Source organism: Cololabis saira, chromosome 21 (genome assembly GCF_033807715.1).
Source record: "Cololabis saira isolate AMF1-May2022 chromosome 21, fColSai1.1, whole genome shotgun sequence".
Lineage (NCBI taxonomy): Eukaryota > Metazoa > Chordata > Actinopteri > Beloniformes > Belonidae > Cololabis > Cololabis saira.
Window position 1 is genome coordinate 22220170 of NC_084607.1, and position 144179 is coordinate 22364348.

At 40.7% G+C, this 144179-nt stretch overlaps 5 protein-coding genes across 16 annotated transcripts; 3 read left to right on the forward strand and 2 right to left on the reverse strand.

The window, feature by feature from the left end:
* Positions 1–7348: 7348 nt before the first annotated feature.
* On the reverse strand, positions 7349–9737 carry LOC133421728 (myeloid-associated differentiation marker-like). Its single transcript, XM_061711465.1, has one exon. The coding sequence runs from the start codon at positions 9612–9614 to the stop codon at positions 8751–8753; it is 864 nt and encodes a 287-aa protein (XP_061567449.1). The 5' UTR covers positions 9615–9737; the 3' UTR covers positions 7349–8750.
* A 1998-nt stretch (positions 9738–11735) lies between these two features.
* LOC133422438 (myeloid-associated differentiation marker homolog) lies at positions 11736–14470 on the reverse strand. The gene is made up of 2 exons (XM_061712429.1): positions 13988–14470; positions 11736–13549 (listed from the first exon to the last, which is right to left on the reverse strand). Exons 1-2 carry the CDS (start codon positions 14252–14254, stop codon positions 12980–12982), a joined length of 837 nt encoding a protein of 278 aa, XP_061568413.1. The 5' UTR covers positions 14255–14470; the 3' UTR covers positions 11736–12979.
* Positions 14471–27639: 13169 nt separating this feature from the next.
* LOC133421473 (LITAF domain-containing protein-like) lies at positions 27640–38589 on the forward strand. Of its 2 annotated transcripts, none has more exons than XM_061711093.1 (5): positions 27640–27809; positions 29844–29966; positions 30390–30425; positions 37561–37705; positions 37828–38589. In XM_061711093.1, exons 2-5 carry the CDS (start codon positions 29855–29857, stop codon positions 37931–37933), a joined length of 399 nt encoding a protein of 132 aa, XP_061567077.1. In that variant the 5' UTR covers positions 27640–27809; positions 29844–29854; the 3' UTR covers positions 37934–38589. The 2 variants fall into 2 exon arrangements, with proteins under 2 accessions (XP_061567077.1, XP_061567076.1); XM_061711092.1 differs by having other exon boundaries at positions 27641–27809; positions 29841–29966.
* A 7268-nt stretch (positions 38590–45857) lies between these two features.
* On the forward strand, positions 45858–64458 carry LOC133421752 (LITAF domain-containing protein-like). Of its 2 annotated transcripts, none has more exons than XM_061711505.1 (5): positions 45858–46015; positions 47168–47293; positions 47742–47777; positions 61559–61703; positions 61821–64458. In XM_061711505.1, exons 2-5 carry the CDS (start codon positions 47182–47184, stop codon positions 61921–61923), a joined length of 396 nt encoding a protein of 131 aa, XP_061567489.1. In that variant the 5' UTR covers positions 45858–46015; positions 47168–47181; the 3' UTR covers positions 61924–64458. The 2 variants fall into 2 exon arrangements, with proteins under 2 accessions (XP_061567489.1, XP_061567490.1); XM_061711506.1 differs by having other exon boundaries at positions 47171–47293.
* Positions 64459–69304: 4846 nt separating this feature from the next.
* spag9a (sperm associated antigen 9a) lies at positions 69305–102168 on the forward strand. Of its 10 annotated transcripts, none has more exons than XM_061712717.1 (31): positions 69308–69922; positions 76409–76529; positions 79253–79323; positions 79437–79525; positions 79709–79859; positions 82171–82257; positions 84110–84245; positions 84393–84486; positions 84568–84689; positions 85699–85710; positions 86539–86596; positions 86677–86829; positions 87179–87230; positions 87336–87466; positions 87665–87721; positions 89529–89693; positions 89775–89904; positions 91882–91971; positions 92072–92188; positions 92333–92513; positions 92602–92808; positions 93878–94088; positions 95306–95422; positions 95723–95803; positions 95895–95962; positions 96058–96209; positions 96324–96495; positions 96770–96883; positions 97899–98075; positions 99338–99475; positions 99651–102167. In XM_061712717.1, exons 1-31 carry the CDS (start codon positions 69623–69625, stop codon positions 99770–99772), a joined length of 3876 nt encoding a protein of 1291 aa, XP_061568701.1. In that variant the 5' UTR covers positions 69308–69622; the 3' UTR covers positions 99773–102167. The 10 variants fall into 10 exon arrangements, with proteins under 10 accessions (XP_061568696.1, XP_061568694.1, XP_061568695.1 ...); XM_061712714.1 differs by lacking the exon at positions 85699–85710 and adding an exon at positions 86242–86256; XM_061712718.1 differs by lacking the exon at positions 85699–85710 and adding an exon at positions 86242–86256 and having other exon boundaries at positions 69309–69922; positions 92339–92513; positions 96061–96209.
* The last annotated feature ends 42011 nt before the right edge of the window (positions 102169–144179 follow it).

A 144179-nucleotide genomic window follows, 5' to 3' on the forward strand; every position in this document is an offset into this window, starting at 1 on the left:
GAAACGTTGTGGTACTTACGGATGCCAGAATAATGATGTGACTCATTTGAGGTGGAATTTTGCCAGAGCCACAGACTGACCTGTTTATTTCAATTGTAAAAACAAGTGTTTTCTATTACACCTGACAAGAAACAAAAATGTGGGCTGCCACATGGCTGTCTGAAAGTGTTTTACAGGCGAATTAAAAAAACAGAAATGACCTACTGGATGTTGGCCTGTAAGGAAATCAAACACAAGCAAATGCGATTCATGAAAGTGTAAATGTTGGTCTTGAGGAGCACTGCAGCATCTGTGAAGAACATTTTCATATATTTTAAAAGCTAAATGCAATACAGTGGGGCATTCTCAAAAATGTGTCCCGTAATAATCTGATTTAATTCTGTAAATATATAAATATGTATACATAATGTAAAATACTACATTCATCCATATCATGAGAAAAAACAACTTAATTTAGTGGATAAACTACAGAAGATCCAGCTGATTGTAAAGAAATATGTTTTTTAAAACCACCAATCTGCCACAGTGGCTGTCAGGATGGTAAAATCTTCTTCCGATTTCCTTTTCCAAGAATTTGAGCAGCTGATGTTTTATTTCATTTCATTTTCTCCATGTCTCCAAACAGGCCTGTGATGCCTTCGATCTTGCTCTACCTATTTTATTTTTTGCTGTGGTGATCTAATTTCTTCAGAAAAAAAACACATCATGAGAATAAATCATAATAATCGTCTAGGTGCAAGCCATCGGGTGGACCTACTGTATACTGCAGGAGATTTGTATTTGTTTTAAAAGAGCCACTGTGGAAGCTGTGAGGCGCGTGTGTGTGTGTGTGTGTGTGTGTGTGTGTGTGTGTGTGTGTGTGTGTGTGTGTGTGTGTGTGTGTGTGTGTGTGTGTGTGTGTGTGTTTGTGTGTGCGTGTCTGATGAGCTCACGGAGCCTCAATCGAAATGGAAAAAATAGTAGAAAAATATTGCATTTCTATTGACTGTTTCTCTAAAACTAGCTGTTATCGTTCAATTAGCAATTTTTCATTGCTTTTTAAAAAAACAGGTTGCAAATTACTGCTCTGAAAAATCAATCACCAATGCTATGTTTCCACTATGAATACATTATGTTAAACTCGTCAAATGAGGGGTAATGTTTAGAGAATTTTTTTTTTGAAACATAAAAATGTTGCTTTACATCTTTTGTTTCATAGTTCTGTTGTGTTTTATATGTCATTATTGCATTGCCATTATTTTGATTCCACTTCACCTCCTGGCTTGCATCTACGAGTGGATTAAATTATTCCAAAATAGCTCATTTGCTGTTGAAGTTCATAGATAACATTAAATCAATGCATAATTCATTTCCCCCCTCTCAAAGCTGTCAGATTCTTTTTCCTCAATCTCTTCCATCTCTCCCTCTTTTTTTTCTCAGATGAGTCACCATGTCTGGGAGCAGTTGGCCTGTCTCCTGCATTTCTATATCAAGCATTCCCGCTGTATGCTCTGAAGTCATATCAGAGTGGTGTCAGTCACTGACTGACAACACAAAGCTGCCAGGGCTCGATCTCCAGTCCATCATATGTTTGGGCTCGATCTCCAGTCCATCATATGTTTGTGCAGACAGGAGGAGCTCTCGATCCGGATAAATCAATAATCCACCCCTGATGAAGAAAAAAAAAAAAGGACCTGATACTTCTTTGTGTATGTGCGCAAACTAAATGGAGAGAAATTAATGAGATGATGTCTAAAGAGGCGACTCTGTGGCTAACGCTGTGTCTCAAGGTCTGAAGATTAAAATGGGTGCTTATCGACAGAATATACAATGAGTCTGTGTGCCTGCATGTTGATCTCGGATCATCCCATTGCTGCCGTCTGTGCACATAATTTCTTCTATCCTGCTTCTCAGTCGTAATTTACAGTACTGGCTTCTACCATCATCAATAAGTCAAGCTTTGTGTGAGTTTTACATCTCTACGTTTGTAGCAAGGTAAAATTACACAATGTGTGACGATGTATTTCTGTATATCTATTTTCATGAAAAATTATCTGATTATTATTTATTTGTATGTTTTTCATCTGTGGAATCAGTTAATCAGCTAATTAAGCTGTTTATTTTGTGATTGAAGCTGCAAAAGTGTGAGCATCTGGAAAAATATGTAAGTTGACTTTTTGTTGCATTTGTGCTTGAAGCACTTATTGGGCCTTCTTGTCGCCACACAGGCTCCAGATGGTGCTGTTGCCTGTAGTGGCTCTGAAACAAACAGACTCAGTGTCAAGTCATGGGAGCTTGCAGCATTTCATTTGTCATGCTACAAGCTGATGAGATGACAACTCTTCACATCTGTTTGTGTGCGTTAAAGGAAAGCGGTTGAACACTTTGAAATGAATATATTATATTGTATTACTTAAATGTTTAGCTTTAGAAGTTTGAATGGAAGTCTATCAAGACGTGTTTTTAGATTAGAGCCTGTTAATTTCCCTGGACAAAGAGCTTGTGTTTAATGTGTGCTGGGCAGTGTAAATGCGAGGGATGCTGATGCCTCCACGGAGCCTGAAGCCAAGTTCAGGGGAGGGAGGCTGAGTCTGGAAGCATTGAGTTTTACTGCATAACATTAAGGTCCCGCTGTCCGTTCTGTTGGCCTTGGCTTCTTTCTAAGGCTCTTTGATTTGTTGATGTCCTGAGTCTTGTCTCTAGCAAGGCTGTTGGGCTGTCATTTTAGTAACCAGTTGCCCCACCAGTAATCCCACCCAGGTCCCGCCATCCCGCATCATTCTGCTTACAGTACATCAGCGCACACCCGTGATTAAGTGCACCCTCTGAGGCAGGTTATTGAGGCGGGCAGCTTGACATGTGACCCTGTGTCAGTTCATGTAAAAAGAACAGGCACAGGATAAATTGGGGTAATACACTTCGGGTATCGGGGAATGTAAAAGGGTAAGGTTGACACTCTGGAGAAGGCACGTGATTGAAAACCAGTTCTAAAGGTCATGGCTTCCTGGTATCTAGTCTGGCCAGTCGCCCTGATTCTTTTCTTCTTTGATAACAAGATTTGGTTTGGCTCCTCTCCACTTTGGTATCCATGGGGAAGTGTGAGTGAATGCAGAAAAAACTTCCTGTGGATACCATTAGGTTAACAACCAATCAGAGAAACAGTGCATGTGATGTGGGCAGAGCCACAACCCGACTAGTCAGGAAACATCCAAAATGGTGTGCAGTGGTGAGTAACCGTTGTCAGTTTTGTAAAACTTGTTAATCCCAGGTGTCATTAGCAATTCTGCAGCCATCTTGGGTGTTGTGAGTCATGAGTAGTGTTGGATGTTCCAGGATGAGTCAGGGCATAAAGTTTACTCCCACTCTGTAGTTATTGGTCTCTATATTGTGAATGGTAGGGGTGCCAGGCCCATTTCACATATGACTGCTGCAGAGAAGGTTGCTCTGAACATATACAGCACTATTTGTTGTAGTCAAGTAAAACGGTAATGTGAACAGGTCACTCAGCACAACACCTTGATATTTTAATCAAGGGTAAATTTCCTGTATTTATTTTCATAAACAGAGATTCCAAACTTTTCAATGAAAAAAAAATGGACTCAGATGGCAGTTTTGATTGTACAAAATCAATTCAGTTCAATTCAATAATACTTTATCAATCCTGCAAAGGAAATTATACATACAAGATCACATTCAGTTATTTGCCCAGTTTACTTACATATAGTGCAACACCACTTTATTCCATCTCTGCTTCTAGGTCACATGGTCACCTATCCTTGAATTACAAGATTCAACTTGATTATTTGATCAGAAATAGAGAATACACTTATTTGGTTTTAATTCCTCAATTTTCACCTGTAAATCATAATAAAACAGCATCATGGAACATTGTGTGTGCGACTGTGAAAATATGTATATTATCCAGTCTTGTATAAAAACAACGAGAATACGAGTAAAAGTCTTACAGATCCTGGTTTTTAGTATACTAAGATATCACAAGTGATTTCTGGTATTAGATATAGTTAGGTATTTGAAGTAAAGCCTAAAGTATAAAAAACAAAGTTAGTTAGCAAATGAGCTTGCTGGGTAACAAACTAGCACCATGTCTTAAATTGTTGTGATAATCAACTAATATTAAATATCACTGATGTTATGGCCTCACTAAATCAATAATAATTTATAATAACTCAATATATAATTTATAATAGCTCACTGTTATCAGGTTGGACAGAGGGAAATCTAATAGCAAATGTTTCAGTGACTTTGAGTAGATGTAAAAAATGTTTCATCTTGTAGGATAAATATTTCATTCCAGGGTACATAATGATTTCTCACTAATATATAAAATAAACACGTATACTATAAAAAAACACCTGTGTGGTACTTGAAACCTGTACTGACAACTACCCAATCGTTACCCACTACTGTTTTATTACATTTTAAAGAACATTACACATTAATGTGCCAAAATGTGCCAAGCAGGTCAGGCATTAGAGTCATCATAAAAACTAAATGTATAACTGGGGAAAGATGAAGGTGGAGGATTTTAAGTGCTACAGTCAACAGTACAGAGCAACGGACAGTGTGGAAGAGAGGTCAAGAAACGTGTGCAAGCAGGTTTGAACTGGTGGGGAAAAGTGTCAGGAGTGATGTGTGACAAAAGAAGAATTAAGAATGAAAACAAAGGTGTGCAAGACAGTGGTGAGACCAGTGATGTATGGTTTGGAGACAGTGGCACTGAGGAAAGGCCAGGAGGCAGAGCTAGAGGTAGCAGAAATGTGCCAATGAAAATGACCTGATGTGTGTGTTTAGCCATGAGTGTGTCATTTCTTATATTTTGGTCTTGATTTTATTATATAAAGCACTTTGCGCTAGAGAGTATGAAAAGGGTTATAAAAATAAAGTTTGATTTGATTTGTTTTGATGCACAGATGAGGGATAGTGAATTTATTGGGGAAAGGATGCTAAGGTGGGAACTGCCAGGCAGGAGGCCTAGAGGAGATTTATGAATGTACTGAAGGAGGAAACGAAGTTGGTTGGTGTGAAGAAGAGGATGCAGAGGATGGGGGTAGATGGAGATGAATGACTTGCGGTGGCGACCTGTGAAAGGAGCAGCCAAAAGGAAAAGAAGAAGAAAGAAGAACTGGGATACAAAATCAACATAGAGGAGGGTAATTAAAATCTGGAAAGCATAAGAAATGATCGTAGAAAAATATTGAATTCTTACCAGTCATCGATGCTTTAAATCCTTGAACAGTCAAAAAACAGCAACAAAAGTGCTATGAAAACACTGGCTCATGGCCATTACTAACTGGGGCATTGAGAGCCATTTTATTTAAAAATCAGCTATCACAGTATCAGTTGTCAGTAGTTTTATAAACTCATAATGTCAGGCATTTCACACACTTTTAATCTAGCATATTCAAACAGCTCACTCTTACACTTTTGTTTACTTCCTGTTCATCTCTGCTGTTTCAGTAAGTAAAACTATGCTCATGTTTGTTTAAAATCCTCTATTATCAGCGTTGTCGATCAAAATGCTCCTTTATTCTATTTTAGTCAGGCAGGGAGGTCCTGTTTTGAAAGCAGTGTTTATGTTGCCAGCAAGACGGATGCATTTGTATCTTGCTAAACACGCATGTCAACAGTACTTCTGTCGCTGAGAAGAAGATGCCCTGAAGGCGTCAGTCTTTGGTTCAGCTGGGCAGAGCGGAGCTACGTTCTCAGATGGTGGTGATGTGGGGACAGGAGGAGTCTCCGGAGTCGTGCTATACAGTTCAGAGAATTCACATGCACACACTCCCAGGCCCAGGCCCACGCCCACACACACACACACACACACACACACACACACACACACACACACACACACACACACACACACACACACACACACACACACACACACACACACACACACACACACACACACAGAGTCAAACCTTCCTCCATTGCACCGTCTGTGCGTGCATGGACCTCTTTTGCATATGGCCTGTGTAAGTATTTGCACTAATCCAAGTTCAGTTATACTTGAACTGCTGCAGTCTGCAACCTGGCCAGGTTACGTGCTATGTGTGCGCCTAACTCATTATGGGATAAAAAATAAATAAATACAAATGAAATGGTTTACCTTCCTTCCTTCTGCCTTGTAAAATCGTCAAAAATTGCAATTTTCTGACATGTGAAATTGTACCTCTCAATTGGTATCACTGTCAAAAATGCATCCAACACAAGCTATAAAAACATTACTTAATTCCAAGATTTTGAAAACCTAGTTATTGTTGTGTTTTTAAAAAAAACACTAGAACTGCAGGAAAAAATTACCTCTTTTCTTTGTTTTTTGTTTTGCTGCAACTCAGGCTCACAGAGGTTTTACAGGCTTAACACTGTGTGGGTCTTTGATGGCTATTTCCATTGAAAGAGGACAGTAATTTACATAAAATGTCTTTCCTTTGAGTAATAAAAGTAAGCGTTGCCCATGCTATCTGCAGTTATTAGTGTTCAGTGACAGACTGACATGAGAAGAAAAGCAACATTTCTATGCTTCAGTTACTCCGTTTGACCTGAGTTCACTCACACAGATTGGTGTGCCAGGCGACACAATGGATGTAGGATTACATGCTTTATAAGTTTCCAACTGACTAAAAAAGAAAGAAAAGAGAGAAGTAGTGATTGAGGTCATACGTTCTGACTTTCCAGCCTTGCCCAGAAAATAACTGAGAAAGAAAGGGGGCTAAATGGGTAAAAAGAAAGAAAACACCTTTCGAAAGAGCCATCATCATGTGCTGCAGCTGCTTCTTGATTAAGGGATTTGCATTGTCGCTTTTCCCACACATGCCTCCGAAGTCTGGGGTTCTCATGCAGTCTCTGGAGTCTCATTTGCTCTCTCTCTCTCAACTGTATCTCATCGTTGCCTAGCTGCTCTGTTTGCCTGTAGCTGTTTACACCCTCATTCAGTTTGCACTTGCAGCTGTATCCATCCTCACTGTATCCAGGGATGCAATTTACTGTGTCTGCTCCACACATTGGGGATATAACTTACAACAAAATGCAGTGTTTATGTCGCAAGCATTAACTTGAAACTCTTCCATTTTGAGGGAAAAACAGTGCAAGTTGACTTCTGAGGCTGGGTGGGTCAAGCCAAATATATCACAATAAACCGCATCTGATTAACCTCATTCAGACATGATTTTTTTTTTATTTGAATCTCTATTTTTTTCAATTCTGTGTTGGAACACTAAATAATGACATCTGAACTCATTTGATTTTTTTTTTTGACTCAGAAGTTTGCATCAGCGTGTAAAAAAAGTCTTCCTGTTATGAGGTGGTGGATGTACGACCCAAATGCAGGAGACCAAGGAGGCAGGAGTTCCAAAAAATGTGATTTATTACAGTACGGACCAGCAGAGAGCAAGAGAAAGACAAGATAAGACTTAAACTTAAACTTAACTTAAACACAAGGGGATTCAAAATAAAACAGGAATTAAATACCAAAACTGTGACACTTCCCCTCATGTTTGATACAGCTGGTATTTATGGATATTCAATGGCTACAACAATACTAATCTTTTGTTAAATTTGATTGCATGTCGATGATAGAGACTTCGGAAATTCAAGTACAAAGTGCATACGATACAGTTTCATGCAATACTGAAAGTTGGTGGCTTGACTCTTGGACTCAATGTCCACATTTCAAAATATCCTTGGCAAGACATTGAATCCCAGATTACCTCCGATCACCTCTGATTGTGTTTGAAAACGTCAAGTAGGATGTTGCATCGCAGTGCAATGACTTTCTGTCCAAATGACAACTAATTACAGAAAACTGGTGACAATTTTATAAAAGAAAATACAGTTCCATGTTTTACCTTTTCAGAGAGATTTCCAGACTTAGACTTCAGAGACTTATACAGAACAGATTGTGTGAATGAAGTTTATACAGTAGCTTAAAAAACACTTTCAGTGGTCAGCAAGATTAGAAAAGTGCTGTTTAATAATTGAATATCGTCCATTTACATAATTATACATTTTGTGTTATGGAGTTAAATTATATCAGGATTATAATTAGGGTCATACATAAATTTGCATCCATTTCCAGAAAATAAATCTGATCATTTCATGAAATTATGTCAAAAACCTCTTACTGCATTTTCATCATTGTTATCAGGGCAACTTTTGGCTACAACAATACAAAACAGCATTGTGTGGTTGTTAAGGGATGTATTTTCTAGCCTAACTTCCAAATATATCAACTATACAACTACAAATAGTTTTAACATTGTTTCCTTCATTTGGAGTTAAATTAGTGTACCACCCAAAATAAATAACCAGTAGAACATCAACAATTTGCAGCATCCCCAAATAAAGTGAAAGTAACTTAGGTTCACTTGCCACACAATTGGACTTTACCGGTATAATAAAAGAAGCCTGCATGCGTCGTTAATACACACACCGATTACCATCAGGATCAAAGTTCTACACTGGTACTTTTCATTTTATGGCCTTTATACAAAGAGCTCTAATCATTAACTGTCTATTCTGAGTTGACATTTCTTCATTGTACAGTAATGTTATTTGTGAGACAGTGCTGCCATTAAATAGTCATTCTGACATTAAGGGTTTCCTTTCTGTCTAAAATGACAACATGGACAAAACAAAATCTTTTGAACTTTACACACATGCCTTAAGTACTTTAAAAAAAATACATAACGCTATCCAAAGGCTTGCTGTTGTCAGTGACTCTAACGACTTCAATGTGTTTGACCTGTTGTCTAAGTTGTCTCAGTTCTGAGACAGAACACAACACGTATAGAGTAGATGGTGTCCAGCGTGTAAACGATGAAGTTGAAGATTGTCATGAAGGTGACCAGAACTAGTTCATCCCATAAACAGAGTTTTCCACAGTTAACTGGTCTCTTGTTGCCTTGGAAACTATAGAGCGGCCACATCACCATGGCTGTCATATACATCACTGCTGCCACAACGTTATGGATGGTTGCCAGCTTGTCGAAGGAGAATGGAAAATAAGAGGTCACTTGTGCCAGGGTTAGTACAATCATGACGACAGTTGAGATAAAACACACAGAGTACACGGCCACGCACCACTGCAGTTCTGGAAAGTGTGCGTACTGAGATTCCTTTAGGGATGTGAAGATGAGACAAGCGACAAAGGTCTCCAGTATCTTCAATATGCCTGGTACCGTGGACAGGAAGCCACTGCTCTGCCCACTTGGACGAAGGCGCGTTAAGACAACTTCACCCACATACAGTCCGAAACAAATCCAGGATACCACAGAGGCTGCTATTTGCCGATGACAGGCCGGGCAGGTAAAAAATATGGGGTAGATGATGGAGGCAGACATGCACATTAGGCTCGCAAGTATAGCAAAAGCAGCGGTGAAGTCATCCCAGGCAAAAGGCAATTTGGCGTTGACTGTTGTGAACTCCAGGATGAGAGTAAGAAGCGTGAAGAAGAAGCAAAAAAACCAAGTGAACATGCACCACGCCCAGTATGAAGAGGAAGAATGTCCCACTGTTGCCACCAGGATAAAACACGTAAGAGTGAGAACAGATGTTATTATTCGTATGATCCCTATGGGCTGGGTGATGGCTCGAAGATCCACGTAGCGTCCCATAGTTGGAAGGAGTATTTTTCCACCCCAAAAAAAAACAAAGTATTGTTGTGTTTCCACAGTAAGGCCTTAAATTTCCAGCCAGATGCTACTTGAGAAATCCATGTAAGAAAAAAGTCCAACTGGTTGTGCTTTGAATCTGAAGCTGGGTGTGGCGTAGATCTGTGATCTTTATGGCTGCTGTTCCAGCGTGTTGATTGGATACAGGATGATTGTTATCAAATTCACCTCCTTAAGCTCACTGGACTCTGGTCCTTGTCACAATTTCGGTTCAGGGACACAACCCACGCAGAGTCGGCAAATACATTTGTCTTATTCTATGTACACTTAATCTTTTTCTGTCTTTACACCAGGACCGGCTCTCAGGTGTCATTTAGTGAAATAATAACAGGTATTGCCTCTGAAGGTAATCATTATCTTTTATAATCACACAAAATTTGACTTCACAATACGATAAACCTTAATGTGATGCCGGACTGTAATTGTCAAGTCCCTGCTATGGCAGTTCATTATCTGTGACTTACTAAAAACAGTAACCACATATTTTGGTTTTGGACTCTATGGTTCAGTCTAATCAATTTATATTATTGCCAACCCTTATTCAATATATTTTTCTGCTTTAAGATACTTGATTAAGGTCTTACGCTGAAATCTAGCTTTCCAGCTGAAACCAAGATGTTGAAGAATTCTTGAAACCATCACCAGTGATGTGAATAGGTTCCATGTAAAGAATACAAAATATAATAAACACCAGGTTATTCATGTTAATTAACACCCAATCCATGAATATAAAATGCATATATATATATATATATATATATATATATATATATATATATATATATTACCATTATACACTGCTCCACATTGATTTCCCAGAAATATATATATATATATGTATATATAACATATATTGGACACATGTGTGTTCAAATGAAACAGGGGACTTCCTTGGAAAACATTTTTTCAAGGCATTTGATGGAATACACTAGAAGTATAACAAATTTACTGTGACAATAAACCCCAATACTAACTGTTTTGTTCCAAAGTTGATCCTGATGAGTTAATTGAGTTATTTTGGACGTGAGTAGAGGGTTGCATGGACAGTTTTTAGAAAGCAGAGAATACACAAGCATAAAATAACAAGTGGGAAAAAAATGGATAACTACAAAGAATGTAATGTGTTTGAGAGTTTTTGTTCATACCATTTTTTTAAATTGTCTTTTAATCTCTTTAAATAATTATAGATTAACAAATTGCTGTCGTGCAATTGTCAACTTCCTCCCAAAAATCTTGTTGGAAGATAACTTGGTTCCCTCTTGTGGATTAGAAAAACACTTCATCATATCGTGCCTCGTGTGAGCTCTATCCGGCTGCCACTTCAGTATTTCCAGTATGAGAACACTTCTCACACCGAGAGTCTCCTGCTGTCTGGTACATGTGTGAGCGCGATCGCTGACGATTCTCAGACCAATTACTCTGGACAATGTGCCTGGTTTTTGTGTGAAAAAGGCTAATTTGTGTTAGAGTTTGTAGTTTCACACTACAGAGTGTGGAAATACCAGGAGAGGAAAGGTTAGTGGCACAATATTAAAAACCTACAGGTGTGTATGAGTCGGGGGTGGCGATGTGAGAATAGGACTAAGCTTAGAAATTTTCTAAATAATGCTTTGAAGATGGTAGTTTATCAGTAAAACATACACAGGGAGTAAATATACACAGTAAATGGCTTTCTCTTGTTTTTTTTCATGATCGTTGATTTTCATGTAAAATCTGAATGTTTAGTTATAAATGAAGGCTGTTCCACCTTGTAGAGAGGCCGTCACCCCCTGCACAGATCACAAGTCCATCAAAGGTCCTGTGTTCAGAGCCTGCTTTGAAATGTGTCCTGAGAAATCTTCTCACAAGCGGCCAGTGATTTAGCGCCCGTGTTCACACCTTGCATTAAAATATGTACCCAAATGCATCTTGATTGATTGGATCTGACCTTCCCGCTGTTTATGCAAATAAACACATATCCTTTTTGCTTGCAAACTCCAAATGTGTTGTTATTTTTATTTCCAGCCAGTGTAATTAGGAGACTTTCTCAGAAAAATAAAAACTGGAAATGACAAGATAAATAAATCAAATATAATTTCGTCAAACTTTATTCATTATATTGTACATTCAACAAAAATCAGGGTGAATAGGCCTACAATAAAAGGAGACATCTGGCACAAACATGAAGTGAGAAGCTTTATTGAGGTCATTTGTCTACAACACAACAGTAAGTCATTAGGCATTCTCTGAATCTGTACCAGGATGCTTTGTTTGAACATAATCTTGATACAAGTGTCCCAGAGTAACTTCAAATGCATCTCGAGTGACGGGACTGGAATCAGTCCTGGAACACCTTCAGACCTTGGTTGTTATGTTAGCCACTGAGAAACATTTTAATGTGAGGTCTAATTGTGGTCAAAGAGACAAACAACATTGCACATTCACACTTATGGTCAGTTTAAAGTCACCTAACATGCACGTTTTTGGAATACCTTGAAAAAAAACACATACACACATAAAAGACGCAAACGCACTATAGAGAGAGATCCCCGCCCCAGATTCAAACTGGACCCTTGTTACGGTGTGGCAGTAGTACTAACCACCCCCCCTCTGCTGTCTCAAAGACATCGTTGAACGGTGAATGCAAATAAACAAGTCCAGACATCCTGCATCGGTTAAAATGACATAATCTGAACATATTCAAGAGCAAATATTTATGTGAATAAACACTGAGGAATCCCCCACTGTTAATTCACCACTCTGTGATCACACCATCGGCCTTTTTAACAGTGCCTACTAAAAAGAAAAGAAAAGAAAAAGAATCAATAAAAAGAGAAAAATGTGCATTTCATGCTTTTTATACTTTGACACAACTTTGCAGACATTTTCCAATAAGATCATGAAATGAAACACTTAAATCAAGCTTAAAAAATAAAAATAAAATCAAGCTTCATTCATTCTGACACAATTGTAATTTGTCTCTGAGGCACTAAAAAAAAGCTCCACTATTGTCATGTGCACAACACTTTTATTACATTTTATTTCAAGCTGACACGGGGGGCCAGGAGGGATTTTCACATACCGACATTGTAACTGATTTATTCAACCATAGTGCATCGTAATAACTGCTGTACTGAAATAACAGAAGTGATAAGGAAGACATGTAAATCAGAGAGGGGCAGAAAGGGGAAGAAGATTTTATTTGTGGATGCAAGTAAAATATGGGATACTCCCACTTTATCTTGCTTTCAAATTAAGCAAAATCACCACAGAAAGTTCTTCATATTCAGATCAAATCAGCAAACAGGACATGCTTATGTTGCTCATGGTTATGTTCCAATGAAAACTAGTCTGAAAGAATAAACCGTATCCGCGATATAAGCCCCAAGGTTAACACTGGTCAGGAAAGTGACAACGACTAGCAAGTTCCATGGACAATGTCTAATGCTTGGACAGTATGGTCTGGGTTCCTTAAAGCTGTACAGTGGCCAGATGATCAACGCTGTGAAGTACATCAGCACTGCCAGCACATTGCACACAATCAGGACTTGTTTAGGGAAGATAAACAGCAGGCGGCCAATGGTACAAATAATTACAAGGAGGGAAAAAATAAAACAAATGGAGTAGACCGCAACGCACCACTGGAGCCCTGGATATAATGAGTAACGGAGGTAGGACACACAGGTGAAGATGATGCATGCCACAAAGGCCTCCAGAACCTTGAGAAGGCCGGGTACTGTTGAAAGAAATCCACTGATCTCACCCTCTTTGGCCCTCGTCAGTCCAACCTCAACAGCATACAGGATGAAGGTGAGAAAGGAAGTAATGCTGGCGCCGATTTGTACGCCGCAGGAAGAACAAGTGAATAAAACAGAGTAGATGATGGATGCTGTAAACACCTGCATGAAAAAAAGAGTGAAAAAAAGAAAAGAAAATTATGCTTTCCAGTACAGTCATGACAAATGAACCAAGCATCTATATCTATAAATGGAAGAATGGTGATGGGAAATCCTCCTAACATTACAAAAATATGAATGATTATTTCTGGCAAACATATCATTTGCTGTAGTCTTTCCCCAATAAAAACTGTGTTGGGAACTGCATCATTTATGTAGCCTCCAACACTTACCAGCATGTGCATTTTTATGCATTAGAAAATACATGACTGAACTTCTCATCATCACACTAAATTAGTTACAACTGTTCCACAGCAAAAAATAGATATTGTCAATGGCAACAATGTCCAGTGACAGTGGCTCGTCATCAATGTTCTTAAAACTTGTCGAATATTTGTAGAAAATTATGAATAAGAGCAAAATGAAATAAATGCCACACACCATTAGGGTCGCCAACATGGCAAAGGCTGTGGTGAAATCCTCCCAGGATATGGGTAACTTTGAGCTGAGACTTGTGAATTCCAGGAAAATAATCTGCAAGGTGACGCAGAAGCAGAAGCACCAGCTGAATATGCACCATATCCAGAAAGAGTCTGTTGTGGTACCCACTGAAAACACTAAGCCGAAGGAGACACAGGTGAAGACAACCTCTAGTATCCGCACAATGCCCACGGGCACCGTCAGTGTCTTGACGTCCAGAGTAACCATCCTGCGGTCAGTTTAATGTGGTTCAATGTAGCTCCTTTAACTTCATAAAACCCCTTCTCCTCTGCAGCTCGTCTCCTCTGCCGTTGCTGATTTTGATAATATTTTCCAGCTGCTGCCTTTGTTAGTTATTGTCATCTGATTGCGGCCTAGGCTGGAAGTCGGCTGAAGGTGGGGCTTTTGAGCGCTCCCTTATCACCACCCTATTGGACCTTCCTCCATATGGCCAGTGAGCAAATCTTATATATGCGCAGGTGCACGGCAGAAGGACATGAAATGGGGAAGCTGTGTATGTTGTTCTCTTCCATTTGCTTATCAGGTGTGCGCGGTCAATAAAGGAATTCAACCTGATATAGAAGTTACTATAATAGGAACTTTTTAATGTAATAATTAAACATAACCTTATTAAATCATTATAACAGGAACTGATCCTTAAAAGAAACAGGACTCATGCCTCTCCCTTCACCTTACTGCTCTTTGCCAACTTGACCTGTAAATAATTTCAACCATAAATGTTCCAAGTTGTGTAAGAGGAACCACACCTTGACATTGGAGTAGAGAAAAGTTGAAAGGGTTAGAGAGAGATAATTCCAAACAATAGCTTTGGGCTGTGAGACTAACAAATAATTTAATAAAAATGCAGTTTCACAAGGGACAAGGGAGTAGATTGGTCATTCTTTAAGCAGAAGGTGTAGGATACTGAAACTGAATACTGCATACTGAAAGCCTTTGCAAATACGAGTAAAGAGTAAAGAGCTACAAAGTCCACCTTTTAGGGTGGAGGTATTAATCAAACAACACTGTCACACGGGGAGTGTCACCATGTCACTTGTCATGTCACTCTGCTTGTCTTAGTTTCAGAAAAGGCCATTGGTTCGAAATGACTCATGCACATCAATATTCATTTCTTTAATCTGCAACAAACTTGCCATCTACTTTCTTGGAGGCTAATGTGAATACCATTTGGAAAACAGGAATGACAATGTTCGTTTTATTAGGAGCCCTTCCAACTACCTGAACTTTGCACACACCATAAACCAGATTAGTATACCTGCAGAGTAAAGTAAGACCGGAATTTGTCCTTAAAGGAACAGTGAGAGAAACCCTGCTCAAAAATGTCGTACTACTCATGTAATAGTGTTATTAGGGTTCTTACAGACAAACTTACATTTTAATTTAGTAAGTGTTCAGAAAGTGTATAAATAAGGACTCTCCCTTTTCATTTCGTTTTAACTGCATTATTCACACCCACACACTCTCATCACCAGGGGGCAGGAGTGAGGTTTTTCCAAAACGTCTCAAAGATTTTTCTCTCTCTCTCTCACACACACACACACACACACACACACACACACACACACACACACACACACACACACACACACACACACACACACACACACACACACCTAATGCTCGTCTCCTTCCATCTCAGACTACCACACCCGGACTGGCACACCTGAACTAATCAACTTGACTCCCATCTACAACCCCTCTCTGCTCAGTGTGCCAGCAGACAAAGACCAAGCAACACCAAACCCAGATGCTCTTCTGTTAGCTATTTTTTAGTTTGATCCTTAGTTTAGTTAGTTTTAGTTTGGGCCAGAGATGGCCGGTAGTCCTTATTTAGGTCGTTCGCTTATTTGTTTTTAGTTAGTTGGGTTTTGAGCAGAGGTGTCAAAAGTATTCACATTCATTACTCAGGTAGAAGCATAGATACTAGAGTTTAAAAATACTCCTGTAGAAGTTGAAGTATCAACTCAAGTAGTAAAAGTACTGGTTTCAAAACTACTTATAAGTATAAAAATAAAAGTAAGGGGGAAAAAAGCCATTAAGGACAAACGTCATTGGAAATGAATGCATCTTAGTATAATGAAAATATATTATATATAAGTCTTGTGGTCTTGTGGGTGGATGCTTCCCCGTTGGTCAGCCCATAGACAGACATGTTTGAGTGACAAGTGTGGGATGTTTGTGTCAAAATGATTCAATAAAAAAAAAGACTTCAAAACTTTTTTTACTTCAATCAAAAAGAAAATCACTTCAAATAAAAAAAAAAATATTTTAAATAATAAAAAAGTGTTCAAATGCATTTTTTGAGTCTCAAATATTTTTTTTACATTCAAAAACTTTTTTTCTTTCATTGAAATAATTTTTTTTGATTGAAATTTTTTTTTATTGAAAATATATTTTTTGATTGAAGCAATCTTTTTTTTTGATTGAATAATTAAGACACAAATCTACCTCCATAGGTGAATGAGCACCACGTGACTTTTGAACACACCGGTTTTAGGCCCTGTCCCAATACTCCCACTACCCTTCGTTTTCATCCCTACCCCTCGCAGCTGCTGCTGCTGCTGCTGCTGCTGCTGCTGCTGCTGCTGCTGCTGCTGCTGCTGCTGCTGCTGCTGCTGCTGCTGCTGCTGCTGCTGCTGCGCCCCGGTCTCATCATCGCCGAAAACATCAGATCAAATTCCTTAACAGGCGTTATTTGGACAAACTGAGCACAGGTTGGGGATCTTAACGGTTACTTTTACTGAAAAAATATTAAAACTTAATAAAGTGGCATATTAACAGCGCTACAGCTGAAATTAAAACAGCTTTTGGCTCTCAGCTTCCTGATTTTAGGGGTGGTGCTGAAAGTAGGGGTAGGGGGAGTATTGGGACAGGGCCCTGGGAAGATTTCAAGTGCCCTAAAATCTGTCCCTTCTTTTTTAGGGGTAGTGATTGAAAGTAGGGCTAGTGAAAGAAAGTAGAGGGAGTATTGGGATTGGGCCTTACTCTCCGCTTCATACATGGGTTACGCGGTTACCGAGAAGTGAACACTATTTAAGAGCTATTTCAGCTATTTCAATTCTACAAATTAAACCTTTTACAATTTTTCCTTATTATTTTTTAAATCCAGCAGGTGTGCCTGATGCATTTTACTCCAACAAAGCCACCTCCCAGACAGTGGAATTACATGCAGCTCAACAACCAGTAGGCCTATGCTAGTTATTGGATATTGGGCTGGCAGTGTGAACACAGCTATAGAGACCAATGCATGCATTTTTTTTGGTCATGACAAAACTTTAAATACAGTGTCATCCACGACAACATCTGTGTGCTAAAATGTAACGATTAGATAGTAAGATCATGGATTATTTGATTGGTATTAGAGTCTTAAAATCAATGGGAATAACTCATAAAAAAGCTTAGTAAAACGTTTCACCCTGAGCAGGAAGACATCTTCACATCAACTCAATGCATGTAGACTAAAGGACCCGGAGGTTGCAGGCAGAGTTTGGGTGAGAAAGAGGTGAGAGTGGGTGGAGGGTGTAAAGTAAAACAGATTCAGGTTGACAGATATATGTGACATGAGGAGGAAATGTACAGTAATAATCTTCAAACCAAAAGTTGTGAACAGCTCAATCAAACTGATGCAGGATGAAGTGACACCATAAACTTGATCACAAATACCAGCACACGTATTAAGTTCCTGATGGTGTTGTGGATTATAACAAGAAAAAAATACACCTTCACTCTAATGTGGCTACATGAAAGAGCATTTGAACGCTATGCGTCTGAAGCGTGGACCTGATCTGCTGTAAACTAGGATATGTGCACATGTTCCCAAACGTAGCAACAGCGCCCTCTGCTGTGTTCATGGCGGTATGGTTGTAAGCGACAGCTGCAACTACTATAAGGATATGTCAAGGGTAAAAGATCTGTCTCAGCAGGACCTGGAAAAACCAGTGCACGCATTCATCTTTAGGAGGCCTGAATCCTGATTAATGTAACAGCATTTTTACAGGTCTACCTACAACTGCAGCTCATTCAGAACTTCGCTGCTGGAGTCCTCACTAAGACCAAAAAATTGGACCACATCAGTCCAGCTCTGAGGTCTTCAGTAGCGGCCTGTCTTTCAGAGGACAGACTTTAAAGTTCTGATGCTGGTATCAAAGCTCTGAATGGTCAAGGATCAAAATACATGAGTGACCTCCTGACCCAGTATGAACCTTCCAGACCCGTCAGGTCATCTGGATCTGGTTTTTTATCAGTTCCCAGAGTCGGAACCAGAATGAAGAAGCTGCGTTCAGCTTCTATGCCCCACAGGTCTGAAACAAACTTGCAGAAAGCCTCAGATCAGCTGAAACCCTCAGTTGATCCAAATCTACACTGTTACTTTTAAGTTGAGTTTCAAAATTTGACCATATTTAAACTAAAGATTTTATCTATTGTTGTTTTTTATTTCTCTCTCCTGGCGGCTTCGTTCGGTCTGGGTCAAAACTCCTCCTTTCTGTCAGCAGAAGGAAACGCTCCAAACGGAGTCAGAACACCTTAAAATGAGCTTCAAATACATTTTCGAATTATGAATATGTTTAATGTTGTATCCTGATGTGTTTATTATTCTCCTTGATGATGTTGGGTCTTAATTAGTTATTTGATTTTAAAAAAAGGAAGAAAAAAGGAGGATGTGACATCAGCTGTTCTGAAGTGATATGCCAGAATCGTGCAGTCACTTGTACACAGCATACAAACAATAATACACATTTTCAGTTAATTTAGAATCAGCAATCAAGCAATTTACCTGGAGAAAACCTGTTCAAGCTTGAAGAGAACGTGAAAATTGTACTGAAAGAATACAGCACACATTCAAATCAGTCTATAGATCTAAACATCACACCACTATACATCCTGTAGCCTTTGTCAGTCAGCTAAATTTGTGTATGGCTAACATTTGCAGGGACACCTGTTGGCTGTTTCAAAGGTCTGAAAATGGAACTAGAAACTTTGCAACTAAAAATGGCTTTTCAACACACACTCAAACCCCTGGTCTAGCTAACTACATAATTAAGGCAATGTAAAAAGCTTCATATTAAATGTTTAGGTTCAGTCTTAAAATCCGGATTTTTAGTTCTTTTTTTTTTTCCCTTTTAGAGCCAATTTGGGACTTTAAACAAAGGTAAAGTCATCAAACTTCTAAGCATGTTACGTGTTTATGTGACTTAATTTTTCCCCTAAATGGCCATCTCTGTTCACTCTCAGAGAACACTATCAATGTATGTTACATTTTATTACAGGAAACAATTTCAAAGAAAAAGCTTAGGAACCAAATCGATAAGTTGAATAGAAGCACAGAGAGATAAAACAACAACAAAGAAACAAGTAAATGAGGGAAGGCGAGGGCACGAGGTGGAGATGCTGTAAAAACACAATTTGCCTGACAGATATGCAGTCAAATGCAGATGTGGTTATGGGTTTACAAGGCAAGGCATGGCAAGTTTATTTATAAAGCAAAATTCAACAACCGGGTAATTCACAGTGCTTTACAAAGACATTGAAACATACATAAAAAGCATGATTTAAAGTGTAAACAAATAATAATAATAATAATAATAATAATAACTAGAAAATTTCTGGAAATTTTGATATGGGCATGCCCTACCGCCCATTCGTCCCCTCTCGCTGCTTTGGTTTGGGGCTGTAGTTGTTGTGTTTAGGGTGGTTCTATGTCAGTTTGAGGTGTTTTTACACTTGTATTTCATTCATTCCTGTGCTCCCAATAGTTATTAATGGGGCGCGCTTTTTGGCATCTAGCGTTGCCACGGTAACGCTTTTGACTGAGAATAGTAATGCCCTTCGAGGCAAGATGGAGACGCATCTAACGATGTATGCCTTGCATGGGTGCATGTTCCGGTTCAGGCTACGTTAACGGATAGGTTTTTTTTTTCACCATGGTACAAAACCCCATCCGAATGAATGGGGCCATTTGGCCTGGATTTTGACATAACATTTCCTTAAATGCCAGCTTCATGAAATTTGAGTATGTTGAAGTCCACAGCGTGCCGAGTCAGGGGACATTTGTACGATGTCTCTACGATAACCTGTTGCCTAGCAACAAGCGTCCAAATTCAAACAGAAAAAAAAAAAAAAATGAAAGGCCAATATCGCAAAAACTGTAATAATTAGCATAATGAGGTTGTACGTAGCGTTAGGGACAATCGGGCCGAGTGTTTGAAAGTTTGAACGATGCTTCTACGATAAAGTTCGACCGAGCAATAAGCGTCTGAATTTTTGCCTTTTTTTTGCTTTTTGGCATCTAGCGTTGCCACGGTAACACTTTTGACTGAGAAAAGTAATGCCCATCGAGGCACGATGGAGACGCATCCAACAATGTATGCCATGCATGGGTGCACGTTCCGGTTCGGGCAGCATTAACAGATTGTTTATTCACATGGTCCCCCATACAAATGCATTGGTTTTTGTTGCCATGGTAACAAGCCCCATAGGATAGAATGGGACAATTTGGCTTTAATATCTCAAAAGCTGTAAACGACAGCGTAATGAGACCTCAGTATGTTGTAGTCCACATGAAGCTGAGTCTTTTAACGTTGGAACCAAGTCTCTGCGATACCGCGTTGCCGCGCAACAAGCATCCGAAGTTCCGTTAGCATCAAAATGAACAATGTGGAATATCTCAAAAACCGTAATAGCAAGCATGACAAGACTAAAATATGTTGCAGTACAAAGCGTCCCGGGTTGGTCAATGTTGTAATGATGTCTGTACGATAAACCGTTGCCTAGCAACAAGCGTCCAAAATAAAAGTGATTTTTTTTTTAAATTGAAAGTTAAATATCGCAAAAACCGTAATAACTAGCATGATGAAGTTGTATGGTCCTTTAAAGACTATCGGGCCGAGTGTTTCAAAGTTTGAACGATGTCTCTACGATAAAGTTTGGCCGAGCAATAAGCGCGGGAATTTTCGCCTTTTTTTTTGCTTTTTGGCAACTAGCGTTGCCACGGTAACCCCTATTACGGAGAAAAGTAATGCCCATCGAGGCAAGATGGAGACGCATCCAACGATGTATGCCATGCATGGGTGCACGTTGCGGTTCGGGCCGCATTAACTGACGAAAAAAAGTGCGGAATAAGAATAATAATAACTAGAAAATTTCTGGAAATTTTGATATGGGCATGCCCTACCGCCCATTCGAGCCCTCTCGCTGCTCTGGTTTGGGGCTGCAGTGTTTGTGTTCGGGGCGGTTTTATGTCAGTTTGAGGTGTTTACGGTTGTATTTCATTCATTCCTGTGCTCCCAATAGCTATTAATGGGGCGCGCTTTTTGCCGTCTAGTGTCCCCACGGTAACGCTTTTGACTGAGAAAAGCAATGGCCATCGAGGCACGATGTAGACGCATCCAACGATGTATGCCATGCATGGGTGCACGTTCCGGTTCAGGCTACGTTAACGGATAGGTTTTTTTTCCACCATGGTTTAAAAAAACCCATCCGAATGAATGGGGCCATTTGGCATGGATTTTACATTAAACTTTCCTTAAATCACAGCTTCATGAAATTTTAATACGTTGAAGGTCACAGCGTGCCGAGTCAGGGAACATTTGTATGATGTATCTACGATAATCTGTTGCCTAGCAACAAGCGTCCAAAGTCAAACGGAAATTTAAAAAAAAATGAAAGGTCAATATCACAAAAACTTTAAAAAATGGCATAATGAGGTTCTAGGCTCCGTTAGTGCCAATCGGGCCGAGTGTTTGAAAGTTTGAACTATGTCTCTACGATAAAGTCCGGCCGAGCAATAAGCGTCTGAATTTTCGCCTTTTTTTTTGCTTTTTGGCATCTAGCGTTGCCACGGTAACACTTTTGACTGAAAAAAGTAATGCACATTAAGGCACGATGGAGACGCATCCAACGATATATGCCATGCATGGGTGCACATTCCGGCTCGGGCAGCATTAACAGATTGTTTATTCACATGGTCCCCCATACAAATGCATTGGTTTTTGTTGCCATGGTAACAAGCCCCATAGGATAGAATGGGACAATTTGGCTTCAATATCTCAAAAGCTGTAAACGACAGCGTAATGAGACCTCAGTATGTTGTAGTCCATATCAAGCTGAGTCTTTTAACGTTGGAACCAAGTCTCTACGAAACCGCGTTGCCGCGCAACAAGCATCCGAAGTTCCGTTAGCATCAAAATGAACAATGTGGAATATCTCAAAAACCATAATAGCAAGCATAACGAGACTAAAATATGTTGCAGTACAAAGCGTCTCGGGTTTGTCAATGTTGTAATGATGTCTGTACGATAAACCGTTGCCTAGCAACAAGCGTCCAAAATAAAAGTGATTTTTTTTTTAAATTGAAAGTTAAATATCGCAAAAACCGTAATAACTAGCATGATGAAGTTTTATGGTCCTTTAGTGACTATCGGGCCGAGTGTTTGAAAGTTTGAACGATGTCTCTACGATAAAGTTCGGCCGAGTAATAGGCGTGGGAATTTTCGCCTTTTTTTTTGCTTTTTGGCAACTAGCGTTGCCACGGTAACCCCTATTACGGAGAAAAGTAATGCCCATCGAGGCAAGATGGAGACGCATCCAACGATGTATGGCATGCATGGGTGCACGTTGCGGTTCAGGCCGCATTAACGGACGAAAAAAAGTGCGGAATAAGAATAATAATAATAATAATAAGAAAAGGGAAACCTTTCTAGATACTAATTTAACGCCTTCATTTTTCAGGTTTTCTCGGCCGTGTTTCATTTTTTGGGGATTTTTTTTTTCCACAACAGAGCGGGGTCATGCTTTACAGCCGCTGGTGCGCAGTGGGACCTTTGCGACTTTAGCATGTTAGCGAAACGCTAGCAACATTGCCTTTTGGGCCATTCTGGACGATTGCAATATGGTCATGCCACTACTTGGCATGCCCATAATAAGTAAAAAAAATGAATAAAAAAAAAACATAATAGAATGTACAAGTTTCACTGAAAGACTGACAACCTAAATAAGACAACAGTTCCAGGTTACAGCTGTCACTGAGGCAGTAACACCACACATCATTCACTCAAATAAGAATATGAATTTGTGGTGCAGCAGTCATCCAACCATCTATAGCTCATCCCTTTTGCTTTGCACCCACAATGTTTAATTTATTGTATATGCATACAATGGTGCAAAGGTCAACTGGTGCTGGATTCGGCGGAGCTCTGAATCTGCTTTGCTGACTAAAGGAACAGCACATGACCCTTTCTGATACAAACAGTGAATACTTCCACAGTGCCTTCATTTTGAGTTTTGGTACATTGATTTCATGCTTTCCACATGCAATTACACGATGTGTAAAACATAAGAATCTTAATGGATTTTTTAATCCTGTTGTGTCTAAACTGTGAATGTCTTCTGTGTAAAGTGCCTTGAGATGACCTTGTTGTGAATTGACTTCCTGACTGGTCTGATTGTTTATATCTGTGTCGCCTCAGCCCCTGTATCTGACTCATCCTGTGGTAGCAGTGGTTTTAGTTTGATAAAAATGTTTTACTTCAACCTTCGACTCTTCTGCATTTGGGTCCTCTGAGCCTTGGTGGTGATCCTACAGGGTTTACATGGGGATTTAAATGGGTTTATCGTGGAAGGTGCACAGGCTTCACACATTTCAAAGTTAAAGTCAAAGTAGCTTTATTGTCGATTCTTGATATGTCAAGACATACAAGAAATCGAGAGGACGTTTCCCACATCCCACGGTGAAACATATAAACATATAAAGTGCGCAGGCGCAGGCACAACAGATAGACAGACATTCTGAAAAAGTTTCACATAAAATAAATACAACACAACATTTACTAGTACTAGGGATGAGTGCAAAATGCAATTTTTGTAGAAAAGAAGAAAAAGAACCATATTTGGGTATTGTGTGCAGTATTTAGACATAAACATAAACATTTACATAAATCGGTTTACATAATCGGTAAGTAAAGTGACACAGTGGTGATGTTTCATAGTCCTGAGTGTTCATGGGGTTGGGGGGGGGGGGGGGGGGGGGTATGTGGCAGGATTTCATTTCAGTTCCCTGTCAGTCTGGAGGATCTGGCTGGGGGGAGTGAGGGGAGAGAATTTAGCTTCCTGACCGCTTGGTGTGTGAAGCTGTTTCTGAGTCTGGCGGTGCGGCAATGGAGGCTGCTGTACCTTCTACCTGAGGGTAGGAGGCTGAACAGACTGCGGGGTGGCTGGTGTCGCTCGCAATGGAAATAGCTTTCCGGGTGAGGCGGGTGGTGTAAGGGTCTTTCAAGGAAGGGAGTGGGGCACCTATGATCTTACCAGCTGTATTCACTATGCGTTGCAGTGCTTTCCTGCTGTATTCGGTGCAGCTACCGCCCCACACAGTGATGCAGCTGGACAGGATGCTCTCAATGGTGCCCTGGTAGAAAGTCTTCAGGATGGGTGTGGGAGCTCTCGCTCTCTTGAGCTTGCGGAGGAAGTAAAGGCGCCGCTGGGCTTTCTTTGCCAGTGATGCAGAGTTGGTGGCCCAGGAGAGGTCCTGAATGATGTGCACCCACAGGAATTTGGTTCCGCTCACCCGCTCCACAGCAGCACCATCGATGGTCAGTGGTGGGAGTTCAGTGTGGTCTCTCCGGAAGTCGACCACAATCTCCTTTGTTTTGTTGACATTCAGCAGGAGGTTGTTGTCTCTGCACCACGTGGTCAAAAGGTTGACCTCCTTCCTGTAGTGGGTCTTCCTGTAGTGTAGTGGGTAGTGGGTTGTTCTTGGTGATGAGACCCACCAGAGTAGTATCGTCCGCAAACTTCACCATGTGATTGGTGCTGAAGGTTGGTGTGCAGTCGTGAGTCAGCAGGGTGAAGAGCAGGGGACTGAGCACGCAGCCTTGTGGGGCCCCTGTGCTGAGTGTGATGCTGCTCGAGGTGTTGTTGCCGACTCGGACTGCTTGTGGCCTCTCACTGAGGAAGTCCAGTATCCAGTTGCAGAGGGAGGCATTGAGCCCCAGCTGGTCCAGTTTGCAGATGAGTTGTTGTGGGATTATAGTACTGAAAAACAACTCATCTGCAAACTGGACCAGCTGGGGCTCAACGCCTCCCTCTGCAACTACATTTACACCATGTAAGTGTTTTAAAACCCCATTGAGCGATGAGGAAAGTACATGTTTCGCATCTGTTCCACATAATTCACATGTGACATGCAATATCAGGTGCATAGTCACAAGGGCTTTGATGTCTTTTGTTTTCTTTTTCTTTTTTTGCAAGTGTATCAACTGTGTCTGCAGTTTGAGCTACAGCAGTCAATTGCTGCTCTGCTGTCACGTTTGAAAGGTATTAAAAGCAACCCCACTGAGTTGGTGAGGCTTGCTGGTTGAGCTCACATCATTGTGTCAATGAACTCTCCAAAACCGCGAGTAGAGAGAAGTAGGTGTAAATAATGGATGAAAAGTGTGTCTGTGTCATTTCCAATAGAGAATATCAATGTTTTCTGTTGCAGGTTTGCAAAATTGTCTGTGTAGTATATGGGGGTATAGTTTAATTTCTGTCTATGCATGGGAATTAAAAATAATGTATCAAATGGCTCTTCATCCAAACAATCACTTCAAACATGAACACATAATAGTACAATACGCAGAATAATACAGGAACAACTGGATATTGTTTCTTCTTTCCTCTTTAGTTCTCTGTTCCCCTGAAATTCAGACCTACTTACCTGTAACTGTCAATCAAAAAGGAACAGGTAGTTGAAGCTTCTCCAGAGGTCTCTGATTTTTAGGTGAAGTATGATATGGGCCAGATAATTGTGGAAATATGAGTGTGGCAGGATTCAACCATCAACACATAAAATATCCAGCAGGATGCAACACACAATCAGTATATGCAGTGCAGTTTACTGAGCTACTCCTCCAGAGTGCAGGACATGTGAGGTTTGTGGCAGCCCAGAGTTCCAGAGTTGCAACTGTTGATTGTGGCAGCACTGCAGTGGCTACTTTTGCCTCAAACAAGAAGGTTTGTGATACGAATCCCAGCAGGCACTTTTTCTGTGGGGAGTTTGCATGTTCTCCTTGCATATGTGTTGGTTTTTCTCGAGGTAATTTGGCTTTCTCCCACAGTCCAAAAACGTGTGTGTTGATCTGATGTTTTCCAGTGAAGTTTAATGGGATTAGATAAGCAATGGCTACACGTAAATTGTACATGAGAAAAATAGCTTTAATGAAGGTATAGTCATGCTAATTTGGCTGAAAATGGTTGTTGAATTGACCAGTTTTGTAGGTAAATTGTATGATGTTTTTTTGTAAAGGATTACATTTTGAAATTGTAAAATGTACAGGTTGTTCTGTAATGTGTTTTACAATCCGCTGTATCTTTACAGTATTATTCTGGCAACCACAGCTGCCAGTTTTTTTACGTAAAAAAAAACATTTTTTTCTTACAGTGCACACAAACCACATAATAAGGCCACTGTTGTATTTTTCTTCCTTTGTTTGTGGTCTTGTATGAAGAACTTTGAAATCAGTTAAACTAAACTGACAGATGCTGTATGAAATGAACTGACAGATGTTGTATTTGTGTACAGGACAACTGTACTCGGCTTATTTATTTATCTGGTCATCTACTTGTAAATAACTCCCTTCCTTCTACTGTTGACTTCTATTGCTGACTATCTGTGTAAATAATGTAAAATAGTGTTGTCAATGATTAAATCAGTGTTTCCTGAGCTTTGGTAGAGCCATGACTGGGAAGAAAGTACAAAAACATTGGTATTTTATTCTCAAAGAGCCATCCAGCTATCAGCATCAGCGTGTCAGGGGGTGTGTTAGTGAATCTTAGACTGTATGTGGAAGGAGGCTCTGTCAATACTCATGGATCCTCCATGATGGGTTCTCTGGTCTCATGTGGTATTTATACAGACACTCTTGTTTTCCAAGTTTCAAGTTAGGCCAGTCTGTTTGTAAAGATTTTGTTTCGCAAGAATGGGAGTCTGCAACACGTGATCACATGTAGAAAATAATCATCAATCCTCATCAAACTTTATTTATATAGCGCTTTTCATGCATATACAGTATAAAAATGCAACACAAAGTGCTTTACATAAAACGTTAAACAAGCATAAAACACACACACACAGACACATATACACAGACAGACACAAGCACACTACAATTTACAGACACACACGCAGACACACGCATCTATACAAATAAGGGTGTGATTTTCTTAAATATTTATTTAAATATATTTTATTTCAATACATATTTTAAATAAAATAATGTATTATTATTACAGCTCACACTGTTTTTTTGTGTTTTTTTTTTGTCATTTAACAAACGAATGATACACAAACCCACACAAACATGGCTGATGACTCCAACTGTGACTCCATATCCATCTCTGACAGAGAACCCTTTGTGACCATCAGACTACTGTACATGCGTTAATGCTCACTCTTTTTGCTTTGTAGTGTGTTCATGCTTCTTATGGCTGTTGGATTTTTTTAGCATGACATAAATTGATTAATTTCTTGGGTTCACCCGGGTATGGAATCATGGGAGGAGCAATAAAGTGTGGGAGTGGTGCATGTTTACGTATGAGCACTCAGCTACGTTGCACCGCATAAGATAACAGACATCCTTCTTCTACTTTTACTGCCTCATGTAGCAGCTGCATCCTGAACTGGTTTACCTACTTTATTTTGGATTTACTGTGTTTCTTTAACACCAGAAAGATCAAGGATAAAAGACAAATTACATTCTTTTTTTTCACTGTAGTTGAAGGAAAGCCACTGGTAAGTTAATTTTCCTTTTTTATTCATTAACACATAATGATGTGTTGTTAATGTAACATTAACCTGAACAAGTTAGTGTAATATTCTAATGATGAAGTACAGCGATTACAAAAACATATGATCTAGCCACATGTGGCTAAAAGAAACAGGGTGAGGCACAAGCCCAGTGCTCTGGTGAAGGAGAGAGCTTTATCTGTGTGAGAGGGTCATGTTGCTCTAATTGATTTAGGATCGATTTAAACCAGACACAAGAATAATTGTATAGGGACTGGGTGCGCCAACTCACAATGAGCCAGACTGACCAGTACACACTGTGACAACCAAGAGCACACTAATGCACTTTGGTTGATTTAGACCTTCAGAAATTACAGCCGAGTAAAGAGCTCTTACATAAGCAACCGAGCTTCTCCCAAGAGAGCAAATATCTGATAGAACAAATGGCTTCCTGATCGTGACTGTTGATAGCCTGAACTGTTGTTTTTTTCCATTTTATTTTAGGTTCTGATTTTCTGTTACATTTCTGCTGTTAATAATAATTTAGAGTACATTTTACCTGTTAGGAATATAATATTGTTACAGTTTCTGCCAAAAGTTGACAACATTGAATAAGGCATATGTTAAACCTTGAGACAGTAAAATTCTGAATCATTGCAAAACATGCCACTCAAATAAAGAAAATAATTTTGATGTCGGTCAAAATTGTTAACGCTCTCAAAAATGCATTTTTTCTTCTTTCAAGGCCATACTCATATAAATTATAATTAATGCCACCTCCCAGCTTCTGCCAAAAGTTAAAATCGTTTGTTTGAAAAGTTCTCAATAAATGGATAAACAAACAAACAAAGTTCAGTAGAAAAGTTCAAGTTTAAGTACACAACAGATTTGAGAAAAGAGAACAGATTTACGCAATCAAGGAATGTCTTACATTTCCAGTTACCGGCAGGCACAAGCTCATGAGTCAGATGGTCTTGAGAGAATATACATTAGTCAAAAGGGAAGTGTTTACACCGCAATGCTCATTTCTGAGAAAGTAAAAAAGCCCTGTTTGAAAAAAAAAATTGGAAGACTATTTTAGACTATTTTGCTAGTTTTAAGAAATCTATTCAAGAAAACCTTTCTTACCCGTCTTGCAAAGATATGTTTACTTAACATAAGACAATTTTGACTAGATATTTTGAATATTAACTTATTTTGAAATAAGCCTAATATTGTTTTTGCAGTGCAGTTGAAGGGAAAGTGGTACATTTGGAGATAATGGCTTTAAAAACCTGTTGAGTGGAGAGTTGGCAGCATTTTGGTGTGAGGGAGTGTGCAGCTTTAATAACTGGATAGAAGAAAATCTGAGAATTTAGTAGTAACAGAACGATTTATAAAACTTGGAAAACACCTACACACTATAACTATAACTATAGAGCTAAATAAAGGTAAATATTGAAATTAAAAGGGGTCCGATATTCTTTAAATGACTAAATTTGCTTTTTCGCTGCCTGCATGAGTACAATAAACTACATGAGCAGCAAGATGGTGGAGGAGTTAGCTCTGTCACCTCAGGAGCTTCCTGATTTCAACTTCATTGTGATAAACTGATGAGTCTATGACAAGGGGGCATAAAAAATGGTTATTAACTCAAATCAGAAATCGGGCTCATCATTATTGGTGACCTACAGTATGTCTGTATAAATGTATGCACACCTGGGTAGATTTAGAAGAGGAAGGGTGTGGTGGTTCCCGTAAAGGTTTTATTCCCACAGTTTCTCAGTCACTTTTCATTTCCTCCTATGAATGGTGTGCAATAATTTCACTTCCACTGAAACCATCCAACATAAAGCAATACAGCAGCCATTAATGAGTTTATGATCTACATTAAAACGATTACACAACAAAGAGCCTTTCAAAAAAGGACCTTGGGACTTTTGATGGCCATCCATAAAACCTTTAAAATGTCTAACATAGACTGTTTACTGTTTCCATGACTGTTTTATGCAACCAGGAGGGTCTCATAAAGACCAAGTGTATGTGTGTGTCCATCAGCAGGTTATTTGAAAATGGAAAAAGGATACCCCCCACAGGAATCTGCTCCGCCCTACCCAGGCCCACCCTTAAGTTACGGAAGTACACCACCTCAGCCGGGTTTCGTTCCTGCAGGATACCAGGGAGGTCTGTTGGAGCATCTTTTCTAGTTACTGTTTAACTCACTACAGTTTTATTTAGTTTTGTGTAGCACAGAATAAAAGAAAAAAAGTTCAAATGTTCTTACATGTGTATAGGCTGTAACAATATGAACATAAAACCTCATTAAAGAAAAAGTGAAAATGCATTATCATGTTTAAATCAATTAGAAATAAGAGTGATGTTACAACAGTGATTGCACTATAGAGAGAGAGAGAGAGAGAGAGAGAGAGAGAGAGAGAGAGAGAGAGAGAGAGAGAGAGAGAGACAGAGAGAGAGAGAGAGAGAGAGAGAGAGAGAGAGAGAGAGAGAGATTAAGCCAAATGCAGTCATGTATTACTAGCCTTTCTCTGTTTATTAAAAATATTTGTATCTATTTTTATTGAAGTGTGACATTCATGTACCTTTCAGGTATTGCCCCTCCACAGGCTGTACCTGTAACAACAGGTGAGGGGAAATCTTCCAAGATAATAATGTTTTATGGATAAGTTAAATGATTCTTCTACCGTAAATCAGCTTAAACGCATCCTGTTACAAGTTAAACAATTCACCATCTGCACACATTAGCACTCATCTGTGCACAGGCAGCAAATATGTCTCCGTTCAAGTTTGTGAAGTGGGACTTATTTTGCTTTGCTTATTTGCTTTGGGTTGGGGTTTGAATTCCTTGGTCTTTTAGCAAACTGCTGAGAAGAATAGCTTTGTTTGTACACTCTGTTCTCCACAAAAGGCTATTGTTCGGTGTCTGTTGTTTGCAAAAACCCACCTCGAGCAGTCCTGTTTGTGACAAGTAGCAATGCTCAGAAATGGATTCCTATCATATGTACATTTTTCAGTCAAATGCATGACAATTCTTTTGTAGTTTAATCACATTTTATGTTCTGTCATTGTGTTACTGACTCAGTGGAAATTCCCTTTCATGAAATGAGAACTGTTTGTTCCTAATTTTCTATCATATACAACACTTTGTTCTTACTGCCCCCAAACCCCTCTGTGCTTGGATGATTAAGCAATTTAAATCACAGGATGGGAACCATATGCTGGTAAATGGCTGATAAAGCAGTCATTGCAACGAGGTGTGCGTGATGGAAAATGTAGCCTTAGCCACTTGGATAAAACCAAAACTACTTTGATGAGTGTAGCACGGAGAGTGCCACGGGGCCCGACCGACAGGAAGGAGAGGACACGGAGTTTCGTGCAGAACCCTTTTATTTACCACACACACCGCCACACGTGCACAAGCACAGCACCAGACAGCTCAGCAGCTCCAGCTTCAGTCTCCCACGAACCCTTGCTGCTGTCCAGCCCCGCCTTATCAAGGCTGGCAGGGTGGAGAGGTTGACGGACCACACCTGTGTCCCGTCAGCCTGAGTGGCTGCACCTCCTCCACCCTGCCACACACCCCCAACACCAAACTCGCGCCGGGGTCCGTCCGGCCGAGCCTACTCCCCCCGCCCCCTCAGAGTGGGAGAGGAAGCCCGGAACCGCCGACTGCGCCCCGGCCGACCAGCGGGAACGGTCAGGGGGCTGTCCTCGGCGACGGGCCGACCGCCGAGAGAGCCGCTCTCGGGACCGGGCCCATAGTGGCCTCGGGCCAGACGGTGCGTCCAGGACCATCCCCTCCTCCGTGACGCGGACCTGCGCCGGCCGCTGGTCCGCCTCCAGGACCGCCTCCTCCACGGCGCAGCCCTGCTCTGGAGCTGGTGTGTCCAGGACCGCCTCCTCCGTCACGCCGCCCTGCTGGTCCGCCTCTGACTCCGTCTCCAGAGCCCACACCCTACTGAAATACACAGAGAGTGATTAGACACACCTGTGTACCGTCAGCTGTTCCAGCCGCGTCACCTGTGCGCCACTCCCCCGCACTCCCTCTCTCCCCTGCAGACCACGCCCCAATCCTGCACCCTGCCACAATGAGCTTTTATTATATAGTGTGGTCTGTGTACAGGGTGTGTAATCTGATACTTTGACCCTAAAAGATTAGCTCTGACTCTACCAGAATGAATCATAATTTATGCTTTAAAATCATTACGCTTTCCTTTGTTCAATGTCATTCTGCATGCCTGATGTATGTTCTGACTCCTTTGCATGCACATGCTTAATTAAATGTACTGAAATCTGGTTCATCTCTAGGTTCTTATTCTTGGTAACTTAGATATTCGCATAGTGGGAATTAACATATTAGTATTTAATAGGTTATTCCACAACATTTTGGGGACCACGAAGGAACATTGTCTGTGCAACCGGTCACGCATGGAGTGGACATCTTTGGCAGGCTATCTGCCAATCTTACCCCACGTACTGTAGCCTTTCAGGGATTTGGACCCTATGTCCATTCTGGACATGAGAGGTGCACTGCCGGTATCCTGGAGACCCCTGGTGATTTCTGGGTGACACTGTTTCATGATTTAATTACTAATATAGGCTTACTGTTCATGTTATTTTGACTGTTTTGACTGTTAATAATAATAATAATAATAATAATAATAATACATTTTATTTCTAAGGCGCCTTTCTAGGCACTCAAGGTCGCCGTACACAACATGTTAAAATAATAGTAGAGCCCGCAGAATACATTTAAAAACAAACATCAAAAGAATTAAAAAAAACAGCAGAGGTAAGAACATTACAAGAGATGAATTGTTAGATGAGATAGGCAGTCTTGAACAGATGAGTTTTGAGTTGTAATTTGAAGTGAGTGAATGAGTCAATGTTCCTGAGTTGGGGTGGTATAGAGTTCCAGAGACGAGGAGCAGAGCGGTTGAATGCTCTGCTCCCCATGGTGGTGAGACGGGCGGAGGGGACAGACAGCTGTATGGTGGAGGAGGATCTTAGGGCTCGGGAGGGAGCATGGACGTGGAGGAGATCAGACAGATATGGGGGGGCGAGGTTGTGGATGGCCTTGAATGCATACAGGACGACCTTGAACTGGATGCGGAACTGAACAGGGACCCAGTGGAGCTGTTGGAGGACAGGAGTGATGTGATGGATGGAGGGGGTCCGAGTTATGATGCGGGCAGCTGAATTCTGGACCAGTTGGAGTTTATGGAGGGATTTGTGTGGGAGGCCGAAGAGGAGAGAGTTGCAGTAGTCCAAGCGGGAAGTGACGAGGCTGTGAACAAGGATGGCGGCAGTGTGGGGGGTAAGGGAGGGGCGGAGGCGATTGATGTTACGTAGATGGAAGTAGGCAGACCAGGTAATGTTATTGATGTGAGATTGAAAAGATAGTGTGCTGTCCAGGATGACACCCAGGCTCTTAGCTTGGGGGGAGAGTGAAACAGTGGAGTTGTCTATAGTGAGAGAAAAACTGTCAGTTTTGGATAAGGTGGATTTGGTGCCAATGAGGAGAACCTCTGTTTTATTGCTGTTTAATTTAAGGAAGTTTTGGGTGAACCAGGTTTTTATTTCAGAAATGCAGTCAGTAAGGGAGGTGGGCGGGAGAGAGGATGAGGGTTTGGTGGTGAGGTAGAGCTGGGAGTCATCAGCATAGCAATGGAAGTGGATGTTGAATTTGCAGAAGATATTGCAGAGGGGAAGGAGGTAGATGATGAAGAGTAGGGGCCCCAGGACAGAGCCCTGGGGCACACCAGAAGTGACGGAGGAGGGGATGGATTTCAGGGACTTGAGTTGAATGAACTGAGTGCGGCCAGAGAGGTACGATGTAAACCAGTCCAGTGGAGTGTGGGTGATGCCGATGGAAGATAACCTGTTGAGGAGGGTGGTGACGGATGGTGTCGAAGGCTGCACTCAGGTCAAGGAGGATAAAGATGGTGAGGAGTCCAGATTCAGCTGCCATGAGAAGGTCGTTGGTGATTTTGATGAGTGCTGTTTCGGTGCTGTGAAGTGGGCGGAAACCAGACTGGAACTGTTCATACAGGTTGTTATGGGACAGGTGAGAATGGAGTTGGGAAGCAACTGTTTTTTCGAGAATTTTGGAGATGAAAAGGTAGATTAAATATTGGACGGAAGTTGTTGAAGTTGGAGGGGTCGGCACCAGGTTTTTTCAGGATTGGAGTAATGGCAGCAGTTTTGAAGGATGCAGGGACAGTTCCAGTGGTGAGAGAGGAGTGGATGATGGCAGAGATGAGGGGAACCAAGGAGGGGGAACAGGCTTTAACAAGATGTGTGGGCAGGGGGTCCAGTTGGCAGGTGGATGGCTTGGATTTCTGTATGAGTTCTTTGATTTCTGAGAGAGTGGGGAGATGGAAGGAGGAGAATGGGTGTGTGGACGGATGAAAGTTGGCTGAGGAGTTTAAAGTAGGGGTCCCAAAACTACGGCCCGCGGGCCACATCCGGCCCGCCAAAGCAATTGGAGTGGCCCACTTACGATCCCAGAACATTTTAAGTTCTTTAAAAAAAAATTGTTAATTTCTTTCTTTTTTTTTTTTTTTTTAATTTTCCTATCATGAGATATTCGTACTTAAATGTTGGCATTCTAATTAAAATTGACCATAGTTATGAGCTATTTATAACTAATAGTGGCTCATCTTCACCCCCTCACACAATGGTATATTCTGAGGTGACCTTTACCGTGACCGCGCGTCAAGAGCGCGAGTGGTGAGCTGACAGAAGACAACAAAGGGGCACGGTGGCGCAGCTGGTAGTGCAGCCGTCTCACAGCAAGAAGGGGGCGATTCCCGCCGGGGACGCTGTGGGCGCTGGTGTGCTTGTTAGTTCCCCCATGACTTCGGTGCCCACACCCTGGGTGGGGTTGGTGGGGGCCTTTCTGTGTGGAGTTTGCATGTTCTCCCCGTGTTCCCTTGGTAGCTAATGTGATCTACCCTCACAAAAACATGCAGCAGTCCTGTACATGTAGGATGTGCATCTACAGTCACCAGGCGGGATGAAGAAATGGGGGATATTGTACATTCCCAGCTGAAAGAGAAAGCTAAAGATTTTGTGTATTTTTTGTTGTCATTGGATGAGAGCAATGACATGCATCATTTTTATTCGGGGAGTAAATTCCAACTTTGAAGTTACCGAGGAGCTGGCAGCATTACAAAGTCTCACAGATACGACAACAGGGGAGGATATTTTTGGTAAAGTTTGCCAAACAATGGAAGAGTTGGATCTGGACTGGTCTAAGCTGGCCAGCATCACAACGGATCACTTTTTGACACAACACCGGCACCGAGGCTCGGAGTCGGCGTGTCCCTCCGCCGGGGCTCGGCGTGTCCCTGGCTCGGCGTGTCCCTCCGCGGTACTCCCGGGGACTTTAGTCCCGCAGCACCAGTGAATATTTAAAATACTCACTGGTGCTGCGGGACTAGGTCAAAATGTCCGGTGAAAATACTGTATTTTCACCGGACATTTTGACCGGAGAGATTATAAAATACCGGACTTCGGCATATTTTACCGGACAAAGTCCGGCAATTACCGGACAACGGAAACCTTGCTCCTGAGTCTATTGAGTCCTATGGGAAAAGTGAACGTGAGCACAGATTATTACCAATTCCTTCGCCCCATAGTAACCTAAGTAAATATGGGACCCATTTTTCAAAAGCCACATACCTTCTGAACATTCTGACACCAAAATGGCAATTTTCAGGCCGACAGATTAGGAGAAAATGAACTTTGTTTGAGACCTGTCTCTGTCTGAGCAACACACTCTTGCGAGATTTGGCTCTCATAGCTAATAATACAATATAATAATAATACATAGCCCTGCTCAGAGTCGTCGGTCACTGCAGAACTGCCAAAGTCGTTTTCCCATCGGATAAAATGAAGTTTAAAACTAAAATAAAACTTGCTTCTTTGCTTAATAATACTGTTATTGTTATTATTGAAGTCTTTTTGGAAGAAAGTTGTACTGTATCTAGTGTTGTATGTTCCAAAAAGATGTGGGGAGAGGGGCGACCACGCCCACTTAGGAGGCAGGAAGTGTATACCATTTCATACCATTGGCAGTAACGGTAATGCGCTATCTTCTGTATAGAGTATCTTTGTTATTATTATTATTTACTTACCTCTTGATAACTTGTTTTTAATCTGTGGATATAAAGCCAGCTCACCTAGATAAGACTTTACCCGTTTGTTTGTTTGTTTGTTATACTATTATTCTGTATTATTATTATTTACTTACCTGTTAACTCGTTTTTAATCTGGGCATATAAGGCCAGCTCACCTAGATAAGACTACTTTACCTGTTTGTTTGTTCTTTACTATTATTCTGTATTATTATTATTTTACTACCTGTAAAGACAAAACACTTACCCTTTGTTAACTCAACTGTTCCTGTTACAAAATCACATCACCTCATTCTTACCTGAATATTACCATCAGTTTCTGTTGTTATGTTCTATGAAATGAATGTATCTGTGGTACTTCAAATAAACACATGTGAAGACATTTTATTACCTTTTTTGCATATCAACAGGTGGTGCCAAAGCCAAACGAAGGGCAGCTGCAACAAATGATCATTATAATCTCCACAATAATACTGGTTGTCACCCTGGTCCATATCATTTCCTGTTATAGACTAACCTCGGTGTCACGTCCTGGGGTAAGGGGTGGACCCAAACGCAGGAGAGCAGGAGGCGGGAGGCAGGAGTCGGCAAAAAATAGGATTTATTAACAAAAAACCAAACTAAAGCGCTGCAGAGCAGGATCAAAACAAACTAAAGGGATCAAAAAACTTGGAGGAGGAAGAACGTGGCAGGAAACATGAGGAGCAAAACAGTACGGTCAGACAGGGAACAAGGGAATGACAAGACCAGATATACACAGGGGATAACGAGACACGATGAGACACAGGTGCAGACAATCAGGGCAGATGGGACACAGGCGGGGCAAAACAGAAACTGAAAGCTGGGGGGAATGTCAAACCTTGACACTCAGCCCCCGGTCACAGAAAGGAAAGTTGATGTGGCCCCCACTGAAAAAGGTTCGGGGACCCCTGGTTTAAAGAGTCCAGTGAAGAGGCTGTGTACCTCTTTAAATCAGGTTTTGAGGCTTTGAAATGAGAATTTAGTGCCTAAGGTGTTGCTGTTACACTATCTGTTTAAAGAGCCAAGCATTTTTGTGCATTCTTTGTGTTGAAAATTGTGGGGTTTTTGTGCATTTTGTGTTGAAAATGCAACATATGATAGGGTGAGTTATTTATATAAAAGCAGTTTTTAAAAAGTGTTTTTTTGTGAAGTTTTGAAAGTGGACAGATTGGTGCATAAACAGATCATTGTAGCGTCAGAGCTAACCTTTTAGGGTCAAAGTATCAGTCCGTACTCAGGCCAAGGCTAAATGCTCATCACAATAGTTTTGGTTTAAACAAAGTGGCCAAAGGAAAATTTTCCATTACAGTGTGTCTCCTTGTTATGCTGTTATTGCACTATTAACAGTCTCCTGGTGTTGCTGCATCACTGCAGATGGTACATTCCAGTCCTAAATTTGATGATGGCATCTTTAGTAACAAAAACACTTGCACAGTTTTTATCTCAGAGGGTTCACAGGTTAAGTAGCTTTTACAACTCTGGCCAAGATTTCCTCTTGTATGTCTCTTGTTTTGTGGCTCACTTGTATACTCGATTTTAGAGATGAAACCATTTCTAACAAACATTTACATTCTGTATTGTTACCGTATCCTCCTCAGTGAGTCACGTGATAGTAACACCTGCACTACATGACGCTCCTGGACAGACTCGGTGCCCTCACTGCCAGCAGGCTGTGGTCACCAACACCGAAGTCGTACCAGGCCTCTTGGCCTGGGCTATCTGCGGCGGCCTCACTCTGCTTGGGTAAAGACATATGTAGAAAATTCACCTTAAACCGAAAAGAAAAAAGAAAAAAAGAAACACATCCGTTTTTTTATGATTATACAAAACCAAAAGTTGACAATCCTCCTTGTTTCCACTTGCAGGTGTTGGCTGTGCTGCTGCATCCCATTCTGCGTTGATTCCTGTAAAGATGTGGAGCACCGCTGTCCCAACTGCCAACACTTAATCCATATACATAAACGCCTATGAAGCTTTGGGGGAGAGAATGTGACTGCTTACGGTCTTAAAAAAAAAAAAACTCTTCTGAAAGTCTTTTTCACATTTTGATTTAAAATCTATATAGGCTACTGGTAAAGAAACAAAATCATTCATTATAATATCCACTTCAACATAAAGTTCTCTGGTTCGACTCCCAGGCCTGGTGGGCGGTGCATGTTTTCCCTGTGCTTGCATATGTTCACTCTGGGTACTCCGGCTTCCTCCCACAGTCCAAAAACTTGTATGTCTAGGTAATGTCTAGACTAACTGTCTCTGCGAGGTTGCATTAGGAATGGCATTAAAACGGGCCAAATTGAGGTGCAGACTATAATCCGCTGTGGCTCTGGCGCTGTGGGATTAAGCCGGAATTATTGATCATTTATATCATATATATATATATACATATGCATGCTCACATATTTTCTTACACATTCATTCCTTTCTCTGTTGTCTTTGAGATCTTGCATTACAGTTCCATGTATAGATGTACAGTATAGATTACATGGCTAACTACAACATAAGTGTCACATAAATGTAATCCAGATAAACTCTTGTCCAATAATACAATTAAACTTCATCATGAAAGAGTGAAAAAAATGTGGACTAAAAGGAAGAGAAAAATTAACAAATAAACCTAATTTAGCATATTATGAGTTTGTGTAAATCACTGTTGCAGAATGTGTTACAGGGCAAAATAAAAAAAAAAATGTAAAGTGAGAAAGTACAGTGAGAAGCCCAATGTGGGATTGGGTTATTTAAAAAAAAAGTTTGGGGGAATTTAAATGGCAAAGATCCACTAAGACTGACGCAAAACAAACAATGCTGCATCGTGAAGGTAGAATCATGCTGTGGTGTAGTTTGATCTATGTTTCTGACTTGTCCTTTGAAAGTTTCCCAACTGTGTACACAGCTGTTTTATCTTTATAACACAGAAATTCGTTATTTCGTTGTCTAGGATGTGCTTTTGTCTTTTTCAGTTCCCTTCTAACCCTCTGAGGTTACAGTTACTCTCACAATCTTATCCTGTTTCACTTATTTCCTGTCCAAGCAAAACTTGGCAAAACTTGGAAGACATTGGCTGGATGGTTGTGTTATCGGCCAATAAATAAGGACCTAAAAAGTGAAGTGGCTTATACAGTTAAAATAATATGAAAATTAGCACCGAGCCCTGAGATTCTTTGGCTGTATCTGCTGGGTATGCTCATTCACATCTTTTGGAAAGCTGAGCCATACGCAGGTCTGATTACTGCCAAGAAATCACTTAAATAGAACCTGTCTGACATAATGAGGTAAAGAAAATAAGCAACACATCATGCTCCAACCAAAAGACATTCAAGTAATTTCTAAGGCTTTGGGACCCCAGTGAACCACCATGAGAGCTATTTTCAACAAATGGAGAAGACATGTAATGGTGGTAAACCTTCCCAGGAGTGCCTGGACTGTGTTGACGACTCATCCAGGAAGTCACAATAGAATCCCCAAAAAACATCTAAAGCATTGCAGGCCTCCTTTGCTTCAGTTAAGGTTAGTGTTCATGATTCAACAATAAGAAAAAATACTAAGCAAAAACTGCATCCATAGAAGAGCTCCAAGTCAGAAACCACCATTGACCAAGAGGAAAAGACCAATGCCCGCCTCCCATTTCCAAAAAAACATCTTTGTGATCCTCAAGACTTTTGGCAAAAATATTCTGTGGACTGTCAAAACACGGCATTTCAGAAAAAGAACCTCATACTGACAGTCAAACGGGGGATAGTGTGGTGTGAAGCTGCTTTGCTGCTATGATCGTCAAGGACTTGTCATAATCGATGGAAACAATGAATGTCCAGCCATCAGTTCGTGAGCTCAAGGAGATTTGGGTTATGCAGCAGGTCAATGATCTGAAGCACACCAGCACACCCATCCCTGAATGACTCAGAAAACACAAAATGAAGGTTTTGAAATGGTCTAGTCAAAGTCCTGACTTAAATCTCATTGAGATGCTGTGGCATGACCTTAAACGTGCTGTTCATGCTAAAACTCTCTAATATAACAAGTATGTTTAGGGGACAGCTACGTTTTCATATATGGCCAGTCGGTTTGGATAGATTTTTTTCCTTAATAAATAAAATCATCATTATAAAAACAAACTGCATTTTGCGTTTACTCAGGCCATCTTTGATATCAAAATGTATTTCGTGATCTGAAACATGGGAGTGTGTCCAAAAAGCAAACTAGATGAAATCTAAAGGGCGCAAATGCTTTATCATAGCACTGTGTATGAATGTATGGATGAATGGATGAAGCCATGCAGTACCCCCCCAGAGACATGTTTGGCACTCTACTAACGAGCAAAGGCCAGATTTATAAAGCTTGCTTGGCTTGGAAGAAAAGAAGATACACAGAAATGAATGTATTCTGTAATGCAGTCTGTCGTAGATTTGATGGTGTATCATGGAGCTGGTCCCAATCTCTCTCACAGTCTAGCAACTAAAGAAAAGTTTCAACTTTATGCTCCACTACTTACTTGCTGCTGTTATAATATTTTCATGGTCTTGTGGCAAAATAATTTCACTACTTCTGCTGTGCTTTTAAACAGTTGTGTGTGTCACGTTTTCTGGTGTTGTGGATTATAACAAGGAAAAAATACACCTTCACTCTAATGTGGCTACATGAAAGAACATTTGAACGCTATGTGTCTGAAGCGTGGACCTGATCTGCTGAAAACGAGGATATGTGCACATGTTCCCAAACGTAGCAACAGCGTCCTCTGCTGTGTTCATGGCGGTATGGTTGTAAGCGACAGCTGCAACTACTATAAGAATATGTCAAGGGTAAAAGATCTGATGTCTCAGCAGGACCTGGAAAAACCAGTGCACGCATTCATCTTTAGGAGGCCTGATTAATGTAACAGCATCTTTACAGGTCTACCTACAACTGCAGCTCATTCAGAACTTCGCTGCTGGAGTCCTCACTAAGACCAAAGAATTGGACAACATCAGTCCAGCTCTGAGGTCTTCAGTAGCGGCCTGTCTGTCAGAGGAGACTTTAAAGTTCTGATGCTGGTCTATAAAAGCTCTGAATGGTCAAGGATCAAAATACATGAGTGACCTCCTGACCCAGTATGAACCTTCCAGACCCGTCAGGTCATCTGGATCTGGTTTTTTATCAGTTCCCAGAGTCAGAACCAGAATGGAGAAGCTGCGTTCAGCTTCTATGCCACAGGTCTGAAACAAACTCGCAGAAAGCCTCAGATCAGCTGAAAACTCAGTTGATCCAAATCTACACTGTTACTTTTAAGTTGAGTTTCAAAATTTTACCATATTTAAACTACAGATTTTATCTATTGTTCTTTCTTATTTATCTTTTTTTTGTTTACATTTTAAATCATGCCTTTTATTATCTGCTAGGTCATTATGTTGTAATGTTTCTGTTATTGACTTGTGCCTTACAAATAAACTTGCCTTGCCTAATTATTTTGACATAGGTTGATTCCCCCAAGTGCTACAAAGAATTGATTCAATTCAATTCACACTTTATTAGAGACATATCCCGAGAAGAGGTCCATAATACCATAAAATTATACATGAAATGTTATACATTACAACTGCTTTAATTCACATCGCTTCTGTCCCTAACAAATGTTTACACTCCTTACCATCTAATAATAGACTTAGGGTAGTTTTAACTTTGAAACATCCCATTTAATTATCTGAACTCAACCAGTGAGTTCAATGGATCTCATGTTTTAATTTTTCTGTTTTAGAACATGGAAAGACACTTATTAAAAAACACACAATAGGGTATTTTCCCCCCAGAAACAAATAATTGCATCGGAGATTGAGTTGGAGCACTGACTTGATGGCACGTTGCATAGAAAACGATAAATACAGCATTAACAGTTCAACCTAAGCTTGAATAAATGGAAGATTGAATGGTTTTAAAGTCATTGTATATTTAACCTAAACAATATAACACATAAATAAATAAACAATAAAATAAGTAACCACCAACAACATAGCTTTTTTCCCTTTTTTTCAGTTAACATTTAATTACCAGATAAAATTCACTATTAAAAACAGATTTTTTTTTCATATCGAGTATATATTTACCAATGTCCCACAATTTCATATTAATGTACAGTACCAGCTGGAATGTACAACTCAGTTATCCTTTAAAAAAATTGTACTATTGGGACATGACATACATAATCACGACTTTCACACAATTGAAAGCCATCGATAACTAATTTGAGAGTCTCTGTCTTTAAGGATGAGGACTCCTCAACTGATGTTGCAAATACGATGTTGCACACACACACACACACACACACACACACACACACACACACACACACACACACACACACACACACACACACACACACACACACACACACACACACACACACACACACACACACACACACACACACACACACACACGATGTTCTGGACCTTCGCTTGAGTACATTTTCTCTAAATGGACCTCTTAAAGTTTTAGTTGAATACCCCTGCTATAAAGTGTGATTGGGCCCCAAGGTCAGAAAGGTTAAGAACCCCTGGTTTAAGCCATACTGGCTATGACGTGGTGCCAGTGTACTCGAGTGGTTACTAGTATTCAACTAAAACTACCACAAACTATTTCCAGCCACAAACGTCTAATCAACTTAAAAGGTAATTGCATGTCAAACTCAAAACACAGAAGAAGTTACATTTCAAACAATAACAGTAACTAAACAAAGCAACAAAAACATGCATGCAAGTAAAATCTTTAACACAACAATTCCAAAACAATAAATAAATATACAATTAAACACAGCGTGACACTCAGCATGACACCCCCCTACAGTTTACCGTTGGCAGTCCCTGCCAACAATTAACGATCGAGCTGGTGGTTGAGGATTGCATCCAAGTGCATCTGGGTTGTTGCCATGGATGTCTTTGGACTTTCCACCCAATGTCCACCACCAGCAGCCTCCAGTGGTCTCTTGCTGCAGCCATCTCTCAGCAGCAGCCGCATCCAGCAGCACCACCAGCAGCCTCCAGTGGTCTCTTGCTGCAGCCATCTCTCAGCAGCAGCCGCATCCAGCAGCACCACCAGCAGCCTCCAGTGGTCTCTTGCTGCAGCCAGCTCTCAGCAGCAGCCGCATCCAGCAGCACCACCAGCAGCCTCCAGTGGTCTCCTACTGCAGCCAGTTCTCCACCCAAGGGGCACCAGGATAAATTGGCATCATCATTTTAAAAATATGTTGTGGGTACCAAGCACTGCTCACAAACTCGAATCCTGCCGACAACGCCAAATGTCAAAGGGGGAGGTTGCATAAAGTTAAGGTAATACAATAACCCGAGTCCCCAAGGGTATACTTTCCAGTTCTTCGAGGGTGAGGAGTACTTAGTAACCCACAAACACAGAAGGTGCAGCAACAAACTTTATTTATTGTGCAAAAACTGTTAACATAAAATCAAGGGTGGGGAAATTGTCTCTTAAAATGGGAGAAATGTCTCTTAAAATGGCCAATCCTTAAAAAGCAAGGGTTAAAAATGAACAGTCACAAAGTCAATCCGTTCAGGGGCTCACTGTCATGTTCCAAGACTGTCCTCTAGCGCCCCCTCTGGAATCCACAGCAGTCAGGCCCACGCCAACAGGGATCCCTCTGCTACACATCTCCAGTCGACACTCTTTGACCCTGGAGCAAAGAAGAATAGCCAGCAATCTGCCCTACAACCACAGGATATTTCGTTTGGCTATCACACAGTGGTTCGGCTTGCAACAGTCAGTGTATTGGTTGGAGAAACTCACAGGTTTTAGGCAGAAGTTTCTACTTCTGCCACTAGTGTCCAAAGGCCTCCAATACGCTGCTGCGCCCGCTGTCCGATCCGTCCGGGTCCCCCGGGGGCTCCCCAACAACCTGGGCCCCCGTGGGCCTCTGTCCGCCAGTCCATCCTCTCCGCTTGAATGTCTCTCTGTGAATATCTAGGTGGAAAGAAACCCTCCCCTGGTTCACCATTGGTCTAGGGGGGCCAGCCTGCAGTAGTTCATTGGCCACTGCAGCTGTCAGTCAAGATCCAGTTCCTGCCTTAATAGTGTTCAGCTGTGTCTAATCAACTCAAAAGGTAATTGCATGTCAAACTCAAAACACAGAAAAAGTTACATTTCAAACAATAACAGTAACTAAACGAAGCAACAAAAACATGCATGCAAGTAAAATCTTTAACACAACAATTCCAAAACAATAAATAAATATACAATTAAACACAGCGACACTCAGCATGACAGACGCGGCGGTTCCGGAGGCGGTCCTGGACGCGGAGGCGGAGACGTCAGTCGCGGAGGCGGAGACGTCAGTCGCGGAGGCGGAGACGTCGGTCGCCGAGGCGGTCCTGGACGCGCCGGCTCCGGAGGTGGACCAGCTGCTGGAGCAGTGCTGCGTCGGAGAGAGGGTGGTCCTGGGCGCACCCTGGCCAGGGCCGTGGATGCTGTCTGGCCCAATGCCACCCTGGGCCCAGTGCCGAGAGCGGCCCTCTCGGATGGTCCTCGGCCTGAGTTGGGCGATGGGGGTGTGTGGCAGGGTGGAGGAGCAGCCACTCAGCTGATTGGGCACACCTGTGCCCAATCGGCCTCTCCACCCTGCCTGCCTTCATAAAGAGCAGCTGCTCACCAGCAAGAGGGTTGCCTGGAGAGGGCTCTGCTGAAGGTTCAGCTTCAACTTTTTTCTCTGTTGTGCATGTTTGCAGGCCGGAGCCTCGGGAGCTGCGTTCTGGCAAGTGTTCCCGCCCCCCCCCCATCCCCGGTCATCCCGTTGCTGCTTCCACCTGCCTACGTGGATGTCTGCTGTTGCTGCTTCCGCCTGCCGGTCATCAATTTTTAAATAACTTCCTTCCTTCTACTGTTGACTTATATTGCTGACTATCTGTGTAAATAATGTAAAATAGTGTTGTCACTGATTAAATTAGTTTTTCCTGAGCTTTGGTAGAGCCATGACTGGGAAGAAAGTACAAAAACATTGGTATTTTATTCTTAAAGAGCCATCCAGCTATCAGCATCAACGTGTCAGGGGGTGTGTTAGACTACGTTCACACTGCAGGCCTTAATGCTCAATTCCGATTTTTTCCCATATCCGATTTTTTTGTGTGGCTGTTCACATTATCTTTTAAAATGTGTCCTATATCAGACTCGAGTGTGAACGCATCGCGGCCCTGAACTGACCCGCATGCGCAGAGGAACAATAACAAAGATGTCACACGCAGCACGCCGTCATACGGCGGTAAACATGGAGGCAACAGAAGTGAGCGTACATGTGTATATTTTGAAGTTGTTGTGTGGTGGAAGCCGACGAAACTGTGAGCAAGTGTTAATGAAGAGGAGAAGGAGGAGAAAGAAAGGCGCATTTTTAATAATGGCTTTTTGTGGAGCGATGGCTGCCTCGTCTGTAGAGAGGTGTGTGTGGATGCGGACTCGGGGTCAGGAGTGGTGGGATCATGATGTGATGAACATCTTTACAGAGACATATTTCATCCAGAATTTCAGGATGTAGAGGGCTACCTTCCAATACATCTGTCAGCGCCTCTCCACAAGACTCTCAAGACAAGACACTCAGTTCATCCCATTTATAAGCAGGAAGGAAGATACTTTATGCAATTTCAAATATGACTATGTTGTGTATAATTGTCGCTATAAAGTAACAGAGACAGATTTTTAAAGTCACAGTCTCGTATGCGTCACATTTAGATGCGTGTGCGTATGTGTCAAACTGTTTGAACCAGGAAGATGTGTGGGCAAGCTGACTGGAAACACAATGTGGTGATGCAAAGTTGATAATTAATTTCTTGATTAATTTCTTGGGTTCTTGGGTCCAATAAAGCAATAACGTGTGGGATTGGTGCATGTTTACGTATGAGCACTCAGCTACCTTGAACCGCATAAGATAACAGACATCCTTCTTCTACTTGTACAGCCTCATGTAGCAGCTGCATCCTGAACTGGTTTACCTACTTTATTTTGGATTTGCTGTGTTTCTTTAACACCAGAAAGATCAAGGATAAAAGATAAATTACAATTTTTTTTTCCACTGTAGTTGAAGGAAAGCCACTGGTAAGTTAATTTTCTTGTATATTTATTAACACATAATGATGTGTTGTTAATGTAACATTAACCTTAACAAGTTAGTGTAATATTCTAATGATGAAGTACAGCGATTACAAAAACATAAGATCTAGCCACATTTGGCTAAACATACACCGCAAAAGCTCATTTCTGAGAAAGTAAAAAAGCCCTGTTTGAAAAAAAAATTGTGTTTTGCTAGTTTTAAGAAATCTATTCAAGAAAACTTTTCTTACCCATCTTGCAAAGATATGTTTACTTAACATAAGACAATTTTGACTAGATATGTTGAATATTAACTTATTTCTAAATAAGCTTAATATCGTTTTTGCAGTGCAGTTGAAGGGAAAGTGGTACATTTGGAGATAATGGCTTTAAAAACCTGTTGAGTGGAGAGTTGGCAGCATTTTGGTGTGAGGAAGTGTGCAGCCTTAATAACTGGATAGAAGAAAATCTGAGAATTTAGTAGTAACAGAACGATTTATAAAACTTGGAAAACACCTACACACTATAACTATAACTATAGAGCTAAATAAAGGTAAATATTGAAATTAAAAGGGGTCCGATATTCTTTAAACGACTAAATTTCTACTGCCTACATGAGTACAACAAACTACATGAGCAGCAAGATGGTGGAGGGGTTAGCTCTGTCAACTCAAGACCGTCCTGACTTCAATCTCACTGTGATAAACTGATGTCTATCACAAGGGGGGCATAAAAAATGGTTGTTAACTCAAATCAGAAATCGGGCTCATCATTATTGGTGACCTACAGTATGTCTGTATAAATGTATGCACACCTGGGTAGATTTAGAAGAGGAAGGGTGTGGTGGTTCCCGTAAAGGTTTTATTCCCACAGTTTCTCAGTCACTTTTCATTTCCTCCTATGAATGGTGTGCAACAATTTCAGAACTTCCACTGAAACCATCCAACATAAAGCAATACAGCAGTCATTAATGAGTTTATAATCTACATTAAAAAGATTACACAACAAAGAGCCTTTCAAAAAAAGGACCTTGGGACTTTTAATGGCCATCCATAAAAACCTTTAAAATGTCTAACATAGACTGTTTACTGTTTCTATGACTGTTTTTTGCAACCAGGAGGGTCTCATAAAGACCAAGTGTATGTGTGTGTCCATCAGCAGGTTATTTGAAAATGGAAAAAGGATCCCCCCCACAGGAATCTGCTCCGCCCTACCCAGGCCCACCCTTGAGTTACGGAAGTACACCACCTCAGCCGGGTTTCGTTCCTGCAGGATACCAGGGAGGTCTGTTGGAGCATCTTTTCTAGTTACTGTTTAACTCTGTACAGTTTTATTTCGTTTTGTGTAGCACAGAATAAAAGAAAAACAAGTTCAAATGTTCTTACATGTGTATAGACTGTAACAATATGAACATAAAACCTCATTAAAGAAAAAGTGAAAATGCATTATCATGTTTAAATCAATTAGAAATAAGAGTGATGTTACAACAGTGATTGCACTAGAGAGAGAGAGAGAGAGAGAGAGAGAGAGAGAGAGAGAGAGAGAGAGAGAGAGAGAGAGAGAGAGACAGAGAGAGAGAGAGAGAGAGAGAGAGAGAGAGAGAGAGAGAGAGAGAGAGAGAGAGAGAGAGATATTAAGCAAATGCAGTCATGTATTACTAGCCTTTCTCTGTTTATTAATTATTATCTTTTTATCTATTTTTATTGAAGTGTGACATTCATGTACCTTTCAGATATTGCCCCTCCACAGACTGCACCTGTAACAACAGGTGAGGGGAAATCTTCCAAGATAATAATGTTTTATGGATAAGATAAAATTATTCTTCTACCGTAAATCAGCTTAAACGCATCCTGTTACAAGTTAAACAATTCACCATCTGCACACATTAGCACCAGGGCCGGATTTAGCGAGGCCCACAAAGGTGGGCAGACTGAAATGTAGGGTGGGCGATGCTGCCCATGCCGCAACGCGGCGCGGGTGAAAAAATTTGGGGGTCAAACCCCCGAAATGCATAGAAAACTATGCTATCATCATATCAGTGATTCTATCTTCTCCACAGTATGCTAACCCAATTGCCCTTCCTGACACTACCCTCTGCATTTACCCGGGCTTGGGACCGGTGTTCTGCCAGTCCTTGCTACCTGCCGAGAAATGCTACTTTGTGGTTCTGCGCACGCGCACAGTCGATTTTCAAAGTTTGATTGCCCATTATTTCTTGCACGATGTAAAATGGATAATATGGGATGTTGAGTATTTGATCCATCAAAATACACTGCCCATGACATGAATTGCATTACACTTTGTGAACATTATACGATAGAGAGAAATAAACCCAATTCTATGTTTATTTGATATTCATTCAGTCATTGGCCTTTATTTAACCAGGCAGGTCATTAAGAACACATTCTTATTTACAATGACGGCCTGGCAAGAAACAAGGACCACTTGGGGAGAAAGGAAGTGGGCTAGGAAGTAAAACACAGAAAAAAAAAACAAAACACAAAAATTGTAACTCTGCAAAGGTAGAAAACAATTAGGTAGCATTTTTGGCAAAGCAGTAAAAAATGGCAGAACACCGGCACAAATAGGACACTGGCTTGTGCCCTGTTGAGGCTGCATTTATTTTATGTTTTTTGTTTTTTTTGTTTGCTTTTTTTTTTATCAATCAATCGTAGGCTCTGCGTTGATTTAAAAGGTCCCACGGCAGGCTGGTGGCGCCAGAGCCTGCACAGCACCACCACCCGCACCGGCGCTCTCCGCCCTCGCTGGGATGGAGACTGACTCCCGGCGAGGGCGGAGAGCGCCGGTGCGGGTGGCGGTGCTGTGCAGGCTCTAGAGCCACGGCTACGCCGTAGGGTACGGCGTAGCCTACGGCGTAGCCTTCAACGTAGTGTACGCGGCGACGCGCACCATTCTGCGTTGGTGTAACGCAGAACCATAAATCAGCCTTCAGTGTGTGCTCTGTGTGCTGTTCTGAACTTCTGTGTTGTGTTCATTTTGCTGGGACGTCGGGTCCCTCCGCCGAGACACAACTTTTGCGGTATGCGTTCATTGTTGTGTCTAAAAATGATGCGCAGTGCCCACCCAATCAGAAACGGTACAGATATTCTGTGATATTTTTTTATATTCATAAAAAAATAAAATTATAAAAAAATAAAGGATCCCCATAACTTTGATTGGGTGGGCAGGATGCACGTTTGGGTGGGCACAGCCCACCCCTGCCCCCCCTAAAACCGGCCTCGATTAGCACTCATCTGTGCACAGGCAGCAAATATGTTTCCGTTCAAGTTTGTGAAGTGGGACTTATTTTGCTTTGCTTATTTGCTTTGGGTTGGGGTTTGAATTCCTTGGTCTTTTAGCAAACTGCTGAGAAGAAAAGCTTTGTTTGTACACTCTGTTCTCCACAAAAGGCTATTGTTCGGTGTCTGTTGTTTGCAAAAACCCACCTCGAGCAGTCCTGTTTGTGACAAGTAGCAATGCTCAGAAATGGATTCCTATCATATGTACATTTTTCAGTCAAATGCATGACAATTCTTTTGTAGTTTAATCACATTTTATGTTCTGTCATTGTGTTACTGAGTCAGTGAAAATGTCCTTTTATGAAATGAGAACTGTTTGTTCCTAATTTTCTATCATATACAACACTTTGTTCCTACTGCCCCCAAACCCTTCTGTGCTTGCATGATTAAGCAATTTAAATCACAGGATGGGAACCATATGCTGGTAAATGGCTGATAAAGCAGTCATTGCAATGAGGTGTGCGTGATGGAAAATGTAGCCTTAGCCACTTGGATAAAACCAAAACTACTTTGATGAGCATTTAGCCTTAGCCTGAGTACAGGGTGTGTAAACTGATACTTTGACCCTAAAAGATTAGCTCTGACTCTATCAGAATGAATAATAATTTATGCTTTAAAATCATTACGCTTTCCTTTGTTCAATGTCATTCTGCATGCCTGATACTGTATATGTTCTGACCCCTTTGCATGCACATGCTTAATTAAATGTACTGAAATCTGGTTCATCTCTAGAGTCTTATTCTTGGTAACTTAGATATTCGCATAGTGGGAATTAACATATTATAGAGTATTTAATAGGTTATTCCACAACATTTTGGGGACCACAAAGGAACATTGTCTGTGCAACCGGTCCAGCATGGAGTGGACATCTTTGGCAGGCTATCTGCCAATCTTACCCCACGTACTGTAGCCTTTCAGGGATTTGGACCCTATGTCCATTCTGGACATGAGAGGTGCAATGCCGGTGTCCTGGAGACCCCTGGTGATTTCTGGGTGACACTGTTTCATGATTTAATGACTAAAAGAGGCTTACTGTTCATGTTATTTTGACTGTTTTGACTGTTTAAAGAGTCCAGTGAAGAGGCTGTTTACCTCTTTAAATCAGGTTTTGAGACTTTGAAATGATAATTTAGTGCCTAAGGTGTTGCTGTTAAATCTGTTTAAAGAGCCAAGCATTTTTGTGCATTCTTTGTGTTGAAAATTGTGGGTTTTTTGTGCATTTTGTGTTGAAAATGTATGTTTGTGCTTTATTTTAACCTTTTTTTGAGCCTCTTTTCTTAAATCTGAAAAAAAGCATAAATGATGATTCATTCTTATGATTCTGATAATAATAATAATAATAATAATAATAATAATAATAATAATAATGATAATGATAATGATAATAATAATAATTATTATTATTATTATAATAATAATAATAATAATTAAAGCTGCAAGCAGCGATGAACGGGCCCTCGCACTCACGTCCACCGCCCCCCATAAGCATATCAGAAATGACACCACCCACGACTCTCTATGTCAAACCATTCAAAAGTTATAGCAGAAAAAGGAACAACCAATCAGAAGAAGGGGCGGGGCTAATTCAGGCCAGTGAAGGTCAAGGACTTAATACCGAGTCCCATGACACCACCCACGACTCTTTATGTCAAACCATTCAAAAGTTATGGCAGAGAAAAGTATTCTAGGGGGCGCTGTTGAGCCGTTAGGCCACGCCCATTAATGCAAACCATTAAATATCAAATTTATCACCAGGCCTGGCTTGCATGCAAATTTTGGTGACTTTTGGAGAACTATCAAATATGGGCCAATCAGATGAAGGGGACGAGCGCTTTTTCGCGTCTAGCGTCGCCACGGTAACACTTTTGAAAGAGAAAAGTAATGTGCGTCGTCGCAGGACAGAGACGAAAATTTTGATGTAAAAAAATTTTTCGGCATACAGCCGGTCTCGAACTCCGGACCTCCGGCACCATAGACCGTAATACTCCGGTCGAGCTAAGACTCAACTATTACTCATTCTTTGACTTACTGGCTTAGGAGAGACCAACATAGCATTATAATGTCTGGAACTTTTTTTCCTAATTTTTTAAATATTTGTAAGGTATAAATATTAGTAAAACACTACTATTTTATTAATACTTTTTCTGTAAACATTCTACCGAGGTTCTAACCGGGCTGAGCACGGGACTATTTCTGATGTCACCACATTACAACAGCTGATTGGTCGGGGGCGGGGCCGTCATCACCCTACTCGCCACGGATTGGTCGGGGGGCGGGGCCGTCATCACCCTACTCGCCACTGATTGGTCGGGGGGCGGGGCCGGCAGACGTTTGAATCAGGAAGCGGGAGTCAAACCATTAAAAAGTTATAGCAGGAAAAAGGGACAACCAATCAGAAGAAGGGGCGGGGCTAATTAAGGCCAACGAAGCTTAAGAACTCATTACAGAGTCCCATGACACCACCCACGACTTCCTATGTCAAACCATTCCAAAGTTATAGCAGAAAATCGGGACAACCAATCAGAAGAAGGGGCGGGGCTAATTAAGGCCAACGAAGCTTAAGGACTCATTACAGAGTCCCATGACACCACCCACAACTTCCTATGTCAAACCATTCAAAAGTTATGGCAGATAAAAGTATTCTAGGGGGCGCTGTTGAGCCGTTAGGCCACGCCCATTAATGCAAACCATGAAATATCAAATTTATCGCCAAGTCTGTCTTGCATGCAAAATTTGGTGACTTTTGGAGAACTATCAAATATGGACCAATCAGATTTCAAAATGGCCGACTTCCTGTTCGGTTTCGGCCATGGCTCCAAGAGACTTTTCTTTAAGTTGTGCCATGATACAGGTGTGTAGCGATTTTCGTGCATGTACGTCAAACCGTATTGTGGGGCTTGAGGCACAAAGTTTTCCGGGGGGCGCTGTTGAGCCATTTTGCCACGCCCATTAATGCAAACCATGAAATATCAAATTTATCGCCAGGCCTGGCTTGCATGCCAAATTTGGTGCCTTTTGGGGAACTATCAAATATGGACCAATCAGATGAAGGGGGGGTGCGCTTGTTGGCGTCTAGCGTCGCCACGGTAACACTTTTGAAAGAGAAAAGTAATGCGTGTAGTCGCAGGATGGAGACGCACATTTTGATGTATAACACATCTGGGTTCACGATACGGTTCGGGCCGTATTAATTCTCGAAGGAATGGCATATATTGCTCCAAAATTACGCGATTAATTCAGAATGTTCAAAATGGCCGACTTCCTGTTCGGTTTTGGCCATGGCGCCAAGAGACTTTTCTTTAAGTTGTGCCATGATACAGGTGTGTAGCGATTTTCGTTCATGTACGTCAAACCGTATTGTGGGGCTTGAGGCGCAAAGTTTTTTCTGTCTGAACCAATCAGATGAAGGGTGGGCGCGCTTTTCGGCGTCTAGCGTCGCCACGGTAACACTTTTGAAAGAGAAAAGTAATGCGTGGTGTCGGAGGATGGAGACGCACATTTTGATGTATAACACACCTGGGTGCACGTTACGGTTCGGGCTGAATTAACTGCCGAAGGAAGGAATAAATTTCGCCAAAATGACACGATTAATTCAAAATGGCCGACTTCCTGTTCGGTTTCTCGACTTGACGCCCAGAGACTTTTCTTTAAGTTGGGCCATGATACAGGTGTGTACCGATTTTCGTGCATGTACGTCAAAACGTATCGTGGGGCTTGAGGCACAAAGTTTTCAAGGGGGCGCTGTTGAGCCATTTTGCCACGCCCATTAATGCAATACATTAAATATAAAATTTTTCGCCAGGCCGGACTTGCATGCAAAATTTGGTGACTTTTTGGGCACGTTTAGGGGGGCAAAAAGGCCCTCCTTTCGTCAGAAAAATAATAATAATAATTAAAGCTGCAAGCAGCGATGAACGGGCCCTCGCACTCACGTCCACCGCCCCCCATAAGCATATCAGAATTGACACCACCCACGACTCTCTATGTCAAACCATTCAAAAGTTATAGCAGAAAAAAGGAACAACCAATCAGAGGAAGGGGCGGGGCTAATTCAGGCCAATGAAGGTGAAGGACTCATTACAGAGTCCCATGACACCACCCACAACTTCCTATGTCAAACCATTCAAAAGTTATGGCAGAGAAAAGTATTCTAGGGGGCGCTGTTGAGCCGTTAGGCCACGCCCATTAATGCAAACCATGAAATATCAAATTTATCGCCAAGCCTGCCTTGCATGCAAAATTTGGTGACTTTTGGAGAACTATCAAATATGGACCAATCAGATGAAGGGGACGAGCGCTTTTTCACGTCTAGCGTCGCCACGGTAACACTTTTGAAAGAGAAAAGTAATGTGCGTCGTCGCAGGAAAGAGACGCACATCTTGATGTAAAAAAAAACACAAAATTTGCTTACAAAAATTTCAGCATCCTGCCAGGCTCGAACTCCCAACCACCGGCACCAAAGATCGCAATGATCTGGTTGAGCTATAGCTCAGCTGATACCTCACATTGACTTACTGGCTTAGGAGAGACCAAGATAGCGATATAATGTCTGGAACCTTTTTTTCTTAATTTTTTAAATATTTGTAAGGTATAAATATTAGTAAAACACTACTATTTTATTATTACTTTTTCTGTAACAATTCTACCGCGGTTCTAACCGGGCTGAGCACGGGACTATTTCTAACGTCACCACATTACAACAGCTGATTGGTCGGGGGGCGGGGCCGTCATCACCCTACTCGCCACTGATTGGTCGGGGGGCGGGGTCGTCATCACCCTACTCGCCACTGATTGGTCGGGGGGCGGGGCCGGCAGACGTTTGAATCAGGAAGCGGGAGTCAAACCATTAAAAAGTTATAGCAGAAAAAAGGGACAACCAATCAGAAGAAGGGGCGGGGCTAATTAAGGCCAACGAAGCTTAAGGACTCATTACTGAGTCCCATGACACCACCCACAACTTCCTATGTCAAACCATTCAAAAGTTATGGCAGATAAAAGTATTCTAGGGGGCGCTGTTGAGCCGTTAGGCCACGCCCATTAATGCAAACCATGAAATATCAAATGTATCGCCAAGTCTGACTTGCATGCAAAATTTGATTACTTTTGGAGAACTATCAAATATGGACCAATCACATGAAGGGGGGGCGCGCCTTTTGGCGTCTAGCGTCGCCACGGTAACACTTTTGAAAGAGAAAAGTAATGCGTGTAGTCCCAGGATGGAGACGCACATTTTGATGTATAACACACCTGGGTGCACATTACGGTTCGGGCCGTATTAATTGCCGAAGGAATGGCATAAATTGCGCCAAAATTACACAATTAATTCAAAATGGCCGACTTCCTGTTCGGTTTCGGCCATGGCTCCAAGAGACTTTTCTTGAAGTTGTGCCATGATACAGGTGTGTAGCGATTTTCGTGCATGTACGTCAAACCGTATCGTGGGGCTTGAGGCACAAAGGTTTCCGGGGGGCGCTGTTGAGCCATTTTGGCACGCCCATTAATGTAAACCATAAAATATCAAATTTACCGCCAGGCCTGGCTTGCATGCCAAATTTGGTGCCTTTTGGGGAACTATCAAATATGGACCAATCAGATGAAGGGGGGGTGCGCTTGTTGGCGTCTAGCGTCGCCACGGTAACACTTTTGAAAGAGAAAAGTAATGCGTGTAGTCGCAGGATGGAGACGCACATTTTGTTGTATAACACATCTGGGTGCACGATACGGTTCGGGCCGTATTAATCCTCGAAGGAATGGCATATATTGCTCCAAAATTACGCGATTAATTCAGAATGTTCAAAATGGCCGACTTCCTGTTCGGTTTCGGCCATGGCGCCAAGAGACTTTTCTTTAAGTTGCGACATGATACAGGTGTGTACCGATTTTCGTTCATGTACGTCAAAGCGTATTATGGGGCTTGAGGCGCAAAGTTTTTTCGGTCTGAACCAATCAGATGAAGGGTGGGCGCGCTTTTTGTCGTCTAGCGTCGCCACGGTAACGCTTTTGAAAGAGAAAAGTAATGCGTGGTGTCGGAGGATGGAGACGCACATTTTGATGTATAACACACTTGGGGGCACGTTACGGTTCGGGCCGTATTAACTGCCGAAGGAAGGGCATAAATTGCGCCAAAATTACACAATTAATTCAAAATGGCCGACTTCCTGTTCGGTTTCGGGCATGGCTCCAAGAGACTTTTCTTGAAGTTGTGCCATGATACAGGTGTGTAGCGATTTTCGTGCATGTACGTCAAACCGTATCGTGGGGCTTGAGGCACAAAGTTTTCAAGGGGGCGCTGTTGAGCCATTTTGCCATGCCCATTGATGCAAACCATTAAATATCAAATTTTTCGCCAGGCCTGCCTTGCATGCAAAATTTGGTGACTTTTTGGGCACGTTTAGGGGGGCAAAAAGGCCCTCCTTTCGTCAGAAAAATAATAATAATAATAATAATAATAATAACGCGAAGAATTCCTACAGATACAATAGGGCCTTCGCACTGCAAGTGCTCGGGCCCTAATTAAAGCTGCAAGCAGCGATGAACGGGCCCTCGCACTCACGGCCACCGCCCCCCATAAGCATATCAGAAAAGACACCACCCACGACTTCCTATGTCAAACCATTCAAAAGTTATAGCAAAAAAAGGGACAACCAATCAGAAGAAGGGGTGGGGCTAATTCAGGCCAATGAAGGTCAAGGACTCCATACAGAATCTGATGACACCACCCACGACTCTCTATGTCAAACCATTCCAAAGTTATAGCAGAAAATCGGGACAACCAATCAGAAGAAGGGGCGGGGCTAATTTGCACCAATTATGGTCAAGGACTCAATACCGAGTCCGATGACACCACCCACGACTCTCTATGTCAAACCATTCAAAAGTTATAGCAGAAAAAAGTATTCTAGGGGGCGCTGTTGAGCCATTAGGCCACGCCCATTCATGCAAACCATGAAATATCAAATTTATCCCCAGGCCTGGCTTGGTGCAAAATTTGGTGACTTTTGGAGAACTATCAAATATGGACCAATCAGATGAAGGGGGCGCACTTTTTGGCGTCGAGTGTTGCCACGTTAACGCTTTTGAATGAGAAAAGTAATGCGCGTCGTCGCAGGAAGGAGACGCACATGTTGATGTAAAAAAAAAAACACACAAATTGCCGACAATAATCTTTGCATTGAGCTGGGATCGATCCCACGATCTCTCACACGAAAGACGGTGACATTACCGCTGAGCCACGAATCAGCTTGGCCATTTTCTGACGGACTGACTTAGGAGATACCAACATAGCGATGTAATCTGAGTCCCGACTTGTTTTTTCGGAATTTTTAAAATATTTGTAAGATATAAATATTAGTAAAACCCCACTATTTGTTCTTTTGTGAATAGCATGTTCCAGTCTTTACTTCCTAGACACACACACTGCATGGAAGGGAGCGTTTGATTTATTGTTCAAGTAACATTACTTTTATTTTTTCACAACCAAACCACGCACTTTATTTATGTCATTTGCACCGGGCAAGGACAAAAAATAAATGATTCCACCAAAATTCCAGAGATATTTGTGTTGGCTGACACATTACCAGCATATTTCAAATATGTCAAACCATTCAAAAGTTATAGTCAGAAAATATGGACAACCAATCAGAAGAAGGGGCGGGGCTAATTCAGGCCAACGAAGCTTAAGAACTCAGTACAAAGTCCCATGACCCCACCCACGACTTCCTATGTCAAACCATTAAAAAGTTATAGCAGAAAAAAGGGACAACCAATCAGAAGAAGGGGCGGGGCTAATTCAGGCCAATGAAGGTCAAGGACTCCATAAAGAATCTGATGACACCACCCACGACTTCCTATGTCAAACCATTCAAAAGTTATGGCAGAGAAAAGTTTTCTAGGGGGCGCTGTTGAGCCGTTAGGCCACGCCCATTAATGCAAACCATGAAATATCAAATTTATCGCCAAGTCTGGCTTGCATGCAAAATTTTGGTGACTTTTGGGAAACTATCAAATATGGACCAATCAGATGAAGGGGGGGCGCGCTTTTTGGCGTCTAGCGTCGCCACGGTAACACTTTTGAAAGAGAAAAGTAATGCGCATAGTCGCAGGATGGAGACGCACATTTTGATGTATAACACATCTGGGTTCACGATACGGTTCGGGCCGTATTAATTCTCGAAGGAATGGCATATATTGCTCCAAAATTACGTGATTAATTAAGAATGTTCAAAATGGCCGACTTCCTGTTCGGTTTAGGCCATGGCGCCAAGAGACTTTTCTTTAAGTAGCGACATGATAAAGATGTGTACCGATTTTCGTTCATGTACGTCAAACCGTATTCTGGGGCTTGAGGCGCAAAGTTTTTTCTGTCTGAACCAATCAGATGATGGGTGGGCGCGCTTTTTGGCGTCTAGCGTCGCCACGGTAACGCTTTTGAGAGAGAAAAGTAATGCGTGGTGTCGGAGGATGGAGACGCACATTTTGATGTATAACACACATGGGGGCTCGTTACGGTTCGGGCCGTATTAACTGCCGAAGGAATGGCATAATTTTCGCCAAAATGACACGATTAATTCAAAATGGCCGACATCCTGTTCGGTTTCGGGCATGACTCCAAGAGACTTTTCTTTAAGTTGTGCAATGATACAGGTGTGTACTGATTTTCGTGCATGTAGGTCAAACCGTATCGTGGGGCTTGAGGCACAAAGTTTTCCGGGGGGCGCTGTTGAGCCATTTTGCCACGCCCATTAATGCAAACCATAAAATATCAAATTTTTCGCCAGGCCTGGTTTGCGTGCAAAATTTGGTGACTTTTTGGGCACGTTTAGGGGGGCAAAAAGGCCCTCCTTTCGTCAGAAAAATAATAATAATAATAATAATTAAAGCTGCAAGCAGCGATGAACGGGCCCTCGCACTCACGTCCACCGCCCCCCATAAGCATATCAGAATTGACACCACCCACGACTCTCTATGTCAAACCATTCAAAAGTTATAGCAGAAAAAAGGAACAACCAATCAGAGGAAGGGGCGGGGCTAATTCAGGCCAATGAAGGTGAAGGACTCATTACAGAGTCCCATGACACCACCCACAACTTCCTATGTCAAACCATTCAAAAGTTATGGCAGAGAAAAGTATTCTAGGGGGCGCTGTTGAGCCGTTAGGCCACGCCCATTAATGCAAACCATGAAATATCAAATTTATCGCCAAGCCTGCCTTGCATGCAAAATTTGGTGACTTTTGGAGAACTATCAAATATGGACCAATCAGATGAAGGGGACGAGCGCTTTTTCACGTCTAGCGTCGCCACGGTAACACTTTTGAAAGAGAAAAGTAATGTGCGTCGTCGCAGGAAAGAGACGCACATCTTGATGTAAAAAAAAACACAAAATTTGCTTACAAAAATTTCAGCATCCTGCCAGGCTCGAACTCCCAACCACCGGCACCAAAGATCGCAATGATCTGGTTGAGCTATAGCTCAGCTGATACCTCACATTGACTTACTGGCTTAGGAGAGACCAAGATAGCGATATAATGTCTGGAACCTTTTTTTCTTAATTTTTTAAATATTTGTAAGGTATAAATATTAGTAAAACACTACTATTTTATTATTACTTTTTCTGTAACAATTCTACCGCGGTTCTAACCGGGCTGAGCACGGGACTATTTCTAACGTCACCACATTACAACAGCTGATTGGTCGGGGGGCGGGGCCGTCATCACCCTACTCGCCACTGATTGGTCGGGGGGCGGGGTCGTCATCACCCTACTCGCCACTGATTGGTCGGGGGGCGGGGCCGGCAGACGTTTGAATCAGGAAGCGGGAGTCAAACCATTAAAAAGTTATAGCAGAAAAAAGGGACAACCAATCAGAAGAAGGGGCGGGGCTAATTAAGGCCAACGAAGCTTAAGGACTCATTACTGAGTCCCATGACACCACCCACAACTTCCTATGTCAAACCATTCAAAAGTTATGGCAGATAAAAGTATTCTAGGGGGCGCTGTTGAGCCGTTAGGCCACGCCCATTAATGCAAACCATGAAATATCAAATGTATCGCCAAGTCTGACTTGCATGCAAAATTTGATTACTTTTGGAGAACTATCAAATATGGACCAATCACATGAAGGGGGGGCGCGCCTTTTGGCGTCTAGCGTCGCCACGGTAACACTTTTGAAAGAGAAAAGTAATGCGTGTAGTCCCAGGATGGAGACGCACATTTTGATGTATAACACACCTGGGTGCACATTACGGTTCGGGCCGTATTAATTGCCGAAGGAATGGCATAAATTGCGCCAAAATTACACAATTAATTCAAAATGGCCGACTTCCTGTTCGGTTTCGGCCATGGCTCCAAGAGACTTTTCTTGAAGTTGTGCCATGATACAGGTGTGTAGCGATTTTCGTGCATGTACGTCAAACCGTATCGTGGGGCTTGAGGCACAAAGGTTTCCGGGGGGCGCTGTTGAGCCATTTTGGCACGCCCATTAATGTAAACCATAAAATATCAAATTTACCGCCAGGCCTGGCTTGCATGCCAAATTTGGTGCCTTTTGGGGAACTATCAAATATGGACCAATCAGATGAAGGGGGGGTGCGCTTGTTGGCGTCTAGCGTCGCCACGGTAACACTTTTGAAAGAGAAAAGTAATGCGTGTAGTCGCAGGATGGAGACGCACATTTTGTTGTATAACACATCTGGGTGCACGATACGGTTCGGGCCGTATTAATCCTCGAAGGAATGGCATATATTGCTCCAAAATTACGCGATTAATTCAGAATGTTCAAAATGGCCGACTTCCTGTTCGGTTTCGGCCATGGCGCCAAGAGACTTTTCTTTAAGTTGCGACATGATACAGGTGTGTACCGATTTTCGTTCATGTACGTCAAAGCGTATTATGGGGCTTGAGGCGCAAAGTTTTTTCGGTCTGAACCAATCAGATGAAGGGTGGGCGCGCTTTTTGTCGTCTAGCGTCGCCACGGTAACGCTTTTGAAAGAGAAAAGTAATGCGTGGTGTCGGAGGATGGAGACGCACATTTTGATGTATAACACACTTGGGGGCACGTTACGGTTCGGGCCGTATTAACTGCCGAAGGAAGGGCATAAATTGCGCCAAAATTACACAATTAATTCAAAATGGCCGACTTCCTGTTCGGTTTCGGGCATGGCTCCAAGAGACTTTTCTTGAAGTTGTGCCATGATACAGGTGTGTAGCGATTTTCGTGCATGTACGTCAAACCGTATCGTGGGGCTTGAGGCACAAAGTTTTCAAGGGGGCGCTGTTGAGCCATTTTGCCATGCCCATTGATGCAAACCATTAAATATCAAATTTTTCGCCAGGCCTGCCTTGCATGCAAAATTTGGTGACTTTTTGGGCACGTTTAGGGGGGCAAAAAGGCCCTCCTTTCGTCAGAAAAATAATAATAATAATAATAATAATAATAACGCGAAGAATTCCTACAGATACAATAGGGCCTTCGCACTGCAAGTGCTCGGGCCCTAATAACGCGAAGAATTCCTACAGATACAATAGGGCCTTCGCACTGAAGGTGCTCGGGCCCTAATAATAATAACGCGAAGAATTCCTACAGATACAATAGGGCCTTCGCACTGAAGGTGCTCGGGCCCTAATAATAATAATAATAATACATTTTATTTATAGAGCACTTTTAAAGGGTTGACAAAAATGCTTTATGCACAAATGTTAACATCTGATTAAAAGACAATAGCAGGATTAAGATATGCAACAGATGATAGGGTTTACAGAGTTATTTATATCAAAGCAGTTTTTAAAAGGTGTTTTTTCGTGAAGTTTTGAAAGTGGACAGATTGGTGCACAAACAGATCATTGTAGCGTCAGAGATAACCTTTTAGGGTCAAAGTATCAGTCCGTACTCAGGCCAAGGCTAAATGCTCATCACAATAGTTTTGGTTTAAACAAAGTGGCCAAAGGAAAATTCTCCATTACAGTGTGTCTCCTTGTTATGCTGTTATTGCACTATTAACAGTCTCCTGGTGTTGCTGCATCACTGCAGATGGTACATTCCAGTCCTAAATTTGATGATGGCATCCTTAGTAACAAAAACACTTGCACAGTTTTTATCTCAGAGGGTACACAGGTTAAGTAGCTTTTACAACTCTGGCCAAGATTTCCTCTTGTACGTCTCTTGTTTTGTGGCTCACTTGTATACTTGATTTTAGAGATGAAACCATGTCTAACAAACATTTACATTCTGTATTGTTTCCGTATCCTCCTCAGTGAGGCACGTGATAGTAACGCCTGAACTATATGACGCTCCTGGACAGGCTCGGTGCCCTCACTGCCAGCAGGCTGTGGTCACCGACATCGACCGCGTACCAAACCTCTCTGCCTGGCTTATCTGCGGATGCTTCACTCTCTTTGGGTAAAGACATATGTAGAAAATTCACCTTAAACCGAAATGGAAAAAAAGAAAAACATCAGTTTTTTTTATGATTATACAAAACCAAAAGTTGACAGTCCTCCTTGTTTCCACTTGCAGGTGTTGGCTGTGCTGCTGCATCCCATTCTGCGTTGATTCCTGTAAAAATGTGAAGCACTACTGTCCCAAATGCAAACACTTAATCCATATACATAAGAATTAAGCTTTGGGGGAGAGAATGTGACTGCTTATGGCCTTAAAAAAAAAAAACTCTTCTGAAAGTCTTTTTCACATTTTGATTTAAAATCTATGTAGGCTACTGGTAAAGAAACAAAATCATTCATTATAATATCCACTTCAACATAAAGTTCTCTGGTTCGACTCCCAGGCCTGGTGGGCGGTGCATGTTTTCCCTGTGCTTGCATATGTTCACTCTGGGTACTCCGGCTTCCTCCCACAGTCCAAAAACTTGTATGTCTAGGTAACGTCTAGACCGGGGGTCAGCAACCCGCGGCTCTTGAGCCGCATGCGGCTCTTTAGCGCCGCCCTAGTGGCTCCTGGAGCTTTTTCAAAAACGTTTGACCTTTTTTTCCTTTTTTTCCTCTTTTTTCTTTCCTTTTTTCTTCTCTTTTTTTCTTTTTTCTTTTTTTTCTCTTTTTTTCTTCCCTTTTCCTTTTTTAATTTTTACTATTTCTTCGACATTTTGACTTTTTTCTCGACATTTTGACTTTTTTCTCGAAATTGTACTTCAACATTAATCTCGACATTTCGACTTTTTTTCTCGAAATTTAGACTTTTTTTTTCAACATTTCGACTTGCATAATGAAAAATAAATTTACCCCAAGTTATAACTAATATAGATACATGAAGCATGTGTTGCCTTCATTCTAAGGCTTATACAAGACTTTTAACTTTTTGCGGCTCCAGATATATTTGTTTTTTGTGTTTTTTGTCCAATACGGCTCTTTCAACATTTTGGGTTGCCGACCCTTGGTCTAGACTAACTGTCTCTGCGAGGTTGCGTTAGGAATGGCATTAAAACGGGCCAAATTGATGTGCAGACTATAATCCGCTGTGGCTCTGGCGCTGTGGGATTAAGCCGGAATTATTGATAATTTATATCTATATATATATATATATATGCATGCTCACATATTTTCTTACACATTCATTCATTTCTCTGTTGTCTTTGAGATCTTGCATTACAGTTCCATGTATAGATGTATAGATTACATGGCTAAGTACAACATAAGTGTGACATAAGTGTAATCCAGATAAACTCTTGTCCAATAATACAATTAAACTTCATCAACAACAAATAAACCTAATTTAGCATATTATGGGTTTGTGTAAATCACTGTTGCAGAATGGTGTTACAGGGCAAAATAAAAAAAATAAAAAGTGAGAAAGTACAGTGAGAAGCACAATTTGGGCTTGGGTTATTTAAAAAAAAAGTTTGGGGGAATTTACATGGCAAAGATCCACTAAGACTGACGCAAAACAAACAATGATGCATCGTGAGGGAAGAATCATGCTGTGGTGTAGTTTGATCTATGTTTCTGACTTGTCCTTTGAAAGTTTCCCAACTGTGTACACAGCTGTTTTATCTTTATAACACAGAAATTCGTTATTTCGTTGTCTAGGATGTGCTTTTGTCTTTTTCAGTTCTAACCCTCTGAGGTTACAGTTACTCTCACAATCTTATCCTGTTTCACTTATTTCCTGTCCAAGCAAAACTTGGCAAAACTTGGAAGACATTGCCTGGATGGTTGTGTTCGGCCAATAAATAAGGACCTAAAAAGTGAAGTGGCTTATACAGTTAAAATAATATGAAAATTAGCCCCGAGCCCTGAGATTCTTTGGCTGTATCTGCTGGGTACGCTCATCCACATCTTTGGAAAGCTGAGCCATACGCAGGTCTGATTACTGCCAAGAAATCACTTAAATAGAACCTGTCTGACATAATGAGGTAAAGAAAATAAGCAACACATCATGCTCCAACCAAAAGACATTCAAGTAATTTCTAAGGCTTTGGGACCCCAGTGAACCACCATGAGAGCTATTTTCAACAAATGGAGAAGACATGTAATGGTGGTAAACCTTCCCAGGAGTGCCTGGACTGTGTTGACGACTCATCCAGGAAGTCACAATAGAATCCCCAAAAAACATCTAAAGCATTGCAGGCCTCCTTTGCTTCAGTTAAGGTTAGCGTTCATGATTCAACAATAAGAAAAAATACTAAGCAAAACCTGCATCCATAGAAGAGCTCCAAGGCAAAAACAACCATTGACCAAGAGGAAAAGACCAATGCCTGCCTCCCATTTCCAAAAAAACATCTTTGTGATCCTCAAGACTTTTGGCAAAAATATTCTGTGGACTGTCAAAACACGGCATTTCAGAAAAAGAACCTCATACTGACAGTCAAACCGGGGATAGTAGTGTGGTGTGAAGCTGCTTTGCTGCTATGATCGTCGAGGACTTGTCATAATCGATGGAAACAATGAATGTCCAGCCATCAGTTCGTGAGCTCAAGGAGATTTGGGTTATGCAGCAGGTCAATGATCTGAAGCACACCAGCACACCCATCTCTGAATGACTCAGAAAACACAAAATGAAGGTTTTGAAATGGTCTAGTCAAAGTCCTGACTTAAATCTCATTGAGATGCTGTGGCATGACCTTAAACGTGCTGTTCATGCTAAAACTCTCCAATATAACAAGTAGTTATGTTTAGGGGACAGCTACTTTTTCAAATACGGCCAGTCGGTTTGGATAGATTTTTTTCCTTAATAAATAAAATCATCATTAAAAAAAAAACTGCATTTTGTGTTTAATCAGGCCATCTTTGATATTAAAATGTGTTTCATGATCTAAAACATGGGAGTGTGTCCAAAAAGCAAACTAGATGAAATCTAAAGGGCGCAAATGCTTTATCATAGCACCGTGTATGAATGTATGGATGAATGGATGGAGCCATGCAGTACCCCCCCAGAGGAAGACGTGTTTGGCACTCTGCTAACGAGCAGGTCATTTGTGAAGATATCTAGTTGGTGAAAGTGCCACAATCGACTATCACAACTACCTGAACACCTTGTCTCATCTCCAGTAAACCCATGCAGCTGGGGAACTTTTTTCTGACAAAGTAACTGGAATTACATCACGTCAGTGAACTGATTTCTGCCTGGGCAATGAAGGAACTGTATTAGCAGCATATTGTCACTGTTATGGTGTACGATTATTGGGGTGGGTTTTGGATTCGTTATACTTTTCTTCATTTTGTTCTTTACTTTTGGTATTGTTTGTGCCCGGTTTCTGTTTTATTTTGAAAGATTGTATCCTTCTGTTTAGTTATAGTTTGAATTCCCTTATCTTTTCTGATTGTTTGTACCCGTGTCTCGTCAGACCCAGTGTTTATTTTGTCTCGTCTTTCTCCCTCCTCCCTGCTGGTCTGTCTGTTTCACAATCTGTCTTTTTATATTTCTACCCAGTTGGTTTTTGATTTTTCTTTATTTTTTACATTTTCTTTGTATTCCTGCAAGTGCCGTGCTTTTTGTTAAACAAAGTACTTTTAAAATGATAGTGCCACGGGTCAGGATACGCAGGGATATTGCAGGATAATGTTTGCAAAATGACAGGTTTAAATGAACCACAAATGCTGCAATAAGCAGAAAAGCCAAAGGCAAAACTCAAACAAAGGATCAAAGACAAGGTAACCAGAACCTGAACAGAACATAGCTTTTCTGCAGTTATTACATATATTCATTACTAGTTTTCACTGTAGAGGCTAACTGAATTTTGCTGCATTGTACTTGTGAGATTTCTAGTGACGACAAAGTTTAAGCTGATCTAACAGAGGGGTATACATCTAGACTTAATACACCTAACTTGTCTGGGATCAATGATTGTAGTCAGAGGTACCAGGAATGACAGGCCAGAAGCCTATAAGCCAGTTTTCTCACCATTGTATGATTTTATCTATTTATTTTTTTAAACATATATATGAGGGGGATCGGGGGGGCATCTGCTGCAAGTCTGAGATGAGAGGAACACAGGAAAACTCACAATGGGTACACAAGCCTTTGGAATCTGCAAGAGAGAAAACAAACGAACAGAAACAGAACAGAAACCTTTTGGTCCACTAGATGTCCCCAATCGACAAGTATTCGCCAAGTGTCCTGTAACTGTTTACCCTGTGTCCCATGATGCTCTTTTTCACCCTCTCCTCTTCACCTCCTTCCTTTTCATTCTCTCTTGTTTGCAGTTCTTTGCATTGAACATGAGGAATATGACACACACATATATATCTATCTATCTATCTATCTATCTATCTATCTATCTATCTATCTATCTATCTATCTATCTATCTATCTATCTATCTATCTAGATTACGAGATTATTTTTATGTCACACTTGTTAATAAAACATAACTGAATCTAACAAAGGTCAAGTAACCAACGGTAAGACATGCCCCATACATGCTACTTTTATTACTGAAATTGACCATCAGTGTAATTTTATATAATGCATTTTCAATCACAGTGTTCTTCTTCTTACATACATAATAAATACATATAAAGGCTAATGCATAAACATTCATTACAGTTTTTTTCAATCACTTTGGTACATTTTTCCAATCATTCTTGCAATTTGCAGAAGATCAAGTGCATTTCTCAAAACAGTTTGAACAAATAGCAAAACACTGTGGATCACCTGCAAAAGCCAGTCTCTTGCTCAAAATCCTTAGTCCATCCCTCAAAAGCAAGTTTTTGTGTCAATATACTTGTCAGTGCCATCAGAATGTTTAATCATTGTGTCATTGTGTACAGATAAGACAGTCAAATTCATTAGTCATGTTGGCAATTGAAGGCACTTTGAAGGGACATGTTGATGTAAAATGTGGTTTAGGTGTGATGACAAGTGTTGTACATTTGACCTCATATAATGTATACGTGTAAGATTGATTGGAAAAGACAAGATTCACATTTACAGAATGACTTCTTCATTGGCAAACATTGACATTGCAGTCCGTAAAGAAAAAAAAAAGACAGCACTGCACATAACAAAGGTGAAATACAATACGTAAGTGTAAACATAGGTCAAAAATATAAACATAGGTCATAGAGTAGGTAAACAAAAAAATATGAACAACTCCCCAAATTCTAATCTCAATCCTGATCTTCTGCCTCTTCCTCCTCCTACTCCTCCACCACGCAGCCTCACCCCTCTTCCTCTCCTTCTTCTTGGCTGTTGTCCTTCCATTGTCAGACATTGTAACTTTCTATTGTGCTCTGGTTACCTATATACTCCCCAGTAGATTGTTCATGAGATGCTCCCTTGAGCTCATTCAGAAAACTGTCGATCATTGGTTGATCAACTCTTTTCATTAGAGAAAGTCTAGATTCACCTGGGAGGAATTTACCAATTTAGATCATATTTACAGACAAATGTCTTATGGAAATGTATATATGCTTGACATGTTATGATGGCTTGGTAAATCATTTTGCATGTGAAGACTTATATGATGAACTATAGCCTAAATGTTTTGGGGAAAGAGACTATTTGATAGATTCCTATAACAAAGCATTTTGATTAGCATGACAAAAGCAATTGATAATGTACGAAAAAACTGAGAATTGTACACAATCATTTGCATGGATGGACAAAAGCATTTGCAATTTGTTCAATGCAATGAGAAACTGCCTTTTTCATCTGCACAAATGGCATGATGATGTGAAAACTGAACAAGAACTTTTGAGAATTTCAATTCTGATGTGAGAAATGTACCAAACCAATTGAGAAAAACTGTAACAGATAATAACATATTTATTTTACTTTTATTTAACGTCTGTCTCTTTCAGAAGTTTATATTAACCACAATGTTTTACATATGGCTCAGCCTTCTTTTGCCTCTACATAGTGTCCTCAATTATGGAGGATACTTTGAAATTGTCTGATTTTGGCATTCTTCGACGTGCATTTTAAAACAATCAAATTGAAATTATTATTTAAATCTGTTCATGGCCACAGTCCAGGTGATAGTGAAAAACATATTATTACTAGTATTATTATCATTGTTATTTTGGGGCAATAACTTTCCATACTTTCAATTAGCCTTTCATTGTCATTCGTTGTCAAACAGTTTTACATCAAAATGTTTTTGCTAAAGTTGAAGAAGCATCTTGATTCAAAGCAGTCACATTTTTTTTCCTTTCAAAATTATACATGGAAGGAAATATATATGTTGGATGAAACAAGTCCAAGTTCCAACTCTCTCTCTCTCTCTCTCTCTCTCTCTCTCTCTCTCTCTCTCTCTCTCTCTCTCTCTCTCTCTCTCTCTCTCTCTCTTTTGTTGATTTTGGTCCCATTATTTTGTGTATATTACTTTAAGTTTAGCAAATAGCTGAAGCCAGCAGTGTGATTGTGAGCAGGTGAGCATAGAGTAAGGATAGACATCTGACTGACCTTACAGCATCACAGGAATGATGAAACCTGTGATGGTGCCTGCCCAATGACAGATCTGATAGAACGGACATTGCCCAGAACTTGTGCTGCATGTTCATGGCAATGTGCAACTGGATTTGTGTACCAACGAAAATAAAATAAAATAAAACTATATGTAACTTGCACATTAAAGGTGTCCTATATACGAGTTAAAGTACTAAAAACAAATAAAAAAATCATTAGTGATTTATTAAAATGGAAAAATGGAAATGTGAATACCTTTTCGTTTACTCCTGTATCTGGTAATTATTATTTAAAAAAAATCTATATTCTGATGATTCAATCAGAATATCAATATGCAATTCACTGCATTTGATTTTGAAGGGATGCTGCGTTCCATTTACCTCGGAAGTCGGAACTCGGAACTGGGAATGACGTCACAGCCGAGTTATCAGCGTTCCAGTTACAAAGTAGGTAAACCAGTTTGTAGTTCGCATATACCACATGAAAAATGTAAATTACACTATAGCAGCATATATATGCCAAACAATACTTGTATACGATTGATTTAGTGTGACCAAAACTAGAATGAAGTGCTACGAATTTTTACAGAGCTCTCTTCTACTGTTTACAACCGGGGCAGCCATCTTGGAATGTGAACTCGGGGGTGGTGAAGACTCTCCCACTTTCCCAGTGGGAAATCCCACTTCGAGGGGCGTTCCAGTTGAAAAATCCAACTGGGAACTGGGAAATCCCCACTTCCGAGGACAAATGGAACGCGGCAAAATTCAACTGTATGGTTTATCGCTGCAAATCCCCTTACGTCTGTAGCATGATGTGACGTCATCACGTGATCCCGGTCATCGACTCAGCTGTTCGATGGTAGATTCAAGGGCTATCGGAAACACGGTCACTAGAACGTATCTTAAAAAAATAAAGAAAAAGAAAAATCCCCACAAAGACTTATGAAATAAAAATACTTAAAAAAAATGAATAAAATTAACCAAGTATCGATGTATTAAATGTAGTGCTATCGCATAGTTGTAGTTAAACATTATGATACTTAAAAAGTAACACAATTACGCATGTCTTGTACCTTGTAAATGCCCAACACGTTTATTGTTTGTAAATATTGTACGTACGGGAATTATCATTTACACGTTTGTTCTGAAAAATATCTTTCGAAACTTGGGGAGTTTTCGTACTGAACACAGTGGCCTAGTGGTAACATTAAGGAATTCAAGCTTTGGGGAAGTATTTGAAGGTAGCATTGGACAAGTGAGGAATAAATAGGAAGAAATCCACGTCGCCTCTCTTGCATCATAAATGTACACCCGTGCTCCGTCCTCAATGTGTTCGTTTGTTTAAAGAAAACATCGTTTTTAATGAGTTTTTAAAGAGTGTTCATAGTGGCGGGATAAGGCGGGGGGAGCGAGCCAGAGCCTGGTCCTGTTTACTGAGGGGGGAAGAGGAGAGCACCAACATGGAGCTGGAAGACGGAGTGGTGTACCAGGACGACCCGGGGACGGCAGCGATGATGTCGGAGCGGGTGTCGGGCCTGGCCAACTCCATCTACCGCGAGTTCGAGCGCCTCATCGGCAAATACGACGAGGACGTGGTGAAGGAGCTGATGCCGCTGGTGGTGGCCGTGCTGGAGAACCTGGACTCGGTGTTCGCGGAGAACCAGGAGCACGAGGTGGAGCTGGAGCTGCTGAAGGAGGACAACGAGCAGCTCATCACCCAGTACGAGAGGGAGAAGGCGCTCAGGAAACATGCGGAGGAGGTGGGTGGAGATGAATAAAACTGCAGAAAAACACCCTGTTCCGCTTTGGAACCACAGCTGCCCGGGGTGTCTTCTCCCTCCAGCATCTCTGAAGCCGGAATTATGGTCCTGCGTTACATCGACGCAGAGCCTACGCCGTAGGGTACGGCGTAAGGTCTGCGTCGGTGTAACGCGGAACCATAAATCAGCTTTTAGGTGAACGAGAGGAACGCACTCTTCAAAGTGCACTGACACATACAGGACTGTCTCAGAAAATTAGAATATTGTGATAAAGTTCTTTATTTTCTGTAATGCAATTAAAAAAGACAAAAATGTCATACATTCTGGATTCATTACAAATCAACTAAAATATTGTAAGCCTTTTATTATTATATATGTGCACCTTGTGTTGAATTGTGCTATATAAATAAATTTGCCTTGCCTTGCCTTTATTATTTTTGTAAAGTATATTTATTCATTTTCAAAGGGTCAGACAGTCAAGAATTAAACAGTATTACAGAAATATGCACCCTCTTTTAAACACCACCCAAAACATGGAACACTCTCCACACAGACAAATCAAAGTAGAAAAGTAACAGAAAATAACCGTAGAATAAAAAAGTAAAAAAATAAGTAAACACAATTTAAATAAATAAATAAAACAAATAAAATAAAATTATTTAAAAAAAAAAAAGGAAAAACGGGGGGTAAAACTTAAAGAGCTAAAAGGCGCACCTACCAAAATTAGTGAACATAAATAAGATAAGTAACAAGTAAATAAGTAATGCCTTTATTATTTTAATATTGCTGATTATGGTTTACAGTTTAAGATTAAGATTCCCAGAATATTCTAATTTTTTGAGATAGGATATTTGAGTTTTCTTAAACTGTAAGCCATGATCAGCAATATTAAAATAATAAAAGGCTTACAATATTTCAGTTGATTTGTAATGAATCCAGAATGTATGACATTTTTGTTTTTGTAATTGCATTACAGAAAATCACAACATTCTAATTTTCTGAGACAGTCCTGTACACGTGTATGTGAATGTACTGAAGCCACAGATTAATAATGTCATAAAAGTGAAAGTGAGTTTTATGTGCGTTTATTATTGGGTAGATATAGCAGAACAGCACATAATTAAGATTTTAGACTAAAATGTCACACTTGTTTATTTGTTTATTTACTGCGAAAGAGTGAAATTACCGGAGTCAAATTCCTTGTTGGACAATGTTCGAACCTGGCCAATAAAGCTGATTCTGGTTCTGAATTAAGGTTTGTGACACCGTACGGTGCGCGTCTCCGCGTAGCCTACGCCGTAGGCTCTGCGTCGATATAACGCGGACCATAAATCAGCCTCGAACGGTGAATTAACCCATACACGTGGCGCGGCAGCATCCACGGTGCTCACTGGGGATGTAAACAAGACATCATGGCATTCAGCAGAAGACTCAAACGGCCCTGTGGCCGTTCTCTAGCGGGATGGCCGGTGACATAACACCGTAATCCACATCATTAAAGCCGCCACAACAGACGAGTCATACAGCAGGATTTGAGGAACAGCTGTAATCTGTCAGCCCGCCTCTCGCATCAGGCAGTGAAGTGACTCAGCGCTTTGTATCACATGTTTCTGTATCTATGTAATTAAGTCAGTGGACTGAGAAGGAAGATACAGATTTAACTGAACATGTCAGCACCACTTTATTTAAAATAACTGGTGATAATGATGTTGTAATTACTAGGGATGGGCGGTATGGACTAAAAAATGTATCACGATAATTTCTGGCATTTATCCCGATAACGATAAAAATGACGATAAAAAAAATACCACCTTTTTAACTATAAATCTATCTCGCTCTCAGATCTGCCATGTTTGTTACACAAAAACGTCATCAACAGGAATTTATCTTTCTTTCTTTCTTTCTTTCTTTCTTTCTTTCTTTCTTTCTTTCTTTCTTTCTTTCTTTCTTTCTTTCTTTCTTTCTTTCTTTCTTTCTTTCTTTCTTTCTTTCTTTCTTTCAGGCTCATTTCCTTCCTTTTTCCCTTCCTCTTTTCTCCCTTCCTTCCTCCTTTCCTTCCTTCCTTCCTTCCTTCCTTCCTTCCTTCCTTCCTTCCTTCCTTCCTTCCTTCCTTCCTTCCTTCCTTCCTTCCTTCCTTCCTTCCTTCCTTCCTTCACGTTGTGCGTGGATTTAACAGAGAACCATAAATCAGCTTTACACAAAAACATCATAAATGGGAATTTATCGTTTTTACCGCAAGATGACAAATTCTTATCGTGAGGAATTTTTTGGACGGTTTATCGTGAACGGTAAAATATCGCCCATTCCTAGTAATTACACATATATGAGGTTTATATCTTTCTCCACGCTTCCCCCAGCAGGTCACTCTTTACACCTGTAATAAAGTATTCTTGCTCCTTCATTGCCTCTATGACATGTTTTATAGGAAAATGTGTCGTTGCAAGCGTGTAACAAACTGTAATATATTAATTTTAACCAAAGGAATGTTGGTTTAAATGAATGTTTTTAGTAAACCTAAAGAAACGCTGGCTCCTGAACAAGATTCTTAGAAACCTTTTGCAGAAGAGGAGTTGAGAGCATAAGTAGAAACATAAACTGGGTCAGGAAAGGAACCCTGCAGCAGATGTTTAAAACTGCTCTCAATCAAATGTGTGGCCTAAAGAGGACATAGACTATAGTAAATAATACTAGTCATTTTGATGTAAGAGATGAAGCTGTTATGATGGGGAAACTTTATGACATCAACCGTCATAATTTGCACTGTGATCTGCAAAGAAAGCTTTTTGTATAAATAAACATGCACAGATAAACATCTCAAATAAATGTGCTCTTTTTAAGACCTCTAACACTTTATTTTAAATTAATTATTTATTTTAAATAAATAAGCTCTTATAATGAAACATGTGAACCACTTAAAGACATTCATAAGATGGCAGGGGTTTTAAAACCTTTTTCTGTAAAGGTCAGAAAAAGTGATTGATTAATACACTGGCTTCATGGTGTATTTCGATTGGTGATTAATATGCTCGATGTGAGCAAGTGCTGGATCATGCAGTAAAGCAGGCCCGTCTGGTGCTTTCAATGAATCGTTGCAGACATCTATAATTGATTTGTTTACAACATTTGCTCATGGGAGATTTGCGGGCCGGCTCAAATAAATTCTAACAGGTCACAGAGTTTTTTCGACCTGAACCAGTTTGTCTAGGAATAATAATAATAATCATGAAGATGCGTCTCATTTAATCACATGCTGTAGAGGAGTGCACTTCAACTTTATTTGTTTAATGAATGCCTTGATGTGGAGGAGCAATGGCTGTTTTACAGTGGATGGATTGAAGCCGGGTCAAGTTCAACCTGCCTTCCTAAGATGCTTTGAAGAGGTGTTGACAATGTTTTCACTTTCCTTAGAAAAATTAATGTGGTCCATGGATGTGGTTCATTAATCACATTTAGTAAGAAAACAAACCCCAAAAATGTTTTTTTTTTTTAATTTTAGAGTGATTGAGCCTGGTAATGGTATAATAGCTGCACAGTACTGTGTAATAAAGCTGATCCAAAATGCTTTGATGCTTTCAGGACTTGCTTCGGTCATCGGCTCCAAAATTACTATTACAGTAGGAGTATAATACTTAAAGAAACATGTCAAAAAAACGTAAAGTCAAGTGAATACAGTGTATGGTCTGGAGTAACTTCACAATTTGTGTAAATTACCCCAAGACGTTCAGTGTTTGATGCCAGACATCCAGTCTAAGATTAACAATTTGTTGGTTGTCATGTTGTTGTGGATGGAGTCTCATTGGATTCAACAACAAACCCGCTCCGAACCCACCAGTGAAGCTTCAAATATTTGTGGAAAATTCTCAGAGAAGGTTTGCAATTTTAATTGTTATTGTTATGAACATTTAATGCTTTTGGCAAAGCAAGTTTATTTGTATGCACGGGTAAATAGAACTGTTTTCAGCATGGATTTGAACATGGTCAGAGTTGAGGCCTGTCTCACATCTTCTCTCACCAGGAGACGCCTCCCTGAGGTTCATATGGCTCTAACATGTCAGAGATGTACTTTAGCGCTAAGCCATGAAGAGACTACACAAGCAAGGCTGTTTTTAAGTATTTTCTCTGAGCGACAGGAACCCGGTGCAGAGACCCTTCTGATGAACTAAAATGCCTGAACAGGTTCGCTTAAACATTAAAGTGTTTTTTGTGAGTTCTAATTTTGTACTATATATCCAAACGATCTTTGTGATATATGAAAAGGTGCAATTTGATGCAATACAGCTTTAAAAAAAAAAATGTTTTTAGTGTTTGTTTTAAGTGTATATATTTTTACTGAGGCCTTCTTCTTAATTGGCGGGAAAAACAGCCCACCCCATCAAACTATCTGGTTTTTCTGTTCTGCACTTTCATTTTTCAAACCCGGCGCGTACCACACGCAGAGCTAAACACTGCTGCTACACAAAGTTTAGATTGTGGACATGGTTGTGAGTGAATGAGAGCTTTCTCAAGCTAAAGCTCCAGTCAATTAGTTTATAACAAACTGCCAACATAAGTGAAACCTCCTGGAGGTGTGATTGTGGGCATTTTTTATCTGTTTTTGGCTGGGATCCTTCCCAAAATTAGCATGCTCTGGGTGGTGTATGTGTGCTGAGCCTCCATATTGTGTGAAGGCCGATGTGATGTGACTCGGCCCATCTGTCACAGCTTGCTTTTATGGCCCAGGGCGTTGCCACAGCAGGGAGACCAACCCCGAGCGCTGCAGACCCTCTACACACACAGTGATGCTGAAGCAGGGTGACAACAGTTGCAAATGCTCATGCATGTCCACAGAGATATTCTAGCAGTACTCTGTATTGGTAGAGTGATCTATTATACCAAATATAAGTGAACATATGACAGCTAACAGTTAAACATGTCACACTTGTATCAAGCGTTTGAGGCCTTTCATGTACTTGTACTTCATGTACTATCACAGTCACTTATTAATCCTTTATGTAGACCCAGTCCTTTAAGGCCCTGACACACCAAGCCGACTGTCGGCCGTCGGGCCGTTGACGAGCGCGGTGCGCGTCTGTCGGCCTAGATCCCCCGGTGTGTCCCGCACGTCGCCACAGGTCGGCCGCCCGTCGGCAGCTTTTCAGCCGATTCAACATGTCGAATCGGCGTCGGCCGTCAGTCAAACAGCTCACTCTGTGATTGGCTGTTCAGGTAGCGAAGAAACGGAAGTGACGAAAGCAAAGCTAAGAAAGCAAAGCTAAGAAAGCAAAGCACTTTTCTTCTTCCACAAGCTGAAGACCGAGGGCTGACAACGCCAGTGCCGATTCTTTCTTCTTACGCATTGTAGTAGCGAGAGTGGTGTGGAAATGTGGCGTGAATATGAATCCTATTTGTTTTGTTTACGACTTCCCAGAGCACATGGTTTTCCCTTGTTTTTGAGTGAATACAGACTACCGCTGCCTGCTGGTATTGAGGCGAATTACCTCTCACGCATTCGCAGAACGTACGTGCTAGTTGCCATTCGGTGTCGTCTTTGCGGTGTGTGTGTGTGTGCTTCTTTTTGAGCCCGACCCAGCCCGACACAGGCGACGCGAGGCGACACAGCAGTCGGCCGACAGCGGGCGACGTCGGGTTGGTGCGTCCTGGGCTTTAGCATTCAGAGCCGAGTGTAGAACCCAAACAAACAGCAGGTTCATCTTCTCCCCTCTGAGGCTAATATTTGATGTAATTTGAAGATGCAGGCATGAAATGAAACAGTGCAAATGATGATTAATATTGACTGCGTGAAATATGTTCATCTTGTATACATTTGTTTACATTTTTTGAATCTTCCCAGCTTTTGAAATTATTTAAACGCATTTTTAGCTTTGTCATTGGTTTCAAATTTGCACTGTGGCTGCTGAATATTATTTTTTTAAATGTTTTTTTTCCCGGGTTACATGGTTACATGTATTGATGTTTATACTCTACTGCCACTTCAAATCCGTGGTAAACATGGTGCAAACTGATGCAAAAGATGACCGTGAATCCTTGAATCTAAAGAAAATTGATTTTTACTTTATCATCATTCATGGTAAGACGTTCTCCTTTGTGTGTACTTGTACATCAAAGCAGAGTAACATGTGTGCCCAGAGGAGGAAGAGGAACCACATCATGGCCTTGGCTTCCTCAGCTGGGCAGGATGTGGATGCAGAAACATGCAGCCACATCCCATTCAGAGGCCTGCACAGAAATAAACTGGAAGGAACTGCAATTAAAGCTTTTTTAAATAACTGTCATCGCAGAACATGCTGTAAAAAGTTACGTTATTACTGCAGCGTATGCATCTGTATATTTGTATATATTAACTATCATCTGAGTTTATAAATACAAACTTTGTATCTCATCAAACAGCATCCGACTCATTGTGTTAAATGAGTTTTGATTAGTTTTTATGAATGTCCACGAGTCTGACCAAACTTTCTCTTTGTGTTTGTATCTGTATTTGAGTAGAAGTTTATCGAGTTCGAAGACACTCATGAGCAGGATAAGAAGGACCTGCAGAACCACGTGGACAGAATGGAGTCTCAGTCTCGGCAGCTTGAACTCAAGATCAAGAACTATGCAGACCAGAGTAAGCACAAACGCACATGCACACATAGACACGTGTATTATAATGGGGAACAAACACAAAACAAAACACTTTCTGGTCTTGAAAGTACTACTGACATAACACAGCTCTGCCGCTGAGTTTGGTGCTGCCTATGGTCTGAAAACATGTCATTCATCAAGCTGTTCAGATGTACAGGCTACTGTAATTGCACTTAATCAGATCAGAGTAGTAATATCCAGACTCCTCCTCGTCTTTATCTTCATCCATCTTCACATCATGTTGCATTTGCGGTTCTGAAATGAGCAGCTCAAATCTGCATCACCGCTTTCAAATACAGTACATCCTGCAGAGGAGGGGTGTCTTTAAAAGTGGATATGAGCCGAGCTGTGAAGACCTCTTTCTTGGCCACAGAACTGAGAAAATATGTCATCAAATATGAATAAACGCTCACACGTTTTTGTAATTTGTCTTCCAATTTCCATTCATTTAAAGTCTTATAATTCCTTTCTTCTTTTCTCCTTTCCGCTTGGCTGTTTTTTTACTCCATTTCTTCTTTCCTTGCGGCTTTGATACCTTTCTCATGATTACTCATACCAGCACACACACACTTACACTACCAAACACACTCTTTCTGGCTCTTTGAGGGGGTAACAGTAATGGGATTAGAGGATTTCTGTTATTCCCTTCCTACTAATGCTGCAAAGGCGTTCCTGCTTGTCTTATTGGTGGATTAAGCCGTGAAAGCAAAGCGACCGGCGCGTGAAAAAGTGGATTCAGGCACTGGCTTGTGTAGAGTCAAAGAGCTACAAAGAAGCACAGCTGGTCCAAGTGAATCATTCGCTCACACAAAGTTGTGAAGAGGAAGACTGACGATGAGATGCATTTCTAACTTCAGGAAGAGAAATCAACGATTGATTGTTCTGGTGTTTGTGCCGTTTGGTAGATTATAGTTTTTCTGGATTGTACGTGCACATTTGATAAGCCAGGAACTATAAAAAACTCACCGCCGTGCCCAGTGAATTATAAATCATCCATTTGTTGAAACAACTGATGTTATTGCTCGTAGAGACAGAGTCCGCAGCTGTAGAGATAACTGTGGAGTCATGAGGACTCAGTAATGAGGACACAGTGACAGCAAATGGCAGTGAAGCTTCACAAACATGCATCATTGTCTGATTGTGATTAACTGAGCTGATCGAGATCATCTTGCAGATTTCTCTGGTCTCTATTCAGCTTTATTAAAAGAGCTGATTGAATCAAGCAGAAATATCCAACAAGTTTCCTGTGGCTCCAGGTTTGACTGGACCTGCTGATGTCACCTTGTTGGCTGACTGATAAATGAGCGCCTCCAACAGTGTTGACATTAAACTCATGGATTTTGTTGAAAATCATTTTAGCTTCAATGCAAATGAAAAAATTATTGCACTTTGATGATAATTTGAGTAGGTTTCATTGGATCTCTCATCTTAAAAAAAAAACACCTAAAGATGCATCGACACACTCAATTTACTAAATTGAAAAGTAGCCAAAGTTCCAACTTGTTATTAATGCAGTAAGTTAAACTGAATAAACCTGATTTAAACATGTTCATCTCGTCTCTTCTATTGGCCTTTGTTAGTAAATTGAAATAATCTGTGTTCATATAATGAGGCTAATTATAAGGGCTGAAAGTAACAACAGTTAGATAATAAGAAAATAAAATGGGTGGTCAAAATGAATGGAGCGATTTAAAAAAAGAGGTGAACTGAAAAGACAAGTTTTGAATCATCATGTAATTTGATAGATTTCAAAGTGAATTCATCAAAACTGTTTCACTGTTTCTATTTTACTATTACGACATTCACAACACATTTAATTATATTATAACACCATCCCCTGCTCTTTTATGCTACCACAACATTTAATTTGTTACTTCCAGGTTGAAAAACATGAAAACCCATACCCAACAACACAGTTTCACATGTCGCTGAACTTCATCAAATCAACTAACAAGTTCTCTCTCTTTTTTGAAATGAAATGTGTTGTAAATTATGTTTAAATCAAATCACCTTTAAATATTTCAAATTTACATGATCATTTGTCACAAAGCTAATTCTTTAATACAATTTAACTGGGTTTAAAATGTTATTTGGTAACATTTTAACAGTCATTAACTAAAGTCTCATCATTATGACCTATAATCTGACGTGCACTTACAAACCCTCACTTTTTGACGTCCACCTCCACCATCAAATTGACGTCTCCACTTGTCTCCACTTGTCTACAGAAACTTGAATAGTCGCAGTAGTGAAATGAAATGGCCCTGATAGTGTAGGCATGAGAGCGGTTGTAATTGATAGTATCCAGGCTTTGTGCCGTATATCCGTGTCAACGCCGCAGCTCTCAGCGTGGCTTAGGCTAAACCTGATGCACTAATAGGGGATTAGGAGTTTTTTGTCACTTTATAAGTCAACCCAACACTGAAATCTATTGGAGGGAGATTCCCCCTCTGCCTCTTTCTGTGCCTGTCTGGATGAATGGACTTACATGTGCGTACATAAGTGTACTGTGTAAGATTGTACTACAGTTTGGGAAACTATTTCACAAACAAGATTTCAATCTATGGTGCAGTTTTTTTTCTGTGGTCCATTATGGACTTAAAGTTCAAATAACGCTTAGAATTTTTCAGTCCCTCTCCTTGTTTTCACATGGTTCTTCTTGTTTTCTTTTCTTTCATCCTGTTAACTGGTGTGTTTTGGTTTCAGTCGGGAGGTTAGAAGAGCGAGAGCTGGAGCTCAAGAAGGAGTACAGCTCCCTCCATTTGAGACACTCAGAGGTGAGGTGCAGGCAAACGAATGATGGGAGGAAGGAAGGAAATATCTTGGAGTTGTAATCATTGACAAAACTCACAACACGTTTCCTCACAGTGTTTTGCCTTCACATCCGCAGATGATCCATAATTACATGGAGCATGTTGAGAGGATCAAACTGCAGCAGATTAATGAGTCTTCAGAGTCAGGCACAGCCGGCCGATCCAGGTAAGATATCACTGGCCAATGTTGTGCCGCCGTCGTGCAGTGTTTCGTGTCACGTGGGATGGATTTTAGCGAAATCCCTGCAAATCAGACTATTAACACAGTAAGCTTTTTTTAGTGAGATGTCTTCCTGAACACTGTTTTCTAAGAAAACATGATTACAACTTTTTTTTCTTATCCTTTAAGGAGAGAGCGGCCCCTTTCTTTGGGGGTTTTCCCTTCGTCTGGTGGGACGTCTCAAATAATCCCAGATTCCCACGCCAAAGCAGAGACTCCCGGCACAGAAGGCTGGAGGTTCGCTGACTCAGCACAGCCACGGTCCAACGCCAGTCTCAAGGTGGGTGTGTGGCTGGCACCTTCCTGTCATTATTCCTGGAGGATATGTAATCAGTGCATAACTCTTATTAATCTTTTCCAAAATACATGACATCAGCCTGATGACTCACTGTAGCGTTTGTAAATGAATGTCTTGATATTCCGTAGCACAGAAAAAAAACAACAAACAATCCTGGTAATCTGGAAGGGTTTTTCTGATAGCATAGACCAGTGTTTTCCAACCCTGGTCCTCTAGTTCGCTGACCTTCAGGTTTGAGATATTTCCTTGTTTCAACACACCTGATTCTAAATAATGCTCATCATCAGCATGTCATGAAGTCTGTTAATGACAGAGACATGTCTATCATGGTGTGTTGAAGCAGGGAAACCTCTAAAACATGGAGGGCAGGGCTGCTCGAGGACCAGGGTTGGGAAACCCTTGCATAGACCAACAGATCAAGGTTTTAACTTATTAAACTGTCTCTTTTTCCAGGCTCTTCTAAATCCACCAGATTTGTTTCTTTCAGATGCGGCAACAAGTCAGACACAACATTTTCAGCTCAAATTACGATTCTCTGAAGAAATAAACAGCGTTCTCTCCGATTTCATCCTTATTGTGTTTGCTCAGTATGAACCATTATTGAAACAGTCACTGCAGTATCTTAGAGACCGACATGTTCACTATAATCACTTTTTCTGGCTCTTTCCAGTTGTTGCACCAGAGCTACAAGATAGAGGAGTTTTGGCTCTGGATCCATTTAAAAATAGAGAGCCTTTGATAAGGCTTGGATGTGCTTCTGCGTACTTGGGTAGGCGTTTGACAAGGCCACCTCTGTTTTCAGACTCCTCTTTAGTCACTGATGAATATGCAGACTTCCTCTGGGGTAGCGTTCACCGGGGATAATTAAATCTGTCACATGAATATTCATAACTTCTACAATTTCCTTTTTGGATTGCAGCTACAAATAATTCTGCATGTGAATTATATGATTTGTCAACGGATGTTTATTATTAATTAATGAAACAGCTTGTTGGAAAAACAAACAATTCTTCTCATTCAGACTTAAAGTCATGATAGTTGAATTCCTGCTTTTGTCTCACCTGCGAATAAGCTGTTTTCTGTGCAAAACTGTTGTACTTTTTCCATTACGCCAGCTGTCTTTGTATCTCTGGCAGCTACTGAAGGACCTGGAGGGTGGCAATGTCATTTCCTTTCAATGCTGTGTTTTTGTTCAAACTAGGACATGAGCTCTGCAGCGCAGTGCATGGTGGGAGTGAAGCCGCTGTGTGGCACACGACCCAGTAGCGAGAGAGGAAAGGCCTAGCTGCAGTGTGATTGGACATTATGTAATCGCAGCTCCAGGATGGTTATTGTGATGTGGAGCCTTTTGATCACGGGTGGCTTTGATATGCAGACAGAGTTAAACTTAATATGTATGTAAGGATGTGTGGAGTAGGGGGGCGTGGAGAGGCGAGTGAAAAATAAATTAATTATGTGCATGTTTCCACATGTTAGCTGTGGTCTAAAGTCTATTTGCAATATGAATCATATAAGCTATACCATTTCATTGCCCCTCAAACTGTAATTACAGCCTGATTTCAAGTATATTGTATTTATTATTTTTATTTTCATTTATATATTCAACTTTGACAAACTAGTCAAATTAGATCAAATTAAATACTGGACTAAAATGTTTTCACCAAATTTGTTCAAAGCTTAGAAATGCTAAGAAGTGATACAATTCTCCCCTTTTTTAATATATATATGTATATATATATATATATATATATATATATATATATATATATATATATATTAGTACACACACATGGAAATTGTTACTAGAAAGAACATTTTTGGAGGTACAGAAGTGGTGACTTTTGACCTTAAGTGTAGAAATTGGAAACTATGTTTGTAAATAATTTAAACATGTAAATAAACATTTTTTTTAACTTACTTCTTTATCATTCTGCACGTTACATGTGCCTGAAAAGAAGTCCTGCATCAGATATGGTCTATTTAAAGATATTTTTACACTTTGTACATAGAAAACACAGAAATCTAAATGGAGAAATGATACATATGTTGATCTCACACACACACACACACACACACACACACACACACACACACACACACACACACACACACACACACACACACACACACACACACACACACACACACACACACACACAGACAGACAGACGTACAGGCTTCTGTATTCACTTTTCCATTCCCTTCACAGACATGCACACTTGTAGGAGTATGCATTTCTGTTGAACTGCTTCTGCACATCTGAGCTTCATTCTTACTCTCCCCCCTTAAGCAGTTGGACTGTGTCGACCCCCCAAAGGAAGGGGAGGGTAAGAGTGCGCAGGACTCTACTTGGGGGAATTCACTGGCAGACGACTGCAAGGTAGTTGAATGAGTGTCGGCATCAGCGCTCCAGCACTGGCTGTGGACGGCTCACTTTATGTTTGCGTGTGCGTGGGCTTCAGTGCAGTAGTTTCCTCCACCATGCTGTTTCATCTTTTTAAATGTGTCGTGTCACACGGTGTGCAACTATAGCTTCTCACTTCACAGACCACCCGCGCTGGGCCAAATGCAACCACGTCCTGGATTGAAGCAACACTGGGATTGTTCACGATCAAAGCTGAATGTACGCAGCTAGTTATGCTGGTGATGGTGATGCTTGAAAGTCAACAACAGCTTGGTTGCATCTGGCCTCTGATCTTTTTTTTCATTCCAGTCAAAACGCATGCATTTTATTTATTCACTTTGCTTTGCAGTTTTTGCTTAATTCATGTCGCTCTTCAGCATTAACCATCATTTCATTGTACAATAACATTAGACACTGAAAGCCAGCCTGAAGTCACTTACTGCTGTAATTTGTGTAGTGTTGGTTGTAATCTGAATAGGTCTTAATTTTAGTTCTTCTAAAATAGTTGGATCTTCTGTGGATTCATGTTGTGTCATAAAGGTAGAAGTAAACCCCCATTTTTGTTCTTGTTTGTGTTAGTTTCTGTTGTGTCAAGCCCCTCCGCAGTCCGTTGTTCTGTGTGAACCTTGTGTTCAAGTGTTGTTTGTGTTATTGTCTCCATGGGTTTCATGTGAAAACTGTCTTGATCCTCTCGTAATCTTTAGTTTTGTAAGCTTTTTTTAATTTATACAGTCTTGTGAAAAGAGATGTTAAACCCTCTTTCAATTCTGATGCTTTTTCCATCAGGACATAAAAATAAGTTAAAAATAAGTTCAAAAAATTAAGTAAATACAACTGCACATGTACAGTATGTGTTGTTCCAATGTAAAATACTTAGGAATATATACAGGGTTTTGTTTGTTGCCTGGCAACAACTGTGCTGGTGATGTCACATGCAGCATCAGCAGGTAACAGAGGTGATCTCTCTCAGTAGATAAGATGGATGGAAACTCACAGTCAACAATTTAAGATGCTCCTGAAAAATGTCCAGGATTAAACCATCCGATGCTAACAAGGACAGCAAACACTCCGTTTTCTCCTCTGTGGGTCTGATCGAGGTCTTTTTCCTGCTCTTTTTGACCAAAGTCAATGCAGTGAGGCGCTGAAGTGTCTGGAAAGTGGGGGAAAAAAAACGTGATAACCCGGCTGTCTCCCTACCAGTGCTACCTACAAACTCGTCCATTTAAGTGAATTTACAAAAGCAGAAGTTTTCCCAAGTTTGACGAGCTCAAATTTGTCGGTGATTAGTTAATCAAGTGTGTTTGATTTGCAGCACCTGATTAACTGCTACTGCTCCTACTTTACTCTCTTAACTATTATAGAAGCACTCAAGTTTACTTCCTATTTCACATGTGGCTTCTGCATTTTTACTTACTTTTTATTATGTACACGATGACACCATGTAATAAGTCAAGACTTTATATGGATCAGGTGTTTTTTATGTCCTCATATATAAACCCTTAGAACTGAAAGAGAGTCTACATCCTTGTTTCAAAGCTTTGCATTAAAGGTTTTTTCTTTGACTGATCTTTTTTCTTGTTGTCAGACGCTTCATATTTGTGGTAGTTGTGAGAAACTGGAGGCCTGAGTTTTCTGTTGTATCACACTTGTGTGATCACAGACCATTTTCTTTTATTGTCTTCCTTTCACATTGTGTGGGCCAAGTCTTTTCTGTGTTTTTGTCAACTGATTGTGTTTTTCTTCTTTTTTTTTCTCGTCATTTTGGTGCCAGCCTTTTCAAGGGTTTTCCTTTTTTTTCCCATCAAAACCCATCTGTAAATGATTTCAGGACGAGCTGTCAGACTCGAATGGCTCCAAGTCAGTAACACCGATGTCCACCACCACCTCAGACATGGAGAAGGAGGATGGAAGTAGTAAAAGCACAGAGGTGCAGGCTGCAGCAGGGACCAGATCCAAATCAGCAGGTAGGGTTGGGTTATTTATGTTTTGTCAATGTTTAGCATCATTGCAGAAACTTTATCTAATTTCATCTTATAGATGCAACACTTATTTTAATGTTTACCAGCTCCGCCTTCCTCTTCTTATTCCTGCATGCTCTGTGTCCTGTGCAGCTTTGCCTGAAAATGAGGACAGCTCAGACATGCAGGACATCATCGAGTCCACACCTGAGCTGGACATGGATCTCATTGGATTGAAACCCTGCAGGTAATGGAAGCAGCACTCGTGTTTCAATCAAAATTTACTCTGTAGCAACACATCACCTCTTGTTGTTCTGAACTCCTTCAGTACTCCTACCAAAGGAATTGAGAACATGGCATTTGACCGCAACACAGACTCTCTTTTTGAGGAGCTGTCATCTGCAGGCACGGGGCTCATAGGAGATGTGGATGAAGGGGCTGACCTGCTGGGTGAGTAAACATGTTCAAAATGTTCTTTTCTGGAGCAGTGACATACTGTGAGGGGGAAAAATGTTGCGGTGGTCCTGTCAGATCCCCCTGAAGAGAGTGTATTTTGATTGTGTGGGAATATTTTAAATGAATGGCTAGAATCTACTTCTGTTATTGTTTCTTATATGGCCTTACTGGCACTGTTTTCTATAAAATAAACTATTGGCATCTCGTCTTCTCGTATTTGCAAAAATATATTCATTTCCACAGAGGCTCAGTTAATTGAGTCTCTATTTTCCCATGGATGCTCACCAAATAAAGAAATTATTAAAAGCATCATTGTGGTTTCAGCATCGTTCTAACGTTGCAAAAGTCAAAGGTTAACCTGGGTCATTGGCCTGAACTTCCTAGGATCTTGAGAATATTTAACGCATCTTTAAAAATGACCTTTATACTTGCAGAACATAAATGTGACAGGAATAATAAAAGGAAGTGTTCCTTTTTTACTATTTATTCAGTCTTGCATTTTTCTTCTTTTGCAACTGGTTATGGTACAATGCTGCCCTAAGGGACATACTTAGCTCTTCTTAAGAAAACTAAAAACTGTGGGCCAAATGATGACTTCAATTTCTGCTCTTTTCATTCATGCAATCAGACTAACATATGCATCATTTTAGTAGACTACAATTGTTCATTCTCTTGTTGTCTCAGTGAAAACTAGGGCATTTTATACCAAAATAAATGTATAACATCATGCATGAGTGTTATTGTTACTGAGCTCTGTAATCCCTCCTTTTTTCTTTTTTCATCATAGCTGTAAAGCTGTCTAATTGAAGCGTTTAGTGCTCTATTAGCAGCCACAAATGTCTCACCGATAGTAAATGCATTGTAACTCCAGCACTAGCTCCATGCTGTGATGGCGCCCCCCCTGCTCTGGTCCAGCTGTTTTACCCTGTTAGCCATCTACCCACGTTAACATCGCCTCTCTCTCTCCCGTCTCTCATTCTCTGCCTTTTGTCCATAATCCCAGTGGAGTACTCCGGTGTGTATGACCTCAAACCTTTCCTCATCCTAAAAGTTTTCTGTACTGCCCCTTTGACTTTGACTCATTGATCACCTTCTCTCATATCCACCTTGTTCCACCTCAGAGCTTCATCTTCATTACTTTTGATAACAGTTGGCATATAGTAGCATAAGTTATGCACAGCTTATACTTCTTCGGCTACTATTGTTTTTTTTTTCAAGATTAGGTGCATGAATGATGGAGTACAGTGCTTCCTTTGCTGCTGTAAATTGTTTTTACAGTTTGAAACATTGTTTTGCCCTTGTTTTTTCCTCTTGTCTTCTCCGCTGCAATTGGCAAATGTACAAATGTAACAAGGCTGAGAAACTTGGCAGCGGCTCTTTTGTTTTTGCTTGTTGAGTCAGCAGCTATTTATCTAGCTCTGGCTCGTGCATCATTTTGGTCATTCCATGTTCTCAAACTGTGTCCACATGTCTCTCTCCCTCTGTCTCTCTTTTTCTCCCTCTTCCTTTCTCTTTCCGCCCGACTCGGATTGCATGGTTTTCTCAGACCTTAGTTTGATTGGTAAGACCTCACCCACTCTATCCATTGTCCTCCTGTTAGTCATGTGACGCGTGCTGTTGTCTTGTGTGTCGTGGTAGTTTGTTGCTGTATGACCCCTCCTGTAGCAAATATCTCAGTAGGAGATATTGCACGTCCAACGTTGTGCCTTGTAGGATTTGTTTCTTAGTGTGAATAGTCTGTCTTGCTAAGGTAGACACAGCCCCAGTTTCATGTGAGCGTTTTTATTTATTTATTTATTTTTCCACATAATACATCTTTAATGTTGCCCTTACTTTTATTCAGGAATGGGCCGGGAAGTTGAAAATCTAATTCAGGAGAATTCACAGCTGCTTGAGACAAAGTAAGTAGATGCGGTACACTTTAAATCTGCCTGTAAGTCAGCAGATACTTTGCACTTACATCTTTCTTTTTTTTTTCTAGGAATGCCTTGAATGTGGTGAATAAAGACTTGATCCTGAAGGTGGATGAGTTGACTTGTGAGAAGGAGATGTTGCAGGGAGAGTTAGAGGCTGTGCTGCTGGCCAAAACCAAGCTGGAGGAGAAGAGCAAAGATCTGGAGGAAGATCTCAAAAAGTAAGAGTCAGAGCAGGAGAACCGATCGAAGATCTTGTCAAAAAAAGAAGCAGTTTTTTTCCTAAACAATAACGCAAAGCCACTTACATGTAAGACGGGATCATGAGTACATTGATTTCCTGAGGAGGTCCATAATAATAACCTGCCTGACGGCAGAGTGACTCTGGTGCTGTGAAATGCATCAGTTCACTGGTGGCACTTGAACAGAAGAGACTGAGACTGAAATCAAAACACATTCTTTTCAAAAAAAAATAAACATGTGGTTCATGATCAAAGTATTTGTAATTTTCAACCACATAATACAGCATGTCTTGTAGATCTCCTAAATGTAATGAACAATCTTTTCTAGAGTGCGACTGGAGGTGGAGGAGGTGAAACAGAAAAGCAAGGATGAAGAAGATGTGAGTTTTTTTCACTTGCATGACAACATGTGCATTGTCCGTCCTGCTAGCAGCCCTATAATCCCAGATCTAATTCTTTGTGGGTTTAATTGTGTGCTGCTGCAGAGTGACGTACCCACAGCCCAGAGGAAACGCTTCACCAGAGTGGAAATGGCCAGAGTATTAATGGAGAGGAATCAGTACAAGGAGCGACTTATGGAACTGCAGGAAGCGGTGAGGTGGACCGAGATGATCAGGTGAGGAGATGAGGAGCAGTGGATGAAACAAGAAGCTGCAATGTTGCATATGCATGGATGATACTGCTTATTACTCAAATTAAAGATAGTGCCTTATATGCTTCAAATGTAAGGCAGCACAGGCTTGTACATGCTCAGCTTCTGCTCGTGTGTGTATAGTCTGAAGCTAACATGATGTCATCTTGTCCTCTTCTTCAGGGCTTCAAGAGAAGCTCCAAATTTTGCAGAAAAAAAGAGATCCAGCATCTGGCAGTTGTGAGTTTTCCCATATTGTGTATTTTTTGGTCAGGGCTTGGATTTGATAGGGCTTAGACCCTAAAGTTCACATCTTTTCTAAAATATTCAAATATAATCCTTTTCTCTCATCTTTTTGAGGATCTGCTGTTGAATTGGCAGCCGTAGGTAAAGATTATTTTGTGCAACTTCTCCTCAGCAAACTTCTCTCTTGGCCTCCATTGAGCCAGAACTGCTCTTCATTTATAAAAGTATCTGACTTTTACCAGTTTTCTTTAAACGTCTCAGACTTGACTCTCTTTGTTCCCTTGAGCTTTTCTGGCTCCTGCCTGCTGCGTGTCTTTTGCGGATTTCCCCCTCTGCCTGCGCACAGAGCGCTGCAGGGACTTCACATGCAAATATATATACATGCACTGAGCCTCAGTCTTCAAGTCAGTTTTTAACTTCAAGGGTGTTTTTTAAAACTATGTATATAACAGATTACTAAACATATTACTTGTACTTTTTTGCCATTCTCTGTTACCTCATAGCTCACATTTTATTTAGGTCAAAGAGAGGAGATAAATAGTTGATATTCAAACCATAAACGCATCATGATTTGAAGATAACTATTTCTACTCAGAAGGGCATGTTGACACACTAGGAGGTGGGGGATTACCTGTTTATTCAAATCTAATTACCCACTAAAATTGGTTTAATCATGCATAAATCATATAATACTTGTCATAGAAAGCTAATGTCAACGAAGTAATTCTTATTTTAATTTGATAAAAATGGGCCGCAATAAACTTAAAAAAAAAACAACCTATAATTTTGTTAATAGGGATATGTACGCACATTGTCTACAAGGTTCTCGCTAGTTTAACACATTTTATCACAAATTTTATCTGCTAAAAACACAAAAGTACGACTCACTCTTGACCTTTTTGGGTATTTTCCAAAATCTATTTTTTCTTTAGTTAATCTTGAATTGTTATGAATATATTCAGTGTTTCATGGCTGCGTGAGTTTTCAACTATCAAAAAAATGGTTCCAAAAGTAAAGTTTTGTATATTTTCAAATGATCGAAATTTTGTTTGCGACACCTAGAAGAACTAACACATCGCATCCAGTAAACACCCCAGTATGAACCGTTTTCCCTTTTAGAGGCTAGTTTTAGAAGTAGCCATTTGTCACCTAAAAATAAAATCGTTTAAATATATAAAGGTGGTTATGTTAGTATATGGAGTAAGACATTTCTATAAGATGATGGTCACTTCGGTTATTTGTATATTTCTTTTTTGAAACCTATTTCTTTAAAAACTAACATTGACACTGAAAGTAGAAAAATAGGTAAAAATGGGTAAAAGCTGCGTAGTTCTGACGGAGAAGCGGCAAACAATCAGTGCCAGCGTCCTCTCACGTCTCACGTCGCAGTCATATATCTTTAAATATATATTTTTTTTTAAAGCATCACTGGATAAAATTGCATTCATTTCATTTATAAATGTAAGTTAGATAACATGAATTAAAAAAAACTGAAAATGTTTATTAGGGGTGTTTTTACTTTTCTTGAGAAAAAAGTGAGGTGGGAACTTCTGGTTAATAAGTAGTACACTTTTAAATAATTATTGAATTCTCAGTTGTACAGGAACTAAATGTCAAGGACAAATTGCCCCTAGGGGATAAATAAAGTGAATTGAATTGAATTGAATTGTAAAGGGTTTTGTTGGAAAGTGTATGTTTTTTTAAAGTAAATACTGGTAATAATTGTTTCTTTGTCGTCTGGTTGGTTGGTGACTTCTCACTTTGTTTTTCTGTCACGTGTTTTCCTCTTTACCACCCGCAGCTTCAGCAGACTGTTTAGTTCCTCCTCCAGCAACCCTGTCATGAAGAAGGTTGAGCCCCAGTCTGGTGTAAAATACAACACCCCGGGCACCTTAGTGAAGAGGAGCAGCACATTCTCACAGTTCCCCACAGAGAAGTCCAAGATCTTCGATTTTGTCAATGAGGGGTGCGTTGTTGTCAGAACTACATGTTTGCGCAGTGCTGTGTGTCTGTTCGCTGGTGACATTTCTCTCTGTTCTTCTTGTAGAGCGGATCAGTGCAGCTCACCTTCACGCAAGGAGGAGAAGAAAGCCCGGTATCAACAGGTCAAGGCCCACATGCAGAAGGAGGACGGGCGAGTCACTGTTCACGGCTGGAGCCTGCCCAGCAAACACAAGGTGGAAACGCAAATGCATGTTTGAATAGAAGTTAGATAAGTGGAAGTACATTGCTTTTTCAATGGCTCAGTGAAGTTGATCAGTGATGTTGATCAGTGAAGTTGATCAGCAGTATGGGTTGTAACATTTTTGAGAAAAAAAAAACAACTTTATTCTCGATTTGACCTTTATTCAAAAGTTGAAAAAACTTCTTTAGTTTTTAATAAAAAAAATGCTGGGATACAAAAGCATCCTTCTCAACCGGGTCGTTACCGCTCGGTCTAAGGGTGGAGAGTGAACTCCACTTCTGTCAGCACTTCCTCTGGCGTGTTGGGATTTAATCGGCCGTTTTGGCTTGTTTTTAATTTAACTCCGTTTACCTTGCTGTGTTTGGTATCATTATCTTCAGAACAAACTCCTCTCTGTTAATTTACTTTATATTTTTCATTTTGACAAACTGTATTGACACATTGGGCCTAAAATCACACCAAAACGTAAAATCAGCGTGGGAAAATGTTGGGGTTTTTTTGGCGCGAAAATGATAAACATGTATAACAAACCAATGTTATATCTCAGAATGAGAATATACTGTAGACTGTAAATTTCAAAAACATGTACAAATTTAGGAAATCAAATGAAAAACACTTTTTACATTAAAATGCAGGCAAACCTCATGTTTTTTGGACTTCGAAAAACGATGCTACGCAAACGATTTGTGCCACAGGAAAACTATTTCTTGTCCCTCACAGACATTTGGTCACGTAAAGCCTGGGATATACTTGAAGTTCAGAATGCGTACGCGTCATGGCCGCCACGCGTATCCTGCGTTCATTTGACGCGTTGACGTGCACGTTCTCAAAAAGACACTGAACACGTACGCGACCTGCAGTTCTTGCTGTGGCCGCGAGTGGCGCTGGTCCGGGTCTGATACCAGCTGGTCCCGGTCTGACACCAGCTCGCTACTACGCGAGCGACGTTCCGGTTGGTGGTGCACGCGAACGGACATGAACGCAAGCACCAACAGCAAGTATATCCCAGGCTTTACAGTCCTGAAATCTCCAGGCCGCGTCTTTCCTCCTTTTATCCACTTGGCGGCAGCATCTCAAAACTCTGTATCTGTCTCTTTTACTCCCATAACTTTCCTATTTTCCTCAGCAATCAACTGGTGGGTATTGCCTTATAATTGTCTTGTTTTTTTTTTGTTTTCCCTCGTGTGCCCAGCAGTTTTATGAGAACGGGCCTTTTTTACCAATTCTTTATGCACCAAAAATGTTGACAATATGCAAAAAAAAACATTCTGGTTTTACTCAGTCTATCAACATGATTTAGAAATATGCGTCTCACTGCTACGTCCTTGTAAATGGGTCAGGTGATTTGGACGTGGCGGTGCATCCGCCGACTCCAGAGAGTTAAACAATTCGTTGAATAATCGCTTCAGTTATCGATATGTTTATCCACTATAAAAATACTCGTTAGTTGCAGCCCTAAGCCTTATGTTCAAATAATTTTCAGTCTAGTACAAAAAATAGCTTTGTTCTGCCCTGGAGTGATTTCACATTCATGGAAAATAAACTGGGGATAAATTTATTTTTATGTACTTCATTGACAGACTGAGTGTAATCTATGATGTCATCACATAAGCTGTTAAGTGCTTTGCATATACTGTGAACCTGTCATGTGATCTGTGTGACCTGAGAGCTAAGTAACTCTTGTTTTAAAGATAATGTGGCTTCAGCTTCCAGCGAGGCTGCAGCAGCCAGCTGTGGCTTGGCCCTCAGAGTTGAACCCCCGGTTCCCAGGCTTGTTTCTTCCACCCATTTCCCCGTAAAATAATGAAGAGGCTTCAGATCCAGTCTTGTGATACCTGTGATTGTCACAGGTGGTTTGTCTATGACACTCTTTTTATACCATCTATGGTCCGCGATGTCACGGTACCCTGCAAACTGCAGCAGCTCACCACATGACTGCTGACCTTCAACTTTTTCAAAATTTCTACAGGTGGCAAATGGTGGACAGATGGAAAGCAAGATGAACTTACCAGTACCAGTGTACCTGACACCTCTGGACCAAAGGGATAGCTCTATGAAGGTACATTAGTGGAAAAGAAAACAGCAAAAGCACAAAAAGAACCTCACAAGCTACTTTATTTTTAATACTACACGTTCATGCTGTCCGTCTCTTCTCTTAGCTGTGGTGTGCTGCGGGAGTCAACATGTCCGGGGGTAGGACAGTTCCCTCATCAGAGCTCTCCAGGCAGACAAAAGGTTCCCAGAGCAGCCTGGACCAACTGGAGCAGGAGAATAAGGTAAATAAGTAGTGGAAGATGCTGAGATCATTTCAGAGTCTTAGGTCCATTTATAATGCTTAAACAGGAGTTGGCAATGAGTCCAGAAATGTATCAAGTGCTGCTTGTGGGCTCATTGACTGATTTCTGTGTGTCTGCTGTAAGGAGCAGGAGAAAGCGGAGAGAGAACTGATCCTTCAGGATGACATGTCCAGTAGGGTGTGGGTGTGCATGAGCACCCACTCCTCCACAAAGGTCACGGTGCTGGACTCCACTCAGCCCAATGATACGCTCGACAGCTTCTACGCCTGCAACACACACGTCGTCTGCATTGCCAGCGTTCCAGGTAGGACGAGCAGCTTTTCTCTGAGTTGTCAATTCTGTTTTTTATGTATTTTTTAATACAAGTCTTGTGTCTGGTGTCCCCCCCACAGGTGTGTTGGATACAGATTATCCAGCAGGCGAGGAGGTTCCCCAAGACCCAGAGAGTGATGGGGTGTCATTAGCTGGCAGTGTGGCCAGTGTGGGCTCAACAGGCAGCGACGGTACCGTGGCAGCAGAAGGGCTCACCGCCGTCCCTCAGACAGCCCACTCAGGTGTTGGCGACCAGCCGGCCGAGCACACCGCCGTCTCAGGCCCAGGTAGGTCTTTGTTGGGAAGTCCATGCAGAGAATATGTGTTTTGTTTTCCTGATAAACTGAAGAGTGTATCGTGGTAGTGGGGCTCCAAGTTAACTCTGGTGTGATTTCAGGAAGTTCAGCGGTACAAAACTGATAAAAACAGGGAATCCACCAAGTGAAAACCAAAAGGCGCTAATGAATATCAATATCAAAAGAAACAGATCATTTATAATTAATTTATTCACTAGATGGACATCTACTTTTCAGTTTAGGTATAAAAACTGAAGTAAGTTTTTTCGCACTTCAAATTTAGTTGGTCATTTATGAACTCCTCCACTTTCACATTTATTCCTAAAAAAGATTGTTTTTCACTTTATTTATTTATTTTTATTTTATGTATTTATTTATTTAGAATAGGAACAGTGCATATTAATAAACATTTAAATTAGTAAATATGCCAGATATAGCCATCAGGCTAATTTTCATCGGCAGTCCATTGTCAGGTTGATGGCAACAGAATAAAACAAGAAGTCACAATTAAAAATGCACAATACATGTAACTTAGCAGAGTAGTCCACCTGACCTGGAACTTACTCTACACAGTAACACACCCATATACATAAAATAAAAAATATACATAAAATGTTATAAATGATGGCTAAAAACAGGCAGGGGCACATGCGCTCTCTCTCTCTCTCGCACACACACACAGACACACACACATATCAGTGTTGACACTGTTGGTTCTCCACTTTCATTATATTCCCTTTCCGGCACTTTTCTTGTGCACACCTTCATTGATCTGGCACATAATAATAACTTGTGTGCTCTCACGCTCCTCCTGTATCGGTCTCGGTGTGTGCACTACGCTCGTTTGGTCCTGCATGTTGGATGTTGCTTGTGGATCTAACTCGTCCCATAGAGCTTTGAATATTGAAGCATTCATTGTGATTTACCACCAAAGCTCCAGAACCTCCATAATTTCTTACCATGCATCAGATCTTCATAAATAATTTGTCGTTGTTGCTAACCTTTCGTAGCCTTTCCCGTGGAGAATCCCATGTAATCCTGTGATCTGTTATTCCCACAGTGGGGCTGTCCAGAGAGGGCAGTCCAGCAGAGGACGGCATCCCTACAGCGGAAGAAGCAACAGAGGCAACAGAAGCTAACACTGGAGTGGGTGCAGATGGAGACGAGGATCAGGGTGCAGATGTGAACCAGCCAGGGATCTATACAGAGCACGTGTTCACCGACCCGCTGGGAGTGGGACCCACGGACGCGTCTCCTTCTGCAACACTGAGGTGAGACGTTGTTGTCAGTATATGCTAATATAATGTAGGTGTGTATGTTAATACATGTATGAATAAGGTTTACTTTTTTGAAAATACAAAGGTGAAATAAAAACATCTTACAATCCCCCTTTGATTTATGTCATTTAACGTGTGCTTTAGATGTTTTTTTTTTCTCTTTCAAGACATGTGCAAAATCAGCCATCAGTACTATGACTGTGGATTTCAGTCTACGAGTTCCTTATGTACAATGTAAAAAGTCTAAAAAAAACAGTCCTGACTCCTACTGCTACTACTAATAATAATAGTAATAATTATGTAGCACTGTTTTTCGTGTAGTTTAAAATAAGTGTTTGATCAAGCTGACCTGATTTCTTCTGGCAGCTGGTTCCATATTTTAGAGGCTTTGATCACAAAAATGTTAGCTCGCCTCTCATCTTTAGCTGCGTCTCTGGAGCAAATAAACATCTTCCGACTGAAGATCTCAGTCTCCATACAGGCCCACATGTTTCTGATAGGTCAGATGAACAAGAGGGCTTCTGTAAGACTCATTTACATGCACTGTGAAGTCTCAGTGAACTGAGAAGCTACTGCAAGTTAGATGGAGAAGCCGTAGACCAGCCAGGGCTACGGCCTGTGTGGACTGTCTTGCATTGCATTTGTGATATTGATTAATTCAAACATTCACAAAACTTAATTAATCTCTGAATGTAAATTAGTTCAGTAATATAATAATAATTAAAGTGAATAGATGGCTATTCCAACAGCCCCATTTACATTTACATTTAATCTCTGGATTAAACAAAAAGGGCCAAAGTACCCAAGTATGAGAAGTGGCTTTTGTACAGCAAAGCAAAGCAGGGTGGCAGGTGACAGGCAGGATAGTGCCATCTGTTGGTGGGCAGAGTAAAGTCATACCCCAAACTAATTTAAAACCACGACAGGTTGGCTTGTGACAAAACTCAACAATTCCAGGTTCACAGTTGAGAATTTAGGACATTAATTTAAACTGTTGCAGGGTTTCAGTCATTTTCACATGAAAGTGTTTTTGTTTCTGTTCTTAACACACCACAAAAAAAAACCCATCATGCATATAATCAGCACACGAATAAGCAGTTTTTCCTTCTGTAGTTGGCTTGCAATTTAATAACAACAGGGTGTGGAGCTCATGGGCGAAACATTGGCACGTGACAGCTGTTGTCAAAGTGTGATGAATCCTCCTCTTTCAGAGGCTCTGGACACGATGGTTTGCCGTCCCTACCAGAAGACGCAGGAACATCAGAGGGGGAGGTCTTGAGGATGAGCAGCGCACTCCCCACGATGTGGCTGGGAGCACAGAACGGATGGTGAGCAAGGAAATAACCAGCAGAGGGAGCTGTTAGGCCAAAAGATAGAAGAGCTGGTGCCTATACAACAAACACTGATGGTAGATTTGATGGAAGTGGAATTTCAATTGATTATAAAGATGAGGTGCCTTGTGATGTTTGCAGTGAGTTGTAGCATTTGTCCTGAAATTGTTTATAAGTGTTGGGCTCTCAAAGTAACCCAATATTATTTGATCTTCTTAGTGTATCATGTTTAAGTTTGAAAGCCAAAATGTTACTTTGATCTGCTTTTCTTCATCTGTCTCTGTTTTCATTTTTAAGTCTGTATGTGCACTCGTCTGTGGCTCGATGGAGGAAATGTCTCCACGCCATCAAGCTCAAAGACGCCATCCTCAGCATCGTGTGAGTACATAGTCGGTCATGTATTTCCTCAAAGACTCACATTTCAAACATACATTCAAACAATAAAAAAAGTGTCCTCACTTTCTTACAGCCATGTTAAAGGAAGAGTTCTCGTAGCCTTGGCTGATGGGACATTGGCAATTTTCCACAGAGGCATTGGTAAGCATGTGTGAAGCAGTGTTTTATTTTTGAAACGTTGGTGCTGTTTCTGACCCATTTCGTGGGACATTTCTCACCTTCCTGTTGTCTCCAAGCAGACGGCCGGTGGGATCTGACCAACTATCACCTGTTAGACCTGGGCCGGCCGCACCACTCCATCCGCTGTATGACAGTAGTCCATGACAAGGTGTGGTGCGGCTACAGAAACAAGATCTACGTCATCCAGCCCAAGGCCATGAGGATAGAGGTGATGTAAATGACTCAACATGAACACAGCCGACTATAAAAAAATGTATTAATTAATTTAAAAAAACAGAAACATGTTTGTGTTTCCTGATCTCGACTTCTTGTCCGTCAACAGAAGTCATTTGACGCTCATCCTCGCAAGGAGAGTCAGGTGCGTCAGCTGGCCTGGGTCGGAGATGGCATCTGGGTGTCCATACGACTGGATTCAACTCTACGCTTATTTCACGCCCACACCTACCAGCACCTGCAGGACGTGGACATCGAGCCCTACGTCAGCAAGATGCTGGGTATTACTGCTAGCTTTTCACCCACGTACAATTGTTTTTTTTAGCTATGCCCTTAGAAGAAAATGCTGGAGTTGTTGCATGAAAGCAGATGAAGTTATGAAGATGATACATGGATGTTTAAGTTGCTCTATATACTGGATGTAATTCATTTCGTAGAGTTTTTGTATACATGTGCAAATGCAGTTAACTAATAATGGTTTCATTAGGGATTTGTCTCTTCTTTTCTTGAATAAATTGACCTAAATCGCGGACGTCTGCTCTGCATATGTTGCAGGTACTGGTAAACTGGGTTTCTCTTTTGTGAGAATCACAGCTCTGGTGGTGTCCTGCAGCCGACTGTGGGTGGGGACAGGAAATGGAGTCATCATCTCCATACCGCTGTCTGAAGGTATCACACGCTCGTACACCGTCAATGTTCAGTTGATTTTAGTAAAGTAAAGTATAAACTTTAAATTTCAAAAATCTTTGCACTGTCTAAATGTTGTAGTCATATAATTTGCTGGAAAAGATACAATTCAACAACATGGTGATTCAAAGTTCTTTACAGAGACATTAAAACATCACATAATGATTTAAGATTTAAACGAAAAATAAAGAAATAAGAACAATAGATAAAAATCAGTAGTGAAAATGTGATTACATTTTGTAACTCAAGCTTAAAAGTACCAGTTCAATGAGTAAACAAAAACCCCCAAAACAAACATAAAACATAAATGTTTCTTATTAAAATGTCTGAAATTCAGCGTTACAGTAAGTGCAGGAGGTTTAGTTCAGATACTATTGCTTTACTGTGTGGTTGTGTTCCAGATGGTTAATGGTGGTCAGATACTATTGCTTTGTTAAGATTTTGCAAACAGTCTTCAATATTTCTAAACTGAATCTTCTTCCAACCAGAATGATCTTTATTTGATGATGAGAAACGTGGATGTCATGAAATGCAGCTTTAATTTGATTTTACTAAGACTGTGGTACTCCATTGCTTATCATAAAGTACATGTCTTCACCTTCTCTCTGCCGTCTCAGACTCTTTGTCTCTACTGTTTGTGATTGTGGCTTTTCTTTTTTAAAACAACTTATTTAATTAAAGATGGCCCGAGTTGCCATGGATACTGTTGCTTCAGTCACTGTCTCGCATAACAATTCTTGTCTGGTTTGTACTTTAAGTGGAAATTTCAGTGGAAATGTGCTGGTTCAGTTGTCCTTGAACATCAACAATTCTTTGCAGGGTTACATTTTTCATTGCACTAACCATCTTATTGATACATTTCCTACTTTGAACATGTCGGAGCCAGAGTTATTTATGAGCAGTCCTGCTGTAACTGTGTAACAGAGACAAAAGCAGCTGATATGTGCACCATGACATTGCCGGGTCTTTCTAAACATTCTCCTTTTCGATTCCTCAGCTAACATGACAGCAGGAATCGTGCCAAACCGCCCGGGTAGTGCCGTGCGGGTCTACGGTGATGACGGCTCAGACCGGGCCGTGTCAGGCAGCTTTGTGCCGTACTGCTCCATGGCCCACGCCCAGCTTTGTTTCCATGGACATCGAGATGCAGTCAAGTTTTTTGTGACTGTCCCAGGTAAGAGGAAGGGGGGGGAGTGGTAGACTAGTGGTTACAGAGGTTCAAGCCCCTGGGATGGCAACCAAGATGAACCTCTCTGCAGCCTTGCTCAGGGGACCTTAACCCAATGTTGCCGGCACCCAAAACTGCAGAGCACTGCTCCTAGTCTAACTAGTGATGGGTTAAAAGCAGAGGACATATTTTGTTGTGTGTTTGCAAAGATGTATACTGACAAATAAAGATTACTTACTTAGGTAAAAGACATCCGCACAAAAAATACTACTTCAGGATTAAATTGCTTTCACTTCCTGCCCACAGACTCCAGAAAGCCTGGTCTATTGTACACTATTTTATTTTAGGCTGAAAAAAAAAAAACAGAAAAATATTGGAAATTTTCACAATAGGCACTGCTTTTTATTCCGTCCATAATAATATTGGACTGCAACTGCTAAATAACTGCTTTGTAATAGAACAGACAAACAAGTGAGGTGCAGTTTTGCAAAAGTATTTCTAGCCAAGTGGTTTAGATTATTATTTTGAAGTCTCTGAAAACATAATGGAGATTTTCTGTTCATTGTTTACAAAAGCAATCACCCTGGTTCTAATAAGACCTGACCATTTCTTTTAAACAATAATTAAAGAACTACAGGAATGAGCTTATTTTGGTCAGGCAATGCTGAGCATTTAGCTAATTAACTGTAAATGTGTTTGGATGAGGCTTTTTAGTTTGATACAGTATCTGCATATGTATCTGCAAATGTGTCTGAGCTACAGGAATGGTGGAGACAACGAAGGTAAGATGAATAGCCAGAAGAGAGTAAATCTAGTTACCTCTATTTACTCAGTGGCAGGTCTCTTTGCTCCTGGAAAAGTAGTTTTCTTAAGAAAAACATATTTTGGTACAAGAATTCTCCTTTTATGAGACTTCCAGTAGTCAACCCGGTCAACACGCTAGAAACCCAGGAGCTGCAGCTGATATTGACACGTAGACACCACACTTTATACTTTTTACACTTGATCAGCTCTCCTAGCATTAATCTATCAATTGAAAAAGGTTATAAAACAATTATAGAAATTATGAAATAGTTCCAGTAGTTTTTAATACACAAATAAATGAACCAGCGAATATGATTATTTTTTGGACCTACTGTATATGAGCCTGTCAGTGGTGCTATGGGATAATGGACTGCATTTATCTCTTGATTCAGTTTATTTGTTGTCAGCTTAAAACCTTTTTGAGGTGTGTTTTTTTTCTGCATTTATTTTTGTGAATGTCACAGGTCAGGCGATGCCGCCTCCAGGAAGTGCAGATTCAGGCTCTGATGACCCGCCGTCTGAATCCTCTGACACAGCAACCTCTGAGCCCAAAACCTTCCTGGTGATGAGCGGAGGAGAAGGCTATATCGACTTCAGAATCGGTGGGTAAACCACGCTGCGTGTGCACCTGACATATCCAACTCTTACTTCAGCCCGTGAAAACTTACATTTGAATGTTGACAAAGCCTGACTTTTAAAAAGTTGGCTCAGACTTTCTTAAATATGAGCCAGTCCTCTTCATGTGCTTTATGGCTGACTCGTCGTCTTCCCCCACAGGCGACGACGGCAGTGAGCTGGACGGTTTACCCGAGCCGACAGCCAGCACTCAGCACTCGGCACCCACCAAGGCTGAGCGCAGCCACCTGATCGTCTGGCAGGTCAACACTTCTCATGACTGAAAAAACATCACAGATTGTTGCGTGAACATCAGGGGCATCCACCGACCTTGCATGCCCTCCTCAAAGTTTTTACCTTTCTTTTACCGATTGTTCATTATGTCTGAGTTGATGACTACTTTGTAAGGAAACAAAACGAACAAACAAACAAAAAAAGTTATTTTTAGTCCATGTTTTGTACATTTTATTCTTGATGAATTTGAAGCAGGTAAGATTTTGTTTATGTTAAATTAAAGAGCACGTCCAGAGGCGGTCCCTTCTGCTGGGTGGCATGTTGGAAAAGCTGGTGTACACGGGCTCACACGGTCCTGTATTGGTTGTTTGATCAGGTAAATGTTTGAATCCTACAGGATTCAGATGGGAAGGACAAAGGGGTGTTTTTAAGAAGTTATGTGGCGAGTGAAACAGGAGCAGGTGGTTTCTCTTCGCATTTCTACACATTTTTGACCGATTTCCAGCATTGAAGATTTTTTTATGATACATTCAGTTTGGGCTGGGTGTGAAAAACCCACAGTTTAACACATGAAATACTTCAAATCCGGTTACTTGATAGAATTTAAGGCGTAACATTTGACTGTTTTGCCTGTCTTTAATTAGAACAGCAGCTTCCAGTTGAGTGGTGCAAAGAAAACACTACATAAACGTTGTCTAATTACAATCCAAAATATAGCTGTATGGTTGTATTTGAAGGCTGCCACTGTTTTATGTCCTGTGAAGAATATTTAAGCACTTTGGGTATGTTGAAGAGATATTTTGGTTTTAACTACGTGGGGTTGTTTGAAATACTAAAGAGTAGTTATTCTGTAACCTGCAGTCGAAAGCTACACACCTCCAAAAAAAATGCAAGCGGTGAACAGGTGTCCCTGTTCGCTTCAGAAACAGTTCCTCCAGTGAGGAATTCCACCTTCCGTGTGCAAAGACATGCAGCCTTTTTTTGGGCTACATGCTCCGGAGCCAAATAAGATCGTGTCAGATTGATTGCAAACATTTTGTGTTTTGGTAAATTTTGTAATATTAGCAAACATCAAATTATTGCCCATTGAATCGATAATATTGTACTTGTGAGTTACCCCCCCCTAGCAAATACATCTAATACAGATTCTGCTGGATCAACTATGAAATTTATGAGGCTTGAATTTTTGTAAAAGATTTGATTGTTGGTAGCCGGTGGCTATTGAACGAGCTGCTCGGTGGTGTGGCTGCTGTCTGCTGCAGTGAAAACACCAACTACTCAGAAGTACTTGACACAATCCCACTTTAAACAGAAAAAACAGAAACAAAACTGAAGATCCTGTGATTAGCATTAGTCTGCATGAGGAAGTCCTGTACTGTGTGCCTGCTTGGCCATGTCGAAGCTCAACTCTTGTAGCGTTTGTGGAGAAATGCCGCCTGTGCCAGCAGCTCAGTGCTTCCTGTTTGCTTCAGCTCGTCGGCACTTTAAAATGTTACATGTTAGTCGCTAGAGTTTGGAAGGAACACATGTAAGTAATGGAAACCGCACTAGCGAGTTATACATGTGTAAAGGGAACAAAATTTAGAATATTTTTTATTTTTTTGCAAAGGAAGGTCCCGGGAACCAAAGGTTCGTAGACGAGACACCACGAAACTGCTCAATGTCAGAGCGTGTGCTTGTTTTCAGGGTGTCGTTGGAAATAAGGCTGGAAAAGGGAAAAATAACTAAAAGGGACATTTTTGCCAGGGACGACGCAGTACTAAAGAGAGTCACTCCTGATTGTTTTCATTCCTTGTTCTGTTGTTACGTTTACATCCGACGATCCCAGAAGTAACAGTCATTATTTTTGTTGTCATCTTGGCATTCCAGCTCATATTCTTCTCTGTATTATTTTTGTGAGACACTTCCATCAGGCAATGAGTAATTTGACGACTCACTGTAACACAATGCCACTATTAAAGGAGACCATTTGTTTTTATATCGGGCCACGTTTGGTCAGAAGTCCATTTCAAAGCAGTAACTTTCTATTGTGTTTGCCATTCCAGTATTTATTTTCTCTGTTATGGAGCCCGTACGGGCTCAGAATGTAACTTTCTACATGAACAAAATATCATAGGAGGCTATTGTGAACTAAATAGTCAAATGAGTTTACATGATTGTTAATAATGGTTAAATAAAATAGATTCATGTAATCATGTTGGACATTTTTCAAAGCGTGCAAACAAAACATTCATATAAAGCTATGCATGTTTTTTTTTTTCTTTTGATAAAAACACTGCTCCGTTAACTGCAAAATGTTGGTTTGGTCTTTGGATCTGCTTCGAGTGGAGTGTGTGTGTGTGTGTGTGTGTGTGTGTGTGTGTGTGTGTGTGTGTGTGTGTGTGTGTGTGTGTGTGTGTGTGTGTGTGTGTGTGTGTGTGTGTGTGTGTGTGTGTGTGTGTGTGTGTGTGTGTGTGTGTGTGTGTGTGTGTGTGTGTGTGTGTGTGTGTGTGTGTGTGTGTGTGTGTGTGTGTGTGTGTGTGTGTGTGTGTGTGTGTGTGTGTGTGTGTGTGTGTGTGTGTGTGTGTGTGTAAATGTAAACTCTCAGAGACTGATCACGTTCAGCTGATAAACGTAGGCTTCTCTGGATGCCGTGACGGCATTCCCTCATAGTAAATGTTTGCTAAAAAAGTATCATAGCCTTATTTTTAAAAACCAATTAAACTCATGGAGATGTTGCTCCGGATGTGTCTCGATTCATTGTGGGGAAACATTGTTCTGATTATCAGTATTTGGGTCTTTCATGAACACAGCATTTTCCCTGAAAATTTGGAGTTATACTATTATAACTATTATCACTATTAAAACTAAAAATTTCAAACCAAGCACTCACAGTTATGAGGAAGCAGATTTGTTTATGAAGATTAGAAATAAACATTAATGAAGAGAGGCTCCTTTCATTTTAGATATGGCTGATGGTATTTAATTTAAAACAGTAGATTTAACAAATGATATTTATCTCTAACACCAAATAATTCTGATTTAACCCTTTACTTACCAGCTTGTTCTGAGGCTTCTGCTCTTACATCGCATCTGCCCTGTAATGGGGCTCTGCTAATCAACAGCATTTAAAGATCTCACACAAAGTTATTTCACATCCAAAACCACTTTTTCATCCTCTGAACTGTTTCTATGTAATCCACCGTAGATCCACTGCACAAGTGTCAGATGTGACTTCTTAGGTGGGAAAAAAGTGCATAGTGTTAACAAGATGCTCAAGTAAATGAAGCATTGTGTGGGGGATTGCAGGTAACCATATTACCACCAGATGGCGCCAAGAGAAAACATTCAGCCCACGAGGAAGGCTTAATTGTGCAGCTTCAAGGCAAAAAAGTTACCAGCCTTTTTATTGAGCAGCATCCTCTAAATGTCTCACATGTGTGAGGTTAACTGACCCGTACGTGTGAATCCGAGCATGAGAGGTTGCTGTCAAGCCGAGATGGTGACTGCTCATCTAATTGAAATTTCAACTGACATATCTTCTATCAGCTCTCCTTGATTGGATTTTAGGATGCAAAACGAAAACAAAAAAAAAAGATGTTCATGTGCATTTTTTCATGCAGCCAGGAGGAGGCCAGCTAGCCTCTGCTGGGATGCAACATCCCCCTCACACGCAGTGACTTCACAGCCTTAAGCCCACCTCTCTTCCTCCCATCATCCCACCTCTCCGCCTCTGAAGCTGCACATGAGCTGACAGCATTGCCTGCACGCACAAAAGCTTCCTGACGTCACGGAGTGCGTGGTAGCCCAGAGAGGGGATTCTGAGACAGAACCATGCCGGGAGTTACTGCAGCACAGCTAACACACAGAAACAAAACAACTGATCCCCAGCTTTGGGATGGGAAAATAAAGACTTTGCATGCGGTTTAATGATCTTGTGTGGACATTCTGGCAGTTTCAAGGTCACGTTTATCGAAGCAGAAGAGTGGAATGAGTGGAGCTCTGCATTGGCTCAAGCAGACAGGTTGTGTTTGCTGCCTGCTCACCTGCTTGCCATTGAAGTCCCTGTCTGTCCACATGCTCTTGCCTTCAGCCTTTCCAATCAGCAGAAATACAACCAGTCTGCTCTGTATTCACCACAGCGCTCCTTCATTTGGCCGCTCCACTTCTGAAATGAGTTTTCAGTACTTCTCTGATCCTCTTCTTGCATTGACACAGTGTGTTTGCTTGAACCCAGCTGAAGCCTATAGCTTTTATGTCACATCCCCCTGTGTCATGAAAGTCAATCCCCCGAGCAAGTTTGCATCATTTGATGTACTTTATTCTCTGTTATCATGAATCAAGGAAAACCTGTTCATCACTTAAAGCAAAAAGCTCCTTTTTTTAAGTGTTTTTCTTCTTCGCCAGCTTCACAGAATCAGTTTCTTTTGCTCTGTGATGTGAAAGTTGACACCTTTGCTTGCCTGGTTTGGTACGTGGGGCTGACGTGCGTGGAGCTGAGGAGAACAGGGCTGAGCGAAAGCTGAGAGGAGTAGGTGAAAAATGCAATAGGTGTGAGGGGGGAGAAGGCAAGGGAGAAGCTAAGGAGAATATCAACAGAAAGTGGACAGAGAAGAGGCTCAGATAATGACAATGCAGCCAAAAACAGATGACCGCAGAGAAGAGAGAGGAAAACATGTATGTGATCCTTAACAGTCAATACTGAAGGGTTTACAGCTTGTTGATACTGTCCCCTTCTTGTTTGTTTTGAGAGTCTCTGGGAGTCATTTGTCTCTTTCAAGGCTGGATTGTCTTTTTCCTTCCATAGAAATGCTACCAGACATAAAATCTATGATTTGCTCTGTGCCAGAAGTTTTTCTCCCTTCCCCTCCCCCCTACAACATCCACACACATTTTATATGTATTCTCTATTTCATCAGGATATAAAAGCCTTTTTTAATGTAATATATAAACTGACTGCAGGGTGAATTAAGTAAGAAATAGTAAGTTTTATATGCATATGTTTAAAGAATCAGATGCAGTTTATTTTCTTTTTCGAGGAGGAGTCCGGTCTGGTATTCAGTGTGGGATGTGCAGCGTGTGTAACATGCAGTACATAGTGTGCACCTACTGTAATTTAAAAGCCTCCTACGGTCACGGTGAGGCTGTCCTTGGCCTCCCACTCGAGTGCGTAGTATTTCCCTTTGATGGGCTGGTCTAAGCATTTTCAGATCCAACACAGCAAAGCATCACTGAGTCCCCAACGGTGCACTTCCTAAATGAAACGCTGGTGAGGGCTGATCATAGCTGAGAAAAATAAGGTGGAAAGACGAGAGGGGCTGGCTAGTGTGACTGGATGTAAGTTTATTTATAGAAAATGACTTTAGCGCTGAGCGGACTAAAGTGGGGTTGAAAACCGGGACAGAGTTTGCAGTGACACCAGATATCAGCTGAGAGAATGTGGGGGTGAAACCCAGTGGGTCCTCATCTCCTTTTTCTCCCCCTCCTATATTAAGGGAGCGTGCATATGTGTGCAGCTTAATCTTGTTTGCAGACCGGGCGGAAAACAAAAATGTGTCCGTCTATCAGTGCGTCCTGTTTTTCAATCTGATCTGAGCAGCTAAGTGGGTGACGGTGCAGCCGTGGATGCTGGAGAAGAGGAAGAATATTCCTCTTGCAAGGACTAAAACGTTATCCTTATCAGTGTTCGCCAGCAAATTACAGTTATTGAAACCTGACTGTGAACTATGAATTATTGACTAGCTGTAGAATTAACTATTTATTTGCTGTCTGATTTTGTGTATGAGGTAAATGTATTTGCTACGTGCTACGTGTGAGGCATCTGCAGTATGTGTGTGCTCAGTTTTGTACATACTGTACTCTGTGCTTTGTTTATGTCTATGACGGGTTGGGACAAGCGGCTTCACAGAAACCCGAGTGACATCACTGGCCAGCAGAGCATGGCAGGCCTTAAAGCTGCAGGCATACTGTCACCCCAACTCCTCGCTCCTTTATTTATTCCACTCCAGCCCAAAGGCTTTGCTTTCTTTTTCATCAGAGGCGTAGGCATCGGACTGTTTTCCCCCCTCTTTTCTTCCTGCTCTTTTTTTTTTTTTCGTTATGCTATTATGCTTTTCAATTCAGAAAGCAACTGGCTGATTTTAGCGTTATGAGTCACTCTTTTTTTACTTCTGAATTGTATGATTTATTGGGCTGGAAATGGTTTTCTCAAGTGGCACTTTATGCTTTGAGCCAATCTTAAAGTCTCTTCCTGAAGACCCTAGAGCTTTATATAACTGCTGTAATAATGCAGTCATTTAAACTAGAGAAGTGAATGAAAGCAGCTTAAAAAAAGAAAACAAATCTTGGCAGGTCAATTCACAGCAAGCATGGTTTTGTTGTGTTTTTGTTTTGGAACATTAAATGAGCCTATTAGCATTGTAGCGTGAACAGAGATTCGTGTTAGCTCATCAAATGTAGAGGAAAAAGATTAATCATCCACTCTCAGATGTGGAGCTGATACAGAAGTGTTGAGGAGTGTTATAACGCCGACAGCCGACTCTGAAACATCACCTGCTCAAACCTGCTCATATGACTAATAAACCACTACCTTACTCCCAAAAGTTATTATGGTGTCAGCTACATCATAGACATAATGACATAATTGTATATTCATTCTTTAAGATACTAACTTTTGTCCGATCAGCTGTGAAGGATCACTATCCAGCCTCATGTTCTTGTCCAAAAATGCTTAATACTGGTCTGAATGCCAAGTTGGAAAACTGCAGCTCATAGACCCGTGGACGATCTGACTGTGGCTCTGTCCATCAATTATTTAATACATGTAGGCTGCAGACTCGCAGAGGCAAAAGAAAAAAGAATCTGACAAAAAAAAAGAAGTATATGAAACTTCTGTACCTCCAGACTTAAGTTCACAACTTAAGGTATTCTCTCACTGAAGCATCATTAGTTTAAAGAACAGATTATTTTCCGTTTTGAAATAGTGGCCATTGAAACAAATCTGCATATACCCTTTGATGGCTGATGTTGTGTATTTGGTACATACCTCTGGATTATCCTCAAACTCAAAACAATAACAATAACAAAAAAAGATTTATGCAATAAAAAATAAATAAAATTACACAAATTATTCATAAAGATGCACAAAATAATAATTCAAACCTGTTAAAGACTGTAATTAGATTAGAAAAATTGTTGCAAAATGGAAACTGTAGCCACTGGTTGGGGCATTTCTTCAAATAATGTCAAGTTCCCCTGCAGGGGAGTTATGTGAAGTTTGGTGCACAGTACCTTTTTACCAGTTGATCAATGTAATGATTTAAAAGTAAATTACCAGCTGCAGATGAGCAGTGAAATGCTCCCATTTGCCGCTCACGTCTGTCTTCCCTTGGAGCTCCGTCTCACATCCTTCCACTATAAGCGCTTCTCAATTACCTTTACTTATCCTCCCACTCCTCCACCTCTCCGGGCTCCCTGATGCTCCATTGTGAGCTCTGACTAGTGGGCCTCATCTTTGCTTTTGATCCCCCCTAGTGTTGTGTCTGCTGTGGTCCCACGGAGGACTCGGAGCTGCGCTGACCTTTCCCAGGGGTTCTCCTGTGCAGAGCTCATTGGAAGCCTCCAGGGAAGATGCAGGAGGGAATACTGAGTTAATATCCTCCATCACCAAAAGAAGAAACATACAGAATGTCTGTAGGTCCCTTACTGACAAGGAAGAGACATACATGGAAATAAAAGAATGCATCATTATTCACATGCCTTTCCTCAAATGAAGATCTTCAAGCTGAGACTATACAGTCAGATCCAAAACAAAAAAAGGGCCGATGCTGCAGGCTGGAATGTTGCTTCTTTATTACATCACTTTACTTTGGATCATCAAAAAAAATGGCAACAATGTAGAGCACCTACTTAATCATTAATCATAATTTATTACAGAGACAGTCAACACAACAGTTGACTTAAACCTGCATACACATTTAAGCTAAAAGTTGAAACTTCGACTCCACAAGATACAGTATATATTTAGGGGATAAGGCTGAAATGGGGCCTCTGCCGTTGGGCTTTTAGGTCATCATTAAATAGGGTATGAGCATTACGCCTTTCTGGCAGGTGCAAGTATAGTGTTATTAACCAAAAACCCACTCAGTTACGTAAAAAAAAAACCCACCCGCAGAGGAGATATCCTCCCAGTTAACATAAAGATGAATGTAGGAGGTCAAGAAAACAGACAGATATTTCCATCCCCATATGGAGCTTTGAGACAAAGTGTTTGGACAGACATTCAAAGTGAATCATAGGTCAAAATGCATAAAAGCAAGTCCACAGAAGAAGTTGAGCATGCATATGCTGGTTTTGTCTGAAATGACGTCCTTGACACCATACATGTTTCCTGGCTGAACTAGTATCAGGGAGGGAAATTGTATAGTTGAAAAATGTCCCATTTGTGGTTTCGCAGTTCTCAGAATTGCAGGAAATTCAGATGGATAGTCTGGAATTAGGGTGCGCAAAGTGCTTTTTTTTTAGTTGATGTGTATTTTTAACAAGGGGGTCGCAGCTTTCAGTGGATGTATGTCCCATGTATCACAGGTTTATGTTTTTCACAAGAAACATTTTGTGAGTCATGTTTATGAGATTGTTACACCAATGTTATGATTGTAGTGATTTCTATCTCAGAACAAGATCCACCAGGGGTTTAAAAAAAAACAACAAAAGTCTTTTTGTTTCTTTTAAACTGGAAACAAACAGCCTACCCCTAAAACCATTGCACATTGCTTCTGCCAATCACCGACAGGGGGAGGATTTGTGTCCATGCTCATGAAGTGGAAGTGGAAGGCTTGGTAGAGGTCGTGATGAGGCCTGTTTTTTTGGGACGTACTGGAGGTCGGGGAAAGGAGGGGGTAGATCTGTTGGATGGCGCACAAAGGACTTCTGAAGGTGCCTTGTGGTGTTTGGCATCTGATGTTTGAAGCGGTGGACCTGAGGCTTTATTATATAACAATTTGTGTTTACAACTTGATGTAGCCAAATAGTTACGAATTCATTTTGTAGATACTCAGGAAGAAGAAATGCCAGCAGATGACAGCCATCACTGTTCCGACACAGAAAACATTTAGAATACGTTTTTTAAAGGTTTTGTCCCTCTGATGACCCTAATTGAAAGTTGCCAGGCAGGAAATAGGGGCATGAAGAGAGAAAGAAAGAAAGAAAGAGGGGGGGGGATGCATGGAGCAAAGGGCTACAGGAAATGTGTCATCTTACCACATAAAGCAGTATTGTTAACTGTATTTTAAAGTATTGCTGTCTTTGCTTAGACCTCAACAGAAGCCTCATCTTGGATGCTTGGGAGAATTGAACACAACGTGGGCAGAAAAACAGCTTTATACCATAACAGTTAAACTAGCATATTTGGCTCATGCAGCTTTTTCAAACAAGAGCAACAAAAAAAAGTTGCAATTTTTCATCAGTGTCAAAGTTTGGCCGGGAGCACTAACTACTTCTTTCTGTCCTACAGTACAGTGCGGTCATTATTTTCAGTGTTTCTGAAAGATACTATTCAAACGAATGTCTTTAAAGGCTGAAAAACCTTCAAGCTACACAAAATCCAACTTTTACAATTACATAATATTGTATTGTTCTGTAAAAAAGTACAAGGTTATGTAATTGAAAGTGATGTAATTAAGGCAAACTGACCATAATACGCACAAATATTCCTCACTACTCTTCCTTTCAGCTTGTTTTTCAGCATTGTCCTGCACTGCATATAATTTCATCTTTACGTGAAGGCCGCGGGCATGCAGAGACTTCTTCAAAGCTGCAGCAGGAACTCTGACACTCTGAGAAAACGTCTTTATTCAGTTTGTGCTTCTCACGCTAAAAAAACCCCAGTAAAAAACAAGTACAAATCCACACCACGATAAGTAGGCTATTACATACCCATCGTTATTTTGTGTAATATTTCCTGCCAAACATGATATTGTTAATTAAAACAATATCATGTTTCATTAAATGTAATTCAGTGCAATGAGTGCACATTACAGAAATGATGTCACTTGGGAGAGGGCTGTGCTCAGGCTCATGTTTGCACACCCGGTTGTGGATAGAAAGAAGCAGAGTACTGCACATTCACATAAATACACATAAATACCTTTTCATAGGCCTGTGTTTTGCAGTCAAGCATCATGATGTGATTTCTAATTGTGTTTGGGGGAACTGGCGAGTTTGAGGTGTGACACAATCATAAATCTCAGACAGCCTGACTGAAGCAGGGAGACCGAGTCTTCACTTCATTTACTGTAAGAGCATCACATGTCTTTGGCGCTGGGTTGATTTGTTTGTCATTCTCACTGAGAATCCCAGTTTATGACTGGCAGGATTTTGTCCGGATGTACTTTAGGCGAGCAAGGACACAAACGTGAAGGACTGCAGCGAAGGAGATGGACTCCACCAGAATAATGGTTCACGCCCCAATGACGAGGTGCAGCAGACAATTTCTTTGAAAACAGAGAGCAGTGTGATTCAGAGTGACTTGTTGAAATAACGGAACCGAAGCTGGAAACTGATGTTGCTACAAGAGGTAAATATAAAAGTTGCTTGTAGGAACAGAATGAGGATTAAAACTGGAGTGTTTCACTGCGTTTTTCTGTTCACACGCGGATGTTTTCTTCTCTTTCACTCTGAGTAGGCTGGCGTCTGGTGTTTTGGGTCTGTGTGTTTGATCCTTTTATGTGGGAATTTGAGAAAAGTTAAACTTCTTGAGCAGCAGCACAGGTGACAGCCGATCAAGTCACGTGACTGAGAACGTGTGTGATGTCATTCCAGATTTCAAACATCAAGCCCTCTCAGTGTGGAACATGGATGCATCACATTTCCCTTGAACGCTGCTGATAATTGGAAAACAACTTTTTAACTTTTAAACAAATAAAAGTAGGCACCAAAGATCTGGTTCCACAAAATACACAAGTTTTTTTTTTTTTTTAAGTACATTGTTGCTTTTCCTTCTGGTTGGATCTGTGAAATCAGGCAAATCCAAACTCTGTAGGCATCCAGGGACCTTCGTCATTTATCAACAGTCTAACGTGTTCCCACCCACCTACGGATTCTCGTGTATTCAACGGTCCACCGCTGCCCATGAAAAAGACGCATCCTTCCTTTTTTTCATGTAACGCCTCTGCTTTCTCTGCCTCCTGAGTGAGCTTTTGTGTGTTCGCTGTGAGCTGAGAAAACTGTCAAAGATGTGTTCCCATGACAACCTCCATCCAGCACTTGAAACACAGAGTGTCAAGGAAAACACAAATGTGTGTATGTGTGTGTGTGTGTGTGAGAGAGGGAGAGAGAATTGAGACAGGATGTCAGTTTAGCAATATCAGGAGGCATGTAGAAACTTTGACGTGCATACAAAGTGTGTGTGGGTGCAGTCTCTGCATGCATGTTTACACAGAGACACCCATGTATGCTTTTATACGTGTTCCTGAGCATCACTTCCAGTACAAGCAGTTCCCATGAAACACATGTGAATTAACCAAATTCTACTTCAACTCTCATCTTCCCTAACAACGGGGCACCTATGTGTCATTTTCTCAGTTTTAACAGGAAAAAACTGATTAAACTTGCACATATAAACATCAAGGAATTTCCAAAATGTTGCTGATCCTCAACAGTTTTCTGCAAAAGAAAAATTTTTTAAAAAAAGCAATCCTTAACGTACATTTTGTTAGTTTAGATGGACATGAATAGTTCTCTTTTTTGTGTCAGCCAATATGACTCAGAGCTGGGTGATCTGCTAGTGATAGCAACACATAGCAATTGAAACAATTTAAAAGGAGAAGAGACTGGTAAAGCAAACTTCTTTGCAAATTTCCAATATGCTGATGACTGTGTTTTTCTCATCTGTTTCAAGACAAGCCAAGAGGCTTTTCTAACCCAGTCTAAATAGATCATAATTCCTATAGAGGTCCCTAAAAAAAATCAGGATACGGCATTAGACAGGATACAAACTCACTTTTGGTGGCAGTTTAAGAAAGTGGAGGATGTGATGCAACTGGCACACTGATATTATTTTTATCTTGGCTCGAAATAGTTTGAAAGCAGCTACAGTGCAGGTCATGGTTCAACCCCTCGTCTTGAGGACAAATTCATGTTGTGACATGTTCCTGCCATCTCTTAGCTCAGCCTGCAATAGTCACTCACGTTGAAATCCAGCATCTCCATCCCATGTCTTCTTTTGTATTTATTGACTTCCTTACATGCAGTACTATTTGAAGTATTCCTCTCCCTCTGATCATGTACAATTCTTCCCTCACCAAGCCCTTTCTCATGGTCCTCTCATCATATTTTTCCCTGGATGAACTCTTTCTTGTGTTCCTCCATATCTGTTGATGGTCTAACACCTAACTTGATGATGAAAACGAAGCAATTCTTCAAAGTTGCACTTTTGAGATAAAATCTTGCTGAAACTCCATTTTATAAACCTCCCCCTCAGGGACATGAAGCCACATTTCATACATGTCAAGCTAAATTAATCTCTGCTCTCTTTCTTGGTATGTGTGTCCCTCTCCCCCATCTTTCTCAGTCTTAAATGAAATGAACTATAACATGAGGAACTATGACTCCTTGGCTTTTACCAGACACCACACAAGATGTACAGCAGTGCAGAGGTGAATGAGATTTACTGTACTTGCCAAGGTTGGGCTGCAGTGGTGGAACGTGGTGGCGTGACCTCTGGGCCGCCTCGCAGAAACATCAGTCTCCTACGTGACAGCTTGAGGTGAGCGGCTAGTACATCTTAGCCAGGGGGAGAATAGGATTTCTGCCTGTAAGAGCAGTTTTTTCTACGTGAGACGGAGATTTGGTATTTATGAGGCTGAAGGGCACTCTTAACACGATTGACAGTAATCGATTGATGATGAATTTGGAATAAATACAAATGCGTTTTAAGCTAAAATAACCCGTCAGATTCCGTTTTGTATAGTTTGAAAAACTGGGACTTTTTGTGACTGCTGAATATACACCTATGTTAAGTATTTAAAGGGGACCTATTATGGCATCTAATGCCTATTTTAAACAGGCCTTGAATGTCTTAAAAACAAGCTTTTGATTGTTTTTGCGAAATAAATTAGAAATTCAGCCCCTGAGCCATGTCTTTATCTTCCCATTCTCTAATCTCATTATCTATGCAGGATTCTGAGTGGGCGGGGCTATGATAATGAGGCACTGTGCTGATTGGCTGCCTGAATGACGCGATACACCGCTACGAAAAAATGGCGGAAGCTCCGGCCGGCGAAGTTAGTTGTGAGCGTGGTTTCACGCGTCGGAGGCCAACCGATGTAAATCGCATTTTCGTTACGTAACGACAGGAGCAGAATCTGAACGGCTCGTAGAAGTCACATGACACTGGACGGCTCATCCGGGCGGCTGTACAGACACTGCAGAACTTGGTTGCTTTCCTCCTTCTCTGAGTTTGCAGGCTGAGGGGAGACCACTTTATATATGTTAAAGCAAGAAAAAACATGTTTTTCATAATAGGACCCCTTTAAGAAATTGAACAAATACAACTGAAGTGGGCTTTTTACATCCTAATACTTCATGGTGGTGGACTACGCTGTTTTTTATTGCGTACTTTGATTTGAACTTTTGTTTGATTTTTGGGGGTATTTTTTGCCATGGTGACTAAAACAGTATAAAACTCCTCACAATGCTGAACTTATTTCCAGATCGGCACCAGAGGGATCGTTCAGTCGAGCGATAACAGTAACTTGCTCTGTCTTACTGATTGACACCATGATTAAGGAGCAGTTGTGATGATATCAAAGCCAACATCAGATTATCAATCAGGAGATGAGGTGTGACCTTTACGTGAGCCAATCTGGGAGCATGTTTGTGTGTACTTGGGTCTGTTTCTAGGCAATTGCTAAAGGCTCATTATGTCACAGTACTTATCCTCTCACAGCAACAAGTCTTATCATTCTCTGCGTTGTGCAAACATGTTTAAATAGAAGCACAAACCTTTCCTAAGTCAGCTAAACATGAAAAAAGGAAACTGTGTCACTATAGTTCATTTTAAGTCTGAAATGAACTAATTATTCCAATAATTTTGGAAGAAGTGCTATTTTTTACCTCCTGGAAAAGAAGTGGGGGAATAAAAATCATACATTTATTATACATTTAAGAGTCTTTCCTGCTTAAATACAAACGCTTATAGATATATTATAAGCATAATATACATTTAATTCAACATATGGTTTAAAGAGCCGCAAGAGAAATCTGACGTCAGGACACAAAAGTATCTGGGAACATCAGCGTTTATGAACCAGGTTGTTGTGAAATGACCACAGTTGGCTGAGCAGGAAACGTGCTCGAGGCCGGCTGTTAAAAACTCACCGTTGTGACAACGCTGTGTGCAATGCTTTGTTAGGTGCAGGAACAAGAAAACCCTGCTTTGGGTAAAATTGAACCAAAAATTGGAGCAATCACGTCACAGGTTTATTTGTTCAAAACTGCAGTCTTCTGTGATAAAGAGTAATGTTTAATCAACCCGTCCAATAACCTCGACCTCCTCCCAACTTGGACTTTGTGGCTCTGCAGCGTTTGTGACCTAACGTGCTCCTTTGAGTCACCATTGTCAGCTGAAGATCAGCACTTTTGAAAGAAAGAAATCAAATCAAACACTCGGGGGATGTACTATAAAGCAGGTTGCTGATTAGTTAAATAAATATTTAAATCTCTTTCCTGCCTCCATCGTCATCCGTTTTACGGTCTAGTTGTGAGTTATATTATCTTTGTTTAATACGTACATGCTTCCATACTCAATTTGTCATCCTTTCCGAGCTTTTATCATGCTGCAGTGCATACTTAAAAAAACAATCCACAAATACTGTTTAACTTATCAGACTGGAGACAAATTGTTATAAAGTATCAGGAGAGGGAGTGAGACGTTTTAAGTGTTAAGGGCGGAAGCTGCAACTTTACCGTCACTATTACTCTTTGTGTGCATGTTGGGGCATCACTGATTCTTAAAGCTATTTTCAGTTTGGTTTGTGCACAGTTTTATAAATACCAGCAACAAAAACAGAAAAAAATATGATAATCACATTGCAAAATATGTCTTTTTTAATTTTCTGTCCATGTAAATCCTCTTCGCATGAATCTCAAGCTCCCCTCCATTTGTAGACCGTATTGCCACCTGTGAAATGGGAGGAAATAAGCAGGACTTTCACCAAGCAGACTGTATTATTTTCACACCTTCTTTTGCCTCATAGTTTTGATTTAATTTGCAAGGAGTGAGAAGGAGCCGTAGCTCAGTCGTTGTACTCCGGCTGGAAGACGTTCTGACTCACAGTCACTCCGAGCACTGAAGCGTCACGAGCAAGACACTCAACCAGCGTGTGATCGATGCGTGATCATACAGAAATGGCTCTGCATGCAGAATATAAAGAACATACATAAAATAGGCACTCGTGAAGTAGGGGGAGTGAATGGTAGAATGAGAAACATATGGTCAAGCAATTTGTGGAAGATGGACAGAGTTAAAACGTGCTACGTAAATGCAGACCATTTGTTTGTAATCTTTAGGTAACAAAACAATTCAGTTCATGGAAAGGATGATGGCTTTGGGCTCAAGTGGAAGCTGATTGTATGTTAATCATCTGTTCTTAAAGTGCCTTTGTCCATTTCTCTTGGTTGATGTCCAGGTAGATGTACCTGATATACCTTGTAGGGGAGGACGACACGACGATATTAGATAGTGAAAGATTACAATGTGAAGATCTTGCAAACTGCAGAGATCGTGGGATCATCTCTGAGTGGATCCTACCCGACTCCTTGTTTGTGTGTAGCGATAGCGCGTGGAGATTGATGGCTGAAAGTCAAACAGAGTTGGATGCAAAAAGGATATGGTACGGTTAAAGACTGTACAAAATTGAGGGGATCAAGTAGCTGACCCACGGTACGAGCTGCCCAGCTGTGAATACTTTTCCAATTGTCTGTTTTTCTTTTTTCAATTTAAGATCGTGATAAAATCGAAATCGTGATTTTATTTTTTGACTGAACCTTTATTGTGAAGCTTTTATCTGTAAATGCACATTTTGATGCAACACTGAGCTGTGAGCAATGATCTTTCAGCAGTAGACACAGTAGTAGGCATCTGCAGACTGGGATACACACACCAAATAAATGATACTATGACCTTGATGAATGATGTTCAGGACTTCAACAAGTGTATGTGATCAGCTCAATGTGTACATGTGTACACTGGCCAAGGATGTCTCATGAGCTGGATTTTTTTCTTTGTGTCACAGTGATAAACAAGTAAAGCAAGAGACGGATAAACATTGATACTGATAATTCCCGCCATGCACGTGGTCGAACGGCTGCCTCATGGGAACCAAAGTCACAATCAACCAACTGGCCTTTGACACTAAGATCACAATATTTGATAATATTTGCTCCCTACAAGCAAAAATAACAGTTAGGAGGGAAGGAAGTGCTGAGCAACATTGGCTGATTTTTGCTTTGCCCTCTATAACAATAAACTAAAGCGACAACAACCTAAACTTCAGCACATATTTAGCTGATTTAGCTTTTATGTATATGCAGAGTAAGAGAAACAAAAATGCTATCATAATCAAACTCACACTTTATTTCCATCAATGTAAAACTAAAACTAAAGATGGCATGAACTGACTCTATGACACTTGTGCAGACTGCTGCAGGTAGGCGGTGCCTGCTTTACCTGCTGCTCACAGGGACCTACAGTTACCCACACTAAAGCTCTAGCACAAGACAAGTGTGCTAAGTCGATATGCAGACCAGAGTGTTTGGCCGCTCACATCCTTGGACAGACTGAGCAGGAGGAGAGCTCGAGTGGGGTATGAATAGCAAGGTTAATCATTCTAGGCCATGGGAACCAGCGTTCTGCAGGGCTTAGCACATGTTGGATCGTTGCTTTGTGTGACAACCTGGAGCTGCCGGGTGTGGCAGGAGGCCGACCCACAGTGGGAGGGGATTGAGGTCAGCTCCAGGCTTTCTGCTACCAAAGCTATAGCCCAAGCTAATACAAGGGAAGAGCATTAGAAGTGATTTCAGAGTACGTACGAGGCACATGTGTAAAGGAAAGAGTTTTACGTTCACCTTTTGACCTTCTGATTCAAGTATGACTTAAACAGTTGAGTTTGGAACACGATACTAGTATTGTGTGGATGTAATAATATTTATTTTCCTAGTAACCAATATCCATCCATCCATCCATCCATCCATCCATCCATCCATCCATCCATCCATCCATCCATCCATCCATCCATCCATCCATCCATCCATCCATCCATCCATCCATCCAATAAATGACCTCAAATCACTTTACTTTCATTAAATTCAAAATAAGGTAATCTCAAGGCACTGTACACAGGAAGCACATAAAAATGTACAAAATGTAATATAAGACATCCAGTTATGTTCCAGCATAATCCAATTCATTTCAACTCACAATCCAGATCACTCCAGTTCTTAACGTTATTTTTGCTTACTTTCCCAGAAGATAAAACAGTAATTAGATATTTGATTATTTAATTTCTTTCTTTTCTTTGTTGCTTTATAGTTATTGGTTTATTTATATTTATGTGCACTGTTTGCCCATTAAGTTGGAATGAAATATTTATTTTACCTTTGATTGTGGAAATGATTGTAAATAAAAAGAGGAATGTTTCTGAAAGCAACTTTATTGCAATTTTATGGACAACAGTGTATTTTGTTGATCACATCGCACCCCTCCTGAATGTCAATGCTCCATGTAAGAAAATAATTTAAGAACATTTAAACCAACGCTCCTACAGAAGTGCATGATTTTCATATCATTACTGTAAATCTCCAACCCCAGGAGGTTTGGTGACTAGTGGTTTATCACATTCTGTCAAGCAAATTTTCATGAAACATGAGATGCAGTGAAAGGATTAACAAGAAGAACCTCTTGGCGATAATCTGTCTGCTTTCTTTCAGGAGGCTGTCAGAAATGAACTGTATTGAAATGACAGAGTGGAAGAGGTCTAAGGGAAGAAAAAAGAAGGAGAAAAATGAAAAAAAATAGGAGGAATAAAACATAAGCCACATTACCAGTGAAAACAGATAGATTTGCTGCTTCTCGTCTCTGATTCTCTTACTGTCTCTGTATTGCCAAAATGGAGCTAATAGGAATAAACAAATCAAAAATGTCCCTTTCTGCTCCAGAAAACTGCAGGTCGACTATAATACTGCTAAAGCTGCAAGTTTAGTTTGATGTTAGAAAGTGCAGGGGCTTTATAAGGAACCAATAAGCAAAGGTGCTAATGAATCTTGTGTTGTATGTGTAACTGCATGAGGAAGAAAGAATTGCATCATATTTACTGCTCTGTTTTCCCTTCCCTAAACTCTCATGTTTACCTTCTGATTGTTCGTCAACAGACCATTTTCTCTGTTATTATTCTTGAATATGAATTATCTGCAGCCCTGTTGAAAATCTTTTTTTGCTTTGTTTCCTGTGACATCACCTCCACTTCTATTTTAGATGCTATAACCCTTTTCAGGTAGCACTGCACCATTCATTCTTTCACTCATTTGTCCAGTTGAAGTGAACATGCAGAAGCAAAATAGATATATTCAGACTGAAAAACACTTTTCAGAGCCCTTTTTTACACTCATGCAAAAACAGCTTTTACAGCTGTGGAAATAAGAAGTTAAGTCTATCCCTGATAAACAAATTCATAAAAATGTCCTACATAGATAGATGTTAATGTATTTTTTAAGCTATCCGAAGGAAAATAAAGTAGTGTTCAAATTCGAACGCTCCATTAACACTGACTCCTCATCCTTAAGAGCACTTGTGTTTGTAGCCATGTTTACTCATTTTATTTCCTGCAGACTGTATGCAGGTCTGTGCTGTGTTGACAAGAAAAACACAAGAGCAGCTCTGGCCACCACAGAAGTGCTGCAAAAGCTGTATACCAGTTGCACTCTAATTTCTCCCTGGTTAGCCTTGCTTATGTGGCTATTTAAGACGCCCAACATACAGCTTAACCTGCCACTGTGCAGAAGGGCTTCCTGGTGGGTTGAGTGCCAGCTGTAAGCATTCACAGTCAGCTCCGCTGTAAGAGCCTAGTTCCTGACACCACCATGATGCCACATCATATTCTCCTCAAAGGGTTAGTTTAGTTTAGGATACATCTGAAATGTGTAAGTTTAATGGTTCTTTCACTGGGCCCTGACTCCAGTCATCTGTAAGGGCCAACATCTGGCTTTCATTGCTAAAGGTAAGGGAAATGGCAGTTCATCAAATAACCACTAGGGGCAGGCTCCAAAACCACGTCAAATATCCACTGGCCTCAATTTTAAAATATCCAACTTTACAGTAGAAAATAACGCGTATAAAGCCAGATCACTATAGCTAGGTAAAATAATAAAAGCCTAAACATTTATGCATAATTAGGGGGTTGTTTTTTTGTAACAGCTGCATTGCAGTCTATGATGTTTACATCTAGATGGACTCAGTACGAGAAGTGTTTGACTGCAAACTGCAGGTGTTTTTAGTTTGGATCACGCTATTATCGCTGGTTTATGGCGTCCTCGTGTCTGAGGCTGAGTAGCTCACGGATGTCCTCGTCTCATCAGTTACTCATCTTGAAAATCCAGATCCTACCTGTGATGTCCTGCTGCTGCTGTTACTCTCATCAGCTGTTTCCTTATTTTATAGAAGAAATAATATTTATTTATTTTTTTTAAACGTCCCGGCTGAGTTGTACTTAGGTTATGTGATCAACAAATCGCTCCCACGACCTGCCATCCTGCGTTTTTTTCATTTACATGAGACCTGACGGGCGGTTAAGTGTCGCCTCAGAGGTGAGTTATTCGCGGGGCGACTCGACATCAGTCAATGTAAAAAGGGCAAGTGACGCGATAGATCCACATGTTAAAGCAGGGCATACGCCATTGTACAAGGGGCTTGTGGGTTAATGAAGCTTAAGCTCCAGAATGTGCCACCTCTTTATGGAGCACCTTTACCTAAAACCCCAACCTAACACTAACGACTCGAGAGTGGAGGTCATGTGTTTATGGTTCACCAGTCTGCAGCCAGATCTTCTTGATCACTTCAGTTACTTAGTATTTTCAGTTACATCTGAGCTGTAACTTAAAAGCTGAGAGCATTATCACTCGCATTTTGAAGACAACATATTTTTTTGTTAATTGTGCCAGCAGACAGCTGCTGCCAACTCTGCGTTCTGAGTGAAGGACGCTGAACAGTTGGCGACCTTTGACTGGTGGCAAAGCTTCGTTTAGCAACCAGAAGCAGCTACTTTCACCTCTCGTCAATGGTTGCTAGTGAGGGCTAATCAATTACCTCCAGCCTGACGGCCTCCAGCTCGTCAGCTGCTACCTCTCGCACCACAACAACCGGAAGAGCAGGATCCTGCAGCCAATCAACCTTGACCTGGAACTATTCCAGTATCCTCACGCTCACTGCACCACTATGTAATAGGGTGCTGATCATGAGTGGCCTGAAGGATCGTGAGGCATCCGAAGGCATCTGAGAAAGCATACTTTAGCTCGTTGTGTAGGTCAAAGAATAAATGGGGTAATTAGAGTGAACCATGCAGAACGGTGAATGTAGGCATGCGCACACACTGTGGAGATTGCCTGCCTGAATGAACTCCCAGGGGTCATTTCACTTTTGCAGTAACTGGTTGAACCTAGTCCTTACAGGTTATCTTAATGTCCCGTCCTCCGGAGGAATATTATGGAACAAAGGAATGCTGAAGGTGAAATCTTTTTTCCGTTTTTGAATGGCCAGCTGTTATATCAGGTCTGTGTTGTTATCTCACCAGTCAGGGGAAGTACTGTGCATAGAAATATCTTTGCAATAACTTTTTTTTTTGGTGTTGCTCTCTGAGAAGAGCTCTGCTTTATTCTGGAGTCAACAGGAGAGTGTATGAAGTGTACGACGGAGTATTAGGGCCAAACAAAAAAACAAAAAAAGGAAATGACGAGAATAAAGTCATAATCTAATGAGAATAATGTCGTAAAATTACGAGAATAAAGTCATAATATTACGAGAATAAAGTCGTAAAATTACGAGAATAAAGTCATAATATTACGATAATAAAGTCATAATATTACGATAATAAAGTCATAATATTACGAGAATAAAGTCGTAATATATTATAAATATATAAATATAACTTCACAAGATGCTCAATATTCCTCATTTTAACACAGGGAGAAGAAGCTCTTCCTGTTAAAGTTCTCATAAATTATATTCTCATAATATTACGACTTTATTCTCATAATATTACGACTTTATTCTCATAATGTTACGACTTTATTCTCGTAATTTTACGACTTTATTCTCGTAATATTACGACTTTATTCTCATAATATTACGACTTTATTCTCGTAATGTTACGACTTTATTCTCGTAATTTTACGACTTTATTCTCGTAATATTATGACTTTATTCTCATAATATTACGACTTTATTCTATTACGACTTTATTCTCGCAACATTACGACTTTATTCTCGTAATTTTACGACTTTATTCTCATTATATTATGACTTTATTCTCGTAATTTCCAATGTTTTTTGTCTTAGTTTGACCCTAATACTCCGTCGTAGAAGTGTGATTCTGTTAGGTAATAAAAAAAAAAATTTGTCTGTTCCTCTTAATCAAAACAGAGCAGGAAGTCCGTAGTCTACCCACCTAACCACTGACAACGACAGTGGAAACATTACCAAACTGGATTACAATTTGACTGCCTTCTCTAGGTAAACAATGTGCTATATTCTTCTTCAAACAGCATGCTTACCTCAAAACTTTGCTTTCTCATATATCATTGAGGCCAAGAGCTTAGGGAGCTTTCAGTCTGAAGGAAGCACTTCTGAGGCATAAATAGTCTACTCCTTATAGTAAGTAACTGAAATCTGCAAAGCTATGTTTTTTTCAAACCATCATGAAATAGAGCATAATCAACCAATGTACAGCCTGCTTACTATACAGTCAGACTGGGTTCAATCTTGTTTTTTTTTCCTTTCTTTTATTTTACTGCACATCATAACTCCCGTCTCTTCGCCTCACAGCCCGGGGTGTCAGCGCCGTGTGCTTTATGACAGTCTTGTGGAGGACCGAAAGATTGGATGGACATGCTTTAATACCTTGAAGGTCACCATGTTGGCTTTGAGTTGGTGCGAAACAAGCATTAGACTCCCCTGTAATCATGCCCTACTGATACTTCCATAGAAACGGACCACATATAACTTGAGAGCACCACAATCTTTGGCCAAAGCAGTACGGTAGAAGATAGTATGTGGAAATGGAGTCTATGACTGAGCGACGTTTTTTATGTTCATCAACACGGGATTTATACTACCCTTGTCTAAAAATGCCCTCGCTCCTGTGCTTTATGGGACTAATTTGAATTGTAGCTGAGGTGCACGCAGCACAGAGAGTGTAATAAATGTCCACCGGTTCACCCCCTGGCAACAGCGCCATCACTCCGTCTCTGCTGCAAATCCTTGTTGGAGTTAAGAAATAATGGGATGAAACATAGATAAAGGTGAGGCCTTTAGATACCTTTTTACTGCACTGGAATTCCATCCTTTGGGGATTACACACATTGTCTTTACATTTCAACATGAAATATGTGCCCCTTGTTAAAGAATAAAGTAACATTTACAGATAATGCACTCATATGTCTGTAATGTATTTCTGCAGTAAGGACTCCAGGCAGGGCTGCAAGTAACAAGCAGAGCCAGGAAGCAGGAAATAACATCTATTCTTCCATCCATTATGTTTGCATCATCACAAGTGTACTATTAACTCCAGTGGGTCAAAGAACTGAGCAAACTCATAAAGGCTGGCTCTGGGATGGCAGCTGTTCTCGAGTGGATGCTGCAACAGCTACGTCTAATGATTATGTACATCCTTGCACAGCCTCTTCACAACCTCCTGATTAAAGCCAGTATCTTCGGTTGGAGGCGTCTGCAATAAGAACTATATGAGAAGTCATTCCTGACCACTGCTATGACCTTTTATAATCATTCTCTGTGCCATCTCTTTTAGGATGAAATACATGACTTGTGTCTGAATTTACACTCATTATTTTCTCTTTTTATTTTTTTTGACCAACAACACACTGCAGACTTTAATTTCCCACCAGGAGACATGCCATGTCTTTTTTTTTTTTTCTCGGGCCTTTAATGATACCTGGAAAAATATTAAGCTTGCACTTCTAAAATATAATGAAGGTGCTTGCATCTTCTATGATCGATGTGCAAGTCATGTGAAATAATGTCTATAGAGAATTAGACAAGTGTGTAAGTTAACATTAGGATTTATTTATTTTCTCAGTGCTGAGCCAGCAGCTGCATGTGAACACTGATCACCTGTATGTGAGTGCTGTGTTTGCAGGGTTATCCAGAGTACCTGGATCAGTCATGTTGGAGGTTTTAGCTTCTAGATGACCAGCAAAACAAGAGTGCCACTCCAACTGTAGCTCCAGCACACGTGTTTAATTGATCATGAAATCTCTGACTCTTACCTGTGTGATCCCCCAGATGCAGCTAGATTAACTGTTTCAGGTGAAATAATTTATTCCAGATCATTTTTAGAGCTACTCCACTACACTATTAGGTCTTTTATGCTCTTTTTAGGATGTGACGTAGATGCAATTAACCTGTATGACACTGTACTTCTAAACAGTCTTTTACAAAATAATCTTTTAGACATTTTTTTGTTCTGGTGACATAGAAACAGACACATCCTCTTGAAGGCTATGCTGAACATCCGAGTGACTCAACTACTGCCTTGCACAGTACAGCCCCCATTTCATAGAGAAACTGTTAATTATGCACCATATGTGCAAGGCATGCTTTGATTGCAACATCTAATTTCCCTTTGAGGATTAGTAAAATACAGTTGAATTGAACTGAATGTCATGTATCTGGTTCATATTCGGTGTATACAGCACAGGAACTCTTGTCTCAGCACCATAGCTGTGAATGTTTTATAGTGAAAGCTGCTTTCTTGTTGTAAAAAAAGTCAGATTGTTGTCAAACAGGAAAGGTGATTTGATCTAAATCCCCAAGAGAAGTCACAGTCAAAAATGTTGGTATCGCTGCATGTTTCAACATGTTATTTTGGTATTTCTTGTGTTTGCAGGAGATTTAATTGTTTGCTCTACTGTTCAAGTCGAGCAGTGTTTTTTGCAAAACAACTTGGATTCTGCTATCGTGTATTGCTCAAGCCTTCTGTTAACATATCTATACCTGCTTCAGGGTTGCAGGGAAGGGGGTTGGAGTCTGTTCCAGCTGTCATTGGCTAAGAGGCGGGGTACACCCTGGCCGGGTCACCAGTTCTTCTGTTAATCTAATTCTGATAAACAATACTCAGCTGCTCTGACTGCTGACCTGGCTGTTTACTTTTCCATCCTCTGCATCCATCCATCTGTCCCTGAGTGCTTCTTTTGCTTGAGAATAGGCGCAGATGGAAATGGAGCATGTTGTCCAACGCCAGGTGGTCAGTTGATAGAGAGAACATAGAAAGGAGGGATGGAAAGGAGAGGGCGCTCCTTTAATCACGGCACAGCGCTGTAGTCTACCCTGACCTGTGATAAGACAGTGGCTACTCTTGTGTAAACTGTCCTGGAAAATCATGTGAGTATTTTTGGATCTTTGGCCTTGCTTGCTGTGGATAACTGAGAAATCACCAGATGCTTTCCTCCACTTCTCCATTTCTCAGTTTGCTCTTTCATGATACTTTTCGACTACATTTGAAGGACACCTACATAAAAAGTGCAGTGGTTTCTCAGAGCGGTTGCTCAAATTATTAAGTTAGCTGCATTACACTTTCAAGTCTCAACTTATAAAGCAACCCTATGCGCCATAATGAATAAAACATGAGAAGGATGCCAGAGCTAATTCTTGCCACTGTCTTTATCTTTCAGTCATAGAAAGATCAGAGGCTTTCTGTATTTTTTTCTCAAAGTAATGTATTGCGCTTACATTAGGCAGGATGTTTTGTGCAGACTCTTACCCCTGTGTTTACTGGCAATGTCAGATAAAAAATTTCCACTGCCTGTCCTCTCTCTGCTCCTCCCTCTGCCTCCCTTCTTGTCTCTTGTTTGCAATCAGCTATAATCTCTGGAAGGACATTGAATCGCCAAACTAACAGCTTGGGGGAACAAACACACACACATGCAATATCTGTTGACATTTGAACCATTAATGCTCAAGAATTGTTTCGTGTTACGGCGGCTGATTCCGTCAACACAGCATGCATGGTCTTTAACCTGTTTGATGGGCCAAACTCAACACTTTGTGCTGGTAAAAATAACATTTTACATTGGAATTCATGTACCTGCATTCATGCAAAAAAAGAGAAAAAGACAGGATAGCCAGACTTGGCTCTTGGGGGTGATGATCATCTACGACCTGACGATAGAGCTCCACTTTAACACTCAGCCCTTATTTACTGTTCATGGCTATATGGGCATGAGCAAGCCTGAGTTTTTGAATGTGTTTTAGTTCAGATAAGTGGTTCTCAGACTTTGTTTTTTTTTCTTTATCTCTTTGGTTTTTTTGACTAAAGCAGGCATTTTATCAAGAACCTTAAGGAATTGTGTCAGCTTTTGAAAAAACGGCCCTCATTTGAGTCATACACAATAACAGATAAGTGTTCAGTAGTTTTTTTAAGCACATTGTGATTATTAAAGCTGGTCTTGGCCATGACATGTCTGTGGAGACCGGCTGGTCGTTCCAGCGATCTGCCTGACTTTTTTTCTGTGCAGAAACGATTCACAATAGATGTTTCACTCTCCCCTCTTTAGTTCTGTAAAAGGCAAAAACCACTTCCTGCAAGTATTAACTTTCATTTTGCAAAAAAAAATTAGCATGTTTTTTTAGAATGTTTTCATCAACCTTTTTCAATAAAACATTTTAAAATTTGCTTCAAAACAAAGCCTCATCCATTTAATTTGACCTTCAGTATTCAGTAAATTAGACACCAACTTTTTCTCTTGGATTTATTCAGACACATCCATGATTGTGACTGACAGGCAGACACGGCACATGTGCGTTTGGGACTCAACATAGGATCAGAACTGGAAAGTAAATGCCGTGATGGTTCAGCTTAGCAGGACAAGTATGTTGGTCTTGTCGTTTTTGGACATGAGCAGTTGAAAATAGTACATTTTATGCATTTAGTGTAAGAAGTGTGTGTCACACACAGTGAGTGTAGTTATAGATCAGCTGACTCGAGTACTTGAGCAACAAACTGTTGAGAAACAATGTTTGGGCAGTTTCTGTGTCCCATTTCTTTCTTTTTTTAATGGCACAATCATTACTAAAAAGCTGCTCATATGTCAAATAAAGACTGTTGACAGTTTGCGAAACTGTTACAAACCAATCTATTGAGTCATGTTTGCGTGTGTGATATGAAAGCAGGTTATGCAGGGTTGTTGATGTATGGCGTATTGTTGAACTGCAAGGCTGTTTCAACAGACAAAGAAGGATCCATGTTTGATGCTGGAGGGGGCTCTGCTGGAGTGGACCCTGGTCTCCTATCGCAAATGTCATTATTTGGTCTTTATTTAACTTTAAACTCCATTTTACTCTGGTTTTGAAAGCCACATTTTGGCTTATTTACTATCTCATTGCATCAGACACTTAAGAAACGTCTATCTCCCAGCTAATAGGACAAGCCGTTACCTCATCAGCAAGACAAACGCGGTACAGGCGGAAAATAATCCTCCATCTGAAATTCATTACTCTAAACGTCATGTTGAGAGTCACAAGAAAAAGAAAAAGGAAAAAAAACATTACTGTGGGACTTGGGTGACGAGTCAAACTTATGCCACGATGTGTAAAGTGATACATAAATACTGATCTGACGTATTGAGATTACTATTCCAAGCGCTTACTGAAAAGCACCTGCATGCTCACTGAGACATGAAGATGACGTGTGCACTCAGATTGATACAAAGACCTGCCTGCCAGAATAAAGATTCATCATTAAATTCAGTTTTATTCATGTAGCATCTATTACAATACAAATTTGTTTTTATGAGGCCATGTCTCATAAAATAGATAAAATGTGATATCTGATATGACAGTTATTTACCACTTAAATATTTTACCAGCCGGTCATTTGAAAAGCTCTGCACCGAGCTTCTCTGAATGAGCTGATTAATGTCTTTTGTGCAGTCCATCGCTCAGGAGAGACCAGTTTAAAAAAACATCCTCCTGCTGTGTGTTTGGCAGGTTTGGCGTCATTTCCAATAAGTTATTTCAAATGTTTCATATCCATATTTAGTATCTGCAAAGCTGTTGCACACCGTTTGTTTGCAATGTGGTTTCTGTTTGAAATTCACAACCAAATAAGCCCTCGCCCTCTTTATTTTCGTCTGACTGCATTGCCTCTGCTTCTCTCATTTGCAGCATAAAAGCAGCAGCACTGTGTGAAGTAGGTACTTTGTATACATAAAAATGCAACTGAAGTTTTTGCATCTGAAGAAACTCTTTAAAAGAAAAAGATATCTGGATATGTGTACTAAAATGTTTGATGGAAATTTTAGTTGTGTGACCAAGTTTACACTGCAGGGAAAAGAGGTTCATCCCATCATTTATGCATGATGTAACAGGATTATCAGTCCTATGAATCAACGCTGACCTGCTTTGGAAAGATTCGAATTGAGAACACCATCAAACTACAGCGGGCATTATTGTCTCGGATACGAAACACTGGTTGCTGCTGTCCTCGTGTCATTTGGTTAGTGGCAGAAGATGGAGGATTAGCAAAGAAAGTGAGAGCATCTGAAGCTCGATGGATGGCTGAGTGTTGTGGTAGAATGAGAAAAGTACAGAGACAGAAACATCACATCTATTCAAAGAAATGAATCCCAGGAAGAATGAGCGGTTGCAGCTCGAGGGAGGATTGCATTATGCAGTTTCACACCTGAGCGAATCCCAGTTCTCGTACTGCTCTTGCTCAACGTGCGAGTGCTAGAGTACAGCCAGTTTCCACGCCTAAAGTCTAAACCACAATCCATTTTCTGTGGAATAATGACATTTTGAGCTGTCAAACAGGACTGTAACTAATTACATGCGTAATGACTGCATTCCAGTTAGTTATGCCAGGAAGCTCTTGTACATGTTGAGTCACGATGGAACGAGCAAACCACCTGAAATTTGACATTTGTTCAGATTCTCACACCTGTTTTTCCCTTTACGTATAACAGTGTGTCAGTTATGGAAACTGCTCAAGAGAGAGGTAAACTGATGTCGAGTTATTTCACAATGAAGAATGCTGAAACACTTGCAGCCTGAAGCAGAAGTCTCTGGTATTAATAGGTTTAACGCTGTCATTTCTATACACGCAGACAGGTTCGCTTGTGAAACCTTTTTGCTCTGTCTCACGCTGTGTTGTATACTGACAGATGCTGGATCACATTACCTGACCGTGTGTTCTCTTACTTTAGCAGTCAACACATTACAAAAACACCTGGCCCCAGAACAGTTGTTGGGACTGCTCTGCACTGTCTGTTTGTGACAGATGGCTGTGGTCAGAGAGGACACTTCCAAGAGGTGGGGCCATCAAGACGGTGTGAGCCAATCACACGGAGGGGTGGAGATATGCCTCTACCCAGCAACAGACCCACAGCTATCCTATTACTCAGCAGGAGCAATAGCATCGCTCTGAGGAGGGGTGACAGAGCAACCTCGGGCCTAAGAAGGACTTTGTATGGTCTTGTCTCACCACACTTGAAGTTCTGACGTTAAAAATGTCTGCAGGGGGAAACTTGGCCCGTTCCAAAACACACTCTGCCTGAATCTGTCATTAGCTTTTTGAAGTTTTTTGTTGTAGTTGCTGAATTAGGTTTTAATAGTCCCATTCAAGCCAGAGCGCGTTTTAGTTGAACAAACCGACAGAGCAACGTAGGGAAAGGAGAGAACGAGACAGTAAAAAATACATATTGCAGCAAATGAAGGACAATGACTGGAAATGTTCAGAAAGAACGAGGCAGAGGGAGGTGGAGGGAGGCCGTGTTTGCACAAGCAGTTCTCTCACCAGGAGGCTCCGTGGTTGGTTTTTTAGGAACTTGGCTGATAGACTGGTAGAGTGAGTGAAACATTAACACTCCTCAACCTTTGTTACTGCCAGAGGAGAACGGAGAGAAAGTCTCCCTGCTTGAGTGCAATTGTATGCATCTTCCAGGTCAATGCAGGGACGTGCACAAATATGTATTCAAATCTGGAAATAATCATCTTTCTATTTGCTTTCACCAACACTTCGCTGTGTAATCCTTCACATCCCTTATCACAGCAACCTGGAGTACCCTTTGGTATCGTCATATCACTGCTGCAGGGCTTCAATTATAAGTTTGACCTTTTCCACTGAATTTACTTTTTGAAAGATATTGTACCATCGCAAAGATTTTAACGCTTGCAGAAAACTTTCCTCCTTGGAAATATATTTTGTGTGTTGTGCACACCAGCATATTAAGTCGCGGACCATTTGTTTTTGCTGTTGACACCTCTCTTAATGCTGAAACTGTAAATCACTGAGTGTGGGTGACAGCAGTGACATTACCAAGCTGTGCAATAATGGAGATTGCTGAGCTCACACCAAGAATAGACCATCTACGCATAAGACATTTTGCAAATCAGTTTTTTCCCCCCAATCCTACAATTGCATAATTGTAACCAATGCAATCAAAATTAATCAACACCACGCTTTTTTTAGCCTAAATAGAAACTGCACAATTGCAACGAGGCGTGACTGATGTTTGTTTGAACGTAGCCACAGAATTAACACTTTCCTCTCTGGGATCCCTGCAGAAATATCAGGACTTTCACACGGTAACTGCTACATCCATCAGTGATGGTCAGACAGGCTCCACTGGAGAAGATACAGAAGAAAATACAGTGTTGGGCATGGTGGAGGAGCCGTGCTGCTCTTTCTGTAGATGAAAAGCTCAAACAACTTCAGCGTGGAGCTTAAACTTTGGAAGAAACACAAGTCCAACTTTGGTCATGCTCACTTAACATTTAGATCAAAACTGTGATATACATGATATGATTTATAACAAATTAGCTGTAACTTTAAAACCACCTGTGTGGTGTGGAGTAGGTCCTTGTTGTGCTGCTAAACCAGCCATGACTTTTTGGGACATGGCAATGAGACCTCCGGGGAAGACTTGCGGCCTATGTTGACATTTGGTGTCCACACGATAAAGTAAAGCATGGTTTGAACAGTCTAACAATGATATTCTTCATGTATTACCAAAGTTAAAAAAAACATACCTTAGTTACATTTAGGCTAAGCTGTTGATTTGAGTAATAAAGAGTGTTTTGCCAAGGTTGTGGGAGATTTGACATCATGGTTAATATAAGTAACTAATGCCTGGCTGAGGTTAAAGAAAAATCAGAGTTAAGCTTTAAAACAAACAATGTCAAATGTCAGCAAGCAATGTTAACAAAAGGTGGTCCTGTGCCTGAGATGAATGTTTTGTTAGCCTGCCCATCCATTCAAAGCTACTCAGTCTCCAGCCATTGTTACTCCATATTAATATACAGCAACATCACAACACTTTGTTCCCTTTACTCTGCTCATATTTACTATGATAGTCTTTGGCACATACATTTTGGGTTAAGTACAAATGCTGCTGTCGTCTGCCTTCAAGGTAATACAAATCATTATCAGAAAGCCTGCCAGACGTGCATGATTGACTACGCCCTCAAGCATTAGCTGGACAGACTAAACCGCGGACAAATAAATGTCGATGAAATGCAGTCAAAGGAGTAATGTTACAACCAGCATTTTTTTTTATGGTCTGTGACTGCATCCTTTAATTATTCAGCATAAAAAAAGGCAGTGGCAAAAAATGCATGAGAGCAGTGCAGCTGCTAGATGAAGCACAAAATCAATATGTAAAAGAAATAATGAAAAAAATAAAACAGTGTCAGTGCTGTGTGCTCTCTGTTGTTTGCAGCTTTGCTTTAAAAGACTCTGGCTGAGTGGTAGGGAACACCACGTATCCATTTATAGAAATGAAAACACTTGTGTTATCCATGTATTTTGGAAACCAAATGTCAGTCTTCAAAAACCCAAATAGGTGAATGTGAAGAATGTGTAGCGAAGACCTATTTTTTTCACAAGTGTGGTGTATTTGCGTCTGCATCAGTTAAATGTTTTTATGCATACTTATATCACAGAAATGACTTTCAGAATGGAGAACAATGTTAACTTTGGATCCCTGAGAGGGATGGGCGACCTGACAAGAGTATACCCTGCTCTGCATCTCATTGCAAAACTTCCCTTGATCTAAAGCAAAAAAAATAGAAATTGAGAATGAATGGGTGGTTCATTTTGGTTTTCCCTTCATGGTCCTTTACTAAACTTTCAATGTTTTTTAAAGGCCTGTCTGTGAGAGTCGTATTATCTATACCCACTTCCTCCTATCCAGGGTCGGGGGGGTTTCTGGGGCCTATCCCGGTCTCTTCAGGTAGAAGGCATGTGTACAGTACACTGCAGACAGTCCACATGTCCATTGCAGGGTTCAAAATATAAACAGTCACACATGCTCACGCTCACTGACAATTTCAAATTACCAGTTCGCCAGATGTTGGACTGCGGGAGGTAATTGGAGTTCCCAAAGAAAACCCAAGAGAGCTGAGATCTGAACCAGGAGCGACCAACAAACTGACCACAAAGCCAGCGTGCTGCCCAGCCCTAAACATGTAAGCAGAAATGTACCAAAGAGTCCACGGATGTCTTCTTCAAACTGAAATGCATGTTTTTGAGTCATTCACATATTAAAACATCTAATTGAGCTAGAAGCATGCATTCTTGCTGGATAATGTATTAACCACTGCTGCCTTCTACACTGAAAAGGTGTGTGCTCTTGCACAGATGTAGATTAATGTCCTAGCTGGATATTGTCTTGCTGTGTCTTCAAATTCTATACTTTTGGAACAAAAAAAAAAATGACAGTGCACCAGGAACAATCCATTTATTGCTGGTTCTTCACATCGATAGTTTATAAAAGCCCTTGAGAGGGCCAGTTTTGATGCAGGGATTGTGGATGATTTAGTTCTGATCCACATACATATTTAATACGTATATCTATATATTGAGAGGGGAAGCAGATCAGCACTGGCTACACCCAGGAACTGAAGTTAAGTACGTATCACTATAGCTCGCTCATTGCTTGTTATCACAGTATACTGTAAAGTCAGACCAGCACTTTTGGGTTCCCTCTCCCAAGATTACCTACAGCTGACAGTGTAGGGCAGAATGACTAAAGCAGAATGTTTTTATGCTGCATTTCAGTTTTTCAAAGGAGAGTCTGAACCAAAATGCAAATAAAATGCAATTTAGCAAAAAATAAATGCGACAAAATAACAATGATGAACATTTTAAGTAATCATATGGCGTAAGAACAAAAATGGAAGTGGGCCCATACAATTGTTGCCGTTTCTTGCATCTTTCTTCTTTCAGACCGACTAAAACAAGAAGTGCATTGCAGGGAGTGGTTGAGCAACTGTGACAGAGTCAGGTCACATTCAAGATGCTCCTTGTTTCAATAAAGCCAGGAGGTTTTTGCTAATTACAGTGTGCTATCTGATGCTATTGATTGTACTGTATGTAAAAATAAAAAAATCCTGAGGACAGCAGTGACTCAGCTTTCTTTTTTCATGCCCGACCTTTACAAAGTATACTGAAGACTAAAGCACTGGTAATTTTAAAAGTATGTTTGACTTCTCCATCGAGAGATTTCCACCCTACTGAACTGATGGATTGCTGATTCTCTAAGGGTCACCTGACATGTGGAAACCACTGCTGTCTCTCCACCCTCTCCACCCTCTCATACACTAAATCTTTTTCTTCTCCCTTGTCACAGTACATTGCGCCACAGAAGGCATTTATCATTACTCAGTTTAAATGCTGCTCATCCTGCCGCTGTTCACTGAGGAAGAGTGACAAAGACAGCGGCTGTATATCTTGCAGCAAATGCAAACACTCGTGAAGACATGCAAACACATATAAATGCCCAAGCGTAATAAAACCCACACGTATCAGAAAATCCTGTTCCTCATTTAAGAGGAACTTTAGTGTGACCTTGGAGACGAGGTGGACTGTGATGTAATAACTGATCTTTCCAGACTGAGCCTATAAATGAATAATCTCCAGGATGAATGGAAGTCTGAAACCATTATGCTGTGCCACGAGACAGATGATTTGGACTCCAAGGATACTCTTCTCCCTTACGTACGTAGACCCTGGGATTCATCACAGTGACCACTAAGTCTGTTCAAAGACTGCAATACTGGAGACAATAAAAAAAATGCCGTTCTGGTGCGTGCTCTGATATATTTTCACATTTGTTTCTGTGCTGTTTGCTAAAGGGGTTTTGTCCAATCATTTTTTTTTTCACCTCAGGTCTGCTGTAAGGTAATGTCTCTTTTGACAGAGGGTCTATGAGGGGATGCTATATTTTAGAAAGTACACTAGATATCTAGCCTCTGTTCTTTCTGAAGTATTTAGCTTAAAGTAGCTAAAGTCAAAGGAATGGCAAACAAGGATCTGTTTTTCTTAGTCTGGAGGAATTTTTACCCCCCTCAATTCTGTTGCGAAAAAAAAATTAAATAAAATAAAACAATATGTCTGCGTGTCCATTGCGAAATCCATCCCAACCATCCAGCAGCTGATCATGTAAGCTGAGGGAAAAACTATTGTTTTGATTTGACCCTGTAACAAGTATAAGTGCTATTGAAGGTGTCTCTCTTTCATCTGGGTGAAAACAGTATATCTTTCCCTGGGGTGCAACATGTCTATCACAGGAAACAATCTTTAGCAGTGATATGAAGGTTTTCTTTCTCACATAAGGTAATTGAGAACATGTATGTATTTGAATGTGACAAGAATTCACATAATTGGTCCAGTTTTGTTATGTTAATTAGATCTTGTTTTATTAAATGCAGAAGTAGCTAATGAAAAGGAATTAATTAAATCAGTTATCACGTAAAGGAAAGAATAATGAACCAAATTTATGGTGAGGATGTTATTTTCCCATTAAAACATATGGATGCTTAGCAGGTCATCCCTACAGAGGGGACAATACATTCCTGATAACACAGGTTAAAATGTTTGGCTTGTGAATACAGCTCAGCATCTATGTGCAGCAGCACAGAGAAGCTAAAACGAGCAAACTGGACACATCCAAAGGATAGATAGCTATAGGACCCATTTAGTCCTGCAGTCTTGAATGGAACAAGCTGCAGCTTCCAGTGGGCTGAGGGGGCTGAAGGCAATGCACTGCAGAGACAAAGGCATTAAAGAGCTGGGACAACAGTGGGCAGAAATGCTGATGAAAACAGGCTGACTTGGTGAAGTTAAGTTGAGACTTGCAGAAATAGATTGTGTGGGGAAAAAGGAATTGTGCGTAGTTGGTTGTTAATTTAATCTTTAGGGGATATAACATAAAGTATCTGTACTATATTCCTTTTAAAAGCTTAAAAATGTTGGTAAGTGATCGCTTCATACTACTCTGACACAAATGAGTTCAGTGATATTACCAACATCATTGTGGGCTCTATCTGTGTTTAAGTATCATTAAAGGTCCCATTTTCTGTTGGGAACCATAATCTTTAATAATCCAGCAATTTTTTTAAAATTAATTTAACGATCATCTAACTCCTATCATAGTTGAAACACAAAACTTAATTGTACATCGTTTGTGATCTTCTTCTATGTATGAAGGAAGGTGGGATAATATTCAGTCTGCTTGTGCTTTCTATACAGGCAATAATGGCTAACTCGGATCATTAAGTTTGCAATAAAAAGAAAGAAAAGCCACAGCATACAAGGAAGCTTTTTCATTAAACAAACTGAGATAGATTTACACTGAAACCACTAGAACTGCTTTGTGAACTGCTTTTTGTGCTGCTGCAGGGTAGGACTTGCATTTCAAAGTCTATCTCATGATTATTTATTGGCAGCAAATTCATCACAACACAGTCTATATACCAATTTTATCTGGCTGCATGACAAAGAAACATTGGTTTCTTGTTTCAGTGGTCCATCAAGCGTTCTGATCTACTGCACATGAACCTCAAGATGTAAACCAAGCTCTGCTTCATTAGTAATGTGAAACTGTGCTGTCAGACACTTTAATGCTACCTTTATTGTCCCTCGTCTAATTTCCAGAGCTCACATTTCTATTCTCGACTGCTTGCCCCAACTTATTTTTAGCAACAAGCTCCATTTTGTATTGATTGTATCTGCTCTTGTGTTTTTGCTCCTTGGAGATGTGCCACATTTCTTTGGCCCACCACTGTCCTTGAGGGCACCACATTATTATCTTCACATCATACTAAAGCTAACAGTGCCAGAAGGCTTCAGTAGACCCTTTCACTGAGTGCTGATACCTAATTGCTTCGATGATAAGAATCGGTACCCATGCGGAGTTAATATACAATGTCCTAATGCATTTTGCAGTAACACTTTTGTGGTTTATGGGTTCGATGTACACATGTTCATCAAAATGCAGAGCGCACATTCTCAGGACGTTGACACAATCAGCAGCTTGTGCATAGGATGCAGATATGCCAGAATGAAAACAGCATTGTTTTCCCTTACTGATCCCCAAAGGTACAGCGATAACTGGCATCATCAGCATCACGGATACTGAAGCAGTTTCTCTTTTCATATCTCTGCTTTTTCCTCTCTTTTCCCCTCATGTTGTTGTAAAAGTTATATGCAAGCTCCCATAGTAACAGAGGTTCGAAACAGCCTCCCTTTCTTACACTTCCCTCTTCTTGTTTTCATACTCGCAGTTGTGGCAGAGATTGTAAATAAATAAATACATAAAAAAAACAGATGACCCTTTCATTGTGCTCTTTCCTTCCTTGTGCTGCATGTTCAGCTTTCATAGCCAACAATCTGACCTGAAACAGCCTTTAGAGTCCTGATAATGATTTTTCCACTTGCTCTCCCTCCCCTGCTTCTCATCCCATCTCTGGCAGCTGGTGTTTTTGCTCTGCAGTGTATATGTGTGCATGCAACTGCTTTTGCTCGCTTACTTTTAACTTTTAATGACCGTCATCCTTCTCCTTCCAACCATCCGTCCGTGTTTATGTGCAAAGAAACACATTTCCAATTCTGGTTCCATGAAGCTCCATTTTTAGGGCCCTAGCTAGGAACAAGGAGACCATTGAGTGGTGTGGTAAGAGGAGGGGCAGTTGGGGAGTCTTGGCATTTGGTCTGGCATTTGACAGGAGGGGGGCTGATTAGAGGCTGGGTAAGGAGCTAAATGGAGATATGCATGGCTGAACTCAACGAGGCGTGTGTAATGCCACTATTGTTCTGGGAAATGAACAACACAGTTTTCATCACGATTTTACTAATTTGGTTGTGATTGTATAACATATCTATGCAGATTATGAGTGCAGTTGTTACTCCAGCCAGCCCATGTGTTAAACCCTGCTGCTGGGCCCAAACACAAATAAAGTTATGAAGGACATGTGACCAGGGCTTCTTTTTACCAAACTTTCTTTTGAGTGGATACATTGTTCTTAACATTTCCTCTTTGTCCTCCTGGTTGTCTCTTGTTCTGCCATATATCTGGTCTTCTAACTGCTTCCATCAAGGCTGAATCTGGTATCCCTGTATTTGTTTTAATTTGCACACTGCACATAGTGTAAACATATCAGGAATAACATGGGTCGTGGCACAGTACATCTAACTAGGCCAGTGCTGTCAGTGTATGTGCTTGTTACGCAACATGTGAGCAGGATTTGACCATGGCCACCAAGACCTGACCGTGGGATGACTGCTCTACTGTCACAATGACCCGGGCTTTAATTGAGGCACAAAAACTCTCAAACAAGCACACTAAACAGCAGCAACACAACAGCAAGGATGAATAGTGTTACGTAATATTGTTTTGTTTTGTTACATTCTGCATATATACATGAAACAAAGAATTAAAGCATATCAAGAAACAGTCTTGCAACATATACTCTCTTCCATCCTGCATAAGGATTAGGAGAGGGTTGGTGTTTCCTCAGATAGCGCCTGCTAAAAATAAACCTGTTTCCTTACATAATAACCAAGTCTGTGTGAGGGCTAAAATGGTCATAGCCAGCAGATCCTGAATAGTTTCTGCTACAGCGGGATGTAATGTAGACAGGCACCTTCACAATATTGAAAAACCATTCCTGGCTGACTTTTTAGGTAAACTAACATGGATATTTCTGGACAGGGGAAGGAATCTGAAGTACCCAGAAAAATCCACACCAGTGAAGGGAGATAATCCAAAACCACACTCAGAAAGACCAAGCAGAGGCCTCTTCGTGTGAGGCAAGGAGTTACTAACCAGTGCACCACGTTGCCTGTATTTATTTGCGTTCATTCACTTTAAGATGGCAAAAACCACAAAAGCAAACATTTTTAAGATTTAAAATGATCCAATGTGATTATTGCTTAATTCAATTTGTAATATAGACATGGCATGTGCCCTACAAGCTTTGGTTAGCCTGCTGGACTCAGCTGACGGGTAACAACAGTGTTGTGGGCTGCTGCATCAGCGGCTGCTAAGGCAAAAACTGGGATGTGGGAGGAGTTGGGAGAGGCCATGGAGTCTGACCGGTGATTGGCACCAAGTAGATTTCTGCAAACCACCAGTGGGCTCAGGCAGGGACAGCAGTGCTTCCCCAGCACTGTGGTGGGATGAGATAATTGACCTTGACTGGGAATGCTATTAGACGATGGAAGGATACTTTGAGGATTTTATCAATACCACAAACAGCCTTCCCAAAAGCAGACTGAGTCTGCGGGATGGACTTACTGAGGGTTGGATGTGATCTGCCTTAAGGTCCTCAACATGGTTGTTTGATGTTCTGCCACATCAATTGGACATTGGGGCAGTCCCTCTTGACTGGTAAACTGAGGTGGTGGTTTCCGTTTGGATAAAGGGGGACCAGAGGGTGTATTTGAATTACAGGGGAATAATACCTAGTTTGTGTTTATCAAAATGTGCAGTTCTAGTTGTGGTCGAGTCGACTATTGGCTTGGTTGTTAATAAACCTACCTGTGCATCTCTGATGGGAATACATATGTGTTTCAGGTCAAATCACTTTTTGGACAGATTGACAATTAAAAAGAGGTGTCAAAAGTATTCACATTCATTACTCGGGTAGAAGTATAGATACTAGAGCTTAAAAATACTCCTGTAGAAGTTGAAGTATCAACTCAAGTTTTTTACTCAAGTAAAAGTATAAAAGTACTGGTTTCAAAGCTAGTTAAAGTATAAAAGTAAAAGTAATGTAAGGAGGGAAAAAGCCATTAAGGAGAAAAACCATTGAAAATGAATGCATCTTAGTATAATGCAAATATATTAAAGAACCATATATGTGTACTATTGAGCATTAACATGTGTTTCAGAGAGCAGAGATGTGACTAGTTGCCTATAAGTATTGTAATGGTGCAAAAAGTCAAACTTCAGAGGCATGTTATCATTTATCCTAACCTTTATTGGAATGTACATCCAAGTTTAGTTGCAGGAATCTGAGGGAACGGATGTAAGAACAAAACTGGACAAGAACATCTGAAACAACCACAACCAAATTCACTCTATCCGGATGGAGCAATTTAACTGGATAGTTTTTTTTAAAGGCTGAAATGAAATAGAGTAACGAGGCTGTTTTTAAAATGTAAAGAGTAAAAAGTACAGATAATTGCGTGAAAATGTAAGGAGTAAAAGTAAAAAAGTCGTCTGAAAAATAATTACTCCTGTGAAGTATAGATAACCAAAATTTCTACTTAAGTAAGGTAACGAAGTATTTGTATTTCGTTACTTGACACCTCTGCAATTAAATTATACGTACACGGATATCCAAAAAAGAAAAGTCTCAAGGCAGCCTGTCAAACCTTCACAAATCATAATCAATGATTTGTGGGAAAAATGTTCCCCAACGTTTAATCTATATTGTCAGGAAAATACATTCTTGCAGCACTGTTTGGTATTGAGAGGTGATTGTAAATTGGGAGCAAGGAGGATGTGGATGCTGTCAAACACCCCGGTTGCCTCCTAAATATTATTTTTGATGTTGTTTATTTTTCAATTTTGTGTTCATTTTTACAAACATGTAAACATACACAAAGGTTGAGGCACCTACACAACTTGGTTATGAGTAGCATTAAAAACTATCTGAATACTGTTGAGAAAACACTATGGACTGCCTTAAGATAAATCTAAATGAAACAATGCCTGACTTCTCTATGTTAAAAGTAACTTTAGCTCAGTGTGACATGCCCCACCTCATCTGCAAACAAAGTGAAATGTGACGCAGCAACATAAAAAACTTCCCACTGAAATACATCACGTTTAAAGTGCACCAAGAAAAATTCACAATTTATATTCATCTGCACAAATTGCAATATAATTATACTGAGCTAATTTAACTGACTGCAGGCTGTAGCTTTAATCTAATGGAAACATATGAGAGCGGTGTTAGCCGTGTCATTAACCTCTTTACCAGAATGCATATTTCCAGAAATGTCAGACTGTTCATTTTAATAGGATTTAAAGGTGTTTCAGAGGTTCTTGAAGTAAAAGTCAGATTCGAGCTTCAGGTTTCCAAGTCTGCATGAAAAGCAGGGCAAAGATGAGTGGAGAAAACTTTTAATCTTATAAACAATTCAAACCACTACGAATAAAAGATGGGCTAAAGCCCTTGGAAAAAAAAAATCTGCTTGTCCTTATTTCTATCTTAACGTCTGCAGTTTGCTTTGTTGTGCACTGTCACGCAAGAGTTGAAAGACATTGGTGGCAATGATGTTGATCAGATTCACACTTCTGATGCCGAGCATGAGCAAAAAAAATAAATAAAACATCTTCATTTCAGTATTGAAGCTCTTACATCTATGAATCTGCTCTCCCCACGTCTATTTCTCATGTTGCCTCTGTGTAATGTTCAGTATAGTTGATTATCTCATCGATCAGTGCTACCAGTCAATCCCATCCATCTCAGAGGCTAGTGTCCCTTACCTCATCCCTCCCCCATAAATCAGCACACAAATGCATTCTAAACAGATGCTGTCTGTGGTTTTTGTCCTCGTCCCTCCTCTAATCACCACCCAGTTTCCTTTGAACCAGACTCTTTTTATGAATTTTTAAATAAAGACTTGTCAGTATGCATGACTGACCACCTGTGTGAGCGGTTTGTGGAGGATGTAAGGAAGGACAAGACGACAAGAGCAAATCTTCATCCCAACATCTAGGCTCTATGCCAATAACCCAGGCCTCCTTTTCTCCCTACGGCTGCCTAGTAAATTGTGTGTCAGTCCCTGGTTGTTCTGGCAACATGAGAGTCACATAACGCGGCGTGTACGTTTGCTGGAGCACGTATAAGAACTGCAGACAGATGGAGCGGCACTCTCACTCTGAAGAGATTTAAAGGATCAACAAAAAGGGTAGAAGGGAACGGGCGGAGGGACCGTGAGAATAGTTTCCATGGTAACCGTGACATCATCAGAGGCTTGTGCATCAATGGGAGTTTTGTTTTTGTGGAGGTAAAGGCAAACAACAGTGTGAGGACGACAGACGGAAGCACTTTTTTTGTAGGTTTAAGTGGCAGAATTGCACTCTTGCAAATTGAAGACAAACAGGAGATTACTTTTTCTTTTTTTCCCCCTACTGAACTCTGTTTTCCCCGTGTGTCTCTGTGTCGTGGGCGGCTGCTTTAACAGCTGAGTTACGTCAAGGCATATATAACACAGTGTGATGCGTGGAGGTGAAATTTAGGTACCAATCAGCTTAGTCATTTTAAATTGAGTTATTGTTCGGAGGGACAGAGGCAGACTAAAAGGCGAGAGATCCCTGTTCTCTTTACTCTCTTGCCATTATTGAATTGCTGTTTTATATAGGCAATATATATTTTAAAAAAGGATACAAATTAAATAAAGAACATTCAATAAAATTAAAGTTTGATTAGGGATTTAATCCACATTGTATAAAGAAATGTAGGTGGAAATAAAGTAATAACAGGAATCATGGGCATTTCCACCTTTTCTCTAAGTCTTTTCTTCCCAAGGTGACTTTTTGTCTGCAGGCTCATGGACATTTGGACAAGCTGCTTTCGCCACCACCATAAAATTCACATTAATAATCCATTTAACTGCAAGGACTGTCATGTAGCAGCAGTTTTACTCAAATCAACTTCATATGACTTCCCTCAAATGTCTCTGAAGTCAAGACCTTGGTCACATGCTCTCAGAGACACTCCCATTCCTCTGCAGAAGTCACCAGTTGTCCAAAGTCATCATCTCCGGCACCATTATGTCAAATAAGATTTGTGCTTGTGTGTGTGTCGGTGTGTCTATATGTGCAAGTGAGGCAAGAGGTTTGGAGAAGAGACACTTCCCTGATGTCGCACTGACATGGTTGACACTTCTGGTGAGGGCAGTGACACCACATGCATCACGTGCATTTTGCACGGAATCAAAGAGCTTTTGTAAGTGATTCATGAGCCAGATCTTGTTTCTGAACTCAGTTTCGGATAAATGTTGCAAATTTCAGAGTGTGAAGTGTAGCAGCTGGGTGGCAGGGTGGCTACAGTACTGCAAGTGGGGGGAAAGTTTGGTTTTGGGAGAAACACTACAGCAAGCAAATAAAAACTTGGGTAGATGAAAGCATTTTAATCTTGAACATAAGGTGACATGACTCTTTAAGCTTTTTTTTTATTGTTAATGTTTCCATATTTTTTTTCTTTAAAAAAAAAATCTATACCAGCAGCAGTATGGTGAAATGACTAATATGTAATATTAATATAGGTACATGTTAAATACACATGTTGATTACAATGTCCTCTGTGAGAGGATTTTACCAAGCAACAAGGCACTCATAATGTGCTGAAACAAAATTGGTATTTGTTTGAAAGGGGCGCCTCATTTCGCTGATGTAACGTAACACGACTGTAGCCTGAGCTTCTTAATTATGTTTTCTTTGATACAAACCATTAGTTTGGTTTCTCTGAATTAGACTTTGATTTTCCAAGAGCAGTACCAACAGATACAGATAAAAAACTGCTACTTGAGGCAAAATAACCAAAGCAAAAATGGATTTTAATTGTCATTTTCTATTGAGATGCCAGACAGACATTTCCTCAGCCTAATCGGTTATCATTTTTTTTGCTTAAACTTACAAAAATGCAAAGTCAAGTATTGGAATTCAAGTAAAAAATGCACGATTGGTGTGCTATCGGTGGTTGAGTTGCGTTGTGACTGTGCATCTTTTGTCTCTCAGGCTTTGCTGCAGTTTAATTATTTTTTTGGACATTTTGGGAGTGTAAATATTTGCATTATGAAATGATGGTGGTGAGTACCTTTTCAGTTAGGGTTTTATGATGTGTTATATGACTAACTAAATGCAAACATGAAAGTCTCCACCACCCAATGGAAATGACTGGTGTTGTGTATTTTGTGCTGTCTGATATTCATTCACTGCCTGTCAGTTTGCCATCTGATATGTGGTCACCTCATTGGCACTGCAGAACAGGAGCTAAATAAAGGAAAGGTTAATGTTCTTTACTCATTTTAAGTATCAGACAGTCATGCCATGATACCATATCTGTTTCCTAAACAGGTACAACGAATAGCTGTCGTGAGTCACGCGCTGCTGCCATAGTTTGCTGCATGAGTGTGTGCATGTTAATTTATGCGTGACTTGTTGATAATACAGCAGGACATCTAACATGGATCTACGCACTAACAGATACATGCAGAGTTTTTGAGCTGAACCAAAAAGAGGAGAGATGTTTGGAAATGCTGTGACAGACGGGAGAGTTTATGTTCTATAAAAGTTAGCATTGTGTCTGGTCCGACCAGATGCCCAGCAGGAGAAAGAGTTTGAAAGTTCCCAGTTTAATAGAAATACCTTTTAAAGACATATTCCCAGAATATTCCCATATCTGTCCACTGTACAAAGAATTTCACTTCATACACAGTCCTCCCAGGTTGAAAAATATTTTACAAATTGTGTAATTGGCCCAAATGAGCACAAAAATGAACACAAACGAGAATCAATTCTAAATGGGGCTTTTACTGGGAAACAGGTGGAACAAAACATTTTAATTTGTTTTAAAGTATGGTTATCCAATTTGTGTTCAAAGATAAATGACATTTAAGGCCCTTACTTATATGCATGCTAAGCACCTTTGCCTCAGGTTATTGTGTCCTCTGATTCTTGGAAGAAGGCAGTAACAGTTTCTTATGAATTCAGGAAAAGGCAGAAACGTGCTGTTCTTGTTCTTAGTTCTCCATTTCTGGGCTTTTTTTAAAACATGGTAAGATACAGTTCAATATGTTTTTTTAGTTTTTTGATGGGGGGTACCTCACATATACCAACTGATTTTCTTTGAGACTTATAACCAACCAAGAGCTATGAGTAATGTGAAGGTAGTGTGGACCATTGACTGGAGAGAGAATCATAATAAAAGCTTCAGTTTCTGAGAAGAAAGGTAAAGCTGTAAGCAGCAACTACTTATTTGTTCAAAGGACATCTCTTTCAACAAAAGAAGCCTGCAAATCCCTGCAGTAGTCAGAGTACTTAAAACTTTTCTCATTTTGGTGGCAAACAATAAGAAGTACCGCTTTTATATGTATCGTCGCCATATCTGCCTCAACATTGGCAGGTTGATGGATGAATGGGCCACAGGTGGATGCATTGCATTACCGGTACTCTTTGTATTTCGACAGCCATCAGAGGATTGCTGCTCCTTTCATGTTTATCGCAAAATGTGTTCATTTGCTTCCAGAGCTTATATCATAACACGGGAATTTTATCCTCCCTATCTATCAAAGTACCCTGGAAACAATAGTCTGCTAAAAATAATGTTCGAGAGTTTACTATCTTCTGAATAATGATAACGATGGTTTTGTACAGATTAAAGAACTGCAGGCCTGCATAAACATAATTTAATTTTTTCTTTAGGAGAAAAAGATTTTGGAATCTTAATTTTAGTAATTGATAATGTCACACCTTCCAATAAAGGAGCTGCTAATATCCCTAATTGTACCCCTCTATCTCTTTTCCCCCGATATTCCTAGTTTTTGTTTAATATTCTTGCTCTCAAATACCTCAAATACATCTCTTTATGCACTTGAATATATCTTCGGTGTATTATTTGGGCTCATTTGAGATTTTGGGTGTAAGGATTTCAGACCCCCCTCTCCCAGGCATCCCCATTAGGAGTGATCATTGCATAGCATTAGCTCCTCGGCCCTCATGATCCACAGCTATCTTGAGGCCTTTCAAGCTATATATACCGGTATATATATAGCTTGAATATATATATATATATATATATATATATATATATATATATAGTATATATAGCTTGAATTTTGAGGATAATGTGGGATGTTTATTAGCCTGTCAAAGCAGGATCTCATTTAAAAGTGAGATTGA

Coding starts and splice junctions, on each gene's coding strand:
- LOC133421473 (XM_061711093.1), top strand. CDS start 29,855: ATGGAAAAAGGATACCCCCCACAGGAATCTGCTCCGCCCTACCCAGGC. Junction 29,967..30,389: donor TCCTGCAGGATACCAGGGAG/GTCTGTTGGAGC, acceptor TGTACCTTTCAG/GTATTGCCCCTCCACAGGCT. Junction 30,426..37,560: donor GGCTGTACCTGTAACAACAG/GTGAGGGGAAAT, acceptor TATCCTCCTCAG/TGAGTCACGTGATAGTAACA.
- spag9a (XM_061712710.1), top strand. CDS start 69,623: ATGGAGCTGGAAGACGGAGTGGTGTACCAGGACGACCCGGGGACGGCA. Junction 95,423..95,722: donor CTGGGAGCACAGAACGGATG/GTGAGCAAGGAA, acceptor TTCATTTTTAAG/TCTGTATGTGCACTCGTCTG. Junction 96,496..96,769: donor CTACGTCAGCAAGATGCTGG/GTATTACTGCTA, acceptor CATATGTTGCAG/GTACTGGTAAACTGGGTTTC.
- LOC133422438 (XM_061712429.1), bottom strand. CDS start 14,254: ATGGTTACTCTGGACGTCAAGACACTGACGGTGCCCGTGGGCATTGTG. Junction 13,550..13,987: donor CCATGTTGGCGACCCTAATG/GTGTGTGGCATT, acceptor TTTTTCATGCAG/GTGTTTACAGCATCCATCAT.
- LOC133421752 (XM_061711505.1), top strand. CDS start 47,182: ATGGAAAAAGGATCCCCCCCACAGGAATCTGCTCCGCCCTACCCAGGC. Junction 47,294..47,741: donor TCCTGCAGGATACCAGGGAG/GTCTGTTGGAGC, acceptor TGTACCTTTCAG/ATATTGCCCCTCCACAGACT. Junction 61,704..61,820: donor GGATGCTTCACTCTCTTTGG/GTAAAGACATAT, acceptor TTCCACTTGCAG/GTGTTGGCTGTGCTGCTGCA.
- LOC133421728 (XM_061711465.1), bottom strand. CDS start 9,614: ATGGGACGCTACGTGGATCTTCGAGCCATCACCCAGCCCATAGGGATC.